Source organism: Budorcas taxicolor, chromosome 2, assembly GCF_023091745.1.
Source record: "Budorcas taxicolor isolate Tak-1 chromosome 2, Takin1.1, whole genome shotgun sequence".
In the NCBI taxonomy this organism is placed as follows: Eukaryota; Metazoa; Chordata; class Mammalia; order Artiodactyla; family Bovidae; genus Budorcas; species Budorcas taxicolor.
In genome coordinates, this window is record NC_068911.1 from 38537115 (window position 1) to 38681293 (window position 144179).

The following is a 144179-nucleotide window of genomic DNA, read 5'->3' on the forward strand; positions in this document are numbered from 1 at the left end:
AGAGTACCCAGCCCAAAGCAGGTGCTTAGTAAGCTGAATGGATGCACAGAAGAACCCCTGAGGAGGTCCAGAGCCACACTGCCCACCACTGTGATCCCACCGCATTGCTCTTGCTTACATGATCCATCTTTTATATCCCATTATTTTCAATGACCATTTCTATGAGCAGAACCTTCCTACCTAACTAGAAGAGAGGGTAGGATATAAGGGAAGGAAAAGGATGACAGCCAACCAAACCCAGGGTTCTGACTGAGACCCATCTTCCAAGCAGGTATGCTCCGAAAATACCTGTAATTCTCTTAAAGGTTGGTCCAGCTTCCTAGGAGAGTGGTTCCCCTGGAGGTCAGGGAGGATGAATTCTCAGCATTGGGACTTTGTAAGTGTATGAACACTTAGGCGCATTGCTGAACAATTCTACACCTCAGTCTCCTCCCTGAACCGGAGGATCACAGCACATACCACTGAGGGTGTCCAGGCCTTCAGTAAAGCCACCCACGCAGCCACTTTAGCATGCTGCCTGACACAGAGCAGGTTCTCTGTAAATGTAAGTGACCGGTGGAAACACGTCTACCTGTCAGTTGCTTGTCCCTGGTTATTTCAAGAATCCTCATTGACCTTACAAAGAGAAAGAGGCTGGAGTATAGATAGAAACTAGTTGTTCATTTAAAACTTGAGCCCCTGTGTTCTTTGCTTCTTCAATGCTCTTGAGAGTATACTAGGAAGGACTTTTTCTGGTGGTCCAGTGGGGTTAAGAATCTGCCTTGCCATGCAGAGGACGTGGGTTCAGTCCTTTGTCAGGGAACTAAGATCCCACATGCCTTGGAACAACTAAACCTGTGTGCTGCAACTAAAGAGCCTGAGGACCACAACTAGACAGTCCACTGTTATTGCTGGTCAGTCGCTCAGCCGTCTCCGACTCTTTGTGACCCTATGGACTGCAGCACGCCAGGCTTCCCTGTCCTTCACTATCTCCTGGAGTTTGCTCAAACTCATGTCCGTTGAGTCGGTGATGCCATCCAACCATCTCACCCAACCGTCTCCTCCTGTCCTCAATCTTTCCCAGCATCAGGGTCTTTTCCAATGAGTCAGTTCTTCGCATCAGGTGGCCAAAGTATTGGAGTTTCAGCTTCAGCATCAGTCCTTGCAATGAATATTCAGAGTTGATTTCCTTTAGGATGACTGGTTTGATTGCTTTCCTTGTAGTCCAAGGGACTTTCAAGAGTTTTGTCTGGCACCACCATTGGAAAGCATCAGTTCTTTGGCACTCAGCCTTCTTTATGGTCCAACTCTCACATCCATACATGACTGCTGGAAAAATCGTAACTTTGACTAGATGGACGTTTGTTGGCAAAATGATGTCTCTGCTTTTTATATGCTGCAACTAAGACCCTATGCAGCTAAACAAATAAACACTTTTAGAAACATCAGTAAAACAAAAAAGGACATATGAGGAATGTGGGCTAAAGTTATAGCCATAAGATTGAGGGTAGAGGCCAGAGAACCCCTCCCAGCTCATATTACTAAAAATGGGACTGCACTGCCATGGGATGGCCTTCCTTGATGACAGACAACACACTTGGAGGTCTAGGGAGGGAGAAAGAGACCCCAGAAGACTCTGAATTCAACTCAAAGGGAAGAAATCAACACTAAGACCTCCTGCTTGGAGAGGTCCCATGGAACTGTGGCACCAAGAGTCAACTTCTTCCTGCCCCCTGTGAGAGCCAGATTTCTTTAGAGGAAGAGATTTGTGCTTTGATTTCTCAAACAGAATTCAGAAATGTGCACAATGGTGAGAGTTAAAAAAAAAAAAAAAAAAAACATGTACTGCAGCTTGTTGAATCATTGGAAATAAAAGCTAAGCAAGAGCTGCTGAATTAGATTATCCAATATGAAGGAAGCATACTTTCATCTAAAGTTCCTCTAAATAGATGTTCTTTCCCCTTGCTGTAAAGGTAAGCTATTTCCCTTATTACTCTTTACTCCAGAAAAACAAGGAAGAGAGGAGGGTACACACGCCCACACGGATCAGCTGCCTTCATGTTACAAAAGCAATTCTTATCGGCATTAAAGTTGCAACAGGCACGCAGAAGATACTGGGAGGTTTTCCTTGTACAAGAACAGAACTGAGAGATGAAAATGCAGTCGCAAGCATAAAGAAAGTTATTATGAAATCTGCTCAAGCCTCGTGTTTCTCTAGTGATTCAAGATAATCGCATTAGTGGCTTCAAACATTATACAGTGACATCATTCAACAAGATAGCTCCCAGAGGTTGGATATCAGAGCAGGGAATTACCATCTGTCACACGTCTGTGACAAACCTGATGGTCTGACCTGATTTGTTCCCACCAGGAGCTCGTGTGGGTCTCTCTGACTGTGGTCACCTTTCTCACTTAACAATCCTGGCTGACTACGAAGGACCCCCGTAGAATCCATAACCTCTCATTGGAGTAAGGGATGGGGAACTCCTTACGATCCAAGGTCAAGTGAGCGAGGTGTTGATCTTCTCATTGCCCAGGGTCTGTCATGCAAAGATCAAGTGGGATAACCTCCCCGCATCTCACAGACTGGTATGAGCCTCACTAGACTGGAGGTGAAGTACTGCTATTCAGGAAACAGGCCCAGGTTGGCGAACCTGTTGTTGGGACGCTGCTCATTTCCAACATCATGATAAAAATGGCCTCTAACTCTCGGGGTGGTTGTGAGAATTACATGAAATAATGTATGTAAAGTATTTAGCACAATGCTTGGCACAGAGCAAGCATTTAATAAACATCAGCTAGGAAGGTTGTTATTAAAATTTGAAATAATGCAGGAGCACCCATGAGGGAGGGTTCGCAGCAATCTAATACTCCCGTGACTGTATCAGTGTCACTCTGGGCTCCTTCTTCACTGCTGTCCATGGAGCAGATGTTCGTGGGGCCCATACCACTCAGGCCAACTCAGCTGTCACAGCAGACAGTTCCCACCCACATTCACTGGCTCCCTTCTCCAGCCCGGGTGCATGGTCAGCCTGTGTTTTGGGCAGCCTGGGAGTTGCAGAGTGATAGCCCCTGGAGTGCCCTCAACCAGCAAGAAATGAGAACAGCTGGACCTCAGACAGGAAAGCTCTTAGGGGTGTCCTGGGCCATCCCCCAAGGTCCCCCGGGGAGGCGGGGGCAGTGGAGCACAGGCTGCCCTCAGAGGGAAGCTGCTCACTGGCCTTGCTCATTCCCCCTCCTCCCCACCCTCTCGTCATGCTATTGCTTGCTATTCAGTCGCTAAGTTGTGTCAGACTCTGCAACCCCACGGACCACAGCACTCCAGGCTCGCCTGTCCTCCACTAGCTCCCAGAGTTTGCTCAGATTCATGCATTGTTCTGAACAGCATCGGATTTCACTTTCACCACCAAACACATCCACAACTGAGCATCGCTTCTGCTTTGGCCCAGCCGCTTCATTCTTTCTGGACATGGGATGATCACCCCAAATAAACCCCTGCATCCAAATCCTTGTCTCAGAATCTGCTTTTTGAGGAACGCAAACCAAGACGAGCCAAACGAGGCTCCCTCTTCCTTGGCATCTCCGAGCTTCTATGCAACCCTGTTCATCAACAAGGCATAACAGAGGGACCTCTTTGGGCAGTGGCGTTTGACAGATCTGGCTTCAGATCCCAACTCTCCCACTTACTAGCAGTGCAAGCAAACTAAATCCCTTCTCTGGACCTCCATCTCCCCATCAGAAAAGCAATACCAGGACTTCCCTAAGAATCCGCCTTGCAATGCAGGGGATGTGGGTTCAATCCCTCATCAGGGAACTAAGATCCCACATTGCCTCAGAGCAACTAAGCCTTCGAGCTGCAACTAGAGACCGTGCACCGAAGTGAAAGACCCCTCACGGCACGACAAAGGTCCCATGTGCCACAAGTAGGACCCAACGCAGCCACACCAATGAATGAATCTTTTTTTAAGAGAAAAAAAAGGAAAGCAATACCTATCTCATAGGGCTTTTAGGGAGGATTCTGGCACAGAGTGGGTTCAATCTCTGTCGCTTTCTACTACCTGGTTGGAGCATCCTAAAGAGAAGTAGGTACCCAAGGTTTCCAAAGATGCTGGGAGACCTTGAGAGCTTGGCACAAAGGAATGAGTGCCAGTGAGTGACATTCCAAGGATTCACTGGGGAGACATTTTTAGACAGAGAGCGAGGTGACTATCATCATAGGGAGAGAAGCCTTCTCTAGGAACATAAAAGGCTGGTCCCACTGCCAGAACCTTAGCACCTGGGGCCAGAGAAGCTGGTTCCTTGGCCGAGACCACACTTGCTGTTGGCAGCCAGTAATTGGAGCTGGAATGTTCCTTAGGTTTTGCCAAGTCGATCGGCGATTGATTTACTTTTCTAGGAAATGAGTGACAGCTGCAGAATAACTTGTAAGTCTTCAGGAGGGAAGGAAAAAAAGCACAACGCAGCGGCTCTGTGCCCACCCTGCTCACCTGGGGGACCGCTGGTATCTTCACGTCTCAAATCAGCACAAATCCAAGTCAAAACTTAGCACTTGGTTGGAACTTCTGGAAGGAGCTGTCCTTAAATAAATGTGAAGGAAGCTTAAAAATTAATAGAGGTATGGGCAATCTGAGCACTGACATTTTTCAAAATGCCCTCCAACGCTTTCCTAATTAAGGGGATCTGGCCGCCAGCTTCTGCGTCTGGTAACCTGAGTCGGGGAATTCCTGAGAGAGAAGGAAGAACTACCAGCTCTAGGTTGAAGTTTTTTTGTTTTTTTTTTTTTTCTCCTTCTCTTGGATGAACCAACAGTGCAACTGTGAATTCACTTGTGGACTCTCTGGATGAAGGCTCTGACTAGGATGACAAAGGAGGCCGTTTGGGAACTATAAGTCCCGGGGAGAGCTCCATGCATATGCATGGCCCAGCTGAGCAAATACCTTGCAGAAAAGTGAGTAGACAGAATCACTCAAGCAACTGAGAAATGGAAGTTTCCTGGGAGCCCATGACTGCCCAAGGGAGGTACCCCTGGCCTCTTCTGATCCTGGTGAAATAGCCATCAGACAGACAGGGTCTCTGCCCCAAGGACAGGCACATGTAGGGGGACAGACAGGCAGACAATCAGCAAGCAATCTCCTCCTGTGTACAGAAGAGCCACAGTCCCAAAGCATAAGGTGTTACCTAGTCTTGGGGGTCGGAAAGGTCAGATCAGCTGAGACCTGAAGGGTGAGTTCTGCTAGGAGGGAGAAGAAAGGAAAACTGTTCCCGACAGAGCAAAGAGCCTGCTTGGAAGCACTGAATTCCACATACTTTGGAGGATCTTAAAGAATGCTCTCATGACTGAAGCTGAAGAGGGAGGGCAGAGTTAAACAAGATAAATTCTGCACTGTGCCTGGCATGTTGTAAGCTCTCAGTGTTAATTGAGATACTGACTGTGGTGGCATCTTTACTGGCTCTGCTCAGGGGTGCTGTCTGGACATGCTCCATCTGTTGTTAAAACTGCTCTCAGAACATTGAGATGATTCCTGTGGTCACTCATGAACTGTGAGTTGGACAGAGGCCATCCTGCAGCCCCAGAAGTACCTTCTCTGTGCCTCAGCGGCCTCCCTAGCTCTGTGGGTAACTGGGATGTCCCTTCTTTTTTTTAATGAGATTCAGTGTTATTCAGGGTCTTACTGAGGACTAGAGCTGGGGAGACAGCCTCTCAGTAGCTCTGAGGAAATTGCTCCAAAAAGGTAGGGGAGGAGTACATATGATTTTTTGACATTTTGTTTTATATTGAAGTATAGAGAAGACTCTTGACAGTCCTTTGGACTCCAAGGAGATCAAACCAGTCCATCCTAAAGGAAATCAACCCAGAATATTCATTGGAAAGGACTGATGCTGAAGCTGAAACTCTACTGGCCACCTAATGCAAAGAGCCAACTCACTGGAAAAGACCAAAGATTAAGGACAGAAGGAGAAGGGGGTGACAGAGGATGAAATGGTAGGATGGCATCATCAACTCAATGGACATGAGTCTGAGCACACTCCAGGAGATGGTGAAGGACAGGGAAGCCTGGCGTGCTGCAGTCCATGGGGTCACAAAGAGTTGGACACAACCTAGTAACTGAACAACAGATAGCCAATGAACAATGTTGTGATAGTTTCAGGAAGACAGCAAAGGGGCTCAGCCATACATAAACCTATATCCGTTGCCGCTAAACTCCCCTTCCAGGATCGCCCTTCTTGATCAGGTTCAGCAACGGGCATCCATCATCCCAAGCCCAGGGCTGGACTCACAGGTTGTGCAACCTGAATGGTCACACATGCTCCACTGCTGCCTTCTAGAAATTCTTCACTTTTAAACAAGAGGCCTCACATTTTTATTTTGCACAGAGGAACAAAGCTATTTCCTTCTAGTATACCTTTGGGGCTGTTTTATAACCTGGCCCTCTGGGCAGCTACCCAGTTGGCCCACTCCTTAACCTATTTCTGGGGCCAAGAACTGCTGGGATCCCTGGACAGCAACTGTGCTCATGTTTACAGCTCTTCTTTTCACCATGTTGGGAAATTTGGCAGCATCAGAAGCCAGAAGCTCATCACCAATAAAAGTAAAAACACCAGACCTGTATTGTGTGTGTGTGTGTGTGTGTAGTATGTGTGTGTGTGTGTGTGTGTGTGTGTGTGTGTGTGTGTGTATGCTGTACTCAGTTGTGTCTAACTCTTTGCAACCCCACGGACTGTAGCCCAACCAGGCTCCTCTCTCCATGGGATTTCTCAGGCAAAAATACCAGAGTGGATTGCCATTTCCTCCTCCAAGGGATCTTCCCAACCCAGGAATCAAATCCATGTCTCTTGTGTCTCCTGCATTGCCTGGCAGACTCTTTACCAGTATCACCTAAGAAGCCCATGGACCTGCATAGACTTGGGTCCAAATTCCAGCTCTGCCTCTGACTCACTGAGTGACCTGGATAAGGCACTAACCTCTTCTCAAGCCTCCATTTCCTCCAAACCTCCAGTGCTGAAAAGGCGTCAGAATCCCAGGACTGTCGTGGAGGAATGAGCCCAGGACACAGTGTGTCGCACACGTAGTTAGTGCTCTGTGCTCACCACCAGCCTGTCTTGAGTGGCCACTGTCTCTCCCCACAGGGTGTGTGGTCCTGGCATGAATATCCGTTAGGATACACATCTCCTCATCCCAGAAGCCGAAAGGGGGCTCTGGACACTTCAACCACTAAATCTTTCCCATGAGGTGCTGGTACCGCTGGGGAACAGGCTATAAACTGTGCAGATCATACTCCTGTCTAAGTGAGCTGGAGTGATAAAGACGGAAGACCTGGGAGCACACTTCCATTGATTTTACCATCCACTGATCCCAGACAAGACTGCTGGGCCATGTCAGCTGTGGAGACCTTCTGGATAGACCTTCTGGAGCTGTCTCCAGCCTTCCCTTCAGCCCTGGGAGCTCCCCTGCATCCTTCCAATAAGCCCCCTTCTTTCTTACATTAGTCACAGTGGCTACCGTTGCTGGCAGCCAAACACTGTAACTCAGACACTGCTCACTCCCGGGGGAGTGCGGGCAGACATCCAGATTTCCAACTCGCTCAGAGCATCACAGCCCAAGGCAGCACAAAGCTGATCACTGGAGTAAAGGAGGATGCGTTCCTCCCAGTACCTGTGCAGGTGGGAGACGTGTGTGTACCTAGCCCAAGGACCAGCCAGCCCAGGACCCTTCCTCCCATAGGAAAACACTTAACGGGTTGAGTCTTGAGCCGGAGAACACAGCCAACAGGCAGAGCTGCTTGGCACTGACGTGCTCCCCGAGCACAGGGCCCGGGACTCTGCATTACGGAATCAAGCTGCAGTACAGCAGAAATCAGCACAACACGGTAAAGCAAGTTCCCACTAACTAAAAAGTAAACAAAATTAATTTTAAAAAACAGGATCTCCGTTATCGGTTAAATTGTGCCCCACCCCCACACACATACACAAATTCCCATGTTGAGGTCCTAACCTCTCTCGTTACTTCAGACAGTGACTTATTTGAAAACAGGGTCGTTGTAGACATAATTAGTTTAGATGGGGTCATACTGGAGTAGGGTGAGCCCTACTCCAATATGACTGGTGTCCCTCTGAAAAGGGGAACTTGGAGACGACAGGCACACAGGGAGAACGGGATGTAAAGATGAAGGCACAGACTGGGGAGATGCATTTTCAAGCTAAGGAGCACAGGAGACTGCCAGCAAACCAGCAGAAGCTAGGAGAAAGGCATGGGACAGATTCTTTCTTCCTCACAGCTCTAAGAAGGAATTAGTCCTGCCGACACCTTGATCTTGGAACTCTAGGCTTCAGAACTGTGAGATAATAAATTTATGTTGTTTAAGCCCCAGAGTTTGTCTGGCAGTCTTAGGAAACGAATAAAGTCTCCTGGCAACTCTTCATGTATCCCAAACTCATTATTATTATTGTTACTCATTGTCATTTTTATATGATTTATATTCTATCACATTCCATTAAGGATTTCAAACAACATTTAAACAACAGATGAAAAATACACATATATAAAAAGAAAAAGTACCAGGAAAAATAAAAAATGAAACAAATCAAGAACAGAGGGTAAAATGAGACCCATGAAGTCCTACCCAATTACTAATTAAACCACAGATTGGACTGTAAGCTTCCTGTCAGGCAAAGCCAAAACAGAAATATGATCAAGCTGGGTGCCAAACAATGTTAAGATAAAAGGATGCTGAGAAATCCAATGGGTCATGTTCTCAACAACACCCCTGTAACAAATGGCATAACAATTTTATAAAGCAAAAGATTTATCCAGAAAGTCACTGCTGGGGTCAGGATTTTCCCTTGGGATTCCTGCATCCTATTTGGTGTTCTTTTCTGTATTCATTCAACAAACCCTCCTTACACATCGCCCGTGTGCCAAATGCAGGGGACACAGTGATGAACAAGACACAACATGGCTGCCAGAAGCCGATGACCTGGTCTCTGTAATCTAGTGGGAGTGGGGTCAGACGTATAGACAATGATCATGCTCTGAGACAACAGCTGTGGGTCCACAACCCCAATACAGAGGTCCTCCCTGGCACACTGTGGCTGGGAATCTTGGTTTCAAAGAACAGAAATTCCCCGTGATAACTCAGAGAAAAGTTGCTGAATCAGAATCTGCATGTTTACAAGATCTTAGGGGGTTCATTAAAGTTTGAGATGCACTGCTGTGGGACTTCAGAATTCTCTTTCTCTCTCTTTCTCATGCGCATGCGCACACACAGACACACACAGACACACACACACACACACACACACACACACACACACACTCATTCCTATCTCTATTGGTCACAAACCAAGCCACAGAGGCCTGAATGACCCTCTAACCATGTCAGCCAATGCCACCATACGGCTGCCCAGCTCATGCTGACAAGTGGCTCAAGTGACAAGAGTCTGAGAAGCTCTCCTTAGGTGGGGTTGGACTCTCCACTCCTTCCAACCTTCCCTGGTACCTTCCAAATCAATGAGATTCCCTGAGGTTTGTCTTGTGGGCAGAGCTGCACTCAAAAGACAGCATGTTCCAGAAAGGCAGAAGTGTCCTACCCAACGGGGACGTGCAGATAAAGGCCTGGCACACACACGTTGCATAGAGGATGAGGCCTGGAAAGCAGCTTGAGATTAAAGAGAAAAATACTAACTGTGCAAATGCATTGATCCCTTCTCCGCCAGGCCCCACACTGCCTCACTCCATCCCTGTTGGGGGAGGTGCCACTGCAACTCTATCCCACAGGAGAAAACTGGGGTTGAGCAAGGTGAGACAACTTGCCTGCGGTCACACAGCCCACAGGGGGTACAGGCAGAGCTGTAAATCAAGTTTATCACTTTTCATGGTTAGACCAGGTTACTGAGAGAGGGAGACTGGAAACCAGTGCAGAGAGAAAAGGTGGGAGGTCCAGAGTCAGTCCTAAGGTCTGACGAGAAACAAGGAGACTCATCCTTCAGTGCTCAGTGAAGTGAAACTCGTTCAGTCGCGTCCGACTCTTTGCAACCCCATGGACTATATATAGTCCATGGAATTCTCCAGGCCAGAATACTGGAATGGGTAGCCTTTCCCTTCTCCAGGGGACCTTCCCAACCCAGGGATCGAACCCAGGCCTCCCGCACTGCAGGCGGGTTCTCCAACAGCTAAGACTACGAAGGGCACCCACGGCCCCGTGTCCGTCCTGCCACGTGCACACCCTCAGTCTCACCACCTCCCATGCTGCTCTGGGCTCATGGGTCCCGCAGCTGCTCCCTCCAGATGCTAGTCCCTCTGGGACCAGGGGCTGTGTCTGTTCACCTCACTCCCCCAGCACCTGCAGCCATGCAGAGCTGGGTGTGAGCAGGAGCACAGCATCGCCAGGCGTCCCACGCAGGTGCTCAACGGTCCGCGTGGCATTCTGGCCCTCAACAGGAAATCAGTTTCCAGCCTGGGTTTCAAGCAAGGAGTGACTCTTTCTCACCAGAGTGACTTTAAAATGCCTTAACATCAGGGATAATGTCACACGCTGACATCATGCATCTCTTGATGTGATGCACCAAGAAGGACACGGCACGGCTTATGCAGGAATCCAGCCAAAATGGCTCACCTGAGTCCAAGCAAGAGACAGCAAACGGATAAACCCATCCTGCATTTGCAAGCAGGGCATTCTGGCAAACACCTGACCTGGACTGTCCACATTAAAAATGTGGATGGCCTGAAACACCGATACAGACACACACACACATACACACACATGTACATATATACACATGCATACCCACACACGTACACCACTCACACACGAACACACATACATACTGTTGTTCAGTCGCCCAGTCGTGTCCAACTTTTTGCGACCCCGTGGACTGCAGCACACCAATAATATATATAACTAAATTTCTCAAGTGTGGTCGTTGCATTGTGGTCATGTAGAAGAATGCTCTTGATTTGAGGTGATACGTGATCAAGTTCAAGTGTCATAGTGTCTGCTAGTTATTCTCAATTTACTTTAATAAAAATTGTATATGTGCATGCATGTATAAAGAGGGAGGTATAATGATGGAAAATACCTGACCCCTGGAGAAGGGTATATAGATACTCATTAAACTGTGTTAGCAACTTTTCTACAGGTTTAATATTTTTGAGATAAAAAAATTGGGTGTGTTAGCAACAAAATCAAATGGAGACCCATCTACAAACTTCCCTGGGAAGACAAAACCAGTTTAGTCACACAAGCAAAATTTCTTTTAGCTTATTTTGCAAGACTAACTTGACCTGGGTCATTTCTGGCTTGTGCCTCTGGAAATCATGAGTGAAACTTAAACTGTTTCCTGAGGTGAATACAAGGTGACCACTGGCCAATTCCCTATCATTTAATAAAAGCTTAGTATTATAACCAATCACTGTGAAGAATAAACCACCACTGCTTTTTCACTAATAAGCTACTTCAGAACAATATACCCCTGAGCCTCATTCTACATGTTAGTTGGCATGCTCTTGGTTTGCAGAGTCTTTTTGGCATGTGCACAATAAACCTGTAGTAATTACTACTTTGGTGACTTACTGGTTTTGCTTCTGTTATTTCTAAACTTTTGATGAGAGAGATACCTAGAAGTGGAATTGCTGGGCTATATGGTAACAGTATGCTAAAGTTTTGGTTTTTTTTTTAACTCCAAACTGTTTTTTCACAGCAACTGTACTATTTTACATTCCCACCAGCAATTCATGAGCATTCCAATTTCTCCACATCTCCACCAGTGCCTGTTAGTGTTCATCTTCCTTATCACAGTCAACAAAGGTCTGTGTGGTCAAAGTTATTTTTCCACTAGTCACGTACAGATGTGAGAGGTGAACATAAAGAAGGCTGAACGCTGAAGAATTGATGATTTCAAATTGTGGTGATAGAGACGACTCTTGAGAGTCCCTTGGATTGCAAGAAGATCAAACCTGTCAATCCTAAAGGAAATCAACCCTGAATATTCATTGGAAGGACTGATGCTGAAGCTCCAATACTTGGGCCACCTGATTTAAAGAGCCAACTCATTGGAAAAGACCCTGATGCTGGAAACGATTAAAGGCAAAAGAAGAGGGGCCAGCAGAGGATGAGATGGTTGGATGGCATCACTGACTCGATGGACATGAATTTGAGCAAACTCTGGGAGATAGTGAAGGACAGGGAAGCCTGGTGTGCTGTAGTCCATGGGGTCACAAAAAGTCAGACACAACCTAGCGACTGAACAACAGCAACAAAAAGAGCCATCCTAGAGCTATCTCAGGGTGGTTTTGATTTACATTTGCCTCATACACTGATGATGCTGAGCATCTTTTCACATCCGTATTGGCCATTGGTATAGCTTGATGAAAACACTTCAAAACGGGATCTTGATGATGGTCACACAACTCTGTAAACTTACTAAAAATTACTGAATTGTGTCCTTATGTCGAGTGAGTATGTAAAGTATGCTTCAGGCTTCCCTTCTGGCTCCTGGTGGTAAAGAATCCACCTGCCAACGCAGGAGACACAGAATCGATCCTTGGGTCGGGAAGATCCCCTGGAGAAGGAAATGGCAACCCACTCCAGTATTCTTGCCTGGGAAATTCCATGGACAGAGGAGTCTGGTGGGCTACAGTCCATGGAGTCACAAAAGAGACACGACTTGGTGACTAAACAAGAACCACAAAGAATATTTCAGGGAAGTTTTTTTCTTAAGGAGAGGGAAATAAGTCAGTCAATACCATTTCCGTCCCAGGAGAAGTCTACAAAGCACTGATAACAGCAGTGCCCCGGTAGCTGTGTTCTCAGACACCAGTGACACCCCTGAGAGGAGTAACAAGGGGCATGCAAGCCGGGTCCCCAGGCCTGGGAGATGCAGGGGTCCAAGCTGACTCTCTCCCTCAGCCACCGTCGGTAGTGGGAGGGTCTCATCAGCTCCTAAGTTCACAGGCATAAAGTTAGCTGCACACAAGTCCTGCTAGAGGGCAAAGGCTTAACCATGTTCAACAAAATCTTATGTCATCATCATAACACCTTGGGTTAAACGTATGTCATCACATGTAAGTTGGGGGGCTGTGTGATCATCCTGAGCCCCATCTTTTTTTAATATTTATTTGTTTTATTTTGTATTTGTCTGCTTTGGGTCTTAGTTGCAGTGGGTGGGATCTTTAGCTGCGGCATGTGAGATCTAGTTGTTTCCTGACCAGAGATCGAACCCGGGCCCCCCCCCCCCACATTGAGAACGTGGAGTTCTAGCCACTGGACCACCAGGTAACTTCCCTGAGCCTCATCTATAAGAATAGTTTGACAAAATGGTTAAAACCCTAGCATCACATAGTTCCAAGTTCAAGTCCTGCCTTTCCCTCCCAGTAGCCGTGCGACCCTCAATCACTTCTCTGAGCCTCACTTTCCTTATCTCTAAAGGGGGTATAATCAATGTACCTACTTTATGGGGTGGTTGGAAGATAAAATGACACCATGCACATTAAATTCTGGCTCAGAGCTCGATAGATAACAATCACCATCATTTATTGAACTAGTACCTGGAAGGTGCTTGGAGCCATGCCTGGACATATTAAGGGGAAATAAATCAGTAACCCAAAACTGACGCAGTCAAGATCCTGACTCACATCATGGGCAGAATCAGGGCAGCAGGCTCCCCTGAGAGACTCTCATCCTAACAAGGTGTGAGCCTGTCAGGCGGTCCTGCCCCCACCAGCACAGTACCTGCTTCACGGTTGTGCTGCGCTGTGCTTAGTTGCTCAGTTGTGTCCGACTCTCTGCGACCCCATGGACTGTAGCCCACCAGGCTCCTCTGTCCATGCGGATTCTCCAGGCAAGGATACTGGAATGGGTTGCCATGCCTTCCTCCAGGGGATCTTTCCAACCCAGGGATCGAACCCAGGTCTCCCACATTGCAGGCAGATTCCTTACCATCTGAGCCACCAGAGAAGCCCAAGAACACTGGAGCAGGCAGCCCATCCCTTCTGCAGGGGATCTTCCCGACCCAGGAACAGAGCTGGGTTACTGCTTAACAAATGCTGGGTGGATGAGCAATGGCTTCTGATACAGACATAAACAGCAGCTAATGTTTCTGTCTTTCTCAACACGTGTGGGGCAGTCTCCTGAGCTCATTTATTTCTCAACCACAGTCCTGCAAGGCCGTCCATGTTACAGAAGAGATTGAGTTTCCAGCGGATAGAGCAACTTGCAGAAAGTCACGTACATTTACCAAATGCAGAGGTGACATGAGAACCAAACGATATTGGACCCAAAACCACACAGGTCCCTTAACCATGGCACAGTCCTGGAGGCACCTCACTTCCTGTCCCCACAGTGTGTCAGGCAGACACACTCCATGAATCGTGAATCATTCAGAACCAAGAGCCATTTACCAGAACCTCCCCCTGGAGGTCAGAACCCACAGCCGACAAGATGCTTTGAGCCCTATTTCCCTCCAAAGTTATGAGCTTCCTGTCAAAACTCAAGAGCTGGTCTGAGTTTCTCATGACAAAAGGACTCCCAAGTTATTCTCCTCACCAGACAGCTGCTGTTTCCTAGTTAATCCTTTTTTTAAATTAATTAAGCTATTTTAATCGGAGGATAATTACTTTACAGTATTGTGATGCTTTTTGCCATACAGCAACATGAATCAGCACATGTGTCCCCCCATCCTGAACCCCCCACCTACCTCCCTCCCCACCCCATCCCTCTGGGTTGTCCCAGAGAACCAGCTTTGAGTGCCCTGTCTCATGCATCGAACTTGCACTGGTCATCTATTTTTGTTTCCTAGTTAATTCTGACAGTGAGTGCAGACATTATGCACACACAGGGAAACAAAACCCCCTGAAAAAATTATTTTTCTTGAAAGTTAAAAGATCCCACTTCTACCCGGGGCTTTCATTTCCTCTCGCTCAAGCGGCAGTTCTATTAAAGCCAAATTACAGCACAGAAATGACTGTGGAGTGTACATCAGCAGATCAATTTATTTAATTAGCCTGGGTAATTATAGAGGAGTGAAAAATGCCCGGTGGTGGGAACGAACGCAGGGTGAATAGGAACTGGGGGGCGCTACACATGTGCTCCCGGCCGGTGAGGGCTCTGCGGAGCAGGCTGCTTCCCCAGCCTCTGAGCAGCGCTGGCGGCAGCCATGGAACAGCTCTGCTCCCTGGGTCTCTGCCAGACCCAGAGATCCACAGGGGTGGTTTCCGAACCAGTCACAGGCTGGGAGGTTTTCTCTTCGTTCTTTCTGTCTTGTGATCAGAACAGACAAGGTCCGCCCTCTTAACAAAATTTATGTGCACAATATAGTATCTATAGGCACCACGTTATAGAACAGATGTCTAGAACTTACTCATCTTGTGTAACTGAAACTTTCTGCCCACTGAACAGCAACTCCCCGTTCCTCCTCCCCAGCACCTGGCAACCAGCATTCCACTCCATGTAACAGAAAGTGGGGTCCGGCTCCTTGCCACTCAAAAGCCAATAAAGAGACAAGGTCAGTGGAAAGAAATGTTTGCTTTCTTTTGGAAGCTGGCAACCAGGGGGACAGGAGAGGGCAGACTCAAGAATCCGCCTGCCAATGCAGGAGACTTGAGTTCGACCTCGGGGTCAGGAAGATCCCCTGGAGTAGGAAACGGCAACCCACTCCAGTACTTTTGCCTGGGAAATCCCATGGACAGAGGAGCCTGGTGGGTTACAGTCCATGGGGTCACAAAGAGTGAGACAGGACTGAGCAACTAACAAACACACAGACACACACACAGCTCCACTAACAATCAGTGGGCAAGAGGTTTTAGAGACGGATGGAGGGGGTTACATGCAGAAACAACACACTCAGCTCTGACAGTCATCCTGAAATTGGCCACACGGTGGCCTGACCAGTGTCATCTTGATGGTTCTCAGTACAGTTAATCTTCAGTTCCAGCAACGGCTTATTCCCATCTCTTGAGGGCAGTTCTCAGAACTGTGGTGATTTATGTCACAGCTACAGCCTGGTCATCATGCAGTTAACTTCTTCCACCTGGTGGGGGTTCTAGTATCTATAAGGCAGCTCACAGGACATGGCTCAGAACATTACCTATAGCCCTCAAAAGGAATAAAGGTCTTTGACTATGCTTACTTACTAAACTATTACTGTTTTGTCCTTTTTGATTATTTTCCTTTGTTTCTGTATTTTCTCACCTCTCTGATTAAACATACTCTTTGGCTAAAACTCTATTAGTCTTTGCCCTGCTTCATTCCGTATTCCAAGGCCAAATTTGCATGTTACTCCAGGTGTTTCTTGACTTCCTACTTTTGCATTCCAGTCACCTATAATGAAAAGGACATCTTTTTTGGGTGTTAGTTCTAAAAGTTCTTGTAGGTCTTCATAAAACCATTCAACTTCAGTATCTTCAGCGTTACTGGTTGGGGCATAGACTTGGATAACTGTGATATTGAATGGTTTGCCTTGGAGACGAACAGAGATCATTCTGTCATTTTTGAGATTGCATCCAAGTACTGCATTTCAGACTCTTCTGTTGACCATGATGGCTACTCCATTTCTTCTGAGGGATTCCTGCCCGCAGTAGTAGATATAATGGTCATCTGAGTTAAATTCACCCATTCCAGTCCATTTTAGTTTGCTGATTCCTAGAATGTCGACGTTCACCCTTGCCATCTCTTGTTTGACCACTTCCAATTTGCCTTGATTCATGGACCTGACATTCCAGGTTCCTATGCAATATTGCTCTTTACAGCATTGGATCTTGCTTCTATCACCAGCCATATCCACAACTGGGTATTGTTTTTGCTTTGGCTCCATCCCTTCATTCTTTTTGGAGTTATTTCTCCACTGATCTCCAGTAGCATATTGGGCACCTAATGACCTGGGGAGTTCCTCTTTTAGTATCCTATCATTTTGCCTTTTCCTACTGTTCATGGGGTTCTCAAGGCAAGAATACTGAAGTGGCTTGCCATTCCCTTCTCCAGTGGACCACATTCTGTCAGACCTCTCCACCATGACCTGCCCATCTTGGGTTGCCCCGCAGGCACAGCTTGGTTTCCTTGAGTTAGACAAGGCTGTGGTCCTAGTGTGATTAGATTGACTAGTTTTCTGTGAGTATGGTTTCAGTGTGCCTGCCCTCTGATGCCCTCTTGCAACACCTACCATCTTACTTGGGTTTCTCTTACCTTGGGCGTGGGGTATCTCTTCATGGCTGCTCCAGCAAAGCACCACCGCTGCTCCTTACCTTGGACGAGTGGTATCTCCTTACTGCCGCCGTTCCTTACCTTCAACGTGGTAGAGCTCCTCTAGGCCCTCCTGTGCCTGCGCAGCCACCGCTCCTCGGGTTGCTCCTCCCGGCCGCTGGCCCTGGCCTCGGGCGTGGGTGGCTCCTCCCAGCTGCGCCCCTGGCCTCAGGCTCGGGGTGGCTCCTCAGGGTCACCGCCCCTGGCCTCGGGCGCCAGGCGGCTTCTCCCGGCCACCCCTGACCTCGGACACAGGGTTGCTCCTCGCGGCCACCACCCTGACCTCGGATGCGGGGTGTCTCCTCCCGGCTGCCGCCCCTGACCTTGAACGCGGGTTAGCTCTTCCCGGCCGCCACTGACCTCGGACACAGGGTAGCTCCTCTCAGCTGCTGCCCCTGACCTCGGACCTGGGGTAGCTCCTCTCCGCCGTGCTTAAGTGCGCTGGCTCGTCGCCGCCTGTGCTTAAGTGCGCCGGCTCCAGAGAAGACTCTACACATGGGCATCACCAGAGGGTCAACACCGAAATCAGATTGATTATATTCTTTGCAGCCAAAGATGGAGAAGCTCTATACAGTCAACAAAAACAAGACCAGGAGCTGACTGTGGCTCAGATCATGAACTCCTTATTACCAAATTCAGACTCAAACTGAAGAAAGTAGGGAAAACCGCTAGACCACTCAGGTATGACTTAAATCCCTTATGATTATACAGTGGAAGTGAGAAATAGATTTAAGGGCCTAGATCTGATAGATAGAGTGCCTGATGAACTATGGAATGAGGTTCGTGACATTGTACAGGAGACAGGGATCAAGACCATCCCCATGGAAAAGAAATGCAAAAAAGTAAAATGGCTGTCTGGGGAGGCCTTACAAATAGCTGTGAAAAGAAGAGAGGCAAAAAGCAAAGGAGAAAAGGAAAGATATAAGCATCTGAATGCAGAGTTCAGAAGAATAGCAAGAAGAGATAAGAAAGCCTTCTTCAGCAATCAATGCAAAGAAATAGAGGAAAACAACAGAATGGGAAAGACTAGAGATCTCTTCAAGAAAATTAGAGATACCAAGGGAACACTTCATGCAAAGATGAGCTTGATAAAGGACAGAAATGGTATGGACCTCACAGAAGCAGAATATGTTAAGAAGAGGTGGCAAGAATACACGGAAGAACTGTACAAAAAAGATCTTCACGACCCAGATAATCATGATGATGTGATCACTCACCTAGAGCCAGACATCTTGGAATGTGAAGTCAAGTGGGCCTTAGAAAGCATCACTATGAACAAAGCTAGTGGAGGTGATGGAATTCCAGTTGAGCTATTTCAAATCGTGAAAGATGATGCTGTCAAAATGCTGCACTCAATATGCCAGCACATTTGGAAAACTCAGCAGTGGCCACAGGACTGGAAAAGGTCAGTTTTCATTCCAATCCCAAAGAAAGGCAATGCCAAAGAAAGCTCAAACTACCACACAATTGCACTCATTTCACATGCTAGTAAAGTAATGCTCAAAATTCTCCAAGCCCGGCTTCAGCAATACGTGAACCGTGAACTCCCTGATGTTCAAGCTGGTTTTAGAAAAGGCAGAAAAACCAGAGATCAAATTGCCAACATCCGCTGGATCATTGAAAAAGCAAGAGAGTTCCATAAAAACATCTATTTCTGCTTTATTGACTATGCCAAAGCCTTTGACTGTGTGGATCACAATAAACTGTGGAAAATTCTGAAAGAGATGGGAATACCAGACCACTTAACCTGCCTCTTGAGAAATCTGTATGCAGGTCAGGAAGCAACAGTTAGAACTGGACATGGAACAACAGACTGGTTCCAAATAGGAAAAGGAGGACGTCAAGGCTGTATATTGTCACCCTGCTTATTTAACTTCTATGCAGAGTACATCATGAGAAACGCTGGACTGGAAGAAACACAAGCTGGAATCAAGATTGTCAGGAGAAATATCAATAACCTCAAATATGCAGATGACACCACCCTTATGGCAGAAAGTGAAGAGGAGCTACAAAGCCTCTTGATGAAAGTGAAAGAGGAGAGCGAAAAAGTTGGCTTAAAGCTCCACATTCAGAAAATGAAGATCATGGCATCCGGTCCCATCACTTTATAGGAAATAGATGGGGAAACAGTAGAAACAGTGTGAGACTTTATTTTTCTGGGCTCAAAAATCACTGCAGATGGTGACTGCAGCCATGAAATTAAGAGACGCTTACTCCTTGGAAGAACAGTTATGACCAACCTAGATAGCATATTCAAGAGCAGAGACATTACTTTGCCGACTAAGGTCTGTCTAGTCAAGGCTATGGTTTTTCCTGTGGTCATGTATGGATGTGAGAGTTGGACTGTGAAGAAGGCTGAGCGCTGAAGAATTGATGCTTTTGAACTGTGGTGTTGGAGAAGACTCTTGAGAGTCCCTTGCACTGCAGGGAGATCCAACCAGTGCATTCTGAAGGAGATCAGCCCTGGGTGTTCTTTGGAAGGAATGATGCTAAAGCTGAAACTCCAGTACTTTGGCCACCTCATGCGAAGAGTTGACTCATTGGAAAAGACTCTGATGCTGGGAGGGATTGGGGGCAGGAGGAGAAGGGGACGACTGAGGATGAGATGGCTGGATGGCATCACGGACTCGATGGACATGAGTCTGAGTGAACTCCGGGAGATGGTGATGGAGAGGGAGGCATGGCGTGCTGCAATTCATGGGGTCGCAAAGAGTCGGACACGACTGAGCGACTGAACTGAACTTGGCTAAAACTTTTCCACAGACAAAAGGCAGATGGAGGACATGCAGGGGAAGGACCATCGGGTCCTGCTCCATTTCATCTGATTCTATGAGTTTGACTATTTTTGGTTCCATGTAACGTGGAATAATGTACCATTTGTCCCTCTGTGACTGTTATTTCACTCAGCATAATGTCCCCTGGATCCATGTTGTCACAAAGGGCAAGAATCCCTTCTTTTTGAAGGCTGAAGAATATTCTATTGTAGACAAGTATTGAGGAGAATGTGGAGAAATTGGAACCCTTGCTCCCTTGGTAGGAGTGTAAAATCCAGGTGCAGCTACTTGGAAAACAGTACTGAGGTTTCTCAAAAAATTAAAAATAAAACTACTATGTGATCCAGCAATCCTACTTCTAGGTATTTATCCAGAAGAACGTAAATCAGGATCTCAAAGAGATGTCTGCACCTCCAAGTTCACTGTAGCATTCCTCACAACGACCAAGATACAGAAACAGCCTGAGTGTCCATCCACACATGAAAGGGTAAAAGAAAAGCAGCAAGGGTGGGAATTCTCACAAACTGTCCCTCTGCCCAGAAAGGGAGCCTCCATTCTTAACCGAGGCTCAGAGAGCACACATCCATTAGATACATTTATTGAGTGCCTGCTGTTTGCATAATTACTTGTTCCACATCAGTCTTTATTGTCAAGCTGTGAACTCTGTGTGAACAGGGACACAGAGGGGTTAAGGAACAGTGAGGTGTAAGCTGCCAACCTGAGTCTGAACCCAAGCTCTTCCTACACGGGTGATCGTGGGCAAGTTGCTAACCTCTGAGTGCCTTGGTTTCCTCATCTATAAATGGGGCATGTGTCTACCTCATGAGGCTGTTGAAATAAAATATTCTTTGCAAAATGCTTAACACGGTGTGTGGCAAATGGTAAGTTCTTAGCAACTTTTGCCTGTTAATTTTGGTCATTAGTATTATTCCAATACACATCCAATAAACATTTATTGTTGATGGATGGATGGATGATGGAATAGGATGGAATGAGATGGGTAGGTGAGTAAATGGATGGGTGGATAAATGAATGGGTATATGGATGGCAGATGAAAGAACAGATGGATGGGGTGAGTGGGTGGGTGAATGGAGGGATGAATGGGGAATGGGACAGAATGGACTGAGAGAGATGGGCGAGAGGATGGATGGACGGGCATATGGCTGACTAGGAGAGTATATGGGCGAATGGAGGGATGAATGGATGAGTGGGTGGGTGGAAGAAGGGTTGGGTGGGTGGGTAAGTGGATGAGTGAATAATTAGTAGTTTTTTAAGTTTATAGTGTCAATAAGAAAACAAACATGATCCTTACCTTCTAAGATAGTTATCTAGTCCACATATCTTAGTACTTTGTTGCTCATAAAGCACCATATTATAGTCTATCTGACATAGGCTAACAGTTCTATTTTAGAGGACGAAAGTATGGCTCAAGGAGGGTGTTCATTCAATGAGTATTTATTGAGCACCTATGTGTCACACACTATTCAACATGTACAGATCTGGCATCAAACTAAACAGACAAAATCCCTGCCTCCATGAGGCTTATACTCTATTTTGGAGAGACAGACAATAACAGGCAAGTAAGGAAAACACACATATGAAGAAACATGCAGGAGGAAGAGCAGTTACTAGGTGCCAGGAGGCAGTTTCTGGTTTTTAATAGCACAGCCAGGTAAGGTCTCCCTGAAGAGGTGCACTTGAGCAAAGACCTGAAGGAATTAGACAGCGAGCCCAATGGGGAAGAGCTTTCCAGGCAGAGGGAGCAGCCAGCCCAAGGGCAGACATCCGCCACCAGTGACAGGGTGCTTGCCCGGCGTCCAGTCCTGCTCCAGGTGCTGAACGGGTGATCAGGCATTCAACCCTCACAGCAGCTCCTGAAGAGGTGCCGTTATCACGCTCGCCTTGCAGATGGGAAGACCGAGTAGCAGAGACAAGGTCACCTGATGAAAGAGCGAGGACTGGGCTGAGGCGGCTCGGGTCCAGAGACCAGGCTCTGTGCTGTGACACCTCTGACAAGGTGGGGATCACATCTCAGGAAACAGCAGAGCCAGGACTTGACCCACCCTCCCTGGCAGGCCGTGTTCCACTCCACTTCAGTGGGGAGATGGCAGGACGTGCACACAGGGAAAAGCAAATGACAAACGCAAGGGCCAAGCAGGAGCACCAGACCAAGCAGGGCCTCGGGAGCGCCTGGTCAAAGGGATGAAAGGTCTCTGCTCTGGCTCTCTCCCCGCCCCTTCTCATCCATCACGTGACAGACATCCGATGCAGCCCTTGAGAGGTGGTTCGAATGTCTTCAATTCCCCATAATTCACTACAAAATTAATTCCTCCCTCTTTTTTTAAATCCCATGACAATTTATATAATGATAACGATTTAAATCAGACACTTTCTGAGCACCGATGATGTGCTGGGCATGTGCTCACTAATTCTCATCACAGCCTTTCACGATGATACCATTTTTATTCTTCATCTTACAACTGGGCATCCTGAGACCAGAGGTTGCAACCTGCAGGAGGTCACACAGACAGTAAGGACCCAACTCAGGATCTGACTTCCATCTGCCTCAAGAACCCAGGAGCTCTGCCGACGTAACACAGTTTGCCAAAGCGGTCTGCATGCTTATCTGTCTCCTCTGCCACACTCTGGGTTGCTGGAAGGCATAGAGTCTTTGAGTTTCCCAATTCCAGCACCGATTCCAAAAGGCACCAATCAAGCATTTGGTGGCTGTCCTCTAAACCACATTTTTTCACATGTCTTGAGAGAAGCAAGTTTCTCTGGTAGTTTCACACGGGCATAATTAGCAGGGCTTCTCCCACACAATACGGTGGGGGAGCTTCCGGAAGTTCAAGCTCTCCTAAAGTATCTCTCAGGAGCCCACTCACCATTCAAGTCCAGGAGACCCCTTGCTAAACCATGAACCTGGAAGGGGGTGGGGTGGAGTGTGATGTGCTAGCCCATCAGCTCCCACCCAGCTCTCCCAAACATTGGAAGGAAATTCCTCCTCTGACTGAGGGGCTAAATGCAGACGGTAATTAAATTTTCCTAATGCTCCTGCTTTACACAAACAGAAATCCTCTGCTGAGAGTCAGGGAAACAGAGCTGTGCTTCGTGGTTTGGGAGCTGTAGTCCCTCAAGGCTGTCTCAGCCCTCAGCCTTTGACAGAATCACTCAAAACCTGAGATTTGTCACATGGCAGATTTGAGTTTCCAAAGCCAGAGCTGCTAAGCCTCCTCAAGTTTCCAGAGACGGTGCAGAGCCCTTCCTTTGGAGCTGCTAGTCACCCCAGGCATCAGCAAAATAATGGTGTTGGGGGAAAGGGTGGATAGGAACAAAGCAATCAGAAGGGGAAAAACTATGCTTGTCCAGTAAGTCAGTGTGTACCGTCTATCCTGAGCTTTGGAATAAAAATGAAGACAAAGGCCACACTAAAGGCCATAACCAGCACCCTGCCCACCACCAACCTCTTTTCTATGCAGATGGTGGGGATAAGACATGGCATATTCTCTTCTCAAAAGGCCAGTTCAAATCTCACCTGTTTCAGAATGACCTCCATGACTCCAGTCCTGACCAAGAGCCTTTCCCTTCTGAAGACTGTTCTAGACAACTATCTTAGCAGCTCCACTGGGGTGCCTAATCAGCCTCTCAAACTGACCATGGTCCAAACTCCATATCCTCCCCCAGATGTCCCTCTTCTGGCCCCCTCTATCTTCATAAACGGGGCCACCATTCACCTCCTGGCTCAAGCAAGGACAGCTGCATAATTTGCAGGACCGAATGCAAAATAAAGTGCAAAAACCTCTGTTCAGAATTACCGTGAATTTCAAGATGTCAGCACAGAACAGTAAACCAAGCACAGGGCCCCTGTAAGTCCTGGGCCCAGGCCACTGTACAGAAATTGCATGTCCATGAAGCTGGCCCTGGGCTCAAGCAAAAAATTCCTATGAGATATCTCAATTTTGCTCCCCACCCCATGTCCAACCTATCAGCATGTGCTGTCAGCCCCAATTCTAAATATATGCTGAACCCACCACTTTTCATCAGCTCCATCATGACTGCCTCATTCTAGCCACCACAATCTCCCCTGGACAATACTGCCGCTACCTCCTAAGGGAGCACCCTGGTTCTCTCTCATCCCTCGATAGTCTAGTCTTCAAATAGCACCCAGTGCCACTGTTCAACATGAATCAGGCCATGTCATTCCCTACGTAAAACTCTCCAACTGCTTCCCATCCAGCTCAAAGCAAAACTCTCAACTCCTCACCATGATCTAAGAAGGCCCGCATGGTGTGTCCCTTGCCAGCCTCTCCAACCTCACCTCCCCATACTGTTCTGTCACTCACTCTGCTTCAGTTACCCTGACCTCCTTGTTGTACCTCTAATCCACCAGGTTTGTTTTTCCCTTGGAGTCTCTATACTTGCCGTTCCCTCCACCTGGAACAATCTTTCCACAGACATTCATGAATGTTTTTGTTTATTTGGCTCCCTCATATCACACAGATCTCTGCTCAACTGTCATTGTTTCTGAAAAGATCTCCCTGAAACCTTGTCTAAAATAGCCATACAGCTCCCTCAGTTTCTTCCCACTCATCCGGCTGTACTTTTCTCCTGAACACTTGTCACCACCTGGAATTATATAATGTGCTTGCTTTTGCTTGTGTGCCGTTTTGTCCCCCACTCTAAAGTAGGAATTTGATCTGTCCTGTGTATGCATCTCTGTGTCTTCAGCACCGTGGAGAGTGCTTGGCACATGGTAACCATTCTGTGTAAACTGATTAATCATTGGACTATTAGTTGCTGCTGTTTAAACTATTAGGTGCTGTTGCACGTCTATATGCTTGATTTATACCAATTTTAAATTCTCCAAGCCAGACTTCAATAGTACGTGAACTGTGAACTTCCAGATGTTCAAGTTGGATTTAGAAAAGGCAGAGGAACCAGAGATCAAATTGCCAACATGTGTTGGATCATCAAAGCGAGAGAGTTCCAGAAAAACATCTACTTCTGCTTTATTGACTATGCCAAAGCCTTTGACTATGTGGATCACAACAAACTGTTCAAATTCTTCAAGAGATGGGAATACCAGACCACTTGACCTGCCTCCTGAGAAATCTGTATGCAGGTCAGGAATCAACAGTTAGAACAGGACATGGAACAACAGACTGCTTCCAAATCGGGAAAGGACTACATCAAGGATGTATATTGTCACCCTGCTTATTTAACTTATATGCAGAGTACATCATGAGAAATGCTGGGCTGGATGACGCACAAGCTGAAATCAAGACTGCTGGGAAAAATATCAATAACCTCACATATGCAGATGACACCACCCTTATGGCAGAAAGTGAAGAGGAACTAAACAGCCTCTTGATGAAAGTGAAAGAGGAGAGTGAAAAAATTGGCTTAAAGCTCAACATTCAGAAAATGAAGATCACGACATCCGGTCCAATCACTTCATGGCAAATGGATGGGGAAACAGGGGAAACAGTGGAAACAGTTGCTGACTTTATTTTTGAGGACTCCAAAATCACTGCAGATGGTGACTGCAGCCCTGAAATCAAAAGACGTTTGCTCCTTGGAAGAAAAGTTATGACCAACCTAGACAGCATATTAAAGAGCAGAGACATTACTTTGCCAACAAAGGTCTGTCTAGTCAAGGCTATGGTTTTTCCAGTAGTCACGTATGGATGTAAGAGTTGGACTATAAAGAAAGCTGAGCATCAAATAATTGATGCTTTTGAACTGTGGTGTTGGAGAAGACTCTTGAGAGTCCCTTGCACTGCAGGGAGATCCAACCAGTCCATTCTAAAGAAAATCAATCCTGAATATTCACTGGAAGGACTGATACTAAAGTTGAAACTCCAATACTTTGGCCACCTGATGCAAAGAACTGACTCACTTGAAAAGACCCTGATGCTGGGAAAGATTGAAGGCAGGAGGAGAAGGGGATGACAGAGGATGAGATGGTTGGATGGCATCTCCGACTCAATGGATATGAGTTTGAGTAAACTCCGGGAGTTGGCAATGGACAGGGAGGCCTGGTGTGCTGCAGTCCATGGGGATGCAAAGAGTCGGACACAACTGAGTGACTGAACTGAACTGAACTAGTGGAATTTTCCTAGGGGCAAGGGCCAGTACACATCTCTAAAACCTTTACATCACTGACCTCAATTCCACCCATAAACTAGATGCTTCGTGAATGTGCTCATTGACTGTTACCAAAAATTTCTCCAGGAGCTGAGGAATGGCAAATGCCAGCACTCCCAATCATGCGCCTGTGGCAGGCATCACTAATACATCACAGAATTCTTTCCCACTAAGCCTAGACACAGCCTCAGAATCCTTCTCAAAACAGCCTTCCAGGAAACCTTAAGTAATAATAAAAGTTCATGCTTAAAGCAACATTTTTAGCACCATTATATGATCTCAACGATAGGAAGAAAAAGATTTGAAAATCACTACTCTGGTCCGATTGTCTCCCTCCACCCCACTTTTTAATACATAGTCTACTTAATAGTCTGAAGACAGTACATTAATGCAGCCACACAATGTACTCTGGGTTTATGGGCAAACACAGAAAACCCTGTATGTGGAAAATTGCCTTTTGTCATAATTCAATCTAGAGTAAGTTAGACCTTTGCAGAAGAAATGCACTTAAAACAGAGTACCAGGAAAAAGAAGGATAGATTAAAGCTCAGATTCCTTTGTTGTTGTTCAGTCGCTCAGTCGTTTCAACTCTTTGTGACCCCATGGACTGCAGGTCCTTTACTATCTCCTGGAGTTTGATCAAATTCATGTCCGTTATTCTAAGGTAATTCAAACCTAGTCCCATGTTGATTTAAGTGACACTGCTCACTGGGTAAACAGGCCATTTACTTTTCTCCACTCATTTCTTAACAGCTTGAAATTTAAATCTGGCACCACCCCCAAGGTCTAATGTGATTCCCAGGGTCACCTGAAATTTGGGGTATGGGTCCTCACCTTCAGCCTTCTATCATTCTATAGCCTCCTTGGGTCCTGTGGCTTCTTCTCAGTCCCCAGGCAAGGAAAGGTCTCCCACTTGGCTCCCAAAACATCCTTGTCTTAGCTTCAAGGCTACACACTGGAAGGTTTGTTATCACCTCTGACCCATTTTCTCTGGCCATTTTTCTCTGAGGACTTACTACCAAGGCTGTCTCTAGCCTTTGGAGACATCTAAATTCTTCACCAAAAACTAACTTGAGATTGGTCTCTTAATGATCATTGCCTTTGTTAAGGTCATTTTAGTTGAAAGTGACAGATGTAAACATAAACTGGTTTAAACTGACAGTTTATTATAATATAACGGGATCTTCCCAACCCAGGGATTGAACCTGGGTCTCCTGTATTGCAGGCAGATTCTTTACAGTCTGAGCCACCAGGGAAGCCCAACAGTAATTATAACACACTAAATATTACAGTAACATCTCATCCAACCCAGTGGCAGGAGGAGCATACAAGACTCCAGGGGTAGCTGTTACCAAAGTTACTCTCACCATCTCTCTGAGATCAAATGACCTTAGTTTCTGCTTCTCTCTCCAGGTCTCCTTCATCTTCTTTCTGCAAATCAGTTGTCCCCACCTCTCTTCTTGACAAGAAATACCCAACTCACAGCTCTCAAGTTCACACAGAGAAGCAATGGTGGAAATTAACAAGCATGCCTAGTTCCCAATTATAAATTCCCAGGAGACAGAATCTGATTAGTCCAAATTTGGTCATGTGCTCATCTCTTATCCAATCAGCTTTGGCCAACTTTTCTGCATGGAGGGGGAAAAAAAAAAATGACTGCCAAGGCCTACCATGAGGTTTTCTGTTCTCAGAGAAGAGGAACTGTTACCTGAGAAGACTCTTCAAAAAGGGTTAGTACAGTGGCCAAGTACAAGTACAGTGGCCAGCACCATCATCTCCAAAGCTTCTCGGCCTATGTCACACTCTTTCCTTAAAAGAAGGCTATAAATTATTTATATTCTAAAAATTCATCCCCCTTCTTGCCTTCCCAGTGATTCTATCTTCAGTCAGCAGGCCACTTCTGTTTCTCAACTATGTAGTCAGGCACAGAGCTCATGAACCTAAAGAAAATTCCATCTCCTCCAGAATCATATTATCAATTTATCCATTAACTTACATAACAAAGGAGTAAGATGATTCCCAAACCAGATGCTCAAGGATATTTATTAGGCAAATATTTATTGAGTACCTAACTCTACGCCAGATAATGTTCTTGGAACCAGGCTACAACAAAACTAACAGAGATATTAGGTTGCATAGTCTGATGAGGGGCTATTTCTAATTTCTGCACTCACTTATACAAGAAAAGAAAGCCATTAAAGGGTCTATAAACTAATCCATGCATGCATGCTAAGTCACTTCAGTTGTGTCTGACTCTTTGTGACCCTATGGACTGTAGCCCTCCAGGTTCCTCTGTCCATGGGATTCCCCAGGCAAGAATACTGGAGTGGGTTGTCATGCCCTCCTCCAGGGGATCTTCCCAACCCAGGGATGGAACCCACAGTTCTTATGTCTCCTGCATTGGCATGGGGGTTCTTTACCACTAGCACCACCTGGGAAACCCCTCAAATAATCCATGCACTTAGCAAATCACTTTGTCTGAAGACATTCTGAAATCAGAATGAACTGGTTAACTCTGACACATGTATTCATCAGTGTCCAGGAGCACCCCCCCACCCGCCCAGGAAAGGAGAATGACCTTTAGGAAAACTCACCATGACACATTTACAAAATAGAAAACACGTATCTTACACACATCCCAATGGGCCATCATTCTGAAGTGGTAACAGGAGAGTTTCTTCAGACCCAGTCGATAGCCCCCCAGCCAAAGCCCAGTGAGAGGAGGTTCTTCATCACCTGAGCCATCTGCTCTGTCTAAACCCCGGACTGTCGAGGCAGCCACTGGCAGGTCAGCCATCTCCTCGGCTCCACAGGGCGCTCCTCTGCTCCTCACACATGGGGAGAGCAAATAGCAAGAGTCTGGCTGCCTTTCTGAAGCTAGGCTTGGAAAAAGCAATTAATTTGGTGCCTCTTAAATCTCCCTGCACTCCAGCAAGGAAGGTACTTATGGTTGTAGGACTCAGCCAGTGAGAGAAGAGAAGCCATCTCATACATCCCTGGTGGAAGGAGGAATCTATAAATCCATTAGCTCTGCCATCTGAGAAGATAAAGCAGTCTTTCAGAAAGCCGTGAGCAAGTTTAAAGTCCACCTGAGAGTCATGAGTGAAGGCAAGGCTGGCCCAGGAGCACGTGCCTATAGGAGAGGGGCCAACCCGTCCACACTCTGCCAGCTGCTGGAGACAGCTGTGCCCCACAGGAGGGTGACACTCCTCTCTCAGCTTCACAAATGAGCCATCACTGCCCGTCCCCAAGGGCAGCCAAGCACACCTGCTTCACAGAGGAAGGTGAAGACAGAGGTTGCCTGCCTACCTGAGAAGCTGCAGGACCAGGGGTGAAGCTCTCCACAGTGCTAACCGATGACGGTCCACATGTATGGAGACCATGGAGAAGAAATGGCACCTCCATGCATGATCTCATCCAGCCCTCAGAACAATCCCATAAGGGAAGTCTGGTGTCACCTCTGGTTCACAAAGAGAACTCGGCACTCAGAGGGGTGCTAGCTTGCCTAATGTCACACAGACAATAAAGAACAGTCTCCAGGGCCTGTCTGAATTGAGAAACTGTACCCCGAGTCACTATCCGGAAATGCCCAGGAAGAAACACCCACCTCTAGCCTCCCTTGTTAAGTCGCTAAGTTGTGTCTGACTGTCTGTGACCCCATGGACTGTAGTCTGCCAGGTTCCTCCGTCCATGGAATTTTCCAGGCAAGAATATGGAGTGGGTTGCCGTTTCCTTCTCCAGGGGATCTTCCTGACCCAGGGATAGAACCCACATGTCCTGCACTGGCAGGCAGATTCTTCATCACTGAGCCACCAGGAAAGTCCCCTAAGTCTTGCCCAATTCTGGGGTCTCATGTGTTGCCCCTCCTGTCAGAGAGTAGTAGCACAAGCATTCTGGTCCTGGTTCTCAGGGTCCCCGAGATAAATATCCAGCGTCTTAAAGGAAAGACAAGCCCTGACCCAGAAGAATGCAGCAATAAGAAGTTCACACATTGGGCCACACATCCTTGGGTTAACTCCTTTCTGTGGTACCTTGCAAAAGTCACTTAGCCTCTCTGAGCCTCAGTTTTCTCACCTGTAGAATGGGCCTAATGATAACCTATACAACCCAATCTTGTTGGGAGGGTTACATCAAACAAGGAATGCCAAGACCTTGGCAGAGTGCCTGGCTTCAAGGAAGAGTTCATAGATGGTGAGATATTATCATCAACATCATGATCAATACCCCAGAATTTCCACAGTCTGAGGACACCCTACGAAAGGATCTACTCACTCACTCATGCAATAAACATCGGCTAAGTGCCAGGCAGTGTTGCTGAGTCCTCTGGACACAGCAGTGACTGAAGCAGGCTCTGCCCTCACCAAGTTCACCATCTAGTGGGGTGACCCCACCTCAATAGAACACAAGCGTTTTTCCATTTTGTCTCCTAATCTGGTCACTTATGTACAATGGAGAAAACAGAGGTGACAGCAAAGTCACTGCCATCAAGGTACTTCCCCTTCTTCAATCTAAACCCCTAGAATGCCCAGGAGCCCTAGAGCTTCACCTCTGTCCCACCCCAGCAAGCCATCCAGTCAACAATTCAGCCAACAGATACACAAAAAGACTAATGTCTGTGAAATACAGTGAATTCCCTTGAATCTGTAAGAAAAAGGGAATTTCTTTTTAAATGGTAATAAGGTAACCTGGCAGTTTTAGGGGGTAGAAAACAACCAAAAAGGGAAGAAAGTCATAAATCCTGGTCTCAGCAAGTTTGTGAGGAAAGAGACACTCCAAACACTGTTGGTAAGAGCAGAAATTGAAACAATTTTTGGAAGGCACTTTGACAGAGCTTACCAAAGGGAAACTGTACAAACCCTTTGATCTAGCAAAATAAGTCACTGGGTATCTATTCTATAAGAAAATTAAAAACAAGTGAACAAAACTTCAATGCTCTTCATTAGGGCCTCATTTATAATAGCAGGAACAAAATTTAAAAACAGGCTACTATGTACCAACAGAGGACTGGTAAAACAAAGTTTAATGTGTTTATTCACACAATGCAACACTATGCAGCTGTTTTCAAAAATGCATCAAGTTCTTTGAGAAAGAAGACTACAATTCAGTATATTGTTGGGAAAAGCAAATGGTGGAATAATATGGATGATACCAGCTTGTTTTTGTAATTGTGTGTTATGTTGGCACAGAAAAAAGTCTAGAAGGACCGTATAGAATTGTTAGAAATAGTTACTCTGACAAGTGGAATTTGCTGGAAAATAGGGCTGCCATCTATGGGGTCACACAGAGTTGGACATGACTGAAGTGACTTAGCAGCAGCAGCAGCAGCAGCAGGGATAACTTTTAGTTCTTACCTTCTACATTGCTGAATTTTTTTTTAAAAATTACAAATTAATATGCAGCAATCACAATTTGAAAAAATATCTTTAGTAAATTTACTAAAAACTATTGAATTGTACAGTTAAAACAGGTTAATTTATGGCATATGAATCAGGGACATCCCTGGTGGTCCAGCAGCTAAGTCTCAGTGCTCCCAACACAGGGGGCCCATGGGTTTCCCCAGTGGCTCAAACGGTCAAGAATCCACCTGCAGTGCAACAGACCTGGGTCCAGTCCCTAGAATAGAATAAAACAATATAATAGAAGATAATTTTAATACAGTGAAAGGTTTCCCATGACAACACAAGCTTCCTGAGGGCCAGGATTGCTTCCGTCTTATCTATTATTCTGGTGGCTCAGAGGTTAAAGCGTCTGCCTGCAATGCGGGAGACCCGGGTTCGATCCCTGGGTCGGGAAGGTCCCCTGGAGAAGGGAATGGCAACCCACGCCAGTATTCTTGCCTGGAGAATCCCACGGACAGAGGAGCCTAGCAAGCTACAGTCCATGGGGTCACAAAGAGTCAGACGTGACTGAGTGACTCACACATACACAGGCTCGATCCCTGATCAGGGAACCAGATCCCACATGCCGCAACTAAAGATTCCGCACACGGCAACAAAGATCCCACATGCCGCAACTAAAGATCCCGCACACGGCAACAAAGATCCCACATGCCGCAACTAAAGATCCCGCACACGGCAACAAAAATCCCACATGCCACAACTAAAGATCCCGCACACGGCAACAAAGATCCCACATGCCGCAACTAAGACCCACCACAGACAAATAAATAAATATTTTTTAAAAAAGAAATTATATATGTGTTCAATGTTCAATAGGTAAGGTAAGGTAAGGTGAAGTCGCTCAGTCATGTCCGACTCTTTGCGACCCCATGGACTGTAACCTACTAGGCTTCTCCGTCCATGGGATTCTCCAGGCAAGAATACTGGAGTGGATTGCCACTTCCTTCTCCAGGGGATCTTCCCGACCCAGGGATCGAACCCGGGTCTCCCGCATTGCAGGCAGACGCTTTAACCTCTGAGCCACCAGAATAATAGATAAGATGGAAGCAATCCTGGCCCTCAGGAAGCTTGTGTTGTCATGGGAAACCTTTCACTGTATTAAAATTATCTTCTATTATATTGTTTTATTCTATGTGCAATCTTAGATACATAAGATATATACCGGGAAATAAATATGTATCTCTTAAGCACACGGCCATGCTTGGCATACTAGGACATAAGAAGACACAGAGGATAATAATCACACGTGACTCCTGAAAAGCACACCTCAATTCCCAAAGATTCCCTGACAACCCAGCAGGCATCCAGTAAGTAAGGCATCACCCCTGCTCACAACCTGGGGAGACAAACTCATCAAAGGTTGTGCCACTGAGATGGGAAGAAAATCACATCCCAATTAGATGTCACCAGCACCTCCCAGTGAAATGCCAAGTGTGTTGCCCAGAGAACAAGCTCATCATGGACACAAGGACCCCAGGAAACCTCAAGGGAGGAGGCTCAGGGGCTGAGAGGGGTCTGTCCCAAGAGGAATGAAAAAGGAACGTCTGTCCTGGACCAAAACGCATGGAGGGCCTCACATTCAGACTTTTGATATCGGCTCCAAGTTCAATTATATGCAACCACCAAGATCAACGGACAGTGTTGAGAGAAAAAACAATTCCATCATCCAACCTTAACCTGTGTCCTGTTGCCAGACCACACTCTGAACTGACTTTTCCTTAGGAACCATAAAATTACACTGTAAGAACAGTTGATTGTGTGCATGTGTGAGTGTGCCCGAAGTTTAACTTAAAATACACCATAGTTTCTTTAATCCCATTTAAAAATTATTTCTTCTCCTTCCTTCAGTCTCTCCTTATTTCCTCCCTTTCTTCTTCTTCATTAATTTACTAGAATCCTCCAAACCTAGACATGGCCCAGACACTTTTATTCGTGTGTTTGTTTTGCTCAGTTATGTCCGACTCTTTGCGAACCCATGGGCTGGCCGTAGCCTGCCAGGCTCCTCTGTCCAAGGGAATTCCGAGGCAAGAATACTGGAGTGGGTTGCCATTTCCTCCTCCAGGGGATCTCTACCTTATTCTTTATCAGAGAGCCACCTGGGAAGCCGGGCCCAGACACTGCCTGACCCCTGTGAGAAGCTCTAGGCCTGAGGCAGCCCTTGAGACAGGAGAAGGACATACACTTAGGGACTTGGCTCCTCCCTGAGGAGCTCTCAGGCCCCTGGAGGCATTTTTGCATCTTTGGAACTTCTAACCAAAACCAGAGGAGTCAGAGAAGGCGTAGATCCAGTGAGAAGCATCTGTTTCATTGTTTACATAGTCAGGGAATCAGCAAACTCATCCTATGAATGGCCAGACAGGAGATACTTCAGGCTCTGAACCAGATGGCGTATGTGTCAATCACTCAGCTCTACCCTGGACTTGAAAGCAGTCATACATGACATGCAGATGAATGGGTGGTGTGGTTGTGTTCTAATAAAACTTTATTTTTACAAAATGGCCTCAGATCAGATTTGACTGACATACCATAGTTTGCCAGCCCTTGTGTTTAATGCTCAATTTAACCTTTTTAATGTGGTTTACTGCAAGAAAGCCTGTCTCTACCTGGCCTCTTAGAAACAGGAAGTAATAGTGCTAGTTTATTTACACCCACCTGGGGGTCAGGCCATAACTATAAAGAGGTTGATAACAAAGGGGAGGTAACACACATAGAAATGAGACTCTCCGGGATTCCCTGGCTGTCCAATGGCTCAGACTCCACATTCTCACTGCTGAGAGCCCAGGTTCGCTCGCTGGTTGGGGAACTAAAATCCCACAAGCCTCGCAGCAACAGCAAAAAAAAAAAAAGAAATGAGACTCTGGATGATCTTAGTGGTAAGTTAAAGGCACCTTATATTAGTTTGATTAAACAGTTACAGATTAATTCTCCCCTCCCCTTGATATTCTTACTTGTTACATTTCATTGCATCTATGATGTCGTCGGTTTTAAAATGCAGTATTATTTTAGGAACCATCAAGAGAGACAAAGCACTGACAATTAGACTGTGACATGTCACCGCGATTTGAGACACATATATATAAAAATGAAGGGGGGTGGCGGTGCATCTTAGAAGCACTGAAATATGGCACATTCTTCCTTGAATACAAATTTAGTGACCTAGGCTTACATCTTCTTTTTTAAACAGCTTTACTGAAGTATATTAATAATTCATGCACCTTACAATTCACCCCTCAAAGTGGAAGATTCAATGGCTTTTAGTATAGACACAGATTTATGCAACCATAATCACAACTAATTTTAGGATGTATTCAATGCCCCCAAAAGAAACTCCATACTCCTTAGCCATCACTTTCTAGTTGCCCCATACCCCTAGTCCTTGTTGCTATTTGTTGTTTTTAGTCAGTCACGTCTGACTCTCTGCAACCCCATGAACTGTAACCCACCAGGCTCCTCTGTGCAAGGGATTTTCCAGGCAAGAATATTGGAGTGGGTTGCCTTTTGCTCTTCCAGGGAATCTTCCTGGTCCAGGGATTGAACTCGCATCTCCTGTACTGGCAGGTAAATTCTTCCCCACTGAACCACGTGGGAAGCCCACACTTAGCCCTAAGCATCCACCAGTTTCCTCTCTCTCCATTAACTTATGAATGAATAAATACAAGATGCTGAAATACTATTCAACCATGAAAAGAGATAAAATTCATGCATGCTACAAATGGATGAACCCTAAACACATGATGCTGAGTGAAAGAAGCCAGATGCGAAAGGCCACATGGCATATGATTCTACCTAGATGAGACGTCCCGGAGAAGGCAATGGCAGCCCACTCCGGTACTCTTGCCTGGAGAATCCCATGGGCGGAGGAGCCTGGTAGGCTGCAATCCATGGTGTCACAAAGAGTCGGACACAACTGAGAGACTTCACTTTCATTTTCATGCACTGGAGACGGAAATGGCAACACACTCCAGTGTTCTTGCCTGGAGAATCCCAGGGACGGCAGAGCCTGGTGGGCTGCCATCTATGTGGTAACACAGAGTCGGACACAACTGAAGCGACTTAGCAGCAGCAGCAGCAGCAGCAAAGATGTCCAGAACACATCTCATTTTTTGTGTACTCAATCCCAAACTAAATTCTACAATGAGAAACAGTTATGGAGCCATGACATCATATATGCCACTTACTGGTTCAGAATCAACCTATAGCCTGCGAAGAGAAGATAAACGCTATAGTAAACCTCAGTAATGAAAGTAACAGAAGGCAGACTGAAGAGGGCAGGAGAGGTGGGAGGGAATGAGAAACACTCCTTTCCTTGCCTTGCCCAGTGTAGAGTCAAGAAATACTGCCTGGTGTTAATAAAAAAAAAAAAAAAAACAGTGTGTTGTTTCAAGCTATAAAATTAATCATTAGAAGAGAGAGAGAGACCACGTGCCACGACTGGAGAGTTCATGAGCCGCAACGGGAGAGCCGACGTGACACGACAAATATCCCTCATACCGCAACTGAGACCCGATGCAGCCAAATAAACAAACTAAAAGATGAAAAAGAGAGATAAATATGGGGGTGGGAGGAGACGTATAGGACAGGACATGAGCTAAGGCTATAACTTTCATTCAGTTATTCCTATTCATTTCATTCATTTCACAAATATTTATCCTGAGTTGGAGGCACAAGGTGCAGGGTCAGTTAAAAAAACAAAAAACCTAATGATAAAGAAGTAGGAGTATAAGCATTGTTTAGACCCATGGAGGGGACCTCCAGAACAAGTAAAAGCAGAAGGGGTTAAAAGCAATTACTGAGGAGTAAGACGATGGTTGGAGAATGTACAGGTGGATGGAAGGGGCATTTTACTTTCGATTTTTTCACTCCTCCATATCATTTGAGTTTTTATAACCATCTATAGGTGTTATTATTGTAATAAAAGAAAACAAATGTACATTTCTACATATACTATTAAATATGTAGTAACATATAATTACATGTAATAATTATAATATATAATTATACATTCTACAATCATTAATTATAATATATAATCAATTTCTTTGGATCTTAAATGCTTTTCTGGCTTCTAAAAGCCTCCTGTTAAGAGGATGGAGAAAGAAATGGCACCCCACTCCAGTATTCTTGCCTGGAGAATCCTGTGGACGGAGGAGCCTGGTGGGCTGCTGTCCATGGGGTCACACAGTCGGACACGACTGAAGCGACTTAGCATGTTAAAAGGAAAACGTTCCTGAATCGGTGACAACCTAAGTGTCGTGTGCATGTTTGGCCATTCAGTCATGTCTGACTGTTTATGACCCCGTGGACTGTAGCCCCCCAGACTCCTCTGTCCATGGGATTTCGCAGGCAAGAATACTGGAGAGGATTGCCATTTCTTCCTCCAGAGGATATTCCCAACCCAGGGATCGAACCTGCATCTCCTGCATTGCAGGGGGATCCTTTACCACCAAGCCACCCAGGAAGCCCCAAGTGCTGTCATGTAATACCTGAAAGTGGCTCTGCTCAAAAGGAGCCAGAAGAAAGGTGGAGATTTGCAGGAGTCAGACACAAGAAGGAGAAAGGACATCCCAAGGACACCCTGCTCCCAAGTCCATTTGATAAAGGCTGACCCTGGTTTGGGGTTAATTTGAGCCTTTATTTTATATTCAGAGACCTAAAATCCCTCACCTAGGACCTGACATCATGGGGGGAAAGTAAGAGTTCCCACCTGAAGGTTGCAGAGGTGTTTTGATGGAAGGGAGGAATTTGTAGATCCCACTGGGGTAACAGGGTGGTACTCGGAGTAGCCATGATTATAGCCTGAGGGTCAGTGGCTCCTCCTTCCAGGTGGATGTCTCCTCAGTGACTCCCCAGAGGCCATCACCTGAGCTGCTGAGAGCCTGTGATGACTGCAGTCACAGCTCCAACTCTTCATCCTGTGGCTTTGTAGCTTCTCTCACTAAAGAGGGTGAAGCTTATTTCTCCACCCTTGACTTGAGTTTGGCCATGGGACTGGCTTTGGCCAATGAAACGTCGCCAGATTTGATGTCACCAAGGCTTGAAAAGAGTTAACGTGACTGGGCTCTGCTACTGCCATGAGAAGCACACACCAGGGCTGGCCTACTAGCTCCAGAGCAGCCCAGGGGACAGGCAAAGGTGTGCAACAGAGCAAATCCCCAAGCCAAGCCACATCTGGATGACCTCACCCCTACTGGACCGCCACATGCATGTGGGAGGAACTGGAGTCAAGGCATGGCCTCTCTTTCTCTCTCTGGGGTCACATGGTCTCATCTCTACCTGGGTTTCAGATCTCCCCCTCTGATTCCTGGATGTAGGAATCTGATTGGCCCAGCTTGAATCTGGTGGCCAGTCTTGGGCCAATCAGCTGAGGCCAGGGAGTGGACCTAAGCAGCCAGCTGGCAGCTCAGCACCAGCCTGGGACCAGACAGGACTAAGAAGAGCCAGATGTTTCTGTTACACCTGCCATGTCCAGATGTGGGGCTTGTGGACCTGGGAAATTATGTTTGACTGAAATAAATAGGTTAGAAATTCAGAATCACATTTATTTAGATCCTGAACAGTGTTACAAGAATCTGATTGGTATTTATCACCTTTATTTAAAAACTGAGGCTTCCCGGAGAGCTCAGCTGGTAAAGAATCCACCTGCAATGAAGGAGACCCCGGTTCAGTTCCTCGGTCAGGAAGATCTGCTGGAGGAGGGATAGGCTACCCACTCCAGTATTCTTGGGCTTCCCTTGTAGCTCAGCTGGTAAAGAATCCACCTGCAGTACGGGAGACCTGGGTAAAACTAGCCTGCACACTTCAAAGTTATTAATGTCAACTGGTTTGACCAATAACCACTGTTTGAGCCTTATCATTAAATTTTGTAACTAACAAAAATAAATAAATTGCCTAGTAAAAGCCCTGTGGTCTGGGTCTCTGGGCATTATCAATTCTTTGCCATCAAGACAGTTTTCTTTGAAGGCACTGTGTTAATTTGCTAGGGCTACCGTAACAAAACATCACAGGCTTGGGGCTTAAATAACAGACATTTAGCTTCTCACAGTTCTGGAAGCTGGAAGTTCAATATTAGGGTGTCAACAGGGTTTTTATGATGAGACCTCTCTCCTTGGCTTGCAGACAGCCACCTTCTCGCTGAGTCGTCACACCATCTTCCCTCTGCGTGTGCCTCCCTGGTGCCCCTGTGTGCCCATATTTCCTCTTCTTATGATGACACCAGTCAGATCAGCTTAGGGCCAACCCTAACAGCCTCCTTTTAACTTAACTACCTCATTAAAGGCCCTGTCTGCAGATACAGTCACACTTGGACCCTGGCTCAGGAGTTGGAGCTTCTACATATAAATTAGGGAGGAACACATTCAGCCCATCATGCTCTAATTTAGCTGAGGAATCACTGGTCCTGGTGCCTGACTCCTAACCAACGTCGGACTGTGTTTGCCTACTTTCTGGTCCCCATTCAGGGCCTTCAGCTCTTCTGAAATCTCTCTCCCCAGCCCATAGGAGTCTCCTCATTCCTAGATACAACAGGCAGGAAGATGTAAACCCAGGGAAGGATGACACCGTTCCTAAGCTTTACTTCTGAGCATTCCCAGTCACAGACCACAGCAGCTTAGGAGGAGTTTTAACTATGGATAAAGCTGCCAGTGGCTTTATGAGGGGTGCTAGGAAGGAAATTATCTTCTTGGATTTCATTTTGGTTTAATGAGTTTAGAGACTCTCGTTCTGCAAAGTAGGGCAGCTCACAGCTGAGACCAGGGATTTGGGTAGGGGGACGCAGCTCTGCTGTTTCCAAAGTTAGGAGGCTTGCGCCCCTGCATAGGGCAGGGAGGTGGGGGGGAGGGTGTCTGCCAATCAGGGTCCCAGAAACGAACTGAGAAGGCCGGGGTATTTCTGAGGGCTAAAATTAAGCAGTGACAGCTGCAACGTTAACATTCGCGTGTTTCAGAGCCAGGCAGTGTCAAGACTTGAATTAAACCAGTGAATGCTCTTTTAATTGGACCCAGCTTGAGATGATTCCGATCATTTCCTGGAACCAAAAGCTTATGTCCTATTTTAAACTCGGACTCTTAAGAGAGTGGTCTTCAAACTTCCTCCAACTTCAGGGTCCTGCATAACCACCCAGGAAACTGTGGGACATGCAGATTCCCCGTGTCCCCAGACCCCACCCCACCCAGGCAGGCCCAGATTCTGCAGACTGGGGCAGGATCTCATTAGCACTAGTGCAGGGTCTCATCCCTAACTCCTAAAGGAAATCAGTACTGAATGTTCATTAGAAGAACTGATGCTCCAATACTTTGACCACTTGATGCGAAGAACTGACTCACTGGTAAAGACTCTGGGAAAGATTGAAGGCAGAAGGAGAAGGGGATGACAGAGGATGAGATGATTGGATGGCATCCCTGACTTGATGAACATGAGTTTGAGCAAGTTCCAGGGGTTGGTGATGGACAGAGAAGCCTGGCGTGCTGCAGGCCACGGGGTCACAAACAGTCAGACACGCCTGAGCAACTGAACTGAACTGAGGGTGTGTTGATGTAGGGGGTCCATAACCCAGACTTTCAGAATCTCAAGATGAAAACTTACTCAATGACTACTCAGAATCTGCCATCCCCAGTTCTTTCATAAGGAACAGTAAACGTTCTTCTCCTGGATCAGGCTCCTGTCCCCAGCATTTCCTATTCCCTGCCCTCCTTTGACATTTTCCGTGGCACTTAATCACTCTCCAACCTACTTCAACAATCAAGGTCTCCCTGCTTCAGAATATCTGCTTCACAAGGCAGTGATTTTTTTGTATTTGTTCACAATGGCACCCTCAGTTCCTTGCACAGTGCCTGGTACATGATACTCTCTTGACGTTGCTAGATGAATGAATTAATTAATATCTGAGTCCATGCTGTGCTTTCTGCTGATATATAATATTAATCATCTAGATGTCTGATATTAAAATGGAATTAGCAGATAGTGCCTAACAGGCAGAAAACTTTCTTGTATCAATATTTTCCCTCCCCCACCTGCTGCCAGACACCATCATTATCAAGGCTGTACAGTTCTGAATTAACAGACTGCTTCGAAACGTTTCTCTTTTTAATGGAGATGGATTGCCTTCGCTAAACAGACATGCCTACAGATGTCATCAGAGCCACAGCCCTCTGAAACCTGGCCAGGAAGAGTGAGGGCTGTCTGCCTTTCATTTTTTGATGTATCATCCAGAACTGGGGTGGAAGGCCTGGACATCAGGAGGTCTGTCTGTCTGCTGCTGCTGCTGCTAAGTCACTTCAGTCATGTCCGACTCTGTGCAAGCCCATAGACGGCAGCCCACCAGGCTCCCCTGTCCCTGGGATTCTCCAGGCAAGAACACTGGAGTGGGTTGGCATTTCCTTCTCCAATGCATGAAAGTGAAAAGTGAAAGTGAAGTCACTCAGTCATGTCCGACTCTTAGCGACCCCATGGACTGTGGCCCACCAGGCTCCTCCATCCATGGGATTTTCCAGGCAAGAGTGCTGGAGTGGGGTGCCATTCTAGTCATGGCCAATTTCAAATGCCAGAGAAGAGGGAAAGTACTTATTGAACAAATAAATGTAACAGAAACATTGTCCTTCTGGGTTCCTATAACTTCTCCCTATTCTCAACTCTGTGAGTGGGCCTCAAAGTGCTCGGAAGACACTTGGAAAATTACTTTGTTATTGTCAGTGCTGGTAAGACCTTCGTGTGAACCTGTCTAAGTTTGTCTGGTGGGAGAATGACCTGATTCCCGTGTCTATGCCAAGGCTTATAAATTTTGAGACTCTGCTAGTCACATTCTCCCTCTCTGAATTTAAAATATCCCAGGACCCAGGGGGCCCAGCACCAGAAGCAGAGTGAGCCTTGGAAAATGAAAAAAGGTTAAAAAGGGGTTCAGAGATGCTATACCACAGCTATCAGAGTAACTAAAATAAAAGATACAGGGGCTTCCCTGGTGGCTCAGTGGTGGGGAGTCTGCCTGCCAATGCTGGAGACACAGGTTCGATCCCTGGTCCAGGAAGATCTCACACGCCATGGAGTAACTAAGCCCGTGTGCCACAACCATCGAGCCTGTGCTCTAGAGCCCGGGAACCACCACTATTGAGCTCACACACTCTAGAGCCCATGCTCTGCAACAAGAGAAGCCACTGCAACGAGAATCCCACACACCACAAGAAAAAGTAACCTCCCCTCACTGCAACCAGAGAAAGCCTGCACGGAAGACACAGCACAGCCTAAAATAAATAAATAAATAACATTATTTTTAAAATAAATACGAAGTGTTGACAAAGATGTAAAACAGCTGGAACTCTTGTACATTGCTGATGGGAATGTAAACCAATACAGCCCCTCTGGAAAACCATTTGGCATCTCTGATAAAGTTAGATAGGCACTTACAATGGGACCTAGCAATCCCACTCATAGGCATTACCCTAGGGAAATGAAAACTTATGTTTATATAGGAACTCAAACATGAATGTTTTAAAACAGCTTTATGCACAATTGCCAAAGATTGGAAAAAACCCAAGTGAGTTTCATCAGGTGAATGGATTAAACTATGGTACATCTATCCATGAACACAACACAGCAATAAGAAGAAATTATGGATATATTCAACAACATAAGTACATCCCAAAGGTGTTATGCTTATGAAAGAAGGTAGTCTGAAAAGGTTTACATATTATATGATTTCATTCTCAAAAAGTCAAAACTACAGGGACAGAAAGATAGGTGGTTGTCAGAGGTCACGGCTGCGGGGGAGCATGTGGCTACAAAGGGGCAGCCCTAGGAAGTCTGGAGTGTGATGGAACTGTCCTGCATCCCAACTGAGGTGGTGGCTACATGAATCTGTGCATGTGTTAAATTATATAGAACGATACAGCCTCCCCCTAAAAAGTAAATTTTACTGTGCACTAATTTTAAAAAGAAATAAAAATGAATGTGGTAGAAAATTTACTGGATTGGACTAAATTTAGTTTTCACACGACTGTGCAAGAATAGGAGCTTGTCAAATAAAAGCGAGTACAGATACATAGAATCGAGTGAGTCTCATGTTCCCACGTGCCAGAGCCATGACTGCAAATCGTACCTTCTATAAGCAGCTGGGAAAGGGGTGGGGGGAGGATATCAAGCTCCTGCCACTGGTCCAGGACCCGGGTGCTGAACAGAAAGACTCTGCACTCAGCAAAGAGACTCGACAAGAAAGGGGGCATGTGCGTGCAGCTCCGCCAGGGCTCCATGACCCACTCCTTGTCACGGCAAAGGGAACTGCGTAACAGTGAAACTATGAGCCATGCCGTGTTAGGGCCACCCAAAACGGACAGCTCACAGTGGAGAGTTCTGACAAAACGTGGCCCACTGGAGGAGAGGATAGCAAACCACTCCAGCATTCTTCCTGTGAGAACCCCATGAACAGTACGAAAAGGCAAAAAGATATGACACCAGAAGACGAGCCCCCCAGGTTGGAAGGTGTCCGCTGTGCTACTGGGGAAGAGTGGAGAAATAACTCCAGAAAGAATGACACACCCGAGGCACACTTGCCACACCCAAGACAGGGTATATAGGAAAGCGCTTCGAAAATGTAATGTGATGGGATCCACAAAAATAATACAGTATGTATCAGCATCAAGATCCAGATGCTGGGAAAGACTGGAGGCAAGAGAAGGGTATGACAGAGGATGAGATGGTTGGATGGCATCACTGACTCAATGGACATGAAAGTGAAGGTGAAGTCGCTCAGTCATGTCCAACTCTTTGCGACCCCATGGACTACAGCCCACCAGGCTTCTCCGTCCATGGGATTCTCCAGGCAAGAGTACTGGAGTGGGCTGCCATTTCCTTCTCCAGTGTATGAAAGTGAAAAGTGAAGGTGAAGTCGCTCAGTCGTGTCCGACTCTTTGCGACCCCGTGGACTGCAGCCCACCAGGCTTCTCTGTCCATGGGATTCTCCAGGCAAGAGTACTGGAGTGGGCTGCCATTTCCTTCTCCAGGGGATCTTCCCAACCCAGGGATCGAACCCAGGTCTCCCGCATTGCAGGCAGATGCTTTACCCTCTGAGCCACCGGGGAAGCCCTTGATGGACATGAGTTTGAGTAAATGCTGGGAGGTGGTGGAGGCGGCGGGAGCCTGGAGTGCTGCAGTTCACGGGGTCACCAAGAGTCGGACATGACTTAGTGACTGAACGACATCAGCATCACAAGACTCAGTGCCCAACGAAGGGGTTCGGACTAAACCAAACCAGAGTTCACACACCATCCTGTCTGGCACCTCCCACTCACTCGTCCCAAGTCTGTGGGGACCCCAGTGATAGCAGGTCTTCACAGGGCCATCAGCAAGGCTGCGCGTGAGTGGCTCAGGCAGGATGAGGATCTACAGAAATGCTGAAGCTCATCAGCTGGCTTCTGAAGCCCTGGTTGGCTTATTAACATACAAATAACTGAATTTTACTTTTCAGGGCTTCCAGCACAGCCATACTAATGAAGCTATTGCTTTAAAAGTCCACCTTCTCTGAAATATCTAATTAATCTGATGCTCACAAAGGTGCAGGGAACAATGTATCTGCCGAGCCCGGTGGGGCGGAGAGAACGGCGGAGAGAACGAGGCAAGGCTGCTGACGCGGGGACAGATGTTTCGGGGGCCAAGGGACCTGACGATTAACATGAGTGAGGCGGGAGGGAAGGGCCGGTGCAACAGTGTTTTTCAAACTGCAGGCCATGACCCATTCACAGATCACGAAATCAATTCAGTGGGTCATGACCACCAGCTCTTATTAATTAAATGGAAAAATAGGAAGGGGGCAAGAAAGGAATGGAAGAATGTGAATTAGGTATAGTAAAGGTAAGTACTGTGTGAAATCACACCCTATATACACCTATATATACATGGACTGGCTTCCCAGGTGACTCAGTGGGTAAAAAACTTGTCTGCAAGGCAGGAGATGTATCCCTGGGTCAAGAAGATCCCCTGGAGGAGGGCATGGCAACGCACTCCAGTATTCTTCCCTGGAAAATCCCGTGGACAGAGGAGCCTTGCGGGCTACAGGTCATGGGGTCACAAAGAGTCAGACAGGACTAAGCAACTGAGCATAGACACAGATACACGGCCTGAGTGACGAAGAAAATGCGTTTCTTATAATTCACACATACACGCACGCATATATAGCAGTTGGTCGTACGCCAAGTTTGCTCCAAGTGTTTCAAGAACATTAAGCCATTTCATCCCTATAAGGTGGGTATTCCTGTTACATTTCGTGGCTCAGGAAACTGAGGCACAGAGAGGTAGAATGACTTGCCCAAGGACACCCAGCTAGCGGATGGGGATTCAAGTCCGTCTGACTTCAGAGCTCACAATCTTCAACAAAACTCCAGGTCCCCAAGGACACAGTTCAGGAGAGAGGGCCACCTATGCACGCTGGAATAATGATAGCTAGCAACAGTCGCTACCATGGGAATGTGATTCCTACTCTGGCTGTTCTCCACGCATTGCTGCATCTAACCCGCAAACTAAATAAAATGAGGAAGGCGCTATTGTTACCCTCATTTTTCAGAGCATAAACGGAGGGTCGGAGGGGAAAACGAAGTGATTCACCCAAGGTCACAGAGCTGATAAGTGAAAGAGTCAGAGGAGGATCTGAGCTGATCCTCGAAGGATGGGGTAGATTAGACACTCAAGTGTCCCTGCTGCACATAAGCTCTGAGAGAACAAAAACTCCTGAGCAGAGCTTTTCTGACATGCTGCGAGCCTCTCTGCTTAAAAGGGATGGCTCAGCTGGAGACCGGCCTCACTGGGGGAGGGATGCCTCCCAAGACAGGAGCGGTGCCGTGGAGAGAAACAGCTAGACGCTGAAGTGAGCTGCCACCACTCACACTTCCCAGGGAGCTCAGCCCAGCACCAGATTGAAGGCTCACCTACCCCTAGCCCCCAAGTGTGCCTGCGCGCACACACGTGAAAGCTCATCCAGCTCCACCGTCCCCAGCAGCAGTGCACACTTGGTTGAGTTACGGTTGTACCTGATAGGAGATCTGAGAGACGCCTTCCACCATCTACCCTTTTGGAGCTTTTTCTACTGCTTCTTGTTATGTTTTTATTATATTTTTTTTCCTCAGAAGCGCCCAGAGCTTGGGCAGGGGGGAAGAACCAAAATGCTCTTTGTTAAGGGCAAAACCAGATCAGGAAATTTTAGTGAAGAGCCTGAGCTTCAGAATCAGATGTGCCAGGGTTCAGGCCCCACTTATGTTCTGGGGCTGGGGGTCATATGCCTCACCTTTCTAAGCCTCAGTGTCTTCCTCTGTAAAATGGGAATAACCCAGGACCCACAGCAGATGGCAGATATGGTAGCAAAGCCAGAGAAAGCCTACAAAGGGCTTAGCAGGGTAGCTGGACACAGGACACTCCATGGGTGACCAGTGATTAGCATCCACATCAGGAAGCTTAACCAGGTGTGAGGTCCCTGCCGCCTTCTGCAGAGGCCACCCTGGAGGAAGTCAGGCCCAGAACCCTGGTCCGACTCTGGTCATTGCACAGAGCAGCATGTTGTGCAGATTCCCTTCTGTTGCCAGTGATCCAGGTTTCCGCTCACCCAAACCACCACGGGGAGTCCCAGGTGCGGCTGGAGGACCAGCTGTGGTAACCACTACTTCTGTTATCTGTTGCAGAATAACGAACCACTCCAGAACCTAGCAGTTTAAAGGAATAGACGATCTCTGATTTCTCACTACTTTAATCCAGTGATTATCAACCAGTGTTGGGTTTCCCTGGTGGCTCAGTTGGTAAAGAATCTGCCTGCAGTGCAGGAGACCAGGTTTGATCCCTGGGTTGGGAAGATCCCCTGGAGAAGAGAATGGCTACACACTCCAGTATTCTTGCCTGGAAAATTCCATGCACAGAGGAGCCTGGAGGGCTACAGCCCATGGGGTCGCAAAGAATCAGACACGACTGAGCGAGCAACTAACACTTTCACTTTTTCATCAACCCGTGGCAAGTTTGCCCCCACCTCTCCAAGTCCTGGGACTTCAGCAGTGTCTGGAGGGACTTTGGGCTGGGGGTTGTTACAGATGTCTAGTAGGGGCCAGGAGTGCCGCTCAACATTCTGTAATGCACAGGACAGCCCCCATGATGAGGATGATGTGACCCCAAATGTGGAGAAACTATGTTCAGTCAAAATGCATCCAGTCCCCAATCACTAGACACAAATAAGTACAGTTTCTCTGTGACCCAAGACACAGGATCAGCATCTGAGAATCAAAACCTCTGGCCACTGACAGAAGGCCCCTGGAGCCACAGTGATGGACCAGAGACAGAGCACCCCCTGAAGCAGCACCAGGGAGGACAGTGTAACAGGGGGCTCAGCTGTACTTCACACCCCAGAGCCCTGTCATGCCCAGAGCTTCCTGGTGACTCCCTGGAGTCCCCAGCCCACTCTATCCAACGCTTGGGGCATCAGGCTGTGGCCCCACTATGGAGAGACTCCAGGCCACTTCCTGGCAGTCACGCAAAAAGAGCCATGACCATACCTGCCCAGAAACATCATTCCTGCGTCCTCTCTAGAAAGAGTCGGAGCTAAGGCGTGTTGGGGCACCTCCCTCCCTCCCTCTCAAGACACATTTCACAGGCGCTCCAACAAAAAGTATGGCAGACTTGGTGTCTGTGAGACGTGATGAGTTTTACGGAGACTCTCGCGCCCCATAAAAGACTTTCAAGAAAAATAAGGAGTCTTTGGAGGGCCTTGTTCTTGGACCTACTGCTTTCTATTCTGGGCTTTCTGTAAACTCCAGCAAAGCACTGAACTTGCTCAGCATAATCGTTCCTGCTCTGAATAGGTACTGGTCACTCCCTACCCACACCGATGCATTTTCCACTCCGTGCCTTTGCCTGAATGCCATCCCCACTCACATGTAGGGGTTTCCCAGGTGGCGCTAGTGGTAAAGAACCCTCCTGTCAATGCAGGAGACATGGGTTTGATCCCTGGGTCGGGAAGATGCCCTGGAGAAGGGAATGGCAACCCACTCCAGTATTCTTGCCTGAAGAACCCCCAACAGAGGAGCCTGACAGTCCTTGGGGTTGCAAAAGAGTCAGACATGACTCAGTGACTAAATAACAACAACTCAGTTCAGGCACCATCTCCACCAGATCCTTCTCAAAACCTCTAGAACTGACTTTCCTCTGTGCCCCCAGAAGCTCTGTGCACACCTGTGCTCACCAAGACTCACTTCCTTTTCCTCTTGGGCACAAAATTCAGTTTCCTGTTGACAACCGCCCCCAGGGCCACTCTTAGTTCCACCAAGGCACTCACATTCCTTGCCACGTGGCCACCACCAGCCACAGAGGGGTCTAGTCTTTCTCATGCTTCAAGTCTCTGATGCGTCCATCTGCAACCAGAGAAAGCTCTCCGCTTTTAAAGCACTCACATAGATCAGGCCCACCTAGATAACCTCCCTACCTTAAGGGCAACTGATTTGGGATCTTAATCTGCAAAATCCCTTTACTGAAGTAGCTGATTGGTGTGTGAATGACCAGGAGAAGGGGTATGGACAGACATCAGGGGCAGGAATCTTCAGGAAACGTCTCAGAATTCTCTCCACCACAGTGAGGACTCTCAGTCTCCCTTTTGGCTTTAAGTCAAACACAAATTCCAACTAAGTAATTCCAACCCCAATTCACAGAGTAAAGATATCAGGAAGGATTCGTTTACCCCTAGTGGGAAAATCTGAGGCCCAATTCAGGCGCGCTGGCCAGATTTAATAACAGTAGGTGGAAATAACCTAGTTAAAGGGCCTTAGCTGAAATCTAGACCTACGCAGATCCACGTTAATTTCCCAAAATATGACTCTGCTCTTTTATATCAGGGTTGAAGGCCCACGACTGCCTTCACAGACCAGCCCTCTCCTGCCTCTTAAAAAGCAATATTTTCAGGGACTTCCCTGATGGCCCAATGGTGAAGACTTCATGCTTCCAATAATGGAGGCCCAAGTTCAATCCCTGGTTGGGGAACTAAGATCCCACATGCCATGCAGCATGGCAAAAAAAATTAATTAATAAAATTTTTTAATTTTAATTTTTAAAAAATTCTTTAAAAAGCATTATTTGCATATAGAAAGTAGAATAGGAGTTACATAGCACTCACTGGTAGCAGGGAAGAGGAAGGAGGAAAGGGAAGTCATTTTTTAATGGGCACCGAGATTCTACTTGGGGTGAGAAAAATCATTTTGGAAATAAATAGTGGTCATGGTTGCACAACAGTATGAATGTACTTAATGCTACTTTACAGTCAAAAATTATTTAAATGGAAAATAATATGTTACATGTATCTTCTCACAATTTTTTAAAGTTTAAAATAAAAGGAAAAATCAATATGGCATCTGACAAAGAGGAGAGAGGGAGAAAAAGTGTCCTTGAGTTACCACTGATCTGAGATTCAAAGAATGAATAGGAGTTACCTGGGTAGAGAGGGCATGTCTGGTAAAGAGCAGATGCAAAGGCCCTGTGGTACAGGTGGGTGGTGGTTTAGTCGCTCAGTCACGTCCGACTCTTGCAACCCCATGGACCGTAGTCCACCAGGCTCCACAGGGCTCCTCTGTCCAAGGGATTCTCCAAGAAATAATATTAGAGTGGGTTGCCACTTCCTTCTCAGAAGTACGGTTCAATCCAGGAGACATAAGGCAGCCCGTGTGGCTGGAGCAGAGAGAGAGCAATGGGAAGGGTGGAGCAGACGAGCTCTCTCATGGCTCGAGAAGGAGAAACCTAGAGAGGAGAGGACTTGAGGCAACAGGGGCCAGGAGGCATCTGTCACAAAAATCCCTCCTTATCCACTAGCAGGTGACTCTCCAAACTCAGGTGCATGAGCATGTATGACAGGCCTTCTTTGCGCTCTGGCTTCAGGTGCTTCTGAAGGTTCTTGACGATGTGAAAGCAGAGAGGGCTGGACATCCAGTGTGACCATCTGTTTGGTCTTAGGGGAAAGACAGAAGGTGCCCCCCACCTCATCTTCTGAAAGGAACAACACAGGACAGCAACTCAACACAGTTACCTCCTTGGTGCTCTTCAAGAACACATTTATCAGCAAAGCACACTTAAAAGGACTTTACGTTTCCTGCAAAAGCACCCGCTGCACTTAACCAATGGAACCCCTGCTCAACGCACATCAGGCATAATCGAGACTCTTGTCCCCTGACATTGCAAGGCCCCTGAAACAGAGGGAAGTCACCCCCAACACCTGCAGAGGCAGCTCACTCCCCAGGAGCTGCTCCAGGAAACCCCAATCATTTCTACTTCTGGGAACTGAGGAAAATGATATTGGTCCTTTCAACACTGTTTACTTAGATCTTGGCAGATAGGAATTCCGAGCACATCCCTCTGTCTCCATTTAATCACCAGAGATGACGGTGGCCCTTGGGGCAGCGATGGTGGAATTAAACATGGAAATACTCATCCTGACTTGAGATATCTCACCTGGACAGACGGCAGCCTCCCCTCTCTTTCCACAGCAGATGGGCCACGTTGAGAGTTCATATCTAGTGTCTCCCGCTCCACACATCAGAGTCATTGGCCTCATCAGCCCCCAAGCGCTGCACACAGCTGTCACCCATCCTTCTCACTTTACACATTTTCCAAATGGTTCCATCATGATTCACGAGGCTCAAGAATCCAGATGAATTTCCCAGGCAGATAAACCAGCTTCTGATATGACCCACACTGCCTTTTCCAGGGTGCAACATGACTTCTGTGGGCCTGAGGCACTTCTGCCTTCACGGGCTCCTTTCCTCCATAAATACACATTATTTTTTTTGTTGTTGGTATAAAGATGAATATATCACTATCATATATTTAAATTTTTTCTAAACATTCTCTTTTCTTCTTCTGATTTTAAAAGAAATTAGAATATTTTCAGAGCCCCGAGGCTTCCCAGGGGGTGCTAGTGGTAAAGAATTCACCTGCCAACGCAGGAGACGAAAGAGACTCGGGCTAAATCCCTGTGTGGGGAAGATCCCCTGGAGGAGGGCACGGCCATCCACTCCAGCATTCCTGCCTGCAGAATCCCATGGACAGAGGAGCCTGGCAGAGTACAGTCCATGGGGTCACTAAGAGTCGGACACGACTGAGGTGATTTAACACGCATGCACATTCCTGCTGTGCCTCATGGAGAGGTCGGCCCTGGTGCCTCCAATCTCCAGATGCCCCACCAGGTGGGACTGCCCCCAGCTGCTCCAAAACCAAAGCCCATGCCATGGAGCTGGGGCTCTGTGGCCCCACCTCCCCGCATTCCCCTTGGGAGCACTCTGAGCTGCAGTGCCCACATTTCCCTAACAAACCACAGGCATGTAGCCACCCGAGCACTGGTTTCTTATTTGGTCAGCAGGATATATATCCTAAAGTCAGAGTGGTGGCTGGGACATCAGCTCTAGTCAGTACCAGGTGTGTGACCTTGGCCAAATGACCTCACCTCTCTCTCCAGCCCACCGTGTCCTTGTACTTAAGTGAGGAGAACAAAGCACACGCCTCACCAATTCACTAGGAAGGTTTAATGAGAGAAAAACCAAGAAAGTGCGCCATGAACAATTTATGTAACCAGCGGTGTGGTGGACCCCTCCCTCTTGAAAATCTGATGGGAGCTGTGACCTCCAGAGGAAGGACACCCAAAGCGCCCCGTACATCCAGGGGAATTCAGACCATCACTACCCACTCCCACCTCTAAAACCCACCCATCCATCCATCTTGGAACCTATGGACCACAGAATTATAAGCCTCTGCTTAGACAACCCTCTTGGCTCTTCAGGAAAGGGGTCTGGTGAAGAAGGTAAGTCCGACCGAGACTCATTTCCAGATTGCTGCTGCTGCTGCTGCTGCTGCTAAGTCGCATCAATCGTGTCTGACTCTGTGCGACCCCATAGATGGCAGCCCACCAGGCTCCCCCATCCCTGGGATTCTCCAGGCAAGAACACTGGTGTGGGTTGCCATTTTCTTCTCCAATGCATGAAAATGAAAAGTGAAAGTAAAGTTGCTCAGTCGTGTCTGACTCTTAGCAACCCCATGGACTGCAGCCTACCGGGCTCCTCCATCCATGGGATTTTCCAGGCAAGAGTACTGGAGTGGGGTGCCATTGCCTTCTCCCATTTCCAGCCTAATCTCTCACAGATCAAGAAGGGCACTAATGCTGAGTCCCAGCACTGCGGGGACAGCCATGGCCAAGGCAGCCTTGTCACCCAGTCCTTGCTCCCTTATCAACCGCCATCAGGGTGCCACCCCAGAGGACCGCAGGGAGGGGAAGGGCCCCCATCCCTGCATTGTAGTGGATGGAGCATCAGGCCCGCATTCGAACCTCAGCACCCAGCTGTGCCTGACTCCAAGCAGTTAGCATCGCTGCCAGGCCTGTGTTCCCTCATCTCTAAAGCCAGACAGTGGTATCTGTCTGTCAGGGTGGCTGTGAAGACAGAATTAAACACCTTACGGAAGAGCAACTGGCTGGGCACCCAGCACAAATGGAAGCTCACTGCCGCCTCACTGGGCCTGGCTCCTGACACGCCCACGGAGGCGTCACTCAAATTCACCAAGCACATGAATGCCTGCAGCTCCCGAGCTGGGGCATGCTAAACGGAGCCACCCGTGGGAGAGAGGCAACGAGGTGGTAAATCCATCCAGAAATTGTGCAGCGCCTGCTCTGTGCCTCCCTATTCCGAGCTTGCATCTGAAAACACTCTCTGGTTTTCTCTGTTCAAGAGCCCTTATGAAGTCCAACGCATCTCGGCCACTCCCTGAAGCTCAGTGCCGGGCTCTGTGAAGGGTGACGCATCTCTCTCTGGGCTCCAGAGCCCCCTCAGTGAATCTAATATATCCCATGTCATCTATCATTTAAGCCAGGTCTTCCCAATTTGGAGAAAATCCATCCTAAATATCAACAGTCCTGGTAGATGCCTGCCTGTATGTTCTGAGATGTGGCTCGAAGACCTTCTCCCACCCCAAGTGAGATCCACTCACAACATATGTACCTTATTGAATCAAAATATCCTAAACCTGCTTTCCACCTTGGCGATTCTACCTGGACATTTTATGTAATGAAGTACAAGTTGACACTGCGTGTGATTCATATGGGGTTGCATTCATGTAGCCTCTCAACACTTACTAAGCATCCTCTAGGTATTGGACACTATCCAGACCACCGGGAAATCCAGAAGGTAACAGGATGTGGTCCCTGTCTCGCAGGGCTCATGGCTTGTTGGGGAGGACAAGTGTGTGCACAAGTTATCACATTACTGTGGTAAGGAGCACGTGACTATGAGAGTCTTGAGAAGGAACGGTTTCAGAGCTCCTTCCTGTGAACAATTCAGGCTTGCTGAAGCTGTGTCTGGATTGATAACAAGAAGGGGCCATGGGACTTTCCTGGTAATCCAGTGGCTAAGACGCCTCATGCCCAACTCAGGGTGCCCAAGTTCGATCCCTGGTCAGGGAACTAGATTCCTTAGGCTGAAACTAAAGACCGTGCATGCAATAGCAAGGATCAGGGGTCTCAAGTGCTGCAACTGAGACCCAGTCCTGCCAAATAAATAAATAGATTTTTTTTTTTTCAAAAAGGAGGTAACTATTCTCTCTGAAGGGGGTAACTTGTCTGTGTGTTTCTTCTGAAAAATGATGCCAACCACCAAACGAGTTTACAGAAGTGCTTTTAACAGTAAGACAGCCCTGCATGAGCATTCCATTTGCTCCACATCTTCACCAACACTTGCTCTTGTCAGTGTTTTCCATTTTAAGTCTCGTGGTATGCATGTAGTGTATCTCTTAATGGATGTAATTTACATTTTCATAATGAGTAACGATATGGAGCACCTTTTCATTTATAATTATTATGATTCAGGTTTGTTTGGTTTTTTTTTTTTGGTAAAGCGTTAGTTGTTCAGTTATGACTAACTGACTGACTCTTTGTGACCCCATGACTGCAGCCCACCAGGCTCCTCTGTCCATGAGATTCTCCAGGCAAGAATACTGGAGTGGGTCGTCATTCCCTTCTCCAGGGGATCTTTCCGACCCAGGGGTTGAACCCAGGTCTCCTGCATTGCAGGCAGATTCTTTACTGTCTGACCACCAGGGAAGGCTATTTTTTTTTTTTTTGGCAAAATGTCTGGTCAAATCTGTGCCCACTTTTTTCCTATGGGTTATCTTTCTCTAGATGAATTTGTGGGAGTCAGTTTCATATCTCAGATATGAGTCTTTTTATCAGATAAATATATGGCAACGCTTATCCTCTGTGCCTGCATCTTTTATTCTCTTGAAGGTGCCTTTTGATGAACAGAAATTCTTAATATCAATAAGACCCAATTTATCAATTTTTCTTTATGGCTCGTGTGCTTTGTTCTAAGAAATCTTTGCCTACCCTAAGGTCATGAAAATATTCTATGTTACCTATTAGAAATGTTACTTTAAAGTTCCACATTTAGATCTAAAATCCACCTGGAACTGATTTTTGGTTTATAATGTGACGAGTCAAGATGGATTTTTCCCATATGAATAACTAGTGGACTCCAGGTCATTTACTGAGAAGTGTCCTCTCCCACTGCTCTGTGGCGCCTCTTTGATATAAATAAAATATCTGCATGTATGGGAAAAATAATAATGCAAACTCCAGATATGAAAAAAGAAGTGATAGATGATGGCACAGTAGGAAATTAACTTCTCAAGTCTAGTGAGATCTTGCTATTTACAGACAATGTCACCTTAGGTGAGCACCAACCCTCCTATTCAAGCTTCTCATGAATTGGGAATTGAGTCTAAGCACACAGTGGTATGTGGGTGTGGTCTCTGCCCACAAATTTCTAACCCAGCCAAAATGACACTGATAGGTACATTTTCCTCCCTCATTCTACTGGTAAGCAAACAGAGATTCACAGGTGCTAAATAACATGCCCAAGTTCACTAACCTTGGAAAATGTTGACACTGCTGCCTAATCCCCAATCCACGCTTTTCACCTCTGCCCTCTGCTGCTCATGCCTGGGCAGGTGGGGAAAGTGTCTGGAGAGGAGGTGCCATTGGCTCAGCAGTAAAGAATCTGCCTGCCAGTACAGGAGACACGAGTTCAATTCCTGGGTTGGGAAGATACCTTGGAGAAGGAAATGGCAACCCACTCCAGTATGCCTGCCTGAGAAATCCCACGGACAGAGAAGCCTGGCAGGCTGAGTGCATGGGGTTGCAAAGAGTTGAACATGACTTAGCAACTAGACAACAACAACAAGGGAAAAACAGGAGTAGAGTATGCATGATTTTCAGGTTCCCTATCTGCTCAAAGTGAGCAGACAGAAACCAGCATTCACTCGAAATCGTAGTATCAGAAGTAGAAGTCCCAGCTCTAGTTTAAATTTGAAAATGGCTCAAAGGAAGATGTCCGTGATACAAAGAAAAAAGTCAGGCAGATAAACAAAGTCTTCAGGAATCAGATAAATTATGGTCTTATATATCTATGTCCATATTGCCTGTATGGACATATCTATGTCCATATTGCCTGTATGGACATATCTATGTCCATATTGCCTGTATGGACATATCTATGTCCATATTGCCTGTATGGACATATCTATGTCCATATTGCCTGTATGGACATATCTATGTCCATATTGCCTGTATGGACATATCTATGTCCATATTGCCTGTATGGACATATCTATGTCCATATTGTATAATTTAATAAAATTGCTCTCCTCTGTTTCATCACTTTATAAAGTCACACCCTCCTCATATATAACCATTGAAAGTGAAAGTATTAGTCACTCAGTTGTGTCCAACTCTTTGCCACCCCAGGCTCCTCCATCTACGGGATTCTCCAGGCAAGAATACTGGAATGGGTTTCCATGCCCTCCTCCAGAGAATCTTTCTGACCCAGGAATTGAACCCACTGCATTGCAGACAGATTCTTTACTGTCTGAGCCACCAGGGAATGGCATACATAATCACTGAAAAGCATTAAATGATATTACCAAAATGTAGATGGCGCAGACAGTTTAAAAGCATGACGAAGCATTATGAACCCCTAGGTAAACTTCAGGATGAATGAACCCTGATGATATTCACTGTGGCATATAAGCACTAAGTTCTATCTAGCTTTATCTGACAGTAGTGTCATCAATCACTAGATTACACCTAAGTGAAAATAATAATACAGAGAGAGACACACAGAGAGACAGAAATTGCGAGAGCCTTTTTTTAATCTTAAGTGGAACTTCTGGTTCAAAACAGCAGACTAAGGACACGCATTTCTCTCCTCCTAAAAACCCGTTAAAATGACAGTAAAGGAATTTTAAAAGCAATAGATCTGTAAAACTTAAAAGAGGAGGAATCATGGGTTAAAGACAGATTTTAATAAATCCTTGGAGGAGTGTGGTGAGGAAGTGGGAAAAGGAACCAGGGTAGGAAAATCTCCAGCAAAGACAAAATGAGAAATGAGAGGGATCAGCCACCCAGGAAACCAATCTGCCTTCAGAAAGCCCAGAGAGCCTGAAAATCTGAAGTCCAGTGAAATCCCCAACATCCATCAGGGAAATCCAAGGATTACAGTGGTACAGTGTACACTGGACCAGCAGAAATCTTAGAAAAGTGTCCTCAGGAAAAATAAAAAAGACTTTGACCACATATGTAACATAAGAAAAATCTTGAAAAAACATTTAAGAGACAACAAAGACAAATAGTTTGAAAAAAAGGCAACTACAAACTCCAGGGAAAAAAGAAATAAAATATCATCTTAAGTATAGCTCTGAAAAGAACACTATTTGCAAAGCCAAAATAATTAAGTTCTATTTATTATTTTTACTATATATAGTAAAAATGACAATCTGTCAAAGTTGAGAGACGAGGCAGTATGGCATGGAAATGAAATTAAATCTCATCTAGCAAACCCAGAAATCTGAATTAATAATAACTGAAGTTGATCAAGAACCACAGACATACCCATAGTTTCTGAGTCATGGTGCTAAGTCCCACCAGGGGCTTGACACTAAAAGAATTCAAGGTTATTATTGCCTCTGGGCAGTGAACCAAGAAAGAAATAATTTTTTGTTCATTATAAGCCTTTTTGTATTGCTTTATGTTTTTATCTTTTTAAATTTATTTTTAATTGGAGGAAAACTGCTTTACAATGCCGTGTTGATTCCTGTCATACAGCAACACAAATCGACCATAATTACACATATAATGGGCTTCCCGGGTAGCACTATTGGTAAAGAGCTGTCCTGCCAAAGCAGGACACATAATGAGAGACAGGCTGAATTCCTTGGTCAGGAAGATCCCCTGGAGCAGGGCATGGCAACCCACTATGGAGAATTCCAAAGACAGAGGAGCCTGGCGTGCTACAGTCTGTAGGGTTGCAAAGAGTCAGACACAGCTAAAGTGACTTAGCACATATATATACCACCTCTGTCTTGAGCCTCCCTCCCCTCCCCCCAACCCCACCCCTCCAGGTCATCAAAGAGCACCAGGCTGGGCTCCCAGTGTTATACAGCAACTGCCTAGCAGCTATCTGTCTTACCCACGGTGGTGTATATATGTCGGTGCTACTTTCTCCAGTTGTCCCCCCGTCTCCCTCAGCCCCCATGTCCACAAGCCCACTCTCTATATCTGAGTCTCCATTCCTTCCCTGCAAATAGGTTCAATACCATTTCTTTTACATTCCATATATACGCGTTGCTGCTGCTGCTGCTGCTAAGTCGCATCAGTCGTGTCCGACTCTGTGCAACCCCATAGACGGCAGCCCACCAGGCTCCCCCATCCCTGGGATTCTCCAGGCAAGAACACTGGAGAGGGTTGCCATTTCCTTCTCCAATGCATGAAAATGAAAAGTGAAAGTGAAGTCGCTCAGTCGCGTCCGACTCTCAGCAACCCCATGGACTACAGGCCACTAGGCTCCTCCGCCCGTGGGATTTTCCAGGCAAGAGTACTGGAGTGGGGTGCCATTGCCTTCTCCGTATATATATAAGCATTAATATACAATATTTGTTTTTCTCTTTCTGACTTCCTTCACTCTGTATAACAGGCTCTAGGTTCATCCACCATCACTACAGCTGACTCAGCCACAAGAATGACCATGTAAAATTACTTGTATTTCAAAGGCAGTGTGAGAGGAAGCAGGACACGGCTGTGCTGTTACGCTATGTATGCTGTATCACCACCTACAAGACTGTATGCTGTGCAAGACAAGAAGGGCTGAACAAAACAAAGAAGTGACCCGTGTCTGTGAGAAAAAATTAGTTGTACGATATCATTCCAGCACATTCTAGTCTACATTTTGGTCTTCTTTCTCCTCATTGTTGGTAAGAGGCTGTGAACTGTACTATTTCCAGCTAGTTACCCATGTTGGAGAAGAAATTTAAAAAAAAAAACCATGAGAAGAAAGCAGGGGAGAAAGAGCATTTGTGACTTTCAGTTGTCCAAAAAAAATAAATAAATAGCCTAGCTGGTCTTATTTGTGAAGCATAATTGCCTTTATCATATGGACATATTCTTTCCCATTTTCTTGGTATAAAATTTTTATTCAACTTAAATGTCTTGTTTGATAATGGTGTGACTAAGCCAGTGGGCTCACATGGGATGCTCTTTTGGGGTCCTCCTTAACTTTTTCAGATTCTTAACCCTTTTTAAACTGTTTTGGAAAAATGAAAACAAATAAAATAACTTGTATTTTAAGACCCTTGGGCACAGTGTCTATGTCTGAGATCAGCTACGTGTTAGTTAATGCACCAGAAAGTCTGGAATAAATACTCCACACCATCAAGGGGGAAGGGGGAAGGGGTACCCTCAGGAAAGGGTGAGGTGAGGAGAAAAGAGAATATACACCTTTCTTCTAAGAACTTTTCTGCTCTTTTCATTTGTTTCACCCACAAGTAAGTGTTACTTTTGTGATTCTATTTTAAGCGGGTGGCAGGAAGGATGGCGCCAGAATATGGAACAGATTCAAGAGAAGAGAGAAAAGGTCTGCACACCTGAGTAACCCAGGAAAATCTCCTGGTCTGAGCACAGAAATGAGACTTGTCAAGCACCACCCTCGACCCTGCCAGGCATGAAGTGCAAGCAGAGTAAGGACGGTGACTAGCCTGGGGACCCACCGACTGAAATTCAATAAGCGAGTAACCAACTCCATTGCCAAGCCCCAGGAACAGCCGGGTTTCTTTCTTTTTTTCCACTGAGAAGCTTAAGTGGAAGTGAAAATACTAATTTCATATTTCTGTTCCAACCAGCCAACTGAGATTCTCAAAGTTTTGCTGAGATGCCAGCCATGGGAGAGGCGAAATAAGCCTCACTCCCAGCGGCTGCTGCTTCTCGAAATGATTCTTCTCACTTTACACCAAATTATCTTGCAAACACCGATGATAGGAGAGAATATGGAGGAGATTAAAGGCTGTTTTGACCCAGCGGTGATCTGATACTTCGCCTTGAGGTCTTGCAGAGAGCAGCACAGAGTGGGGGCTGCAGCCGACAGAGACAGAACATAAAGAATCCGCTGGTGCAGGGCAGCACAGCAAAGGCATGCTCTCAGGGAAATGACCCCTGCATCTGACTTAACCTTTTATGATAAATCTCCCATCATCACAATTCTACAAGGTCCCTCCCTTTCAAAAAAGAGTGTCTGGTAAAAGCTTGTATCCAAATCAGCAAAGGTTGTAAATCGTCTTTACGATTCCTTCTAAAACTTCAGTGTAACTCCCTGTTTGGGCTTCCCAGGTTCCTCAGTGGTAAAGAATCCACCTGCCAATGCAGGAGACACAGGTTCAATCCCTGGGTCAGGAAGACCCCCTGGAGAAAAGAATGACACCCACTCCAGTATTCTTGCCTGGGAAATCCCATGCACAGAGGAGCCTGGCAGGCTACAATCAATCCATGGGGACACAAAAGAGTTGGACACGACTTAGCGAAGGAACAACTCCCTGTTTAGAATCTTAAACGGCTGTCATCTCCAAGAGAAAGAGCATGAGCCAGATTTGTACATACAGTAACAACAGTGGCAAACATTTAGCACTTACTGTATGCCAGGCATTGTTCTAAGCATTCTACAAACACTAACTCAGTTATACCTCATAATAACCCTATGAAGGAAGGACTATCATGATCTCGTTTTACAGATGAGAAAAAAATTACGCCACAGAGACACTGGGTCGTTTGTCCAGGGTCACAAAGATAAAAAGTGGTTCAGCAATTTGACTCCAGAGTCTCCATTCTGCCTCTCAATACTTCCACTTGCCTAACTGGCACCTCAAACCTAAAATGCCCTGAGTGGACTCTTGATGTCCTCCCTATACTATCTTCTCCTTTGTTGTTGCTGCTGTTCAAGTTGCTCTGTTGTGTCTGACACTTTGCAACCCCACGGACTGTAGCCCGTCAGTCTCCTCTGTCCATGGGACTCCCCAGGCATGAATACTGGAGTGAGAGCCATCTCCTTCTCCAGGGGATCTTCCCAACCCAGGGACTGAACCCATGTCTCCTGCCTTGGCAGGTGGATTCTATACTACTGAGCCTCCAGGGAAGCCTCATCTTCTCCCTTCCCTCTCCCCGCAAAAAACTTGTTTCTTTCTAAACCTTCCCACCTCAGGTGATGACAACGCCATGCTTTGTATTAGTTTATTTTATTTTTGGCTGTGCTGGGTCTTCATTAGTGTGGGCAGGCTTTGTCTAGTTGTGGTGAGCTAGGACTGCTCTCTAGTTGCGGAGTGCAGGCTTCTCGTTGCAGTGGCTTCTTGTCGCTGAGCACAGGCCCTACAGCACGAGGCTCAGTAGTTGTGGCACACAGGCCCTAGTTGCCCACAGTATGCGGGACTTCCTAGAGTAAGGGTCAAACCCATGTCCCCTGCTTTGGCAGGTAGACACCCAACCACTGGACCACCAGGGAAGTCAGACAAATCCATCCTTCACTGCTCAGACGCAAATCCTTGAAGGCATCCTTGACTCCTCTGTTATTTTCACATGCTCCACAACCAACCTATTAGGAAAGCCTGCCTTCAACATCTACCTTCAGAATACACTGAGTTTTACCACTTCTTATCTCCTCCAGGGGCCTAAGCCACCGTAATCTCTCTGAATCATGCCATTGAGAGCCTCCCCATGGATTTCAGTTTACACCATTCTGACTCCCAAAGTGAAAGTCCGAGCAATCACAAGGTCCCCTGAAGCCCTTCAGTCCTCCTCATCTCGTTCTCACCCTTTATTCTTTCCACTGCAGCCACACTAGCCCTGTTGCTTATCTTTTTTTTTAAACCTTTTATGTTATACTGGAGTATAGCCAACTGAAAATAATGTTGTGATAGTTTCAGGTGGACAGCGAAGGGACTCAGCCATACATATACATGCACCCATTCTCCTCCAAACTCTCCTCCCATCCAGATCACCACATAACATTGAGCAGAGTGCCCTGTGCTAAACAGCAAGTTCTTGTTGGCTATCCATTTTAAATGGCTGATTCATGTTGATGTATGGCAAAAGTCTTCACAATATTGTGAAGTAACTGTCCTCCAATTGAAATAAATAAATTTAAACATATGTGTGTGTGGGTATACATATATATAGCAGTGTGTTCATGCCCATTCCAAACTCCCTAACTATCCCTTCCCCCATGCTTCTTGCTAGCAGCCATAAGTTCATTCTCAAAGTCTGTGAGTCGGTTCCTGTTTTGTAAGTTGCTGGGAGCCAGCGTGAGGAACTCTGCCCTTGGCAAAGCTCATGAGGAAGGAGGCTCAGCATACGCAAAGGCGGGATCCAGCCTCAGGAGACCCCCTGTTCCCAAGCACCTACCCCCCAAAACCAGAGTCTGCCTGCTTTACTGTGTTATGCTTTCCACCTATTCTTCTGACATTAACAGGGGGCTGTCCCCCCACCACCTTTTTCTGGAAAAAGTTAATTTAGAGCTTTTAGATAATAAGTCTCCTGGGCATAATAAAAATGTTTCAATCCAAAAACCCCTCTGATGGCTTTCTAGCCTGCCTGTCAGACTCATTACAGCTGAGTATGTGATTGTTTGCAGCCTCCCCACCGAGAGAGGCACAGGAGCTTAAAACATCCTAGGAATGCAGGGGCTTCCGAGGAGTCAAAATCATTAGAATAGGACTGATTAAGGGTTTCATTTGTTGAGCCAATACTTGCTGCCAAGTTTTCATATCTTTTATTTGCTGATATGGTTGGCATGTAGAAAAAACAGGTAGTAGCCCTGGCATTAGCAACATTAGATCTTTGAGTTAAGTACTTTCTTTGTTATAACCCACTGCACCTTTGTTCTACAGGAATGCAACTTTATTTAGTACTTTGAGGGTGATGCAGATTAAAGAAAAAACACTTCAAGGGAAAAAGAGTTTTCTGGTTGATAGACATTTATCTAGGAAGAGAGCCATAAAAATGTTAACAGGCCCCCTGGCCAGATGATAATGTAAACCACCTGAGACCTTTTGTATATGGGAAGATATGCAAAAGGAAAGCCTGGTCTCAATAAGGGTCAGGACTGCTGCCCCTGCATAACTCTGCATATTCCATTATTTCTTTATGTATAACTTGGGGAATATAAGCTGCTTTTGAAAATAAAGTTGTGGGTCTGGCACCAATGCTTGGCTCCCCCATGTCATTCTTTTCTCCCTTTTTTGGCTGAATTCCCATCTGGAGCATGGAGGCTCACTGTGTCTACTTATTTGCCCTGGCTTCTAAGACCCACGCGAGGGGGAGCCCAAGGCGGGGCACCCTCTGCTATTCAAGCGGGCGCTGGTGGCCTACGTAGAAGGTGCAAGTTCCTTGTCTTGGAACTTTATTGGTTTTCCATGTAAACCAAGTTATTCAGCCTCTTTTCTCCACTAATTTTCCTACTACACTATTCTTTCCTAATCTCTTTTTATATTTCTAAATAAATAAGTTTTTCCTCGCTGACTCCATCCCCACTTCGAATTCCCTGGATCTACCGTGGATGGACCCCGGCAGTAAGTAAGTTCATTTGTATCATTTCTTTTTAGATTCTGCATATAAGGGATGTCTTACCATACTTCTTCTCTGACTCACTTCACTCCATACGACACTTTCTAGGTGCATCCACGTTGCTGCGAACAGCACGATCTCGTTCTTTTCTGTGGCTGAGTGATATTCCACTGTGTATACATGACACATCTTCTTGTCCATCCCTCTGTCGATGGACATCTAGGTGGCTTCCATGCCTTGGCTATTGTAAACAGTGCTGCAATGAACATTTGGGTGCATGTATCTTTCCAGATCATGTTTTTCTCCAGATGTATGCCCAGGAGTGGGACTGCAGGGTCCTTGTTGCTCTTCTTGAACACAACAGACACGTCCCTACCTCAGGCCCTTTGTACCTGCTGCTGTCTCTGCCTGGAATGTCTTTTCCTGGTTATCAACACATCTCACCCCCTCATCTCCTCCATGTTCAGGTACCATCATTTCATCCTGGACCATCCTGCTGACACTGAAACCCCTCAACCCTGCAATGTACTATCCACCTTCTCTGTTTTATTTTTATCTGGAGCACCTATCACCCAGAATAGTACCTAACATAGAGTAGCTACTGTAATATCAATAAATATGTCTTCAATTGGTGAATAAGCTAAACACCATTTCTGACAACAAATTCCATGCTTTTTAGGATGCTGATAAGTGCTATTTTTTTTAACTTTTTCATTTTGTATTGGGATATAGCTGATTAACAAACAATGTTGTGATAGTTTCAGGTGAATAGCAAAGGGACTCAAGAACTATTTTTTTACAGTTAACTAAATTATGCACATTTTTCCACTCCAGTAGTAAAGATCCTTTAATGATCTGAGTGTGCGGTATTTCCCAATTTTTTTTTTTAACCTCAAAACTCTTTTTTCAGATTAGTGCTTCTTGGGAAATTCTAGGCTAAAGAGATATAGTGGGCCCTAACTGGAGTAGGAAAGTGAGAGGGAAAGAATTCTGTTCAGGAAGGCAAAGATGGTTCCTTTCACATGCCAGCTGCAATTCCTTGATTCCCTAGAGCAGTGCATGGAGGACCATCGTGAAGATCTGACCAGGACAGAGGCTGGGATCCATTAGTGATGTCTGCACAGAGCACAGCATGAGGGGACAGCATCACGGGAATCTGACTTCCCAGTGCACTGGCTTTACTGACAAATCCAGAAGGATCAAGACATGGGATTTCCCTTCTCCTTGTCTATGGCCTTTATTTTCACAAGAGAGGAATTTCACAAGAAATTTCTTGTAAGGGCAAGAAATATGGAGAAGAAACATTCAATAAAATCTCATAGGTCCCAACACCAGGCTCTAAGTGCTGCTTTGTTTTGCTAATCAATAGAGTAAAGTGTGGTCTTTAAAGAAGTCAGGGGAAACATCTACAGATACAGCGTTGAGGAGAAAAATAGCACCCTAATGTTTACTACCCTAATCAGCTACCTTTTGTACAAGTAAAAGCACCCCTGCTTGCACCATGAAAGATAAGCAGGTGTTTAGAGGCTCCATGGACTTCCCTGGAAGCTCAGCTGGTAAGGAAGCTACAATGCAGGAAGATCCGCTGGAGAAGGGACAGGCTACCCACTCCAGTATTTGGCTTCCCTGGTGGCTCAGCTGGTAAAGAATCCGCCTGCAATGTGGGAGACCTGGGTTCGATCCCTAGATTGGGAAGATCCCCTAGAGAAGGGAACGGCTTTGTGCACTCCAGTGTTCTGGCCTGGAGAATCCCATGGACTCTGCGGTCCATGGGGTCGCAAAGAGTCAGACACAACTGAGAGACTTTCACTTTCACTTTAATCCTGCCAGGATTACTGATTCATAATAGAAGCCCATGCAGTGCGGGGCTCAGTATAAGGAATGCTGATTTCTCTTCAATACAAGCCCTGGCTTCTGGAATCCAGTGCTGCAGATAAAACGAGCCCCACCCAGACTCAGACACATCGCACCCACTCGGTCCCAGACTGATTCAAGTAAACCAGCATTCTTCAAGGCCGCCAATTCAGACGGCTCCATGCAGTGCAGTAACCACCCAGTCTCCATCCATGTGCAAGCCCACCTGGAGAATACCACACAGTGCAGGTGGGTCAAAACCTCCCTGTGAAAAGCAAAACTCCTCCAAATCAACAAGCAAAATGACTCACTGGAAAAAAAAAAAAGAGAAAGGACATGAGGAAGCAAATTTCACAAAACTAGATCCAAGCTGCCAATAACTACACAAAGGGGTTCAAATTCATGGGGAACCAGGGAAATGCGAATGAAGGCATCTCTCTATGTTCTTGGAGAAAAATCCTTGCATCTGGCTAACCTCCACCCGTCCTCCAGGTCTCAGCTGAAACGCCTCTTCCATGAATATGTTCTTTTCTTCATGGCTCTCATCCCGTTATGATGGACATATGTTGTGTGTTTTAGTTTAATTTCTGTCCTCTCTACCAGCCCAAGAGCTCCACGAAGGCAGCTACAATGTCTGACCTGCCCACTGGCATGTCCTCAAGACTTAGAAGAGCACCTGGCAAAAGCTGGTGCTAATAAATATCTGTTCAATGAATGAAGTACCATCAGCTCTTTGCAGCAGCTCTGGGACAGGATTTTGCATCCGTGTTCACATCACCAAGACAGACCAGCCTTCCCTTGGAAAGTACATTGAACTGAAGGGCACAGCTGTTTCCTTCTACTCCTGCTGCCCCAAAGAGAAAAAGGCCAAAAGGCTGTTCCAAGCCCCACACACCTATCCGGAGATAAACGCAAGAGGATTACCTAACACGTTTCCACAGGAGTATCACTGGGGGAGTTTAATGTTCCTAAAAGGTGTAGCAGAGGATGCTACCAAAATGTAAATTCTCCCAAAACTTAAGCCTTTAAATTCCACTGCACAGGGGCTGTCATAAAGTAATATTTTGTGAGCTACAGATTCCAATAAAACTCACTCTGAGATGATGAAGGCTTTCTTGGTAGCCTAAGGGCTGGTGTATGAATAATCTGCCAGCATTATGCTGTGTCACTTAAATATTCCTTTGGAGATTTGTCAGAAGAAAATTTAAGTAAAATTAAAGTTCAAATGGAAATGAAAAATTAAGTTATGATCAAAGCTATAATCTCATATTGGATTTTTTAAAAGCTGTAGAGAAAAGTCCTGTTAAAGATTTCCTGGTTTGTATTTATGGATCCAAGCAGAGGTATTCCCACTGTGCCCTGCTTAAAAGGCTGATGTGCAGAGTCTGGGCCTCCCCCTTTATTTAGATGCTGAACCTGCTGCAGGGGGGAAACAGCATCTCGGTTTCTACAGGCAATCCAATTTTAATCATTTTTGCTTTATTGGAATTTTCATAGGAGTCCAGGTACAAGAGGTTCAGAATTAATCTAAGTCATAAACAAAGCAAAAATGGAAAGGAATAGAGTGAATGATAACTCAACACCTATAAGTCATGGTTCTTTTTTCCTAAAATAAGCACCATGGTGTGGGATAGCGGAGGGGACCAAAGCACTGTTTGCATCCAAACCCCTTAAAGTCAGAGCATGTCTGAAGTTTATCTAAAACACCAGCATCTGTGACTCCCACAAACAGCTTTTCTCTAAAGTTTCAGAATATTCCCTGCCACTTATCAAACTGAGGGAAGTAGCTGTGATGGAAAGAGATGGTGACAGCAAGTAGAAGTCTGGAATCCCCCAGAAAGAGACCCAGCTTGACATGGAACTGAAATGCACGCTCCCAAATAAAGCATTAACCATAGATTGAGCCCTGTGTGGACCGTCCATGTAGAATCCACTGCCAGTGTGACTCATGGGCTAGAGCCTCACAGAAAATCCCAGAGAGAACAAGGGTGATATCCAGTGTGCCCTGTGCTGTGCAGATCCATCAACACCATGAGGATCACATTAATGAAACTAGTGAATCATCCTCTCTAGTCTAGACTAACAGCCTCTCAGAGTATAAGCTTACGGCAGGTTTTTTCCTGATCAAAAATAATAAAGATTATTTTCTAACTTGAAGTTTTCTTATTAACCAAAAGAATACTTCCAAGTACACAGAAACTATAAAACATATTTGGTTAAGCTAAAAGAAGGTGAGAAAGGAGAAATAGAGGAACAAAGGACAGAAAATGCAAATAAAAAATAAAACCCAAGAAAGCAGACTTAAATCTAAATCATATGAGTAACTGCATTAAATGTAAATGGTCCAAACACTCCTTGTAAAAGGCACAGATTGATAGACTGAACTAGAAGGCAACATCGATTATACTGCTTTTATGAGAAACACAAGCAAGACAGCAAGAAAGGATTTGCAAAATGGAAGTGAGAGTCACTTTGTAAACCAATCTCCAAGGTAAGATCCCATCACACTTTCCATATTCTATTCACTGAAAGTGATTCACAAGATTCAGCTCATACTCAAGTGATGGGGATTACACAAGGATGTGAATACCAGGAGGCAGATACAACTGGGAACCATTTCAGAGGCTGTCAAACAAAGCTAGTAGGGGTGATCAAGGGGGGAAAAACAGAAAACACAAAATACCAGTATCAGGAGTTAAAGAGGTGGTATCAGTACAGATTATATGGATACTCATAGGATAATAAGGAGATAAAATGAAGAACATCATGTCAACAATCTAGATGAAATGGACAAATTCCCTGAGAGACAACAGTAACAAAACAGAGAAAAAGAAGACATTTAAAATATAAACAGCCCTATAGGGCTTCCCAGGTGGCACTAGTGCTAAAGAATCCGCTTGCCAGTGCAGGAGATGCAAGAGACACAGCTTTGATCTCTGGGTTAGGAAGAGCCTCTGGAGTAAGAAATGGCAACTGATTTCAGCATTCTTGCCTGGAAAATTCCATGGACAAGGAGCCTGGCAGACTACAGCATGTGGGGTTGCAAAGCATCGGTCATGACTAAGCACACATACACACATAGCTAGTAAACAAATTGAACCCATAATTTAATATTTCCCAACAAAGAATAGACCCAGTCCCAGATGTCTTCACTGGTAAATTCTATCAAACATCTAAGAAAAAAATAATACAACTATACCCACACTCAGAAAATGAAAGAACATTTCCAATTAATTCTACAAAGCCGGCCACATACAAAACAGCAAAAGCAAAACCACATACCAATATTCTTCATAAACATTGATATAAACATCCTCCATAAAATATTTGCAAATCAAATCCAGAAATATATAAAAGGGATAATGCAACAGGAACAAATGAGGTTTATCTCAGGAATGCAAAGTTGGCTCAACATTCAAAATGCAATTAGTGTAGTTCATCACATCAAGGAAAAAAGGAAAATCATGACTTATCTTAACAAGATTTAAGAAAAACACCTGACAAAATTTAACACCCATTCATGATTTAAAAAAAAAAAAAAGACTCTCAGAAAACTAGGAATAGAAGGAAACTTCTTCAATATGATAAGGAGCATCATTTTAAAACTTCTGCTAACATCATACTTACTGAAAAACAATAAATGCTTTTCATTTAAGATAAGGAATAAAGCGAGGATGTCCATTATCACTTCTTTTACCCAGCATTTTGCTGGAATTCCTATTAGCGTAATAAAGCAAGAAAAATAAAAAGCATAAAGATTACAAGAGAAAGAAGCAAACTGTCATTATTCTCAAATAACATGATTGTGTACGTAGAAAAATCTGTAAATCTATAAAAACTTCAACATAATTAAGGAGTTCCACAATATTTCTAGACATGGAGTCAATATATATAAGTCAATCAAATTTTTATATACTAGGAACAATTGGAAAATAACATTTTAAAACAATACCATTTAAAATAGCATCAAAAGACATCAAATAACTAGGAATAAACCTGAAAGATTTATAAGACCTCTACAATGAGGATTACTTAAAGACAACCAAAATAAAACAGATATAACATGCTCACGGATTGGAAGGTTCAATATTGTTAAAGCATCAGTCTTCCCCAAACTGATCTATATATTCAATGCAATCCCAAACATGATCTCAAAAGAGTTTCTTATGAAACTCAACAATCTAACTCTAAAGTATATACGGAAATGCAAGCAACCTAAAATAGCCAAAATAATCTTGAAAAAGAAAAACAAGACTGAAAGGCTTACACATCCTGCTTTCAAGACATAATATAAAGTCATATTAACAAAGATAGTGTGGTACTGGCATAAGGATGGATAATAGATCAATGGAACAAATTAGAGAATTCAAAAATAGACCCACACATATAAGATTAATAGGCCTTTTATAAAGACACCAAGTCAATTCAACGAGGAGAGGAGTGCTTTCTTAACAACTGGTGGCAACACAACTAGACGTCCATACGGGAATAAAAGAAACTGACCTTTACTTCATACCAAACACAAAAATTAATTTGACATAGATCAGAGACTTAAACACAAAGTTGAAATGACAAAACTTCTATGAAAAAAAAATAGGAGAATATCTTTTGTAATCCCAAGGGTTAGCAAAACTGCTTAGACAAACACAGAACACACTAACTAAAACAGAAAAAATGACAAATTGGAATTCATCAAAATTTTAAGTGGTGTTGCATCAAAGAACATCACTGAGAAAATGACGAGACAAGCCATGGACTGAAAGAAAATGCTTGCAACACGCGCGTGTGACAATGGAGTGTTACCCTGAATGTCTAAGAACCCCTGCAAACCGATGGAAAAAGGTGAACAACCCCATTGAAAAATGGACAAAGACTTGAACATAAACTTTCCAAAAGAAGATAAGGAAACAGCCAACAAGCACAAGAAAATCTGTTCAAGCTCGTTTAATCAACCTTATTTGGGAAATGCAAATTAAAACCATGATGAAATATCACTTCACATTGGATGAGATGGCTGTAACAAAAAAAAATGACAATAGTAGATATTGGTGAGGCTATGGGATAACTGAAACTCTCCTTCACTGTTTATGAGAATGTAAAACAGTACAACGACTTTTGAAAATGCTGTGGCAATTTCCTACAAAGCTAAGTACACACCTACCCTATGACCCAGCAATTCCACTCAAACACAAAGCAATTCCACTTTGTATTTACTGAATGCAAAGACTTGGGAATAATTGTTTATAGGAGCTTTATTCAGAATAGCAAAAAACTAGAAACAAATACCCACCTACTGGCAGATGAATAAACAAATTATGGACTATTCATAGAATAGACTACTGCTCATCAATAAAAGATAAAAAGAGAAAGACTGATACATACAATGTGAATCAATCTCTAAAACATTTTGTTGTGGGGGAAAAAAGGCCAGGCAAAAAGGAGAACATATTATACAATTCCACTTATATGAAGCCCAAGAACTCACAAACTTAATCTATGGTGATGGAGATCAGAACAGTGGTTTCTCCTAAGAGGTGATAGGATGGTATTAGCAGGGTCATCAGGGCCTTCCTAGTGCTCTGAAAACATTCTACATCCTGTTTGGCATGATGGTTACATGGAGGTACACAACTGTCAAAATTCATCAAGCTTAAGATCTGCGTTTGATGTATGCTTTTTGAAAATCAAGTAGAACACACAAATTCAGATTTCTCTAACAGTGCATTCTGCAGTATATTGAATTTTTTCAACACTCCCAGTGTCATTTTTGTTTCATTTTTGCCTTCTGATTTCTGAGTTTCTTCCAACAAGACAATCCCTGGCATACTATGCAGTCTTCATGAATGTGTCTGGCCATGCTATATAGAACTGGACTCTCACATATCAGTAGCAGAAGTCTTTGCTTTGGGGAAATCTAGAAATCCAACTCTATGATTTTGAGACTTCTTTACTGTTAACACTCCCTCAAGATTTGATCTTACTATTACTTCAAAATTAAATACACTGCCTAACCCTTACAAATAGCTGTGAAAAGAAGAGAAACAAAAAGCAAAGGAGAAAAAGAAAGATATAAGCATCTGAATGCAGAGTTCCAAAGAATAGCAAGGAGAGATAAGAAAGCCTTCCTCAGTGATGAATGCAAAGAAATAGAGGAAAACAACAGAATGGGAAAGACTAGAGATCTCTTCAAGAAAATTAGAGACACCAAGGGAACATTTCAGGCAAAGATGGGCTCAATAAAGGAAAGAAATGGTATGGACCTCACAGAAGCAGAATATGTTAAGAAGAGGTGGCAAGAATACACAAAAGAACTGTACAAAAAAGAGTTTCATGACCCAGATAATCACAATGCTGTGATCACTCACCTAGAGCCAGACATCTTGGAATGTGAAGTCAAGTGGGCCTTAGAAAACATCACTATGAACAAGGCTAGTGGAGGTGATGGAATTCCAGTAGAGCTATTTCAAATCCTGAAAGATGATGCTGTGAAAGTGCTGCACTCAGTATGCCAGCAAATTTGGAAAACTCAGCAGTGGCCACAGGACTGGAAAAGGTCAGTTTTCATTCCAATCCCAAAGAAAGGCAATGCCAAAGAATGCTCAAACTACTGCACAATTGCACTCATTTCACATGCTAGTAAAGTAATGCTCAAAATTCTCCAAGCCAGGCTTCAGCAGTATGTGAACCGTGAACTTCCAGATGTTCAAGCTGGTTTTAGAAAAGGCAGAGGAACCAGAGATCAAATTGCCAACATCCGCTGGATCATGGAAAAAGCAAGAGAGTTCCATAAAAACATCTATTTCTGCTTTATTGACTATGACAAAGCCTTTGACTGTGTGGATCACAATAAATTGTGAAAAATTCTGAAAGAGATGGGAATACCCGACCACCTGACCTGCCTCTTGAGAAACCTGTATGCAGGTCAGGAAGCAATGGTTAGAACTGGACATGGGAAACAGACTGGTTCGAAATAGGAAAAGAAGTACATCAGGGCTGTATATTGTCACCCTGCTTATTTAACTTATGTGCAGAGTACATCATGAGGAACGCTGGGCTGGAAGAAGCACAAGCTGGAATCAAGATTGCTGGGAGAAATATCAATAACCTCAGATATGCAGATGACACCACCCTTATGGCAGAAAGATAAGAAGAACTAAAGAGCCTCTTGATGAAAGTGAAAGAGGAGAGTGAAAAAGTTGGCTTAAAGCTCAACATTCAGAAAATGAAGATCATGGCATCTGGTCCCATCACTTCATGGCAAATAGATGGGGAAACAGTGTCACGCTTTATTTTGGGGGGCTCCAAAATCACTGCAGATGGTGACTGCAGCCATGAAATTGAAAGACGCTTGCTCCTTGGAAGGAAAGTTATGACCAACCTAGACAGCATATTGAAAAGCAGAGACAGTACTTTGCCAACAAAGGTCTGTCTAGTCAAGGCTATGGTTTTCCCAGTGGCCATGTATGGATATGAAAGTTGGACTGTGAAGAAAGCAGAGCGCTGAAGAATTGATGCTTTTGAACTGTGGTGTTGGAGAAGACTCTTGAGAGTCCCTTGGACTGCAAGGAGATCCAACCAGTCCATCCTAAAGCAGATCAGTCCTGGGTGTTCATTGGAAGGACTGATGCTATAGCTGAAACTCCAGTACTTTGGCCACCTCATGTGAACAGTTGACTCATTGGAAAAGACCCTGATGCTAGGAGGGATTGGGGGCCGGAGGAGAAGGGGATGACAGAGGATGAGATGGCTGGATGGCATCACTGACTCGATGGACATGAGTTTGGGCAAACTCCGGGAGATGGTGATGGACAGGGAGGCTTGGCATGCTGCAATTCATGGGGTCGCAAAGAGTCGGACACGACTGAGTGACTGAACTGAATGAACTGAACTGTGTTACACCTTTAACTACCAAGGTTACAAATCAGCCGCCAACAGTATATTTTGCTTAACCCACAGAGCGTTTTTTAATTTGAGCCAACGTGTAATAATTAGACATTTTCACACAAAATCCAGACTTCCAGATCTTTTTAAACCATCAGCAAATTCAGCAATAAACTGGTGCTAAAATATGGCAGGACTCTTTTCAAAGGACAGTTGATCACTTTTTTCACTTAAATACATTTCTTTTTAAAGGACTCATTTACTACTATGCCTGAAAAAAATAAAGTCAACGGCAACACAATATTATTACTCAGTTTTAGCTGGATACTGTTGGCTACAGAAGAGGCTGAGCTATACCCTGCTCTTTATGTTTAAAAGGGAGAGTATAAAGCATTTAAGACATTTTAGCACCTATAGAGTTTGTTCTTGACACAGTCATAAAGATGAGAGAGAATTAAAAAGTACAAAACTTTATCACATTGTGACTGAACCATTGTTTAATACCAAGTCTGTGCAGCACCTTCACTCAGCTAAAGATCTCTTTGTATGCTAATACTAACATCAGTCCAGAAATGAGAAACACAACCACAAGTCTAAATAAATTCCTCCACCAAACTCTGAGCTCCTCAAGGAATAGGGATACATCTTACTGATTTTTACATCCCTGGAACCAAGCACAATATCTGGCCCCAAAAAACATTAACATATTTTTTTCACTAAATGGACTCAATGAGCACTGAGTATATAAACATCTCTCAAGCAGGAAACTGGCCTGCAGTGGAGAGGCAGACTTTCAAAACAGGAAGGGAGCTCCCTCCTGCTCTTCTAGTGAAGAGCCCAAAGTCAGAAAGAGACCAGAGTTACAGATGCCTTCCAGGACAGAGTCCCTCAGAGATATCTGAACTTAGGTAAAGATGCTGCTTCTTATAAAACATCACACCCAACTTTAACGCCCAGTTAATTTCGTCCATGTTCCAGAGAAGTCAAACTGGGGAAAGGATTACGGGTTCCAGGTTAGGTCTCCAAGAAGGGATAAAAGAGATTCTGTGATGAAGGCATAGGAAGATCTCAGCAGGAACTCTGGAGCCATTGGAGGGAGGTTCCTTTCATATCCAGGAGACCAAAGACCGGAGTGGGGGTGGGGGGGTGGGTTTGTGTGTGTGTGTGTGTGTGTGTGTGTGTGTGTGTGTTCAGTCGCTAAGCCGTGTCTGACTCTTTGTGTCCCGATGGACTGCAGCATACTGGGCTTCCCTGTCCTTCACTGTCTCCTAGAGTTTGCTCAAATTCATGTCCATTGAACCAGTGACACTATCTAACCATCTCATCCTCTGCTTCCCCCTTTTCCTTTTGCCTTCAATCTTTCCCAGTATCAGGGTCTTTTTCAAAGAGTTGACTCTCTGCATCAGGTGGCCACAGTACTGGAGCTTCAGCTTCAGCATCAGTCCTTCCAATGAACATTCAGGGTTGATTTCCTTTAGGTTTGACTTGTTTGATATCCTTGTAGACCAAGGGACTCTAAAGAGTCTTTTCCAGCACCACAATTCAAAAGCATCAGTTCTTTGACACTCAGCCTATTTTATGGTCCAGCTCGCACATTCATACATGACCACAGGAAAAACCAGAGTTTTGACTATACAGATCTTTGTCAGCAAAGTGATGTCCTGATAATATTAACATTGCAAGTAGTGCGGGACTTCCTTGGTGGTCCAGTGGCTCAGACTCCACACTCCCAGTTCAGGGGGTCTGAGTTTGATCCTAGGTCAATGAACTAGATCCTATATGCTGCAACCTAAAAAAAAAAAATCCTGTGTGCAGCTAAGACCCGGAGCAGCCAAATAAATAAATATAAATATTTTTAATTGGTAATAGCGATGATAATAATAAACAATAAATAATCCTCTCACTTAATCTTCACTAAAATCCAATCAATGAGAAAGAAAGGCCCTGGGTCCAGCAGCCTGCAAAGAACTGAACGCCACCAACAATCACGAGAACTGGAAAGCAGACCCATCACCACTGGAGCTTCCAGATGAGGACGCAGCCCAGCCAACTCCTCACACTGCAGCTTGTGAGACCCTGAGCAAGGGACCCGTCCACGCCCCCTGCCTAGACTCCTGACCAAGAATCTGTGCCCTAATAAATGTGTGCTATTTTAAGCCACCAAGTGGGTAGGTGCAACGAACATAAAAACAGGCTTACATAATTGACAGAACTAAGGAAGATGGAATGGTAACCCACTCCAGTACTCTTGCCTGGAGAATTCCACAGCCAGAGGAGCCTGGCGGGCTACAGACTATGGGGCTGCAAAGAGCTGGACACAATTGAGTGACTAACGCTTTTACTTTTCAAGGAAGACACAGAACGTGGGATTTGAACCTGATTTTAGAGTTGGCTCTCAGCCTCCCCAGGGAGACCCAACCTGGGAAGAAAGTGATGCAGGGCTGTGATCCCTCTCCGCTTTCTGCCCAGGAGTCTCCCATGCGTATGTCAAGCATGAGAGCCCTGCTGCCTGCACGAGATGTGTTTTTGATGAGTAAGGGAACATCGTACGCTCTCCTGCTTCACTGAGAGCTCCGTGAGACAGGGACCACCTCTGTCATGTTCAGGCCACGCCCACAGGGCGACGGCTTAGTGCCTGATACGTGGAGCGGTGAACAGTGGGGAAACCTAAGAGGTTACAGCAGTAGTTCTCAGATCACTGTGCACACAACGGCTGCCTGAGGTGCTTGTGAAATGTGTACCATCCTGGGCCCCACTTATAAGATTCTGACTTGACAGGGCAGAGCTGGGTTCAGAGAAGCTACACAGTTAGAAAGGATCCCGGGGCATTTGGTACGGCTGATCTTTAGACCAGAGTATAAAAATTACTCCAAAAATGTGAAGGAAGATGGAAAGGCAGAGCCGTGCCAGAGGCTAGAAGTGAATACAAGTATAACATGAAAAGGTCGATTCGAGGAGGCGAGTCTTAAGCAGGAGTTCTCAGCCCAGGCTGCACATCAGAAGCACCTGGGGGCTTTTAAAATCCAAATCCAGGCTCCACTCCCCAATTACCAATACTTTAGAACCTCTGGAGGTAGAACAAGAGTGCCAGGATTTTTTTTTTTTTTTTTGAGGTAAAATGCATATAATATAAACGTCATCCCGTTAAAATGTACAGATAATTCAGACAATTCTGGCATATTCATGGTGTTATGCAACCACCACCTCTGTCCAATTCCAAGATATTCTCAAAAGGAAACCTCACACCCGTTAGCAGTCCCTCCACCCTCCCTCCAGCCCCTAAACTGCCTCCAAACCGGAGAAGGCAATGGCACTTCACTCCAGTACTCTTGCCTGGAAAATCCCGTGGACGGAGGAGCCTGGTAGGCTGCAGCCCATGGGGTCGCTAAGAATCGGACACGACTGAGCGACTTCACTTTCACTTTTCACTTTCATGCATTGGAGAAGGAAATGGAAACCCACTCCAGTGTTCTTGCCTGGAGAGTCCCGGGGACGGCGGAGCCTGGTGGGCTGCCGTCTATGGGGTCGCACAGAGTCAGACATGACTGAAGTGATTTAGCAGTAGCAGCCACCTTCCCTCCAGACCCCAAACTGCTTTGTGTCTCACAGGTTTGCCTATGTTGGATATCTCATATAACCACAATATTATACAGTGTATATATACAATAATATATACAGTGTGGTTTCCCAGGTGGCACAGTGGTAAAGAATCTGCCTGCCAATGCAGGAGATGCAAGAGACACAGGTTTGACCCCTGGGTCAGGAAGACCCCCTGGAGTAGGAAATATCACTCCACTCCAGTATCCTTGCCTGGAAAATTCCATGGGCACAGGAGCCTGGTGGGCTACAGTCCATGGGCCCACAAAAAGTCAAACACAACCGAGCACGCACAATGTATACAATAGCCAAAAAGCGGAAACAGCCCAGAGGTCCATCAAAGAATTATGACAAACAAAATGTCTATCCCTGAGGCGGAGCAGAATTCAGCCATAAAAAAATGAATGAATTCTAATATATGCTACAGCCTGGATGAACCTCGAAAACACTACACTGAGTGAATGAGACATCAGTATTTTTTTTAATCTCCCAGGAGATTCCAAGGCCAAGGTTAAGACTCCCTGGCCTAAGCCAGGCTGAATTAAACAAGGCAGTCGGGAGAGGAGGGACATTTCACTGAGGATGGCCATGTGTGGATACCCGGCCAAGGCAGGAGTTGGGGGAGGCATGACGACGGCAGTACGTGGGGACACACTTCAGCTCCTTCAGGTCCTCAGCGAGTTGATATCGTTGTGGGTTTTCCAGCCCTGGAACACGGGATGCCAAGGAACCCAGGGAGAGGCCATTTGGAAAGAAAATTCATGCAATTTTTCCTTGAGGTAGAGTAAAGAATCTGCCTGCAATGAGGGAGATCTGGGTTCGATCCCTGGATTGGGAAGATCCCCTGGAGGAGAGCATGGCAGCCCACTCCAGGATTCTTGCCTGGAGAATCCTATGGACAGAGGAGCCTGGCGGGCTGCAGTCCACGGGGTCGCAGAGTCGGACACGCCTGAGTGACTAAGCACAGCATAGCACACACAGAGACCAGCTTTGATCCCAACCACAGTCTCAACCGAAGCTCCCAAATTCCTTCTGAAATGTGACTTGCCGCTTCTGGAAAACCCAGAATTCTGCCCCAAAGTCAAAGTGGGACACCCCAGAGTTCACTTAAGGGGAATGAGCTTCCAAAAACAACCTTAGTGCAGGTACCCAACCAGAATCACCTCCACCTGCCTTCCTTTCCCAATCAGGGGAAGTGATGGTGCTGGTGCTCCAGAGTCTATTTGCATCAGGTTTTTATGGAAAATATGGTCGTGTCAGTCACAGGAAAAACAAATCACAGCCCACGCTGGAGCTGCAACTTAATAACACGGCTGAGCGTCAGTGCAGGCTTTCCACGGCAATATCAAACCTGAGAGAACCAGCAACAAGCTCCCGGCAGCATATCCGCCAAATGATTTGGGAGAAAAAACAACAAAGGCGCTGCTTAACATTGCCTTCTCTGCATGAAAGGGTTTGGTTGGCAACACCAAATGTGTTCATTGCTGGGGTCTTTCAAATCACAGCAAGCTGGGTGTGGATGGACCATCCTCCTACAGCTGAACAGAAGTGGATTTAGGCCAAAATAATAATAGTGGCGCAAATCTGAATACAGTCCACTCCCCCACAGCAATCCAGATTATTTTAACATGTTCTCTCAGTGGCATTTGTAATTTCTCGCAAAAGCAAACGAACATCCCCCTCTGTGATGAATTAAAACAAAGAATTAATAAGTTCAGGACACAGGGTAGGGGGTGGGAGTTGCTGGCAGTATGAGAACATACTGCAAATGGCATTTCCAAGTCTAGACTTCATCATAAAGACCAGCACTCCTGTTTGCAGAAGAAAAGACTTCGATGCTGGGAGGGATTGGGGGCAGGAGGAGAAGGGGACGACAGAGGATGAGATGGCTGGATGGCATCACTGACTCGATGGACGTGAATCTGAGTGAACTCCGGGAGTTGGTGATGGACAAGGAGGCCTGGCGTGCTGCGATTCACGGGGTCGCAAAGAGTCAGACACGACTGAGCGACTGAACTGAACTGAGGCTTCTTAGACTCGAGGATCCAATTAGGAAAGCTTTTCGTTCACATCCTTGCTCTCCAGACCTCCTCCCCACTCAACCCACTTTCAATGGCCAAGTGCTGCTTGCTGGTTTTATCTCCTGAATCTGTCTGGAATCCACTCACTGCCCAGCCAGCCTCTGGCATCATCATAAGTCAAGCCCACAGTCTCCACCTGTTTGATCATGCATGCGTGCATGCATGTGTGCTAAGTCACTTCAGTCATATTCAACTCTTTGCAACCCCATGGACTGTAGCCTGCCAGCCTCCTCTGTCCATAGGATTCTCCCGGCAAAAATACTGGACTGGGTTGCCATGCTCTCTTCCAGGGGATCTTCCCAACCCAGGGATCAAACCTGTGTCTCTTATATATCCTGCAGTGGCAGGTGAGTTCTTTACCACTAGCACCACCTGGGAAGCCCTGTTTGATCATAAACACATTGAAATGGGTCTCTCCATTTCTCCTCCTGTTTCAATCTGTCCTCACCCAGAGGCCAAAGGAGTACTTTGAGAATGCACATCCAAACAGATCACTCCCTTCTGATGGCTCCTCACTTAATCTTTGTGGGTCAGCAATCACGCAAGCTCATCTGTGCTGAGCAGGGTCGTCTCACTCCATGCTTATGACAGCACTGTATTCCACCAAAGGGCAGTTGGGCAGGATGCCCGCAGTGACAGGGTTAGCGTGTGGTCCCAAGGCCCCAACAGGAGATCTGCGAAGGCCAGCCTCTGCCTTCCCCAGGTCCTCTTCCTCTTCCCCACCCCTGCCTTCCAGGCTCCAACCACACGAACCCCTTCAATGTCCCTCAAGTTTGCACCATTCCCTTCCACCCCAGGGCCTCCAAGTGCAGTGTCCCTCACCCTGAAGTGCTGTTCCCAGCCTTTCTTAGCTGGCTGGCACTTTCACCCTCCAGGTCTCCCTCTAAATGTCATCAAGGAAGACTTATTTTTTAATATAACAGCTTTACTGAAATATTAATTCATATACTATACAATTCACCCACTTAAAGTATACAATTTAATGAGTTTTAGTATATTCACTGAGCTGGGTAAGCACCACCACAATTTTAGAACATACTCATCACTCCCAAAAGAAACCCTGTATCTATGAGCAGGCACCTCCCACTGCCCTCACGTGCCCCCACCCCCAGCCCCTGGCAATGACTAACCTACTTTCTTTCCGTATGGATTTGCCCATCACAGACATTACATATAAATGGAACCAAACCGTATGCAGCCTTTTGTGCCCATTTTCTTTCACTGAGCCTCCTGTTTTCAAGGTTCATTTATATTCGAGCATGCATCAGTGCTTCATTCATTTTTATGGCCAAATAATATTCCACTGAATGCAGAGACCACATTCCATGTATACATTCATCAGCTGATAGACGTTTGGATCCCTTCCATCCTTTGACCATCATGAATAGCGCTGTTCTGATATGCCTGTTCACACTTGTGTGGGCATGTTTTCAAGCCTCTTGTATCTATACTTAGGAGTGGAATTTCTGGGCCATAAAAAAAACTCTATGCATAACCTTTTGAGGAACTTCCAGGCAGTCTAAGGAAGGCTTTCCTGACCCTCTGCGACTGAAGTTCCCTCTCCTTATTTGCATATTCTCTTCACGGCCTTTACTTCTCTCTCCGAGCAGTTGTGACAAACACATCAGAGATCTGGCTAACTCTCTTAATGTCTGTACTTCCTCTGGACTATCAGCCCAATATAAAAACAATGTAACCACTTGCTTCCTTTCACAATTTGTAACAGTCACATAAAAAAAAATAACACCAATAAAATGAAATGGGTGAAAGTAATTTTAGTATTACTTATTTTGACCAATTATATACAAAATAACATTTCAGCATCTAGTAAACATTTTTTTAAATGGTAATGAAGGGCTTTCCGGGTGGCCAAGACTGTGCTCCCAATGTAGGGGGCACCTGTTCAATCCGCGGTCAAGGAACTAGATTCCATATGCCGCAACTAAGAGTCTGTCTGCTGCAATTAAAGATCCCACATGCCACAGCGACGACTGAAGACCCCTAGTGCCACAACTAAGACGCATCACAGCCAAACAAATAAACAAAAAAAAAAATTTTTAATGGAATAGTAATGAAACACATCTCATTATTTTTTATACTGTCTTCAAAATCTAGGGTGTATTTTCACTTCCACACGTCACAGTTCATACTCACCCCATTTCAACTGCGCGGTGCCTATCTCAGCCCCAACGTGGCTAGTGGCTACCTTACTGGGAGGTGCAAGCCTAAACTTCTCACTCCCTGAAGGCAGGAACCCTGTCTGCTTTTTCTAGTTATCATTTCCTCAGAACCCATTACAGTGTTTAGGATGTATGGTGTCACAGGCATCCCGCGAATATATGCTGAGTACTGAATAAATGAATCCAACCCAACCTCCACTCTTCCAAAAAAATTTCAAAAGTTCACATAGATCCATCTGGTCTTTTCCAGCAACTTGAATATGTTATGAAAAGGCAATGTTCCTTATACTTTTCTATATATTCATTCCATTAATTTTTGAGAGCTTGACATTGAAATTCCAACTAAAAATCTTAACTAATCTACTTTAAAAAATAATTTTAATATATAGTAGAACTATACGTAACTTTGTTCTGTATTTTCCAAGTCTCCTGGAAAAGTGTTATCATACTTTCATAATTTAAAAAATTTAAAGATTTTAAAGTGACAGTGAGATGTGGGAGTAGTACCTTGGGTCACAAGGACCTTCCACTCTTCAGGAAAACAGAGGTTTTGTTGAAACCAAAACCAATTTAATAAAGAGTTTTGTTTTTTTTTTAACATGACTGTGGTTTCTTTTGTTTCATTTTACGATGTGTGAACCGTTTTGAAAGGGCAGAGTGACTGTCTGGGGAAGCCTATTTAATTTCTTCCCTTTAGTTTAAAATGTTGGCTAATGTTATTACAAAAGAAAGTAGCTCCAACAAGTAGGTGTGTGCGCACACACATGCACACACACATGACTCATGAGTCCGTGGGGCAAATGAATGCAAACGCAGCTTCCTAATAGCCAGCCTTCTTTGTGTCGTCGAAATAATTACCAGCACGTAAAAGCCTATATATATTCAACCATTCTCACTTCCTGCAAAATTCAAATCTACAATTGATTTTCTTTCCAGGCTCCCAAAACCAGCTTTGTCAAAATTACTCAGGAATGGAATGAGGCCAAGCATTGCCCTTCGGGGACTGAGGACAAAGCAAGTCAGCCATTGACGGTGCAGAGCTGGCCACATGCAATTACACCCAGACCTACGGGACAGCTATGCCCTGCAAGGTCCCTCCCCAGCCAGGTCCCCGATGCCTGGGCTGCAGCCAAAAGCACTCGGGCACAGGTGCATTAAACAAGTATTTATTGGATTTTATTGGTGGTTAGAGGGTTGTAGTCGATTACAGTGCATTAATGGACCCAATTCTTCACAATGCCCTAAATCCAGGCTCTTTGCCATATGATTTCACAGTTCTTCTCACTAAAGAGTCACTGTGTTCTCTCCCCAACACTTGATGCTGGGTTTAGTCGTGTGTCTCACCTTGGTCAATGGAATGTCAGTCTGTGATATGTGACCAAAAGCTTGCAAAGTGGGTTCTCCATCCTTATTGCTCTCTTGTCCCTTTCCATCACCATGAGAACACACCTGGGAAAGCTTGCTGGTCCCAGGAGAAAAGAAGAGACATCAGGAGCAGAGCAGAGCTTCTCAGATGCACCCAGCCTAGATCAACCACCCCTCATCTGACCTGCAGATCCACAAAAATATGTACGTTGTGTTAAGCCACCAACTTTGGGCTTTCAGCACTTTTGTGGCCCAAGCTAACTGGTACAAAGACAGACAGCTCTTTGTGGGTCCTCCAACTGCCTTAACAGAATGGACTGGAGCACTGCTTTGGCCCTGACACTACCCGTCACCTACCCGGAAATCGCTTATTCCTTTCTTCTTCCTCATTCACAGAGCTCCTGCTTTACTCAGGTATAGGATTGCCTTGTTTCTTAGAAGTGTTGGCCTCAGAGAATGAATTGTGATTGGTTTAAGTAGGGTTTTCGCAAAGTACAGCCTGAGGGCCAGATCCAGCCCGCTGCTTTTGTAAATAAAGTTTTATTGGAGCAAAGCCATGCCCATTCATTTATGAATTGTCTGCGGCTGTTTTCACACTACAAAGGCTGAGTTGGGTGGTTGCAGCAGAGGTTGTCTGATCCAGAAAACCAACAATATGACCACTTTTCAACAGAGAAAGCTGTGGTACATATGCACAATGGAGTATTACTCAGTGGTTAAAAAGAATTCATTTGAATCAGTTCTGATGAGATGGATGAAACTGGAGCCGATTATACAGAGTGAAGTAAGCCAGAAAGAAAAACACCAATACAGTATACTAACACATATATATGGAATTTAGAAAGATGGCAATGACAACCCTGTATGCAAGACAGCAAAAAAGACACAGATGTGTATAACAGACTTTTGGACTCAGAGGGAGAGGGAGAGGGTGGGATGATTTGGGAGAATGGCATTGTAACATGTATACTATCATGTAAGAATCGAATCGCCAGTCTATGTCCGATGCAGGATACAGCATGCTTGGGGCTGGTGCACGGTAATGACCCAGAGAGATGTTATGGGGAGGGAGGTGGGAGGGCAGTTCATGTTTGGGAACGCATGTACACCCGTGGTGGATTCATGTCAATGTATGGCAAAACCAATACAGTATTGTAGAGTAAAATAAAGTAAAAATAAAAATTTTAAAAAAAAAAAAGAAAGAAAGTTTGTTGTTCCCTAGTCTGAGGCTTACACCCTCATGTTATTCAAACTCCCCTTAGCCAGTGATTGGTTTAGGACTGGACCCAAGATTCCATTCATCTACTGAGGGCTAATGTGGCTAAGATACAGACAGTCTGCTGGGGTTTTCTGGGAGACGCTTTAATACCAAAACGTTCAGGGATATGTTGTATGCCGTTCTTCTTGCCTTTGTCTGCTATCACGTGAGGACTTCATGTTTGGGTTGTGGCAGACTCTGTGACCGTGGGAAGCAAGATGAGAGCATCACAGGAAAAGCAAACAAGGAGGCCGCTGTCTTGAGCTATTCATTCTGCAAACCCTTGGAGTAGTCTACCTCTTGATCTTAGTGTTTGAGACAATTGTTGTTCAGTCACTCTTTGCAACCCCATGGATTACAGCACACCAGGCTTCCCTGTCCTTCACTATCTTTCAGAGTTTGCTCAAACTCATGTCCATTGAGTCAGCGACGCTATCCAACCATCTCATCCTCTGTCGCCCCCTTCTCCTCTTGTCCTCCATCTTTCCCAGCATCACGATCTTTTCCAGTGAGGCAGCTCTTTGCATCATGTGGCCAAAGTATTGGAGCTTCAGCTTCAGCATCAGTCCTACCAGTGAATATTCAGGGTTGGTTTCCTTTAGGATTGACTGGTTTGATCTCCCTGCAGTCCAAAGGACTCTCAATAAACCTCTGGTGTTCAAGATGGGTGGACAATCACTTACTGGTTGGTTCTGCCAGGAAGGTCTTGTCTTACTCACCCCTAAAAGCCTGGAATCTGTACAAGGGACCAAGGAGGTGAACCCTGCTGCCACAGTTTAGGCAGCAGAACCCACCTAGCAATATGTGCACTGGGTCGGGTGGAGTCAGCATTTCCTGTCACTCCAACCAGATCAACGTGTCCTCTCACAAAAGGGGCAGAGAGAGACACGGAAGCCCCTCTCCCAGTTCATCCCCAAGGGGATAAAAGTGATGCTAGAACCTCCCCGATCTATGGACAAAACAGGGAAACTGGGGAGAGTGCTGGGCAGGAGCAAACAGCAGTGGTCTCCATGTTTGTGGGGCTCTGGTCTGCGGACCCAGGAGGAAGTGTGTTTCTAGACATGGGCTTTAAGAAGGAAACCTGGAGTCACGTCTGTGGCATTCTCCTTTCCTCCAAGACAGAGGGAATACATTTTGCTCCACCATGCAAAGGTGTAAGAAATGTCACATTCCTATTTCTGTAACTCCAGTTAAATCTCTGAGTCCCCACACGCCTGGCAGGTGGGGACTTTGGTCTCATCGTTATCAGGGCTTCTTCTCCTCCTCTGTGAGTTTACATAAGAACTCTGGGCTTGCACACTGTTGGAAAGTCAGGCAGGACCTAGGCCCCTGGAGGTCACCACTGTCACAGCCACAACTGACCCGTAACTTTTGGAGGCTGTCTGCCGCAAGCAGGCTGTCGTATGGTCATTCTAACTGACCACAGATTCAGTCACAAGAGACCCTCCCTGTAGCAGGTCTCCACTGCACATGGAAATTTCAAAAAGCCTCCTGTTAATCTCAGCTTCCTCACTTTCTCACCTGAAAACACAAACGCTCCTCTCTATCACCCCAAACCTTGATGGTAAGTCGGCTAAATCCTCCTCCAGGGCCTCAGACACCAAAGCTCTTCATCTTCCCTCTTTGGGGAGACAATGCAATGGTATCTGAGATCTTCAGAAGCACAACAGTGGCCTCTCTCTTTGGTGGAGGGCACGGGCTGGGCCGGGGGGGGGGGGGGGAGGCGGCGGGGGAGGGTGACAGTGGGAACTACAATCGCTTGTTCAAGCGCTGTATATCACCACTAGATCCCCAGGGTCTGGCACACAGTAGGGGCTAAAAGGACAGCACTTAGTAGGTACTGTTAGAGTCTGTTGAACTGAACTCTTGAGGTTAAAGCTATCAGCAGAAACTAACCAAGCAACAAAATGGAAAACCAACTCATTAAAAAATATATTCAAGTAATCATGGCTTTGAGCTCTGAACACACAGGGCACCAGCCCAAGTTTGGGCAGTTTTAATACAACCACCATTTTGCCTCCAAACAAACTGGCATCAGCTCCAGACGCCTCTCTCTCGGCCTCTTAAAGAGAGCCAGTTTCTCCTCCTTTAAGTGGCGGCATTCCTCCTGAGTTGCAAAGGAGCAGTGTTCATCCCCACTTGCCTCCAGCCAAGGACAGCAGCCAGGCGTCAAAGGTTCGATAGCTAGGCAGTGTATTTGAGAGAGAAACACAAAATTATGTCTCATCAATCTGTAAGTACCACCACTTTCCAGAGCACAGAGATCCTGTCTGTGGAATCCTCCACAGGTCAAGCACTGACTTGGCTCAACTACACACTTTGGGGATTTTTGCAGGGAATAGTGAAGGTGCTCAGTGAAATAAAGGGACAAGAACTCAGAGTTTCCAGAGCAATCCAGGAGGGAGGAAGGGTGTGGGAAATGCAGGAGTGAAAGAAAGCAAGAGAGTCGGTGAGTCGGGCCAAGACCAAGCAGGGAGCACTGTGACTCTGCCCTTGGCCCCAAACCTCAGCAAGTCAACAAAATACAGTCACACTTGGGGCCAATGGTTTATGGTCTGGAGATGAAAGCAGATGGGGCCGAGGGGGAGAGTGGGTGTGGTGGGCAGAGGCAGCAGACATGGACGCAGATGCCCAGGACTCCAGGGAGGCTGTGAGGCACAGAGCCCCCACCCAGTCTCAGCAGAAATCTCAGGCAGGGCTTCAGGCATCCGCGGACCACGGCATTTGAGGCCTTGAAAGCACTGGCTCCTGAGTAGATGCTCCTAGTACATTTTCCAGCTCGACCACTTCCTAGTGGGTGTGTAAACAAGTTACTCAAGGGTTTCTAAAACCTCAATTTCTTAATCTCTAAAGCAAAGGACATATCCTCTACCTTGCTGTTAGTCACTGTGTCTGACTCTTGCAACCCCATGGACTGTAGCCCACCCTAGTCCACGGGATTTCGCAGGCAAGAATGCTGGAGTGGGTTTCCATTTCCTTCTCCAGGGCATCTTCCCGACACAGGGACTGAACCCAAGTCTCCCGCATTGGCAGGAGGGTTCTTTACCACTGAGCCATCAGGGCAGCCTGCATTATCTACCCTGTAAGGAAGTTATTGTGTGGGTTAAGAGGAAGTGAGACTGTTCCAGCAGCCTATTCCAGTTCCAGAGCCTAGAATAGGGCGAGCGCTCCATAATATGAGCCTCCATCAGCTGACCTCTAGATCTCAGAGGACAGAGGGTTCACCACAGACACAGTGGGCCCCAAATCAGGCTGAATGGTGGAATCTCTTGGGGATATGCGAGCCCTAACCAAGACCAACTGAGGCAGAATCACTGGAGGTAGGGCCCAGGAGTCTGTATGTTTTAACATAATCTTCACTAATTTATCTATTTTTGGCGAGGCAGCATACAGGATTGAACCCATGCCCCCTGCAGCAGAAGCACAGAGTCTCAACCACTGGACCGCCAGGGAATTCCCAGGAATCTGTATTTTTTTTTCTTTTTGGGAATCTGTATTTTTAAGCCCATCTAGTGGAGAAGGAAATGGCAACCGACTCCAGTGTTCTTGCTTGGAGAATCCCAGGGACAGCGGAGCCTGGTGGGCTGCCATCTGTGGGGTCGCACAGAGTCGGACACGACTGAAGCAACTTAGCAGCAGCAGCAGTGATCAACAGAATTGCAACTTGCCTTCTTTTGGTTTTTTACATTTTACACTTTTCTCCTTTCAATTATTTTAAATATATACTCACAGAAACACACAACAATTACCACAGTCAATTTGACAACATCTCATCACATCAAAAGGAAGCCCCATATCCTTTAGCTCACCCTCCACCCTTGGTCCCACACCCCTGGCTTAAGCAACCACTAATCTACTTTCCTTCTCTATACATTTCCCTATTCTGGACTCTCATATTAATGGAATTGTATAATATGTGACCTTTTGTGTCTAGCTTCCTTCATTCAGCATAATGTTTTCATGGTTCATCAATATTATAGCACGTATCAGAAGCTCACTCCTTTTATGGCCAAATAATATTCCATTGTGTGGCTATGCCAGGTTTTGCTTATCTTTGCATCTGTTGAAGGGCATTTGGGCTATTTCCACCTTTCAGCTATTATGAATGATGCTACTCTAAACATTCATATATAAGTTTTTGTGTGGACCTATGTTTTCATTTCTAAACAGACCTACCTCCAAGTTAAGATATACAAATGGCCAATATGTACATGAAAATACACTCAACACCCTTAGCCACTGGAGACATGCAAACCCTAACCACAGTGAGATCCCACTTCACATCCATAGGATGGCTAGAATCACAAAGCCTGCCAGCAGGGAATTCCCAGACAGTCTAGGGGTTAGGACTTTGAGCTCTCACTGCTGAGATCCCAGGTTCAAGCTCTAGTCAGGGAACTAAAGTCCCACAAGCCAGAAAAAGAAAGACTGCCAACAACAAGGGTTGGTGAGGATGTGGAGAAACTGGAACCCTCACACACGGCTGGAAGGAATGGAAAATGGTTCACCCACTCTGGAAAACAGCCTGGCCATCCTTCAAACAATTAAACACAGAGTTATATATGACCCAAGATTCCATTCCTAGGTATAGATCCACTTGGGCTCTTTTACTCTGTGGGAAATGAACCATCAGTACTTGGCAAGAACAAAGACGGGAAAAGAGAGACAACAAGGAGTTGCGAGCACAGCCTTTGTGCAGGAGCTTGCGCTTGCTTTCCTTGATGAGAACATCTCACTTTGATGAATAATTTTGGGGTTGAAGACACAAATATTCATAAAAGATAGCCCCGGGATGACTTCATCAGCTGCTCACCAAAGAAACCACTGTCTTATTCCAACCCAGGAGGAAGACGTGCTGGGTGGGAGCTGCTGAGCTATGCTCAGTCTGACCTCTATACTCTGTGAAAGATGGAGATGATTTTCAAGAGTAACATGAACCATATTGAATTTTTTTTGCTTTGCTCACTGACTTGAGAATCTCCTGCGTAAGGTCTGGCATGCCTGTGCTTTTTATTGCTTCAAAATAAATTTCCAGTTCAGCATAGTCGAGAGATGATATGCTAAGAAACAAATCTCTCAAAAAAAAAAAAAAAGTCTAAGAATATAGGCATAATTATACTGCAGAGTTAACACAAATTACACTGGTATATATGAAGCACAATACATTTTCATGTGTAATTGTTTTTTAAGCCTTTCATTCTCAAATAGGCTGCAGGATGAAGTCTCCAAGGCCCTGGGTTCTCATCTGATTTATGTTATGGTAGAGTCACCTCTGATGGGTCTACGTCCCAATCATTTTTTTATCCTTTTTCTTCAAAAGTTCTAGGCACACGGTGGTTCTGTGTATGTTTGCTGAATAAACCATAGACAAATGACAACTGGGAATTCTGGAAGTGCAGTCAGGACTCCAGAAACTGTGGGTGTCTCCAAGACACTCTGGCTGAATTCCTCAGTCTCACCATGATTTTCTGTCTGAACTTGAACCCTATGCATGGCCTTTGTTACAGAACTCCTGCACAGGACAGGCCCCCTCAGCAGGGAAATAATCTGACCTAAAAGGTCAATAGTCTTTAGGTTGAGAAACCCTTATGTAAATAGAATCACATGCTATCTACATGTTTGTGCTCACGATCAATTTTAACCCTTTGATTATGATCACTTAAAAGAGAAACAAAAACGTCATATGGAGGCGGGTAGAATCCCAAACAAAGAAAACCCAGAGTTGCCCACAAATCTGGTGTTTTTAGAGCTTGGATTTGATTTCAGTTCTTTTTGTCTAGTTTTTTGACTTATTTTTCTTAAAACGGCATCCATTGGGCTCAAGGCCCTAAGATTCCCGCAAAGATGAGGTTCACATGGGAAATTTGCACACACCCACGCAGGTACACACTGTCATTTGCATACAGACATCCACCCACAGACACACACACTCAAAGACACACACACCACCAAAGACAGAGAACAAACTTCACCATAAAAGCACAGTCCCACAGAAGAGCAGAAACTCACCCTTCTTTCCAGGGGGACGTCTATTTCATTGGTCTAATTCAGACCCCGATGGTCAAGCTGTTCCTAAGCCCAGTTCTCAGTCTTCCCCCTCTAGGAAGGAGAGATGGATTTTTTTTCCTTCAATCAAGAATATAGATTTTTAAACACTTCTGCATCTCAAAGCAGGCTGCACTTCCTAAGCTGCACATATTGATCAGCATTTTATTGTGAGTTTTCTTTCAGCTGAACTGGAAAAAATATAATCTAATTATGTCCTTAGTGACAGTTGGGAATCAGTCGCACCAAATCCAAGGGGGTGTGTTTGTGTGATTGAGGTGTTTAATTTGGGGGACAATGAAGCGGAAGCCATGGCCGTGTTTTAACGTAATTAGCACAGAATATCTCTTAAGGACTGAACTGAAGCTGGAAAAGATTCTGCCCATAGAACTGAGTCAGGGTGGTTTGAGCCCCTAGAGACATTTAAGCATTAACATTTTACCAACGTCTCTTCAAGAGTCCCAGGTTGTGGCATAGGAAAGACAGAAATACTCCAAGTCTTGGCTATGATTCTATAAAGAGAAATAACCTGGGCTTGTAGATACTCCACAGTGTGGTTCTCTAAGCTGCTGACTCCCAGGTTGTTCTATTTCTTAAGCCAATAAAATATTTTTTTTAATTTGGTAACTAAGATAAAGTTGCCTTTTTTTTAGAGGGGTAAAGAGTTAAGAGGGCTTCCCTCGTGGTGGTAAAGAATCCGCCAGCAATGCAGAAGACCCAGGTTCGATCTTGGGTCATGAAGATCCCCTGGAGAAGGGATTGGCTACCCACTCCAGTATTCTTGCCTGGAGAATCTCAAGGACAGAGGAGGCTGGCAGGTGATAGTCCATGGGGTCGCAAAGAGTTGGATACAACTGAGCGACTAAGCATCCACGCATGGTACAAGGAACACCATTTGGGGACCACTGCTCTGAGCCAGGTGATAAAAAGGCCCCAAAAATAGAGCACGGAGTCCCTAGGAAAGATCTGACAGAGCCAGACTGCTCACATTTCTCGCCATCAAGGAGCAGACACTCACCAGGAGCATCTACACATCCAGCCTCAAAGGCGGCTATATAGCTTCATTGTAATGCCCTCGTTTTGATCCTCATCATCACTGCAAAGCCGTTTGGTCTCAAGATCTAAAATTCCCACTGTAACTACGTTCTCCCGTCTGCCTCCCCACTCCCACACCTTCTCTCTTCTAAATTCACTCTTCACAACCTCACCACCCCTTCTTGCTTTGCCTTCCTCATCTAGCCTGGACCCTACACTCATCTCCAGCTTCCTCAGTTTCACTTCAGTTTATTTTTCTTCAATTATATTCATGCACCATTAAATGTAGTACTTTTTCTTTAAAAAAAAAAAAAATCCCATTGTGTCTGATTAGAAGTGTCTGTCCATCTCTCCACCCATCGTTCCATCTGAACACAGGGTGAGTCCGGGATGATGTTCACTTTATAGGAAGGAGGTTTATTTCCTGGGGCAGTAAGATTTGAGATGATCTTTCTTTCTTTCCTATACTTCTCCGTATTCCTTGAATTTTTTAAAGCACCTATTTCATTAGAAATAATCAAGGAAAGGACTTCCCTCGTGGTCCAGTGGTGAAGACTCCATGCTTCCACTGCAGGGAGCACAGGTTCAATCCTTGCTTGGGAAACTAATATCCTCCCCATACTGCATGGCATGGACAAAATTTTTGTTTAATGAGTAAAAACTTAAATATTAAACAATCAAAGTATTTTTTATATCTACTCTGTGTTGCACTTATTCATATACTCATCTAATCTCCCTACTTGATTATAAACTTCCTGAGTTATCTACTGATGCTGTGGTCCCAGAATCAGAGATTCTGATTCCAAAAGGTGGGACCTTGTAAACTGTAGGCCTAGAAACCACCTCAAATGAGTCCCTCACAGGTGTTCTAAGGGCATCATTCTGAGAAGCGCTGATACAAAAGGAAGAACCCTCAAGAAGTTTTTTCTACAGTTTATTTTCAGCCCTGAAAATATTTATTACAGCCCTGTGTGTTAGTCACTCAGTCGTGCCCAACTCTTTGCAACCCCAGGGACTGTCGCCCATAAGGCTCCTCTGTCCATGGAACTCTCTAACAAAACTCTGTAAAGCAATTATCCTTCAATTTAAAAATAAATAAGTTTTTTTAAAAAGCAAAAAAACTATGGATAATAAACATATTTTTAAAGTTCTTAAAAAAAAGAACACGGGAGTGGGTTGCCATTCCCTTCTCCAGGGGATCTTTCTGATCCAGGGATGGAACCCAGGTCTTCCACATTGCAGGTCGATTCTTTACCATCTGAACCACCAGGGAAGCCCTCCTGTCCAGCATAGGAAGCAACTGAAATATTATGTAATCCATACCAATTATGGTACTGATTGTGTGTGTGAGGAATTCAGAAATGGTTTCATCAAGGTTGAGGATTGTAGAAAAAGGTTCCTCTTTTGGATGCCAAGTCCCACCTCACACACAGTGGTAACTAAAGATGGTAACTAAAGCTTTCTCCAGCTTTGTATTCCATGTTTTTTTTTAAATCATAAATGAAGTGCATCCATCCCCAAACCAAATCCCAGTTACTTACATACATTTGTACAGGAGATCTGATAGTACCCACTCTGAAGGAGAAATCAACACAGCTCCCATGGTGGGGTGAAACGGAAGTGAAATTTTGAGTTCAATTAGTGAGGATGACAATGAAACATTTCCCAGGAGGTGCTTTTGGCAGCTCTGCCCATCCACAACCTCACTCCATTTCAGGGCAAAGCCTTGCTTAAGCTGCACTGGCTTCCATTAGAGTAAATCACACTGACTCACAGAAAATGCAGATGCGAGACAGAAAGGTGCTTTTAACAAAGGTTCACATCACACACAGACACACACACAAGCCTCCCTAGAGCCTGACCCCTTTCAGCAAGCAATCCTGCTCCTCTGAACACCTATAGAAACCTTGGTTCACTGATGCAAACGTGAGAGAGAACCCTGACATCAAAGAGCTCACCGTCCAGGGGGAACAAACAAGCTTGAACGCAAGTGAGGATAAGACAAGATGGAGTAGGAGAGTCCACCTTGATGTTTAAACAAAGCAGCACCATGGACTAGTTCCCAAACTGGGTCCCTGAGGCAGAGCCAGGCCTGCCCAGGAGACACCTGGGAGCTTTGGTAACCAGAGATCCTGGCTGAGCCTTTAAGCTTCCGAAACTCTGGGCATGAGCTCCAGGAATTGGTATATGTAATAAACATCCTCCCCCGCATGATTTTGGTGTTCCTCAGGGCTGAGAAATGTGGAACTATGGAGAACAGCAAAGAAGGCACTAATATAAACCCACAAATGTTGATTTCTGTGCAGAACACAGTGTTAACAGCCCGAGTGCATGATCCCTGATACTCAGAAAACCATGTAAGGGAAGCATTTGCGGAATGACTGGGTGTTACAGGTCAGAGCCAGGCGCCTGCAAGACTCAAACCCTGCCCTGCTGGTCAGCCCTCTGCCTACAGGAGCCCAGTGGGAGTCTCCCTGCAAGTTTTAATACAATGCAACCTATTTTCCAAGGTCACTGGGGCCTGGGATGTTAAACAATCTGCCTGAGTTCCCCCAGCTGGTAGCTGTCCAAACCTGGGGTTCAAACCCAAATCCATCTGACTCCAAAGCTGTTTCCACTTGCTTCATCCCCAGAGTTGTCCCAGTTACAGACTGACTGAACACACCCAACAGTCACTTATCTTTTTAGAAACTGTCTCAGGTCCCACTTTTAATATGAGATGAGGGCTATTTCTTACAGAGTAACCCTGTATCAAGAATATGAAGCAGTTCCCTCGCTTAGGCTCTTACACAGACAGACTCAGGAGTCCGGGGTCCTGGTCCCTTTTCTGCACCTTCCTTAGTTTTCCCCACCCATAAAAACAGAAACCACAATCTTTTGACAGATTCCCTCTGCCAGAGGAGACAGGGAGGAAGGGTTAACTCCGTTCGGTTTTTGAACAGACAGCTTCAGGGTTAATGATGATTCCACAGGATAGAAAATATCAGTCACAGAACACTTTGCATTCAAACAGCATGTTTTCGTTTTCAAAGAGCCCTCACTTACCATCTCATCTTATCCTCCTAACAGTCCTGAAAGGGAAGCAGGCTTGATATTCCTAACCTCACTTCCCAGACGGAAGACTGAGGCATGGGCTTTCCTGATGCCAGACATGGGGTGTGATGAAGGTGAAGCTGACCATCACTGCCAGCCCCCTCACCACCGAGTGCCTCCTAGATCTGGCGGACTTCTGGCAGAGGAGACAAAAGGGCTGGGTCACTCAACTCTGCTCTCTGAACACTCCTTTTATTGACGAGGAAAGTAAAATCTTGCACTGATAATTAATACAAATTGTGGTTATAACTGAAGCCTGATGAATTGGTAACAGTTGGAGAATCAATAATCAATGCCTTGGTGGAGTCTCGCTGCTGGCATTCCAGGTAAATTTCACCAAAGAATCTTCATCAAATTTAGCAGCCTTGTTACCCAGTCCAAGCTCACCCAGCTCACCGCACGACAGGCCAATGAATCCAAGAGATGAGGTGTTGAGGCAAGGAAAATGACTATTTGGAGAGCCAGCTGACCAAGAAGATGGCAGGCTAGCACCTCAAAATAAACATCTTATCAGGGTCTCTAGATGCCAAGTTCTTTTATAGATTAGAGATGAGGGGAGGTGAGGAAGCAAAGTAGAGAGGCCATTAATCTTGTAAACATCTCCTAGAAGGGCAAGCCTCAGGCAGGGGATGTGTTAATTTCTTCCTTCCTGCTGTCTACAGGTGGACAGGGTTCTGAACAAAGGCACTGTAGTTTAACAGTCAGGCAAAGGGGCAGGATTCTCTGAGGCAAGCCATTCGGTATGAACATACTAAGAAAAACAAGTCAAACAGTTCCAACATGGAGTCAGAATTGGCTTCTTCTCTGCAACAGCCTCATCAATTATTCCCCAACCGTGAGGAGAAGGAAGGTTTATTAAATACTTGAAGTTCACCTGGGCAAACTCAGACCCTTTTGTCCACTTGGACCTGACCCTCAGCCCTGAGACTCACTCAGTCCTCCAAGTCAGTCCTTCTTCCAGCCTTTGGATTAACCCCAGTGACTGCCCACCCAACAGGTAGCTTCACCTTATTTACATATCCTCTATTTTAAGTCTTTCCTTCAATCTGGCCTTCACCAAAAGCTGGAGAAGTTATTGACAAAACCAAGTCATCCTGGGTAAGGGATGGGAATAAGGGAGGAGGCCTCACTTATGGGATCAAGTTCTAAGCAAACTTGAAGAGGGAAAAGCAAACTGAACATCTACCAAGGGAGAGAGCGTGGATTTTGCATAACTGAAGCTGAAGATGATCAGGGGGCTATGGCAGACCACAAGATCTAAATACGATATAGATTCCATCCTCCCACACCAACAACTATGCTTCAAATATAATGAAGGCCTTTGCTAAGGATAAGTCAGAAAGATGGGGCATTCTATGCCACAGTAAGGAAGTCCATTGACAAAGATGTTCCAACATCATCTTCCAGAGGACCCCTGGGATTCTGCTAACACAAGGCCTACATATTCTCTCCCATTTCTGCTGTTGGAGAGCTGTCATAGTTAGGGGGCGGACAGTGTGCACCCAGTCAGGTGAGCATATGCTAAACACCAGAGATACAGTGGGAACAAAGACAGCGTGGCCCTGCCCTCACGGTGATCTTAGTGTAGAAGAGGGCAGATATGCATCATAGAATCATGCCAAAAGAAAGAGGTGTATCTAGTTGGGCCCAGACCTAAACAGAGAGACAGCTGGTGCTTTGACAGGTAACAGGGGGGCAGGCTTCCCTGAGGCAACGGTGACTCAGCTAACAAATGAGATGTTTACCTGCTGAAGCGGGAGGCTGAAAGAGCTTTCCCAGGCAGAGGCAGCACATTCCCAGGATATGCAAAGGCCCTGAGGCAGAAAAGAGCACAGCAGGGGTACAGGAGCTTTAAAGAGACTAAAGAGAGCAAGTGGGCATGCAGGCGATCGTAGTGCCTGCCCCACAGAGGAGCTGCAAGGAGACCGAGGCCTTGCCCATAACAAGTTCAGTAAAAAGATTAAGCAGTAACACAGAACAAGGTTGCTTCCTGGATTTTCCCATGAAGAGATGCAGGACTCAGAGGCCCCTCCAACGAAGGTCCTCCTTGACAGGCCCCCAGCCAGTTGGATGCAAATTCACCCTCTGATCACAATCAAATATCGGGAACCAGGCGGAACCTGCCTAGGGGGAAGAGGCAGCTTTCTTCCCGAGCTGTGATCGGCTTCTACGGTCTTTCAGATGGAAATCAGGCAGCTCGTTGGACCGAGAGCAGAGCCTCGCACCCCTCCCGGTGAGAGAGCTGATGAATCAGGCTCACTAGTGGATCGATCAACCCATGCCTGTGAGCAAGTTTATGGTGGCAATGAAGGGCTGTATTTGTCTGGCAAAACACGGGGTGGTTTAATCTCCAGGAGGAGTGTCTGTCGGCGCAGGTTTTCTGGAAGGCAGGAGCGGGGCAGACGAGGCTTCCGTTTCATCTGCAGGCCCCTTGCAGAGGGAGCTGGGGAAGGCTTTGCAGCCATCTGGCACACTGTTTGCATCTCGTCTGGCTGGGCGGCTGTGCTCCAAACAAGGGTGGATGGGGCAGTTCTTGCCCTGTGTTTGGAGAGGAATGGGAGGGAACCAACAGAGGTGGGGGTAGGGGGGCAGGTGCAGGGGAGCAGAGCATCCAGCCCCACAGACTCTGGGCCACTAAGGAGCCCTGGAGAATCTTCCCAATTCGTCCCCAACCTCGTGCCTGCACACTGGCCCTCCTGTGGGCACATACCAACACATACCCACATCCCCCAGAGCACTGCCAGACGGAGCAAGTGGAAGGACAGGACACCATTCACACTTGAATTTCAAATAAACAACAAATCATATTTTAGTGTATTGCTCTGGGACATACTTATTCTTTAAAAAAAAAAAAAAACCTGTTAATTTGAAAGTCAAGCTTAACTAGACCTCCTGCATTTAATCTGGCAAACCTAGTCCTGAATAAACAACCCAAGACTTGGGTACTCACAGAGAAGGTCACACACACACAGGAACACCAACATACGGGCACGCACATGTACACGCACGCATACAAGCCCACGTGCCTCACAGCGTCCAAGGCAAAAGGGAGTTCAAAGGTCAAATTGTGGGTGCTTACCCCCTACACTTCCTTGTCTTCTGGGTCTGGGCTCAGAGCCACCAGAGTCCCAGCCACCTCGGGGTCACCTGGAACCCAGGACCAAGCTACTGCGAGAGATGCCCTGAGGCAGCAGGACACTCACTGACCTGCCCCTGCCTGGACTCCAGTGTAGAAGACACCGCAGAGCCCTGTGGGCCTCGGCAAGCACAGCAAGGGGCTGAGACTGGAGGTTCATCATGGAGCCTGCAAGCTGGGAAATCCACTGATGAGCCCATTTTTTTGTCTGTACCTGCTGCCTGCACCCCAATCTCTGCCCCCACCAACCACACACTGAGAGTTTACTGAGCAGCTACTAAGGGCCTGGCATTGGACTCAACATCAAAGACATACCTACCCCCCGTGAAGTCACAGCCCAGCGTGCTGAAAACTCGGTGATGACCTGCCTGGCACTGGCTGAGCGTGCGCAGCGAGCCAAGCGTACAGAAGCGGTGCTCATTCCCTGAATCCTCCCAGCAGCCACGGAGGCAGCTGCCACTGTTCTCTGATCCCCGCTTTGCCGTTGAGGGACCTGAGACCAAGAGAGCTGGAACAGTTTGCTCGAGGAAACGTGGGGGGAAGCAGCAAGACCTGGAGGAGGTGAAAGCCAACCTTGGAACTTGCAGTAACATAACCAAGAATGTTCAGGAAAATGAACCTTCCCACCTGCCAGTCAGAAGCCAGGGTCCTGCCAGGAGGGGCTGGAGGGTCAGCTGGGCCCCCAGGGGTGGCAGGGTGTAGACCGACCCTAACAGAAGTTAGGCGGGCAATGCCATCTCACCAGTGCCCCTCAGGTTTCAGAGGATGACCCCCACTGAGGATGGCACCTGTGAGCCTCAGGGTGCTGAGGGGGCGAGAAGATATTTACACAGGATGCAAAGACCCAGGATGCACAGCAGCACCGACACCCCTCTGCCCTGGTTATCCTGCCCCTGGGAACGTCCTGGAGAAGCACAGGCACAGAACACCAAGCAGTGTGCGCCAGGATACTCATCACAACGCCATGAGCAACAGGGAGGAAGAAAGAACCACTCAAAGACCCATCAGTCCAGGGTCAGCCAGGAGCATCCACACAGCAGAATAACTGCCATATGAGTAAGGTGGAGCCCAGGTGCCTTCATGAGATAATGCCAAAGACACACCACTGAGTGAAAAGGAAGCCTTTCTAGACATTAAATGGAGAATTATCATGGCAAATAGATGGGGAAACAGTGGAAACAGTGGCAGACTTTATTTTTCTGGGCTCCAAAATCACTGCAGATGGTGATTGCAGCCATGAAATTAAAAGACGCTTACTCTTTGGAAGGAAAGTTATGACCAACCTAGACAGCATATTAAAAAGCAGAGACATTACTTTGCCAACAAAGGTCCGTCTAGTCCAGGCTATGGTTTTTCCAGTGGTCACGTATGGATATAAGAGTTGAACTATAAAGAAAGCTGAGTGCAGAAGAATTGATGCTTTTGAACTGCGGTGTTGGAGAAGACTCTTGAGAGTCCTGTGGACTGCAAGATCATCAAACTAGTCCATCCTAAAGGAGATCAGTCCTGGGTGTTCATTGGAAGGACTGATGTTGAAGCTGAAACTCCAATACTTTGGCCACCTGATGAGAAGAGCTGACTCATTGGAAAAGACCCTGATGTTGGGAAAGATTGAGGGCAGGAGGAGAAGGGGACGACAGAGGATGAGATGGTTGAATGGCATCACTGACTCAATGGACATGGGTCTGAGTGGACTCCAGGAGTTGATGATGGACAGGGAGGCCTGGCGTGCTGTGGTTCATGGGGTCACAAAGAGTCGGACACGACTGAGCAACTGAACCGAACTGATCCTATTTGTATTTTTAAAAGATTAAAATTAAACTATATATGTGCAACTATCCATGCCTGAATACACAGAGAAAGGTGTGGAAGGGTGTATGTCAACTCCCCACTCCTGGTGTCACCTCTGAGAGGCAAGACTGAAGAGAGGCAGACAGAAGAGTTGCTTGCTCTTTGTTTTCTATGTATTTGTGTAGCCAAAATTCTTTACAATGAACAAATAATAATGTGTACTGCTAACAAGCAGAACAAAGACCAGGGAATTATACTCATACCGTGTAGATGCTTTCATCCAGCCCGATTCCTTAGAGGCCAGGGCTTACAACTCCACCAGGACAACACAGAACATGGAATCAAAAAGTGAAATGAAAAGGGCAGTAGATTTTCCCTCCCAGGCATCACACGCCTTCCAATTTAAGCCAACACATCACCAAGTCACAGAGTTTTCCTTATCCAGAGACACAGAGCACAAGACCCGGAGCAGGCACAAGCCCTGCCTGGGTTTCTCCTGGAAGGAGGTCTGACAGACAAGGCAAGGCACATCCGCACGCAGTCAGGGGTGGAGGGACCCGGCCGGAGGGGCCCACAGAGCCAAGGAAACCCAGTGGGCAGCCCCTTCACCCTCCAAAGGTCTTCAGAACCCAGAGCTGCATGGAACCCCTGAAAGCCTGTTTCTATGACATCCTGGAACACAGAGAGAGGAGGCAGGGAGAAGGAAACGCGCAGGATTCACAAAGCCCAGACACACGTGGAGCACACTGATGGTGTCTGCTCTTCTCTCTGCTTTCGGAAATCCACGCTTTCTCCCTTGTGACTTCAAGGTCCTTGCTTGTGCACGTGAGCTCTCCTCTCTGTCTGTCTGCCTCTACCCTCTGTTTGGAGTTCCTCCCCTACAGGTCTGCCCGGGCCCCCTCCCCCTCTGCTGGCACTAGTGGTAAAGAACCCGCCCGCCGATGCAAAAAACCTAAGAGACACGGGTTCAGTCCCTGAGTCAGGAAGATCCCCTGGAGGAGGGCATGGCAATCCACCCCAGCATTCTCGCCTGCAGAATCTCAGGGACAGAGGAGCCCCTGCAATCCACGGGGTCGTAAAGAGTCGGACCCGACTAAAGAGACTTAGCACGCATGTGCACACCCTCCCCCTCTGACCACACCCCGCCTGGGACACTGGCCCCAAGGTGGTGAGGTCTAGGGCTCAGCTGTGGCAGAGACTCTCCGGAAAAGGAAAGACAGGAGCCTTGTGGACTTGTGCGTAACCTGACAACTTTCCCACTGGAGCTGGTAAGGGAAAAAGCCAGCTCCTCCTCCGGGCAGGGCTCTTGTTGGCCTCTTGGGGGATCTGTGCTGCTGGTCAGAAGTACTGTCGCCTCCACATGAAGTTGCCTGCAAGGAAAGCAGTTCAGGAAGCCATGTGTTCTCAAAGAAAAAAAAAAAAAGGAATTAAATGTACCATCTGCCTATTAGCAAGAGATTTTGAGGCAGACGCTTAAATATGCATGCCCAGACATTAAAAAACTTGGGGGTAAATGTTAATTTCAATAACCCAAGTTCTTGTGCTTGCAAGAAAAAAAAAATCTTTCTTTTCTCTCTGTGATTTGGAGGCTCTGTACCCCACAGCACCAACAAGACTATCTCAGTGGACTTTGGCAGCTGTGTAAAGTGGGACCCCAAACACTCGCTGGGGACCCGTCTTAGAGGGACGCTGCCAAGTCTCCATTCCCTCCCTCCTTTCTCATCCCCATCTAAAAGTCAGACAGCACTAGGCGGCTATCTGGCCACAGGGATAAGGAAAGCCCACTCAAAGCCTCAGTCCTTACCCTGACACCAGAGACCCAGAAAGGTGAGAGTAGGGTAGCTGAGTCCCTCTCCCTCTGGATTCCCACCAGGTGAGCCCTCGTCACAAACCCAGCCCAGGACACCATCGGGGTGCAAAACCCTTCATCTGAGATTCTCAGTGTAAATATTTTCAGCTTTGTGGGCCATACAGTCTCTGCCCCAACTATTCAACTCTCCCATTCTAGCAAGAAAGGAGCCACAGACAATATGCTTGTGAATGGGTGTGGCTGTGTGTCAATAAAACTTTATTGACAAACACAAGTGGGGAGGGCAGCCTAGGCCCATGGACCACGGTCTGTCTCCTCTGCTAGAGTAAGGTCTCCAGAAGAACAAAAACTGATCCATCCTGTAGACCAGCACCCAGCCTGGCACCTGGTACGTAGGAGGTGCTCAAATACTTGAAGAAGGGATGAGAAAGCAAGTGGCCCCCAATGCAGAAAGGTGAGGGCTCCCAATGGTACCCTCTTGTGCCGGGGAACACACCAGGACAAGGCTCTCCACCAAGGCTGGGTCCTTTTCCAATGGAGCATCGAAAAGTGACAGCTCTGTGTTTTAAGAACATCAAGGCTTTGGAGTCACACACACACACAAACTAACGTTTTCCAAGAGTGTCAAGGCTGTGGAGTGTCCTGTGTTTCATTGCACACACCCCAGCTGGGTTCTGAAGTGTCTAGACTTAGGGTGAGTCTTTGTACCCCCACCCCAGTGGGCCTCCATTAAAATTCCGGCAAGAGCCAACAAGCATATGAAGTCCAGTGGGCTCTTTTCAACACAAATGACCCTTGTTCTTCTCCCCCGTCTGTCTGTGGAGCCACCTGTGCTCTGCCTGCTGGTCCTCTGACCCTTCTCCTCTCATCATTCAGATTTCCCGGGCTTCCGCCAAAGCCTCTTCTTTTGCCACTCCTCTCTCCTCCCAGTCAATCTTGTGTGTCCTCTTCGCCTCAACTACCATTGACACTGATGACCTTCAAGTCTGAATCTCCATCCCCAACCCATCTGTCCATTAGATGCTGCCCCCTGGGTCTCAGAACAACCTCAGCCAGAGCCTAGAGTCAGATCCGTGGTCATCCCTGCTTTTCTGGAAGCTGACTTGACGCTGCATCTTGCTCACTCCCACTACCCGAAAGATCCTTAAGTCCTCTGAAACGGATCTCCTAAGGTACACAACTCAAGGTCCTCAATTCAGGCACACAACTCCACCACTGTCCAGGCCACCAGTAAAGCAGAGACTCCTGTCCCAGTGCCCAAACTGGTCTCTCTCCTATTCCCTGAGCTCCAAGTCATGTTCCAGAGGACACAACGGAACGATGGCCATCCTGATGAAATTTTTTAAATTAGGAGGCCCCTGGCCTGCAGTCTGAATTTCCCCAGAGAATCCCAAATTGAGTTCCAGTTTCTCAGCACTGGGGTTAAATCTTTCTGAAATGATTAAGGCCAAGGGCAGCACAGCGCACCCTCAAACTACTCCAGGCACAGAGTCATCCGCCTCCCCAGGCTGTGAGGCGTCGGAACCATCTAGTATGTGCCTCTCTGCTCCAGCTGAAAGGAATGTCCTCCAAGCTTCTGCCCTCCCCCAGGACCCTCCACCATCTTGCACCGCACTCTTGGTCCCTGGAGGATGAGGAGATCTCCTGCCATTTCCCACTCCAGCACAACATTCCGCAGACGCGTGCCTCACAGATTACAGAAGAGCTGAGGCAGACACACCGCGCTCCAGTGGGCGGCCATGTCTTCATGTCAGCTTGAGAGATCGTTGCCAGGGAAATATCTATATCTCGGCAGAGAGAGCTTCCACCCTGCAGAGTCCAGCTGTGCTCAAACGGGAATCCTGAAACCCAGATGTTGGTCCAAATGCCCTGCCTCGGCAGCTGGCTTTGGAACTCTCCACTGTGGGCGCACACCCTTAGTGCCACCTGCCCTGCCTGCCCACAGCCCTGCCTCCCTGGGATCCTGGACCCCGAGAACCAAGAAGGAAATCGGGGGGACCCGATGAGATGCTACCTGAACCCAATCTAAGGTTCAGGTGAATGGTATACCCACCCCCCCACCCTGCAATTACAGGGCTTTCCAAGTGATGCTAGTGGTAAAGAACCCATCTGCCGATGCAGGAGACATAAGAGACATGGGTTCAGTCCCTGAGTCGGGAAGATCCCTTGGAGAAGGGCATGGCAACCCACTCCAGTATTCTTGCCTGGAGAATCCCATGGACAGAGGAACCTGGCGGGCTACAGTCCATGGGGTCACAAAAGAGTCAGACACGACTGAAGCAACTTAACACACACACATCCTGCTTTATACATGACCAGTGGTTAAGGGGATGGGGATGGAGTCTGATTCACTCAAATAACTTAGAATGGAGACAACCATTTGTTTCGTGCTTTTTCCATGTCTAAATGCTATGCCAAGCATTTTCTATTTGCTAACTTGTTGTTTCATCAAAAGCATATACAACCCACCACTGAGGTTATCCCCATTTTATAGATAAGAAAACTGAGGCCCCTGGAGATCGTATAAATTTATCAAGGCCACAGAGCTCATAAGTGGTACAGCAGGAACCCAAACCCAACTACCACACTGTGAAATATTTTTTTGCAAGTGTAGACTTGTGCCTCTAAGCCAAGGTGATTTTGCCCACCTCTTCCTGGGTTGTCACATTTGGGGATAGGGTATCAGTGCTACCCTCTGTGGGTAGAGGCCAGGGATGCTGCCAAGCAGCCCAATCATACACAGCGCTGCCCCACCACCACCATAACAGAATAATCTGACTCCAAATGTCAACAGCACAGCACCAAAGTTGAGATACCCAGGTGCAGACCCTCACCAGAAAGAAGGGGAAAGATCTACCGGCTGGATTCACCCCTACAGGGAGCCTCATGCTGACAACAACCTTCTGCTGCAGTCTCAACCCCGGCGACACTTTTTTTAGTCATGACATGCAGCATGTGGGATCCCAGTTCCCCTACCAGGGACCAAACTCAAACCTTCTGCATTAGAGAAATGAAGTCCCAACAACTGCACCAGCAGGGAAGTCCCAACCCCAGGGACTCTGGAGCAGAGTTCATCAGGGAGCTTCAGGGAATCCGATGAGTAATTACTCTTGAAAGCTCAACTCTGCCCAGCAACAACCCAGAAATCTATGCCAACCTGCCTGATCATGGGAAAAGCTGAACAAACACCTGGGGTTGATAACCAGTTACACAGGAAAGACTTTTCTCTCCTTCCAGGAAGAGCTATAGGTCAGACTCACCCTGGGGTCACTCTAAAGGAATCAATAGTTCAATTGTCATCACCAATAGAATGATACTTGGATATGTTCCTTCTATAAAATTCTATAAGTAATAAAAAGAGAGAGAGAAGGAATCTATAAAGGCTCTCGGGGGACCAGTTCTTCAATATCTCCTCAGCATCACTGGTCCTAGAGGGGGCAAAAGGAGTCTGTAAAACTTCTGATCCCTGGTGGGGGGGGGTCAGCCCTCACGAGTCGCATACCTTCCTTCCACCACACGTCCAGCAGGACCTGGGTGCTGAGGCCTCCTAGGGCTCCAGTTTAGCTCCTAAAAGCATCCCCTAGCAAACCAGCAGAGGATGCAACCCGCTCCTTAAAGACAGGGGCTGAGTCCAGGAGCCACTCTGAGCAACAGCCAGTCACACATAAACCTCAGCCATCCGGGACATCAGATACAGTGATGGGAAAGGGTATTTTATCCTTAAAAACATCTACATACAACACAGACAGGGAGGTGTTGCCCGTGCATCTTCTGCAGAGAAAAAGCCCAAAATGATCTGCATTCAAAAATAATCTGCTATCAAAGAAAAAGGATGTTTTTGACATTTTGGCCAAGCTAATGGTCTACACAGACAAAATCTCATGAAAAAGCATTCTGTTTTTCTTGATCCATTTGGACATGGTCTGTGAGTGAAGAAACGGTTCTCTTCCTTAAAGAAATAGCTGCTCCTGGCACCAGCCTGAAACTGCTTCCAGGTTCTTTAAAGAGAATATTCTTATAGACACGGAAAAGGAGAAATCTGTCTGGTGGGCATTCTGGGCAGCCTGGACTTTGGCCAACCTTTAGACTTAAAAACCAAGACACCATCTTTATGAGGGGCCACTGTCCCCAGAAGATCTGGTTATCCCATGGAACAGGGCCTGGTGACATATACTTTGCACCACGGAGGCCATTAAGGCTCAGAGAGGTTAGGCAACTTGCCCCCCAGTCACTCAGCTAAGGAGAACCATAACCAGGATCCAAACCCGAGTAGTCTGGATCCAAACCCACTTTCCTAAGCAGCCCACTGCACCTGGTCACTCCATTCCATTCTGGTGTCCTGGTTTGGGGCAAAGTTCCATGTGAAACAGGGAGGTGACAGGGGCAGGGAAGGGCTTCTGACAGTGGAAGTTTCACGGCACTGCACGGCCGCATCATCACGTCTCAGACGCGGGACCTCTCCTCTCATCACACCGCAACGCATCCCTTTCCATGACGTGTCCCGGAAAACCTTCCCCAAATATCATCCTTCTGGCATCGCAGAGAGAAGTTCACCTGGTTCTGGTGTCCAGGTGGCTCACAATCTGAACTCAATCACAGGCATGGGAGGCGAGGGCTTGGGAGCATCTCCTGAGAGCAGCCCCCTCCCCGAGTCAGCCGGGCTTTGACGCAGCCCAGTGAAGGGGAGGCAGGCAGCTGACGCTGGCGAGGATTTGGGAGAAACAAGAGGACCTCTTCCTTCTGGGGCTCACTAGTCACCAATCAAATTTTTAAGCTCGGCTGAGCAAATGGTTGGAAGAAACAAAAAGGTCAAACCCATTATCAATTTAAAACTCTCAAGGTGGCAGCCCTCGCCAAAAGGACAGCCGCCCGGCCAGCCCTCATTTGTCCTCCAGACATCTGTGACCCCCAAATGTGAGGTCCACCGAGTCACAACTGGAAGATTCAGGAAAGCAAGCAAAAAGCAGGGGCCAGGGAGGGGGGTCAAGCTGGTCAAGGAACTCTGTCCCACGCACACCTAGCGACTCACATACCCACGTAGGTATGCAACAAACCGCCCCAAAACGTTCCCTCGGCCAGTGGGCACCAGGGCCAGGGCACCCGAGGTGGGCAGAGAAGAGTGACTCCAAACTAGGAAGCCTCCACCTGCCTCCTCTCTCAACTCTCCCTGCCCAACCAGCCTGGAGAGCGGTGACAGGAAGACGGTGGGGGGGGGGTGGGGGTGTGCAGGCAGGGGGGCTTGGTGAGCTGCCACCAGTGCACGCGCTGACCGGGCACGGTTTTCAGAGCCTGTGCCCCGTGCTTCCCACCCAAGCCCCTTACCAGGTGGAAGGCGACCAGCAAAAAGTCCCAGAGACGCCTCAAACCGCTCTGCCCAGGATGAGGCTGTGCAGGGTGAGGGCTCCTCAGAGTAAAACCCCCACCCCCCACCCCCGTCTCCTTTCCCTTCTGGGTACCCCCAGGACACAGAGTGCCCCTCCCTTTTCGAACAACCCCAGAGTGCACGGGTCTCCCAGCCAGCAACAACGACGACGCGGCAGAATCAGCAAGTCGATCCTACATAAACAAGAAGGGAGTTGCCACCAACGACGGGGCATCTAGTTTCTCCGGAGGTCCCCACAAGCTACCACACCGCGCCCGCACGCAGGAGTTGCTGCCCAATTACCAACTTGGAGCTGACCGCCGACGGGGTGCAGCCCTGCCCCCACCCCAGCCCCTACCCCGTCCCTCCTGCGCCCCCGCTCACTTACGCCTCCGTCCTCGACACCTGTCTGGGTACCGGTTTCTTCCCTGCCGAGACGCGGCGCGTCTTCCCCTTCCTCCCTCGCCGCGCTTCCTCCTTCCAGCCCCAGTCTCAACCTCTTCTCCTCCGGAGGGGCGTCCTCCGCCTCCCGCCTCTGCCGGCCATCCCTGCCTCTGAGCTTGCCCGTGTCCTCGGGGCTGCTGGAAGGGCTGGCCATGGCTCAGGAGGCTCTGTCTGCACTTGAGGGAGAGGAAGGACCCAGCAGCCTTCCGAGCCGAGCGGCCTGTCGGTGGGAGACCGGGCTTCTGAGCGCGGGCTCGGTGGGTTCGCGCGGCTGGGCTCGGAGCTGGGCTCCTCCGCGGACCACTCCTGTCTCTCTGCCGCCCCCTGCTGGCTGCTTGCGGGCACAGCGGGCACGCGTGGACGAGGCCTGCGCGGGTCTCACCTGCCCTGGGGCCAGCCAGGCCCGCTCAGAAAAATCCTGGCCGCCCCCCACCGCCCAGTTCGCCCACACGGACGGTCTCCCTGCCTAAGGAAGGGAAGGGAGAAGGGACAGACAGACGTCCACTTCTGCAGCGCCCTGCGACGATGGACACCCTGGTCCTTGGTACTGTTCTGCATCTTGAACGGTTTGGAGGTGGCTGGAAAATTGAGGCTGCTCAAAATACCAGGAGAATTCAGCCTGGAGAATGATGACCGTATTTCAAAGCTGTGCTTATCTATCTAGGGTGTTTATTGAGCATCACTATGAACCAGGCCTGGCGTTGGGGGGGAGGGGTGGTGAGGGATGGTCTGCAACAGTGCCCATGGCAGGCACTGTCTCTGCCCTCGTGGAGCCCAGTGCAAGGGGGGTGGGAGGAGGTGGTGACTGGCTGACATTCCAAAGGACTGCAAAGGAAACGTGCTGAGGAGTGTGTTAGTCGCTCAGTCATCTCCAACTCTTTGCAACCCCATGGACTGTAGCCCGCCCCCCAGGTTCTTCTGTTCATGGGATTCTCCAGGCAAAAATACCAGAGTGGGTAGCCATTCCCTTCTCCAGGGGATCTTCCCGACCCAGTGATCAAACCTGGGTCTCCTGCATCGCAGGATGCTGGGGAGAGAGGAGCCTAAAACAGCAGCACCTCAAAAGGTCTGGGGCTGAGCAAGGGGCAGGGGAAGTGAACCCTAAATGGAGGTGACCAAGATGAGCAGTTCTCAGCCAGGCGAAGGGTGTCCAGGCAGAGGGAAGAGCACATGTGAAAGCCCAGAGGCTGGGAGGGAGGCGGCAAGAAGCCTGCGGGGGCGCAGCGAGGTGGGCGAGGGGAGCGCGGGGTGGTGGGTGGAGAGGTTGCCGGGGACCAGGCATGCAGGGCAGGACCAGGTAGAGGACCACTGCGGGGCTCAGCACAGCAGCAGTGCAGACGGACCAAGGGAGGAGACATTAAGAGACATTTTGGAGTGATGGGCTGATAAATCTGAGTGGGCCCCCAATGTTCCCTTAGCACCAGAGTGGGGCTCCCTCCTCAGCTGTGTGATGAGTTGAGCCAGGAGGTATATTCCAGACATTTAAGGGTCATACCCAGTGTCCAGAACAGGCTGAATGAGCGCCAGGCTCCGACGTGTCCTGAGCTTCCCCAACCAAGAGCTGAGACCGTGTTGCACTTGCTTGTTAATTTTTTTCTGCCACTAAGCTCCTGCAGGCAGTTGCTGCCTCTGCCTTGTTCACAATTTTATCCTTAAAAGGCCTTCACGGTGGGTAGCACACAGTAGGTACTCAAGAAACATTCATAAGATAAGTAAATGGATCTGCTCCCACCCAGCGTTCTCTGCATCCTGCGCGTTCCCCCTCTTGCTTCAGCTCCTTCCCCTCTCTTCCACCTCTTCCCTCTGCCCCAGCACAAGTAAAGCCCTGTTGTTATCCCCAGTACAAAGGAGGAGACTGCAGCGTAAAGAAGGCACTCTATAGTGGGAACGGCCGCCACTGAATTGGGAAACCTAGATGCAGTGAGCGGGTCCCTGCATCCCAGAATGGCAGAGGCCAAGAGGCAGCTCTCAGCCGTCAAGGCAAATGGTCGTGGGCTGAGTCAAAGCGTAAGTCAGAACAGTCCGACTCACACAGAACTGCAGCAGTGGCCAGTCGAGCATGGTGATCCCAGACGTGATACAGATCGCAGTCTACTGAATTCTTAGTTGATCTGTACAAGCAGAGGAGCTCTAGGTCAAGGGAACGAAAGCTTAACTTGAATCATAAAAACAGATGGTCATGACCCCTCCATCAATTCCCAGACTTGAGCCAGTCTACAGACTCCAGGAGGCTGGGTCCCCTTGAGAAGGGACCTTGATATACTGCCAAAAATATATACTCTTAACCCTTCTCCCAGCCTTTCCCAAGGGGACCTACGCCTTTTATCAGAGTGACTATGTGGGGAAACAAAAACAGACATTTCCAGGATCACTGATTTGACACTAATTCCAGGAGACCCCATCATTGGATTGGAGTCCACGAGAAATAGCAGGGCTTATGGAGGTCAGATGATCAGCGCAATTTCAGGTCCACCATCTCACGGTGGTCACAGGCGGTCACCACACCCATCCTGTGGGTACTAGTCCAGTGGCAGAGCTGGGACTCAAACCCAGGGTGTCCAGCTTAGAGGCTGTGCTCTTAACCACAAAACAGTGTGACATCTCTAGGAAGAAAGTATAGACTATAATTCAGGATTTCAGGCCCCAGCCCCCCGTCCAGGCCAAGGTCATCGTGTCAACCCTATTTTGTGCAGTATTCGAAACTAGGCAGGAAAATTAGGGACAATCAAAAGCTCACAGGGCCTGACATCAAAAGAAAGGGCATGAGTTTACTAAGCCAGTGGAGCTGGATCCCCGAGGGACCACTACTCACCTCCCTGGCAGTTTGACTAGATCTGATGGTCAAAGTGGGAGAAAGCCCAGAACGAAAGTAAGCCCTTTCACCGTCTCACCTGAGAAAAGGTCTGTAAATTCTTTGGGAGGTTTTTCAGATATAGACTAAACCAGCAATAAAACAAGCTACAGTGACTTGGACTGCAAAGAGATAAAACCAGTCAATCCTAAAGGAAATCAATCCTTAATATTCACTGGAAGGAGTGATGCTGAAACTGAAGCTCCAATACTTTGCCCACCGGATGTGAAGAACTGACTCATTAGAAAAGACCTTGATGCTGGGAAAGATTGAAGGCAGGGGGAGAAGGGGACGACAGAGGATGAGATGGTGGGATGGCACCACCGACTCGATGGACACGAGCTTAAGCAAGCTCCAGAAGATGGTGAAGGACAGGGAAGCCTGGAGTGCTGCAGTCCATGGGGTCACAAAGAGCTGGACACAACTGAGCCCCTGAACAATGGTGATGGAAACTATGAGAAGTTATGGACCATCTGAAGGAAGATACACCTTCTGCATTGGCGGGGTCTTTGGAAGGCCATCCTAAGCTACACACCCACAGAAAAGGTGCACCTGACTCCAAAGGGAGCCTGGAAAGGCAGATTCCAACACAAAGATTCAAATGCAAGTACTTAGTCCAGGAAACTGGTTGAGGATGTGGGATGGAGCGGGAAAGGCCGTTTATAAGGCAGACAAGTTACCACTGTGGACCTGGAGCTAATCCAACTGGGAGAAAGTATAGCCAGTGCACCTCAGAGTTATCCCAGTGAGGGGTGCGGGAGCTGGGTACTCACTCAGTCTTGACTGACAGCTACCCCCTGGAGGTTCCTGACTCCCATGTACTTCTGGCAAAGTGATGGCCACAGAGCGCCTCAGGCAAAGGCAAGTCAGCAGGTACAGCAGTGCTGAGGGCAAGGCATGTGGGCAAGGGCACCAACAATGACCCTGCAAAGCCCACCTCTCTCCTTTGGCAGGTTCCAGTGATGCCTGGATTCACATTCTCCCACCATGGGGCTTAGGGAGCAGATTAGCTAAGCTGGGACTTTGGCAGCAGAGACTGACTGGAGTTCTGGCTTCACTCTTAATCACATAACCTTAGGCAGGAAAACGGACCTCTGGGAGCTTCAGTTTTCTCACCTGCAAAATGGGTGTAATAGTACCTTATGGGTTATTGTGATAACTTAACTAACTGTGCATATAAAGCTCTTAGCCTAACATACAATAAGGGCTCAGGTAGAAAGTGTGTTTATTGGGACTTCCCTGGTGGTCCCGTGGGTTAAGACTCAGTACTTTCACTGCCCATCAATCCTTGATGAAGGAATTAAGACCCCGCAAGCTGCATGGCGCAGCCGAAAAAAAAAAGAATGGAAAAGGAAGGGAAAAGAAAGGAAGGGAGAAAGGAAGAAAGAAAGAACAAAAGAAAGGGAAAGAAAGAAAGGAGAAAAATTTAAGCACATTTATTAATGTCATCACTCGTGCGCTTTTCTTACAGGGAAGGCAAGGCTGGCCCCGCAGCTGACAGGCCCTGAGGCCTCCAGATGCAAAGGTGGAGAGAAGGAAGGAGGCTGAATAACTGATGAGAGTGACAGGCACCGTCAGGAAGCCAGAGGCAAGCGCCGGGGGTTTGCGACATCCCACGCTGCAGCCAGGTCAGCCACGAGAAAGTGCGAGTCTGACCCCTTCTGCTGGTGATAAATCAGCGCGTGGGAAACATCCACCCCACGGCTTCCCTGTCAGATCCCTGTTGTCAGCACCTAGCCATCTGAGAGGTGGAAGGAGGAACCCGGCGGTCGGGACCACCCTCTTCCCACTGGCACCAGCCTTGGGTTGTTAGCTGAGCGCCAGGGCCCCATCAAGATGAGACAGACACCCTCCCCAAGCTCTCATCCACCCAGGCTTCCGGGGCACTGATCCTCCCAGAAGGACGGACCCTCGATCCAAGGCACTGCTGCCTCCTCTCCAACGAGAAAGGGGGTGCTGACCCCTCCAAACCCAGAACTGCTTCAGGCAATTGATCCATATATCTCCTGGTGCCACCTACACATCACCCACAGCACGTTCACTGGCTGCATGAACCCCCAAGGCCCCCCCCCATGCTAGCCATGACCACCAGCATCAACCAGGACACCCAAGGTACTGAACCGAAAAGTCAGGATTTGCGCTGTTCTGCACCATTGCTGAGAATCCCGTCTTACTCCCCATCAGCGGTCGTTGGGGACAGCTGTCTGTCTCCTCCACACTGTACCCCAAGTCAGCATGCATGTTTGCTCATAGACTCTCGGCTTCTACTTCATTTGGAATGCACATGTATCTGTGTGTCCTGCACCCATAATTACACAGGTGCTCATAGGTCCTACCAGGGCCATCAGTGAGCTTCCCACCAGCCCAGCTGTAAGGACGTAATTGCGCTGGTGGTTTACTCTTAACTGTAACGTTTTTGTTAAATATCACCAGAATGCAAATGACAGTCAAACAAGCCACCAGGTTCCAGGTTCAAGAACATCTCTCTTCACCTTTGTCACGGCTCACCTTTAATTCTGGGACATGACTGGATGTGTTTTTCTTCTTCTCCCACGGAACATCACAACCCAACCCTTCATCTGCTTAAACAGCTCACATACAAGATTTCAGAGGGCCTCTCCTAAGCCTCCGGCACCCAGATTCTTCCCTCCTCAGCTCTGAACCAAACTGGTGAGCAGGCATCTGCCAGGAGAGAATGCAAACACCAGACCGGACGGATGTCAGTGTTTATCTAGACCGTTCCTGCCAGCCCTTCCTACAGCCACATGCATATTTGTCTTGACGAGCCAAACCTCCTCTCCTCTCGTTCTTACTAAACGGGTACGTGCTGTGTCCCATTGTTTGCTGCCATGAGGTGCTGATTGCTGCAAGAGCCTTTTAATACACACACAACACTCAGAACAAAGACGAATCCCTGCCTTCTCTCTGGCACAACTGCACCATAAATTGCAGAGTTTAGGGAAGAGAGCTTCAGAGGCAGCGCCCACACAGCCTGGGCGAGAGAGGAGAGAGAGAGAGAGAGAGACAGCCCTGAGAGCAGGGGGCAGCCCCCTCCCCAGCACCGTCGTCTTGAACCCTCAGACAGGCCACAGGGCAGAAACAGGAGTGAGCACAGTGAGCCCTGGGGCTGGCAGGGGCTGGAGCTTCTGGACAGACACAGTCAGATACTCTGGGCCCCAAGGACTCTCGACAACCTCACATCATCATCTTCATGGTGAAGGGCTCATTTTTGTGTGTCATTTATTTTTTCCAGAAAACTTTATGTAATTCATTGTGCGGCCGTGCATGTGCTCAGCTGTATCTGTCTCTTTGAGACCCCATGGATTGCAGCCATCCAGGCTCTTCTGCCTGTGGAATTCTCCAGGCAAGAACACCGGAATGGGTTGCCATTTCCTACTCCAAGTTCATTGTGCAGAGGGAAGATTAAAATGAGTTTCTATGGGCCACACGTTAAAAACCCATAAGGGCTCAGGAAGTACTGAACCAACTGAGATTATATGCATGTGTTTCTGTTTCTCTGAGGAATATTTTGAATGCAACTTGACAAAAGGTTTCATGATCAGCCCCCGCTCCAAGCCAAGGCAAGAACCACCAAAGTGTGCCTTCATTTCAATATTTAATATTACCTTGATCTTGACTGTGACAGGGAAAGGAGAAAAAGGAGAAATGTCATTGTTTGGGGCACTGATGTGAACCACTCAGAGACTGAAGACAGAGAGTAACAATTACCTCCATATGCCATCCAATGGTAAGAGTTTATGGTAATAATATTAGTCAGATAATATTAATAGCTGACGTTCCTGAGAGCTTATATTCTAAACTGTTCTAAACACTTTGTGTATGTTAACTAAATAAATCTTCAGCCCACTGAAGTGCTTATTATTTTTATTATTACTATCACCGTTTTACAGATGAGGAAGCTGAAGGATAGAGCTGGAACTTGCATCTCAGTTATCTGCCTTGAGCCCATGCTCTTAACCATTCAGTGACACCACCTCCCAGAACCTCCCAGTGATCACCGTAACTGTAAAATCAAGCTGACTTGACTGTTTAGAACCAGCAAAGACCACAGCGTGTTCTGTGATCATTCCAGGTTTAACATTAGCAAAAGCATCATCCTTAGTTCTATGTTCAAACACCACTCCCCACCCAGAAACGTATACATTCATGTTGGTAACAAAACAAAAAGAAAAGAAAGCTCACCCAAGACCACAGTGAGTGATGGAAATAAGGTTTTAACCCAGGTATGTCTGTCTTGTGAGCCTGTGCTCTTAGCCACCTGCCCAACATCTCACCCTCCTGTAATGAAATGCTCTGGCTTAAGAGAAGTCAGTGAGGTCCCTGGAAGGTCCATGTGAGGCATAGGAGGTACACAGCAAGCCCCTGGCCACCCCCAGAACATTATAGCAGAGAAAACCAAATAGCAACCACGTGGGTTAGAAGACACCCTTGATTAACCAGACAGAGGAGGAAATTCCCCATCTCTTGGAGTGAGTCTCCTAAGACAGAAGGGGAGTATCTTTCATCTTTCCTCCCACATTGCTGCCAACATTCAAACAAGAGGCCCGGTGGGCAAGACCACCTGTGTCTGCGTCCAGCCATGCCTCTAGACCTAGACTGTTTTATGAGCATGAGTGAAATCAATTTCCAAGCAATGCTTCCAATGCTGAGTAGAATTCATACCAGTAATAAGTACCACTGTTCTTACGCAGATGCACACACACACTCACACACACACACAGACAAAATTTAAGAATCTTGAGGGAGTGAATGCTTGCAAAAAAGATACATGTTCTCTCCCTGTCATGGAGCTGTGGCATCTGACCCCTCATCTACACCTAGGTACAATCCATCTCTCTCTCCCCCTCCCTGTCCCTCCCTCTCCCTCTCTCCCCCTCTCCCCCTCTCCCCCTCTCCCCCTCTCCCCCTCTCCCCCTCCCTGTCCCTCCCTCTCCCTCTCCCCCTCTCCCCCTCTCCCCTCTCTCCCCCTCTCCCCCTCCCTGTCCCTCCCTCTCCCTCTCCCCCTCTCCCCTCTCTCCCCCTCTCCCCCTCTCCCCCTCTCCCTCTCTCCCCCTCTCCCCCTCTCCCCCTCTCCCCCTCTCCCCCTCTCCCCCTCTCCCTCTCTCCCCCTCTCCCTCTCTCCCCCTCCCTGTCCCTCCCTCTCCCTCTCCCCCTCTCCCCCTCTCCCCCCTCTCCCCCTCTCCCCCTCTCCCCCTCTCCCCCTCTCCCTCTCTCCCTCTCTCCCCCTCTCCCCCTCTCCCCCTCTCCCCCTCTCCCTCTCTCCCCCTCTCCCCCTCTCCCCCTCTCCCCCTCTCCCCCTCTCCCTCTCTCCCCCTCTCCCTCTCTCCCCCTCCCTGTCCCTCCCTCTCCCTCTCCCCCTCTCCCCCTCTCCCCCCTCTCCCCCTCTCCCCCTCTCCCCCTCTCCCCCTCTCCCTCTCTCCCCCTCTCCCCCTCTCCCCCTCTCCCCCTCTCCCTCTCTCCCCCTCTCCCCCTCTCCCTCTCTCCCCCCCTCCCTGTCCCTCCCTCTCCCTCTCTCCCCCTCCCTGTCCCTCCCTCTCCCTCTCTCCCCCTCTCCCTCTCTCCCCCTCTCCCTCTCTCCCCCTCTCCCTCTCTCCCCCTCTCCCCCTCTCCCCCCCTCCCTGTCCCTCCCTCTCCCTCTCCCCCTCTCCCTCTCTCCCCCTCTCCCCCTCCCTGTCCCTCCCTCCCCCTCTCCCCCTCTCCCCCTCTCCCCATCTCCCCCTCTCCCTCTCTCCCCCTCTCCCCCTCCCTGTCCCTCCCTCCCCCTCTCCCCCTCTCCCCCTCTCCCCCTCTCCCCCTCTCCCCCTCTCCCCCTCTCCCCCTCTCCCTCTCTCCCCCTCTCCCCCTCTCCCCCCTCCCTGTCCCTCCCTCTCCCTCTCCCCCTCTCCCTCTCTCCCCCTCTCCCCCTCCCTGTCCCTCCCTCCCCCTCTCCCCCTCTCCCCCTCTCCCCCTCTCCCCCTCTCCCTCTCTCCCCCTCTCCCCCTCCCTGTCCCTCCCTCCCCCTCTCCCCCTCTCCCCCTCTCCCCCTCTCCCCCTCTCCCTCTCTCCCTCTCTCCCCCTCTCCCTCTCTCCCCCTCTCCCCCTCTCCCTCTCTCCCTCTCTCCCCCTCTCCCCCTCTCCCCCTCTCCCCCTCTCCCCCTCTCCCCCTCTCCCCCTCTCCCCCTCTCCCCCTCTCCCCCTCTCCCTCTGTCTCCCTCCCCACCGTCCCTCTCCCCTTGTCTCTCTCGTAACTCTTACCTCACTTCCTGCTAGGCTTCCTCCTATTTGTATCAATACATAAACTCTGATAACCCGAGCCACGTACCCCTTTTCTCGCTGGTGTCTCCCGGCTTTCCCTCGAAGCTGGACCTCAACTTCAGCACCATGGCCAGAGGGAAGCTCCCCTTCCCCTCAGGGCGTGGATGACTGACCTCTGATTTGCCCTCTAACCCCATCAGTCCCTCTCACTCCCTCCTGCTCTCCCTCGCCCTCTCTTCCTCTCTCCTACCCTCTCCTTCTCTTCCCCTGTACCTAAAGCTGTTTGCGCACACCTGCAGTGAAGTCAAAGTTTTGCCCAAGGAGACAAGTTGCTATGACAGATACAGGGACACAGACCGGCTGGCCAAGAAAACACAGCTTGTGTGGGTCCCAGACACAAGCACCACCTGGAGATATACCATGTCTTGACTCTGTCGTCTGACTGATTTGGGCACCAAGTCCCTGTAGAAGGGATAAACATTGAGGACCACACCACTCTCACCAGCCTCAGGACACACTCACTCCAAACTTGACATTTCCATCCCAGTTCAGAGCAGGGAAAACGCTGAAGAATAAATGGGCTAAGAAGTGAGCACTCAGGGGATTTCCCTAGAGGTCCAGTGGTTAAGACTCCACGCTTTCAATACAGGGGACGCAGGTTCAGTCTCTGTTCAGGGGATGAAGATCCCACATGCCTCACAGTGTGGCCAAAATGAATAAGTAAAATTGTAAAAAGAAGTGGACACTCGGGTTCTTCCTCACTGCCCTCACTTGCTACCTTCTCATACTTGCAACTAAGAAAGGAGAGTGTGTGTTGTGTAAGCCCAAGTGTGTGTGTAACGGGCTCTGTGTACGTGTGTGCTGTGGGGGAAGCAGGACCAATCAGGGAGAGAGGGAGGTGTCCGTGAACAACTCTGGCAAATAGGATGGGAGGTAGGCCAGATCTGAGAGCAGAGAAAACAGCAGATGTTAACCACCTGGGGAGAGGTTCATTACCCTGTGAAAATAATCCTAAAAGAGCTGACATTTTTGAGCAATTGACATAGCTAGGCACTGTTAACTGCTTTATATGCATCATGCCCTCTAATGAGGACAGCAACAATGTGAGGTAGGCCCTATTCCCCTTATACAGACGAGAACTCGAAGGCTCAGAGAGGTTGAGTACCTTGGTCAGAGTCACACAGCTAGTTAATTGACAGACAGACGGAAGCATGAGCGTAAAAAAGGCAAGAGAAATTTGGTGTAAAGGGAAGAAACTAGTCCTACGTAGAGAAATTCAATTAATTTGGGTTTGGCAAGCTTGGAAATTATCTTTTCCCCTGTCTTCTGATCTCAAGAAAGAATTTTTATAAAGACAAGGCTGATGAGTTCTTCCCCGTGTGTTTGGAATACCAGCGAAAAGGAAAGTGACAAATCAAAGCATGGCTGGTTGTAGCTGGAGAAACGCAGACCTTACTGTCAGGGTGTATTTTTTAAGCCAGGACATCAACACAGTGATGCAAACAGCAGCGGGCAAGGGAACCGGGAGACTTGAACTTGAATCTGGCTCTGCTGGTAACTTGCTGGGGCCTCTGCGTCTTAGCCTCCACTCCACCCACCCTCTTGCTGCCAAAAAGGAGGGGCTCCAACCAGGCTCTCCTTCCAGCTGCTGAGCTCATGTTCCCAAAAGGTGCCCCAGGACAAGGCCTCCTTCCTTTCAAAAGAAAAAAAAAAATTAAAAACCCACAGCAGCACTGGTCCCTCTTTCCCTGCCCAGGAGATTAAGGATCAGGGCATCCCCAGACACCATCAGGGACCACATCTGACGACTCCCCCAGGAAAATGCTTGCTGAGCCTGTCTGGAGTGCCAACCGCCCCCCAGTCCCCTTCAAAGCCAGCCACACACCCACCCCGCTTCAGGTGCTAATCTATCAGCTGGGTTTCCTGGGGAAACAGAACTCATTCTTAAGCTCTCTTTTATGGCTTTTACCCAGAATTGATTTGAATAAATCAGTCTAATGCTCTCTCTACAATGGAACCAATTGTAAAAAAAAAAAAAATCTTTATTTGCTCAGCTTTAAAAGCAGGTTGGAGCTTTCTTCTTCCCATTCCTGGGCTGATGGAAGAAAAGGAAGCACGCATATTAAATTTAACAAAGGAGGAGTCCTCAAAAGGTGAGGACCCAAGACCCTCCCAGAATTCCCAGGCAAGGAGGTCCCCTGCAGGATTCATACCTGGAAAAGGAAACCAGAGAAGACCAGCTGGTGTTTATCTGCTCTTGATGCTAATACCCTGATACCTGTTGTGCTCAGCCAGAGGCTTGAGGAAGCGAGGCTTCCCTGAAAGCTCCTGTTTTCCTGGTTCTTCCATCCTCTCTCAGAAAGGACACAGAAAAGCTTAACCTCCACTGAGTCCTGCCAATGTGCCGGGAGCTGCATCAACTCTCAAAGGCACCTCCGGTTCTGGGATCCCAGGGATGAGGGCTTTATTTCTATCCTGCAAATGCATCCAAAGCCTTGTGTTCCTCAGGACCTTTAAATGTGCTGTCTGAAGTTCCCACGCTCTGCAAGTCTGGCTCCTTCTTTCTGTTCCTTAAGCTCTCTTCCCCAAGGCCACCTCATCCTAGGAGTCTTACCCCAACACACCGGAATAAATGTTGCTTTCTCATGGACCATCCTGTTCTTTTTCTCCATGACACTTGATAGCATAGAAGCAAGACACTGCTTTGCTTAAGGATGAAAGTTTGGGAGCCAGGGACCTGAGAATGAACCCTCTCTTCTCCCCTTATTAGATGTTAACTTGGAGAAAGGCATTTTATTGCTCTGAGCCTCATTTTCCTCACCTGTAAAATGGGAGTTATGAAAGCACCCACCTTTAGAAATGTGCCTGGCAGGAGGTAGCACTCCGTGAATGTTTGCTGTTACTTGTGAAAATTCTGAAAGAGATGGGAATACCAGACCACCTGACCTGCCTCTTGAGAAACCTGTATACAAGTCAGGAAGCAACAGTTAGAACTGGACATGGAACAACAAACTGGTTCCAAATAGGAAAAGGAAGACGTCAAGACTGTATATTGTCACCCTGCTTATTTAAATTATATGCAGAGTACATCATGAGAAACACTGGGCTGGAAGAAGCAGAAGCTGGAATCAAGATTGCTGGAAGAAACATCAATAACCTCAGACATGCAGATGACACCACCCTTTTGGCAGAAAGTGAAGAAGAACTAAAGAAAGAGCCTCTTGATGAAAGTGAAAGAGGAAAGTGAAAAAGTTGGCTTAAAGCTCAACATTCAGGAAACTAAGATCATGGCATCCGGTCCCATCACTTCGTGGCAAATAGACAGGGAAACAGTGGAAACAGTGTCAGACTTTATTTTGTTGGGCTCCAAAATCACTGTGGATGGTGATTGCAGCCATGAAATTAAAAGATGCTTGCTCCTTGGAAGGAACGTTATAACCAACCTAGACAGCATATTAAAAAGCAGAGACATTACTTTGCTAACAAAGGTCCATCTAGTCAAGGCTATGGTTTTTCCAGTAGTCATGTATGGATGTCAGAGTTGGACTATAAAGAAAGCTGAGCACAGAAGAATTGATGCTTTTGAACTGCGGTGTTGGAGAAGACTCTTGAGAGTCCCTTGGACTACAAGGAGATCCAACCAGTCCATCCTAAAGGAGATCAGTTCTGGGTGTTCATTGGAAGGATTGATGTTGAAGCTGAAACTCCAATACTTTGGCCACATGATGAGAGCTGACTCATTTGAAAAGACCCTGATGCTGGGAAAGTTTGAGGGTAGGAAGAGAAGGGGACGACAGAGGATGAGATGGTTGGATGGCATCACCAACACAATGGACATGGGTTTGGGTGGACTCCAGGAGTTGGTGATGGACAGGGAGGCCTGGCGTGCTGCAGTCCATGGGGTCACAAAGAGTCGGACACGACTGAGCGACTGAACTGAACTGAACTGTGTTCTAACTGTTTGATGCGTATCTGCCCCACCCACCCACCCCGCGCACCTGCATGTGTGCTCCAAGAACACAGAGCTCGGTCATCCTGTTTCTGATTACAGCCTCAGGGCCGAGTTCAGTGCCTGGCACATCCGGGTACTGAAAAGATATTTGTCAAATGAACAGAAATTTTTTTTGTTTTATGTTTACTTCACACAGACTTTAGAGCAACAAGCAGAAATGGCATTGATTTTTTTTTTTTAACATTTTACAGATGGAAAATGAACGCTGAAAACCTTGATTTATCTAAGCCTGGACAGTCAGGTATCCAAGCAAGGCAAGAGCCCATGCGGCCAGCACTTTTCCCACCGGAGGTCAGGAAGCAGAAACCTGGGACTGCCTCTCTCCCTCTGGCACCTGAGGCCACCACACCTCGGCAGTAAGGAAGTCACAGGTCAGTTCCAGGCCCACAGAATAGGCTTACAGGGCTGAGGCAGGCTTGCTCCCCCTGCCCTTCCCAGGGGATCTTGAAGAGCTGCAAGGATCAGGCCCAGGGCTCTGGCTGATGGTACAAGAGGGTGGCAGAGGCCCTGGTGTGGGGGCTGAGGGCTTAGGGCTCAGAGGATTCTCAGAGGCCCTGGTGTGGGGGCTGAGAGCTTAGGGCTCAGAGGATTCTCATGGTCAAAAGAACACATGGAGCAGGGAGGCACACTCACAAAGCAGACTGGCCTTCACACATCAAGCAGACGTAGGGACCACGTATACTTTTGTTCACTGCTACCTAGCCCATGGGCTCTTGGCAAAGGACTTCCCTCCATAATTACTAGTTGAATAAGTGAGTGAATAAGCTGATGCTTGAATAAATGAATGAATGACAACAACAATAAAAGCCTTTGTTTGTCCACCTTCCTCTCTCTTCCAACTCCTGACTTGGAGAGGCTGAGTCTCATAATAGCTAAGAAGGCGTCCTGTGACCCTGCGGGGGTTCAAATCCCAGCTCTACCATTTCCCAACCATGTGACCCTGAGCAAGTAACCTAGCCCCTCTGTGCCTCTGTTTCCCCATCTGTGAAATGAGGGTATTAATTGTGACTTCCTAGTGAGACTGTGAGATTTAGATGAATTCATACGTATAAAGCACTTGGAAGTGTCTGGCACACAGCAAGCACTCAAAACAAGTATTAGCTGTTATTACCATACAGGCTTTTCTCTGTATGTTTATTATTTTCAGCCTTTATTTGATTTGCCTCTTGCTATAAGCTTTCGTGAGCCCTTTTGGGGAAGAAGCAGAACACAAATCAATTTAATAAATGAACTACTCAAATATAACATTTACAGGGTGGACTTAATCTAACAGATTTTCTCCTAATAAGACACAGTTGCAAATTAAATTGTCTAATTTGGTAATATCTTTCAAAATGTTAAATGCTCATACCCTCTGCCCCAGAAATCTCACTTCCAGGGACTGATCTTGGAGATACGTTCACATGAGTGAGCCAAGGTGGCGTACAAGGAAATTCACTGCAGCATCATTTGAGAAAGCAAACAGCCAGAAACAGCCTACATGTCCATGCATGGAAGATTGGCTAAATGAATTTATGGTCTAGCCTAAAGCAGGATGTATGCTGCTACTAAAAAATGGAGCAAAGTTTTATGCATTGACATGGAAAGATCTCCAAGATACATTGTTTATGAAAAAAAAGTTGCAGAATGTTGGAGAGAGGTTGACTTCATTTGTGTCTCTAGGTACACACACATACACAGACACACAGACAAGTGCACAAACAGATGTGCATGTACACACACACACACACACACACACACACACACCAATCATTATGCACATTTTAAAGATGAAGAAACTGAGGGACTTCCCTGGTGGTTCAGTGGCAAAGACTCCTCGCTTCTAATGCAGGGAGCCCAAGTTCAATCCCTGGTCAGGGAACTAGATCCCATATGGTGATGATACTGTAGTTGCTGAGTTGTGTCCAACTCTTGCAATGCCTTGCACTGGAGCCCACTAGGCTCTGTCCGTGGGATCTCCCAGGCAAGAATACTGGAATGGGTTGTCATTTCGTTCTCCAGAGGATCTTCCTGAGCCAGAGATCCTGAGCCAGTCTCCTGCCTTGCAGGCGGATTCTTTACTGACCGAGCCACCAGGGACACTCCTAGATCCTGCATGTCACAACTAAAAAAGATGCCACGTGCTGCAACTTAAAGACCCTCCACGATGCAGTAAAGAATAAAGATCCCATGTGTGGCAGCTGAGACCTGGCACAGTCAAATAAATAATTTTTTTTTAATGATGAAGTAACTGAGTCTGAGAACCCTAAGATTCCACAGCTGGAAGATGACAACCTACACTCTTCCCCTCTCTGCCTAGTGACAGAATCTCAGCACAGATCAGAGCACAGCTGCAAGGAGCCATCCTGGTAACAGATAAAAACAAGCTGAACCAGCCAAAAGTGCTGACATTGAGCAGTGTGTGTGCGCTAAGTCACTTCAGTCATGTCTGACTCTTTGCAACGCCATGGACTGAAGCCCTCCTGGTTCCTCTGTCCATGGAATTCTCCAAGCAAGAACACTGGACAAGGTTGCCATGCCCTCCTCCAGGGGATCTTCCCAACCCAAGGATCAAACCCAGGTCTCTGTACATCTCTTGAATTGGCAGGCGAGTTCTGTACTAGCACCACCTGGGAGGGCTTCCCTGGCAACTCAGATGGTAAAGAATGCAATGTGGGAGACCTGGGTTCAATCCTTGGGTTGGGAAGATCCCCTGGAGGAGGGCATGGCAACCTTGTCCAGTATTCTTGCTTGGAGAATCCCATGAACAGAGGAGCCTGGCGGGCTATAGTCCATGGGGTCGCCAAGAGTCAGACATGACTGAGCACAGCGCCACCTGGGAAGCCCATTGAGCAGAGTCTGGGGGTATGAACCGGCTCTTTTTTCCTCTACTAGTTCCAATGTCTTGCTATTTCTCTCTCTTTCTGACCTCAGCATTTGGGATAACACTTTCTAAAAACTACCATTCTCCAATACAGAAGTCAATAAAATAAAAAGGTAAAAATAAAAAACAAGCAAAATGTAGTATATGAACATATGAAATATTACTCAGTCTTGAAAAGAAAATAGAATTAACACATGCTACAACATGGATGAAGCTTGAGGACATTATGCAGTGACATAATCCGGACACAAGAGGACAAATGTTGCATGAACATGCTTATACAAGGTTCTAAGAGCAGTCAAATTCCTAGAGTTAGAAAGTAGAATTGTGATGGAGGGAGGGGAGAGTGGGAATGAGTGTTTAATGCATAAGGAATTTGGGAAGATGAAAAAGTTCTGGAGACGGATGGTGGTGGTGGCTTAACAATGTGAATGTAATTAACGCCACTCAACTGTAGACTTAAAAACGATTAAAATGGTAAATTTTATGTTACATCTATTTTACCACCCAGAAAAGAAATGTGATTATGCTATTCTCTTAAACCACATAGAAAATCCATGTGGGGAAAAAAACCCGAGGGAGATGAGTAGGACCAGGGTTGGCACAGAGCCCAGCTGTGAGAATTACCAGCTCACCCCTCACCCCAGGTATCTCTACCCTACCCACCACCTTCAACCTAAAGCAGTTGGTTGAAACCTTTGGTTTTGATTTTCTTCAAGAAAACATCTCATCCTCACGTCCGTAGATCCATGACAACTATAAGTTGCTTTCAAATGTAGTCAACAGATCAGATGGTGGAGATGGTGGCCCCATGACAACACTCACGGGTCCCAAATTGCCACTCTGCTGCTCTGAGTATATTTTCCACATGACGGGAATTTACACCCGGCTCTGGGGCCTGGTTTGGGGTAGCTTGAAGGACGTGTAGCTTCCCCTCATGACGTCACCCTCAAAAGTTTCAGGCCCTGTCCCCTAACCCACTCGGGTTCACTCAGTGACTGGTGAGGTAGACTCATCCAGTCTCCCTGAAGCTTGTGTTAGTTAGGTTGCTTTTGGAGTCAAGTAACAAAATATCTGGACTTGAGCTGGTTCGCCCAGTAAAGAAATGTGTTTTCTCATAAAAGTGGCAGGCCAGAGGGACGGCAGGGTCCAGGTGCTTTATGCATCTGGATAATTCCATCAAGATCTTGGCTCTTTCCATTTCTCTCCTCTGTTGTCATTTGTTGTTGTTTACTCACTAAGTTGTGTCTGACTCTTTGCAACCCCGGGGACTGCAGCACGCCGGGCTTCCCTGACCTTCACCATCTCCCAGAGTTTGCTCACATTCATGTTCACTGAGTCGGTGATGCTATCTAACCATCTCATCCTCTGCCGCCCTCTTCTCCTTTTGCCTCTACCAACCTCAATCTGCACTTTCTCCTGAGGCTGGTTCCCCTCCTGGTCAATAAAAAAGTTAAATAACCAAAATGCTGTTGACTTATGTACCCAGGAAGCTTGAGGGAATGATCCTAGCTTCATGCTCAGCTGGATCCAGGTTCAAACAGTGTCATCAGGGCTCTCTGTATCTCTCTCTTCTTATCCCTCACCTCAGCTCTGCTTTACTATCAGACAAACTTGATCCAGGTGGACACAAGATGGAAGTTCACAGCCTCTAGCCTACATCTCAGATACAGCTCCCAATGCCAATTTATGAAGAAGTGTCTTTCCCCAAACCTATAAGAAAAGATTTGTGGGGAACCATGATGGGCCCCATTCTTATAACATGCCATTCCTGAACCCATCAATAGCCTTCTAGTTGGACGAGCTTGAGTCACATGACTACTTTGGACCAGAGGAATTCCAGCCAGGGTAGAGGTGTTGGCCTATCTTTCATACCCAGAGGCCAAAAACCATGATCTGAAGAAGCTAGGAGACCATGAAGGGCTCTAAGATAAGCATCAAGTTATGCTCCAGGACCCCCAAACCACAGCTGTTCCCAAAGTCCAAAAGGACAGACAGCTGGGTGAGCCCCTTGTTTGCTCATCGGTATTGATTCAGTAAAGAAAGATGTGAGCTCCAGGATCTCTTGGGAGGCTGCCAGATAAAGAACCATGTGGTTTTTAAAACTCCTCTTGGAGCTCACACTCATGACAAATGCAATCATGGTTCTATACATCTGGCATCAAGAGACAGTAATCTTTCAGCAAGTTTGAAATCTCACTTGGTGTATTTTTTCTCAGCCTTATCACTAGAACTTCAAAGTTAACCCAAAGATACTCCTGAGTTAGTAGGAAGCTCAGCAGTATTTCTTTCCTGACAGATCTTTGAGCTCCAGCTCCAGCGATCTCCGGGAACACAAGGTGACTCCTCGTTGGGAAAATACTGCATTTGTCCCTTCCATAGGAAGGGCTGTTGCCCACCATATGGAGTGAGGCTTTTCCAAACCCAAGAAAGAAATATGTCCCCTTTGCTCCAAAACCCAAGAAGAAAGTAAAACACAGATTCTCACAAATAGGAGAGGGTTGAATTGTGTTTGTTATTCTCAGCTTCGAAGCAGCATTGATTACTTCTAGATGAAAAAAAAAAAAAAAAAAAAGAGTTCCATTTCTAATAAACAGTCACTCCACATCAGATTTATATACTTGAGCTTAAAGGAAGCCAAGTAAAGTTATCTGTTCTTGTTGTACCTGATTAACCTCAATACACAAATCCTACAAATCAATAGTTAATTAAAAATGTGGCACTGCCTCTGTAGTTCAGTTACCTCATCCCTCTGCAAACACTACCCACCTTGTATATTATGCAGCTAAAAGCCACGTGGGCCACCCTCTAGGACAATGTAGAATTGTACATACAAGAGAATAAACATATTTCCAAAATATTTCTTCTTGGGGACTTCAGATGTCATTTTGGGGCTGTATTTGTAACTCGAGGCTTTCCACAGAAGCTGCCCCGGGTGTTCTGCAGGCTGCTCAAGCCTTGGAATCACCCTCATATGGACATGAAGCCCATATTCTCTGCATAGTCGAGGTTTGTAAAGATGCTCCCTTGGCGATTTGAAGTACTGGGTTTCCATTTTTCAAACTGTCTCCGGGCTGAGAGCCTAAGAACTCACCCGAACCTCATATTCACCCACGCCTTCTAAGCTAAAAATAATCAAGAACAATAAGGCAAACCTGATTTATTTGTCATTTCCTGGTTACTGGTAACTCTTTGTTGGGTTTCTTTGTTTTTCACTTCACACTCTTTTCTGCTATAACTAAATCATCTATTTTGGGGGATAAATGTATGGGTGCCCTACCTTATTCCAAAGGGGAATTGGAATGGCTAAGAAAACAGTGCAATGGGGATAGCTTTGCCAGAACCATGCACTGAAGTAGACTCAAGTCACACACTGATTTCACAAGTGATTTCCTCTGGTGGTCCTGCCTATGCTCCCCCACCACCACCATCAGCCTTCTGGTAACAGACGCATCCACCCCTGCCCCTGGACTCAAGTTGGGCCAACCATAGTATTTCAAACCCCCGGTCTGCAGGTGGACAAGCAGCCCAGGAGAGTCTATCATAACCCCTTCCTGGGAGTTTTCATACTGGAACTGGAAACAAGAAGCCAATTTTCTTCTTGGTGACAAAGCCATCAGAACAAATGGCCAAGACACATCTGCCAAGATCCCCATCATACACAAAAACTCCATGCACGATAGGAGGAAAGAAACTAAGACATAGAAGTGAGAGATGGAAAGAAAACGGACAAGAGAGAGCTGCTCCGCGGTCTGGTTATTTCAGCCAACATGTTCCCTTTTCTGCTTCAGCGAGTCAAATGCTTAAGCCTGGAAAAAATACCTCATGAGGAGATGAAGACAAGACACCCACCCCTCTGGCCTTTACTGCAATCGATGTTTATATACTTTAACCTCAATCCCCAACGTAGGTGACAGAATCCAAAAGACCAAGAACCTCAGCAGCCAAGAGCAGAGGCTGGGACTTCCCTAGTGGTCCAGTGGCTAAGAATCCATGCTCCCAGAGCAGGGGGCCCAGGTCCAACCCCTGCCCAGGAAACTAGATCCCACACGCTGCAACTAAAGAGCCCACATACCACAGTGAACATCGAAGATCCCATGTGCCACAGCTAAGATGCACAAATAAATACAGAAAAAAAAAATTTTTTTTAAAGAGCAAAAGCTGTTGGTTCCTGCTCCTCCATCCTCCTGGGTTGTAGGAACTGGAAAAGATTTCACTAGTTTCTATAAACCAAACCCTACCCAGGATCTCGCAGAGAGGAGGACCTGACCACTTCTCTTGGATGGCCTGGGTTAGACTTTCAAGAACAGGAACTGGGCACTTGGTGGGCACCCTTAGCCAATGGGCTACCTAAAGAGAAGCAGAACTGTGGGAGGCAGGGAAACAAATTGGGTCTCCAAAGAGTCTAGGCAGAAGGAAGGGATCTGAGGATCCTGGGGGGTGGAGTATCAAAGAGAAACGGGGGGCCTTTGGGAGGACTGTCCATGGAGATGAGATAGTGGTTGTAGCCGTTTTATAGGAAGCCTGCAGCCTCAGAATGGGCACTGGAGACGGCAGTGCAGTTTGGACAAATGAACTCAGATCATCAGCAGTGGCTCCTGGAAGCCACTGTGCAGATGGAGAGTTAACTGAAGTGGTCCTGAGATAAGCCAAGAGCACCCACCTGCATGCCCAGCAGACAACAGCCTTCTCAGTCTTTACTAACAATAATTAACATGTTTTGAGCACTTTCTAGGCACCAGGAACCACGGTAAGAGTTTAGCAGGCATCATGTCGATTATTTCTTGCAATAAGCCTATGAGGTTAAAGATTCCACTTTTATCTCCATTCTACAGGTGAGGACTTGATTTCACCAAGTCAATGGCACAGTCAGGATTCCGAATGAATTCTTTCTGATTCCAAAGCTAAGATGCCAGGGTACCCTTCTGCCTGACCCTCCCAGTTCTCCTCCAAGACACTGGACTCTGTCGCTGACACCCACACCTTCAGGCCCCGGACAGCACCTTTGCTCCAATTCTCAGGCCACCAAAATTGGATCAAGGATCGGCACTGATTCAAAACTGCAATTGCTGGCTCTACGACCATGGCTGGACCACTCTGGATTGCATCAACCCCCACCAAAGCCTGCCTACATTCCCCACCGTCTCTTTACATAGTAATGAGAATGATGGGGTTCACAGCCCACTCGTTAAAGTTGACTCAGTTCCCCTAGCCCCACTCTGCTCAATCTCCCTGCCCTTCCCCATCAACCCACCCCAGGGAGGCCCAGAACACCTCATGGTCAAATCCACCTATGTATTGACAAAGGGTCACAATTTTCCATCTTAAGTTCAGAGCCAAGGTCTGTGCACTGGGCACAAATGAAAGAATGCTTTGGATTATTTCCAACGAAATGAAAGTAAAGAGCAGAGAAGAAATGAGGGAGACCAGGCCTGACACTGCACTGAGTCCCATAAAATGACAAATGCTGTACACTCATGTCAGGAAGCCAAGGCTATAAAAGCCACAAGTGAATTAGGAAGGAGTCCAAAGCAGTGATGTCATGTGAGAACACTGCTGCCTCGCAACAAGGCTGGTGCTCACTTCCTGGTCAGACAAGTTCTCAGACCCTGACGGTGCCACTGATCAGGAGAAGGTGGGGGAAAGGCAGAAATGCATCTCAAATGAATTCTGGAGTCACTGCTTCTCTCAGGGAAGCCAGGGTGATCAGGGAACACAGCCTCCCTCTCCTCCATGAAAAGCATTCCAAAACAGATATGAGAGTGGACATCTGTCGGTCTGTGGCCAACATCCCCATGAGCATCCTGTCATTGTGTACAGCCTTGTTGTTGTTGTTCAGTCGTTAAGTCGTGTCTGACTCTGTGACCCCACGGACTGCAGCACACCAGGCTTCCCTGTCCTTCACTATATCCTAGAGTTTGCTCAAACTCATGGCATCATCACGAATCAGTGATCCCATCCAACCATCTCATCCTCTGCCACCCTCTTCTCCTTTTGGTTTCAATCTTTCCCAGCATCAGGGTCTTTTCCAATGAGTTAACTCTTTGCATCAGGTGGCCAAAGTACTGGCGTTTTAGCTTTAGCATCAGTCCTTCCAATGAATATTCAGGACTGATTTCCTTTAGGATGGAGTGGTTGGATCTACTTGCAGTCCAAGGGACTCTCAAGAGTCTTCTCCAGCACCACAATTCGAAAGCATCAGTTCTTCAGGGCTCAGGCTTAAAAAAACTACATAATTTGTTCACAGCTCCACAAGAAAGGCTTATTTCTTCTCTTCACAGTATCAGCTGGGATGACTTCAGTGGGAGTGGAGGGGCCATTGTCAAGACAGCTCATTCTGTGGCTGGAGAGTTGATGCCAGTGTCAGCTGAGAGCCCAGACGGGGCTGTGAGCCAGAGGCCTCAGCTCTTCCACGTGGGCCTTGCCGTGGGCTGCTTGGTGGCTGAGTTCCAATCGTGAATTTGCAGAGAACTTGGGCTCCAAAGTCACAGAGAGCTACTGCCACTGTGTCCTATTTGTGGAAACAGATTTGAAGGTACTCCACCTCCCCATGGGGGTATGACAGGTTTCTAGAAGAATCCCTATGATGGGAGATAGCACTGATATTACTACCACCACAACCAACAGGGTATTTCATGACTTCACCAGGCTGTCCTAACTTACAAAGTGAAAGTGTTAGTTATTCAGTTGTACCTGACTCTTTGCGACCCCATGGACTGTTGACTGCCAGGCAAGCCAGTAACTTACAAACCAGACTTTAAAATAACCACTTCAACCAACCACCGACAAAGACTCCAACTAAGAGTTTTAGAAAACCACTGGACTCATAGAATGGAAACCAGAGACAGTAAAAGTCACTCATGAAGCAGGCTCAGAGAAGGGAAACTCTCCAAGATATTTACATATTTTCACTTCATTTCCCTACAATGCCTGAAGCTCTACTCATTACAAACTCATTTGAGATAACTAGTAACCAATTAAAAAATGCAAACACCTCGGGGTCTAGCCTGAGTCCTCCAAATGGTCCTGTAATTGTGATTCATCAAGGATTTCCTCCTGCCCCCTGCTGAGAGGTAGCTACAAGGGGAGACTGGAGAAGAGTAACTGTTGCTAAAAGCCCTTACAGATAGAGACCTGGGTAAAGGAGAAAGTGGAGCTCAGCAGAGGATGTAGGGAGGTAAGTTTGGTTATGCATCAGAACAAGCACCCTGGTTTGGGGCTCTACAACTGATGCTTTAGAACTGTGATGCTGGAGAAGACTCTTGAGAGTCCCTTGGACAGTAAGGAGATCAAACCAGTCAGTCCTAAAGGAAATCAACACTGAATATTCACTGGAAGGACTGATGCTGAAGCTGAAGCTCTAATACTTTTGCCACCTGATACGAAGAGCCGGCTCATTGGAAAAGACTCAGATGCTGGGAAAGATTGAAGGCAGGAGGAGAACAGGATGACAGAGGATGAGATGGTTGGATGGCATCAACAACTCAATGGACATGAGTTTGAGCAAACTCTGGTAGACAGTGAAGAACAGAGAACCTTGGTGTGCTGCAGTTCATGGGGTCACAAAAAGTCAGACACACCTGAGCAGCTGAACAACAAAATATAGCCCCAATCAGGCTGCAAGATCCGTCGCTCCTGGTAGGTCAAGTCACTTTCCAAAACACCCTGGCACAGCTGTGCTGATGGCCAGCTCCACTGGCAGCCGGTGGAGCCACGACTCACGCTGTCACCACTCCCCCCAGACCTCTCCTGTGAGCACTTTGAATCAACACAACAGGAATGGACTTTTGCTGCAGACTGGCATATGCTGCCAAGAGCATGGTTCCTCTCTGCTCAGAAAGGAAAACCCTCCAGCTGTTCACACCTACAAGAGGCCACAAGAAAATATTTTTATTCTGCTATAGCCATGAGGCTGGACGCATTTTCTCCAAGGGGTGCGTTTCTCTCTCAAGAGTTAATTTGCACTCTGAGGTACCATCTGTCTGTTCTCCAGCTGACTTTTCAAAGCATCGCTGCTCCCTAAATGGTCACCAGCCATGCCCTGCAAGCCCCCAGGTGATGCTGAACTCAAGTGAAAAAGCAGGAGGTTTCAGGGGAATTCCATTAGGCATCTTAGAATCTCAGTATGCGATGAATTTTTTTTTCCCCAAGCTCTGGGCCAAACCAGAGGTTGAGAAAAATTCCTTACAAAGATTACTTGTTTGTAATCTGCTTTGGTGTTGGGAAGGATCTGCGGGCAGTGGAAAGGGGCCCCTGACTGAGTATCAGGTGGTTTTCTGAAATACTTCCTCCATCAGACAACCCTTAAGTTAAAGACTAGAATGGGATATACGAGTTCTGTAGGTGATGAGGCAAACGGTGGAAGACTGTTCCACGCGGAGAACCAGCATATCCAAAGACTGAGAAGTAGAAAAGTGTTTGAGGAGCTGAAAGAAGTTCATATAATTGTTGGAATAAGGGGTGAGGAATGTAGAAGTAAGCTGGACCCAAACCAAAGAGGTTCTGATCAGCCATGTCCATCGTGTGGACACAGGGAGCCAGAAGGTGCCCTTAAGCAGAGGAGTAAAGTCCTCTTTGTACTATAAAAAGAGGAATCTGGGGGCGCCCCTGGCAGTCCAGTGGTTAAGACTCTGTGCTTCCACTGCAGGGGGCCAAGATTCAATCCCTGGTCAGGCAAGTAAGATCCCACATGCTGGGGTGCAGCCAAAAAAATAAAAGCAGAAATCTAAGACTCCCCTGGTGGTCCAGTGGTTGAGTCTGCCTGCCAATGTAGAGAGTCTTCCCTGGTCTGGGGAGATTCCAGAGACTATGGGGCAACTAAGCCCTCACACAGCAACTACCAAAGCCCATGAACCACAGCGCCCACGCTCTTCAACAAGAGAAGCCACCACAATGAAAAGCCCATACACCGCAGCTAGAGAGCAGCCCTGCTCGTCACAAGTCGAAAAAGCCTGTGTGCGGCAATGAAGACCTAGCACAGCCAAAAAATAAAAATAAATAACTAAAAGTTTTTAAGAAGAGAAATCTGGCTAGAGGACGGATAGGAAGACAGGATATCAGGTGGGAGGCTGCAATAATCCAAGTGAGATGAGATAGTTGGCCACACCAAGGTTGTAGCAAAATGGATGGAGGAGAGAAGGTGGATTAACTTGACAGAGGTGGGGTTGAAGGAAGAATGCAGGATGGTGTCTAAGCTTTTTGGAAGAGTGATGGTGGGGTGAGTTGGACCTGATGAACCCAAGCATAAAAGGAGGTCAGGAAAGGAAGGGTAAGCTGAGGTCAGTGCAAGAGGGACATTCAAGTGGAGGTGACTCAAGTGCTGTTTGATACACAGAGTGGGTCATGCAGAAAGTTCCAGAAGGTAAATAAAGACTGAAGTGTTAGGGAACTGTTGACCAAAACCACCCACCTTGGCCAGGCACAATGATGACCACTTATGTGAGCTGTCTCACAAGAGGTCCCAATAGGGAACACTGTACTGCTGCGAAAACTAACGTGGAGAATTCAGAAGTGGGAGGAGACACCAGGCCACATATTCTACCGACTTCCCAGAATCCTTCTCCCTGGGATCCGTCTTGGCTGAGAGATGCTCTCACCACCAGAAAGGACCCTGAGTCAGACCAAAGGTGTGACTAGCAAGATAACTGGCCAGAGACAAACCAGAAACTAGCCCCATTACAATAAAACAAACAAACAGACAAAGCAACCTGAGGCTGTGAGCCACGTGGCAGAGCAGTTCTCCAGGTTTCCCTTACCCTGCTGCCCTCCCCAGCCACCCCTTCCCAATAAGGTCTTTTTTTTTTTGTCATTGTATGTTTATCCTTGGACAATTCATTACCAAGTGTTAGACAAGAGCCCACTCTCAGGCCCTGGAAGGGGTCCCTCTTCCTGCAACAGAAGGACCCTGGGAGTAGGTGATTCCCCAGAATAAGGTTCAGAGGAATAAGAATAGAACCCAGGGGACAGGTGAAGGGACCTGTGATTAAAACCAACCAACCTTCAGATACCTTCCCCAAAAGACCCACTGATTGTCGGTGCCCTCAGTATGACTTAGTCAGGACCATATTTAAATATCACATTCAAAATAACTGAAAACATTTAATCCTCCCTTTTTTAAAATTAAATCTAAAAAACAGGAGTTCAACTTATTGCACAGACCCTGAAGCAATTTTCCAGCAAGTGTCTATCAAACAAAAATCTGATCTGACTCAAGAGGGTGTCACATCAAGTGTAAGAATCCAATTCCATTGTCTGTAAGAGCCTTTCTGCCAGGTACAAGACCCTAATCCAGTTGAAGTGATTTTCCATTGATTAACAGGCTGGGAATACACACGTTGTTGGTTTTCTGAGATTCCTTCCCTCTATCTTGATGCAAGCTGTGTATAATTTTCACAGTCAAAAAGTTCCCAAACGTCAAAATAAAAATGACGCTTGGTCACTGGGGAGGCAGAGTATAGGTCAGTGACCTTGATTATTTCTTAACTGTGAGGAGCCATTCATGTTAGTGAATAAGCAAATCTGTTTGCATAACCAGATTTTTATAGGCTACTGGGAATAAAGGTTTTCCTAAGTGGATGATTTGTACAACGATAGCCTTTGGGTCTCTGATGGTACAGCTCTGATGAGGAAATGTTCCTTTAATTATGTGGAAGGCCAATTACCATGTTATAGCCACATTGTTTTGCAGATTGCATACAATTTCACCATTTCCATAGCTTCAGCACTATAATTCTAGAGAAAATGCAGGCACCAAGAAGACACTTGAGGCACATTATGCTGGAGATGAAGATGTTTTAGCGAATTCAATTTAAGCTACAACATTAAAGTTATTTTGTTGAATAAAACATAACGCAATAATGAGCTTGTGTATGTCAACTCTATAGTGGAGGTAATAATAGCTCAAGAGAGAGCGTCCTCTCTCTCCTTTTTCATGCTCATTAGAGTAATAGATTATGCTATGGAGAGAACCTTGCTCTGATATGTGCTTCATCTCAGGTTAAGTGTGTTTCTTGCAACTGTACTTCATGGGGGGAAAAAAAACAGTAAAGGGACTAATTTGGGAGCCATTCACATAAGTGCTACTACTTGGTATTTTTTATCCACTGAGATTTCTTGTTCCTGATGCCAACTAGGAACGGACTTTCTTGAAAAGTGCAGATTAATCACTGTCTTTTCCTACTCAGCACTGGGAGGTTTGCGGAGAGAAATTTAAGAAATCAGTAGAGTGGAGATGGGGAAGAACATGATGGCAGAAAGGTGAAATGATTGCAGTCTTGATCTCAATCCTGCCACTTAACAGTGGAACCAATAACTTCCCTTCTAGAACTCAGTTGTTCTTGTCTGTGAAATGGAGGAGTAGGAGGGTCTTCAAGGCTCCCTCAAAGTACTATCATTCCACGATCACATCCTGAACACGCGGGAAGACTACGTTTCCCAGCCTCCCTTGTGATTACCACGTGACCACATTTCCACCAACAGAAATGTAAGAAATCATATGTTGCTTTTGAGCCAAGGTAATTAAAAGCAAGTGTGGGTTCTCCATGCTTCCTCTGTTTCCCATCCATATGGCTACAAGAGATGGCAGATTTACAGGATGGAAACCTCCAAGATCTCTGAAACACTGCTGGAAAAGGGCCACCAAAAGAGCCCCTGACTTGCACTGGACTGTGAGGGTGATATTAAATGGTTATTGTGGGAAACCTCTGACTTTCCAGGATTTCTTTGTCACAACAGTACTGTCTAGTGTTATCTTGACTAACATATAAGGTTCTGAGAGATCTGAAGACAGAGAAAGAAGTTAGACTTCAATTACACTGCTAATCTTGACTACGTATTTAAAAATTAAACAGATCATCCTATAAAACAGACCATCCATATTTCTTTTAAGCATGCATGGCACATATGCAAAATATTAAGCACATATAAAACCATAAGAGAAATCACAACCAAACCTCCATAATTGGCATGATACAGATGACATTTTCTGACTATAATGCAGCAAAATTAGAAACTGACAGAAAAAAAGACAGTTAAAACACAAGCATACAGAACAGTCTTTTGGACTCTGTGGGAGAGGGAGAGGGTGGGATGATTTGGGAGAATGGCATTGAAACATGTATAATATCATATAAGAAATGAATCGCCAGTCCAGGGTGGATGCATGATACTGGATGCTTGGGGCTGGTGCACTGGGACAACCCAGAAGGATGGTATGGGGAGGGAGGAGGGAGGGGGGTTCAGGATGGGGAACACACGTATACCTGTGGCAGATTCATGTTGACGTATGGCAAAACCAATACAATATTGTAAAGTAATTAACCTCCAATTAAAATAAATTTATATTTTAAAAAACACACAAGCATACATTTGTAAAATTAAAAATACCCTTCTGAATAATCTATGAGTTAAAGAAGAAATCACATTAGAAATTACTAAATATTTATAACTGAAAGACAACAAAACTATATGTCTTTTTTCACATGGACTCATTCAGCTACTCGGCTTTCACTTTCATCATGTCATTCTAGGAGGCAGTGGTTGCTTTATTTCAACCCTACCTACTCTCATAGCAACTTGTAATTGATAAGAACATTCTTATTTCTTCAAGAGAGCTAAACACTGAGCTGAATTGCGCAGCAATATGACCATGGAAGGAACAGCGATGTGTTACTGGTGGGCAGGACAGCAGGGGCGGGGGACGGTAAGCACGCACATATTTGCACACTTGTGCTGGGACAGACACAAACGCTCCCCCTGGCAGCTCTTTTGCTATGTTGAGCATCCAGACAGAAACTAAAAGTCAATCGCTGAGCTATCTCAACACTCATTTTAACTTTTGGCAGCAAGTTGTAACTGAGAGATAGAAAGAGACAAGAGTTAAAATAATGTACGTGTGTTCACACGTGCCCAGTTGCTTGGGTCAGATCTGACTTTTTGCGACCCCATGGACTGTAGCGCTCCAGGTTCCTCTGTCCATGGGATTCTCCAGGCAATTCTACTGGAATGGGTTGCCATGCCCTCCTCCAGGGGATTCTCCCAACCCAGGGATGGGATCAGCGTCTCCTGCATCATTCTTTACTCACTGAGCCACCTGGGAAGACCAAAATAATGTACACACGTGTGTAAAAGAAAATGATGAAACCAATTGTATATTTATTCCTCTTTAGCTCTCAGGTCAGTTGTGCTATCATATACCAAGGGGCCACATACAAACTTGTTCCTGGGGTAGTGTCCTCGCTAGAAGCCACCACACAAGCTAGCCTGTGGGGCAAGCACATGCTCATGGAACCATGTGCAGGAAGGAGCTTCAGAAGGTGCTTCCCTCCGGGAAGGAGGGATATGGGATCAGGTGAGATGGCTTGACTGTATCTGTGATGTTGTTTCTTAAGAAACCAGAAAAGGTCTGAACCAAATATTGCAAAAGTTATGTTGTTAATCGGTGTATTATTTTCTTATTGTCTGGGGTTTTTGCCTGCATGGGCTTATTACTCTCAGAAAAAAGGTGTGAAAATCTGATAATGTGAAATACCAAAGTTCTGGTGTGTGACAGGGAGGGCTCTCTCTTGCTGATAACATGTGGACACAGCAGGTCAAAAGTACTTTTTTATTGTTCTGGAGCCGCTCAGTGTCAGAGTTCCACAGCAGTGGGCTGAGTCAGCTCGTTCTCAGCCACTCAACCTTCCAGAACATCATCTCTGCAAATCTGCAGTGCAACGCTGATTTCTGAGATCACCCTCTGGATGAAAACGAACCACGTCTGGGGGTGGGATGGGATACCATCTCCACAACAAGCAGCAACAACAGTAGAAGCCCAGGCTTTCCCGGGTGGAGGCAGGGGGTGGGGCCCTGTCCTCGGAACACAGGTGTTCCAAATGTAACATCTGTGATGGATTCGCCTCTCTGTTTCGTCCCACACAGGAATCTCATTAACAGATGTTCCCATGTTTTACTATACAGAGTGAGGTAAGTCAGGAAGAGAAAAATAAATACCGTATATTAACGCATATGTATGGAAGCTAGGCAGATGGTATTGACGAACCTATTTGCAGGGCAGCCATGGAGGCGCAGACATAGAACAGACTTATTGTCATGGGGGTCGGGAGAGGGGAGGTGCGTACCAAGGAGGAGGTGGGACTAACGGAGAGAGTAGGGTGGAGATACATACACTAACATAAAGAGAGAGCCGGCGGGAATTTGCTGTGTGAACCAAGGAACTCAAACGGGGCTCTGTGAAAACCTAGAGGGGTGGGATGGGGGAGGAGGTGGGAAGGAGGTTCCAGAGGTAGGGGGCATAGGCACACCCACGGCTTATTCATATTGATGTATGGTAGAAACCAACACGATATTGTAATTATCCTTCAATTAAAAATAAATTAAGAAAAAAGAGAAAAAAATTCTACCATGTTTAAAACTTTAAAATCTCTCCTTTGGCATATATGATGTCTGGGTTTTACTTCTGTATAACCGAGGCTATGGAGGCGGGAGCAGGGGCAGGGTGGGGGGGGGGGGGGTGAGGGGCAGGTGTAGATAAAACAAGGTTGGCCACAAGCTAGGAATTGTTGAATGGCATCATGGTTACACAGCAGGCATTAAACTACTCTACTTTTTATATATTTGAAGTTTTCTGGAATAAATTTTTAACCACTTTAGAGCAATTTGGAAATAACTAATAAAATCACATTCCCTGTGACACAGCAATTCCACCTCTTGAAATTCACCAGATATATTAGCAAAAGTGCCAAATAAAGTGTTATTCCTTGTAGCACTGGTTCTAAGAGCAAGATGCTGGAAACAAGTTGTGTTCTTCAGGAGAGGATTGGTTAGGGACTTCCCTGGTAGTCCAGTGGCTAAAACTCCAAGTTCTCAATACAGAGGGCCCAGGTTCAATCCCTGGTCAGGGGACTAGGTTCTGAATGCTGCAACTAAGAATTCAAATGCCAAAACTGAAAAAATTCCATGGGCCGAAACTAAAAGATCTTGCATACTGCAACTAAGGCCTGCAGCAACCAAATAAATAAATATTCAAAAAAAAAAAAAAGAGGCGGTTAGTTAAATTATAGCCCATCAAACAATGGAATAGATCTGTGCAGCAGATAAAAGGTAAAGAACTTTCTAGGTCCTAACATGAGACAAACTCCAAGATAAAATGTGATGGGCAAGATAATGTGCCCCCCAAAAAATGTCTATGTTTTATTCCTGGAACCTGAAAATATGTCCCCTCACGTGGTAAAAGGGATTTTACATGTAGGATTAAGTTAAGGATTTTGTGATCAGGAGATGATTTTGGATTATCCAGGTGAGTCCAGTGCATCACAAGAGACCTTATAAAAGGGGGAAAGAAGGGTCAGAGCCAGAGAGGGATCTGAGGATGTTACGCTGCTGAGTTTGAAGGGGCCCTGAGACCAGGAACACAGGTACCTCTAGAAGATGCACAAGGCAAGGCAGCAACTTGGTTTTAACCCAGGGAGACCCACTGGGGATTTGGGGCCTCCAGAGTATACAAAAAATAATTGGTGCTCTTTTAAGTACTAAGTTATAGCAGCAGGAGGAAACCAACACATCATGGAAAAAATTAGATGCAAAACAGGTTTACAGCTTCATTTACAGGAGATGGTATGTAGAGGTGTAGATATAGTTTAAATATACTTTCTGGAAGGAGACAAGAAACTGATTGCCTGTGGGGAGAACTGGAGGCAGAATAAAAGGGATGGAAGTGGGCCTTTTCCATGTGTCCCCCTAAGTCTGTTCAGAATGCCCTAACAGGATCCATAGGCTGGATGCCTTACAAACAAGAGAAATTTCTTTCTTGCAGTTCTGGAGGCTAGGAAGTCCATGGACAAGGTGCCAGCAGATTTGGTGTCTACTGGCTCAGAGACAGGCGTCTTCTGGCCGTATCTTCACATGGCAGAAAGGAGTGAGGGGGCTCTCTGGGGTCTGCTTTGTAAGAGCACTAGTTCCATTCATGAGAGGGCCACCCTTATGACCTAATCACCTCTCAAAGGCCCCACCTCCTAATCCCAGCACATGAGGGGAGGTAGGGTTTCAACATATGAATCTGAGGGGCGGTGGTGCGAGACGGGACACACACATTCAGCCCTTTGTATTAATACCTTTTTGAGTTTTGTACCGCTTGAATGTTTTGGCTAGGGAAAATAATAAAATTTCAATTAAAATAAACTTCCCTAGGGAGTTCCCTGGTGATCCAGTGGCTAAGACTCCACACTCCCGGTGCAGGGGACCCCGGTTCAATCCCTAATCAGGAAATTAGATCCCACGGGCCACAGCTAAGACCTGGTGCAGCCAAACAAATAAATTTTGTTGTTGTTGATGATGTTTTTTAATTTAAATTTATTTATTTTAATTGGAGGCTAATTACTTTAAAATATTGTATTGGTTTTGCCATACATCAACATGAATCCGCCACGGGTGTACACGTGTTCCCCATCCTGAACACCCCTCCCTCCTCCCTCCCCATACCATCTCTCTGGGTCATCCCAGTGCACCAGCCCCAAGCATCCTGTATCCTGAATCGAACCTGGACTGGTGATTCGTTTCTTATATGATATTATACATGTTTCAATGCCATAAATTTTTAAAAAAGAAAAAAAATTAAAACCCTCCCTCTATTACCATGACATGCAGATTTTCAAGGTTTGGATTATTTTTACATGTATAATAAGCTCAAGAAGCATGGAAACGAGCGATCACTGCTCAGTGGGCGGGGCTCCTGGCTGAGAAACAGACAAAACTAGGAGGAAAGTCTGGCCAGATTTCATTGACTACACAGCATTCACCAGCTCTCAAAGGGAGTTGGTCAGTGGCCCCTTTCAGGACTGACTTGGGATATTTCTCCCAAATAATAAATAAGCCCGCACTACAGACCTTCTCCAGTCTCCTCAGGGCTCTTCTCCCTCCCCCAACACATCCCCAAATGGCAGAAGGAACAATGCCAAAGACACCTTTCCTGGAGTCTGTTCTTCCGTGCTCCACGTGGGACATAGCTAGACTCTGCAACACCCCTGTTTGACCTAAAAAAGTCCTCAATTCCCCTGATTTTATACATCAGCTAGGAGGCTTCCCAGGTGGCGCAGTGGTAAAGAATCTGCCAGCCCCTGCAGGAGACGCAAGAGACAAAATTTCTATCCCTGAGTCAAGGAAGATCCCTTGGAGTAGGAAATGGCAACCCACTCCAGTACCCCTGCCTGGAAAATTCCGTGGACAGAGAAGCCTGGCAGGTTTAAGTCCATGGGGTCACAAAGGGACATGACTGAGTGACTGAGTGTGTGAACACACACACACGGGACCAGTGGAAGACTGTAATAGTCCCAGGCAAAAATGCTTCCAGACCTAAAATGATTAGCTTTATGGAAGTTATTATGCAAATGTATGGCCATTTCAAAGCTATTCAGCCTTGTAAAAGCCTAGCAGAGAAAGAAGAGTCAAGTTGGATTCAAAAGTTTTTGATTATCCAAGTTCACTCCAATTCTAATTTGAATATTAAAATGCACTACAATTATTATGTGACCCCCGTACCCTCAGATCTCTTTGAGCCTTACTTTTATCATGCTCAAAATCAGGGTGGTGGAGAGCTGACTAGAGAACAAAGGTCGGCCTAGTGTTATCAGTCCCTGGGGGTTTTCTCTCCCCTCACCTTTGCACCTGGACCACAGCATCAGCCTGATCACTTGTACAACTGAGAGGAGGCAGCTGCAGGCACGCCCAAGCTCAAAGACTATGAGCCGGGTCCAGACTGGAGCTCCTCACAACCCAGAAATAGACAGGAGAACATTGACTCAGCACTTGCTACCAGCCGGACATACTTCAAAATATATTACTTGTGTTAACACATTTATTCCTCTAGGCAACCCTATGAGACAGATATTGTTATTACTAACCACTCTGCCAAATGGGGAAATTGAGGCACCGCTGATGCTTGGCACCACTGGGCCTCCATCCAGTGATTCAACCACTCACCCCATCATCTCCTGGACCCATGTATGTTTCCCCTCTAAAGCAAATAGATCTGGTAATTTGGGATTTCCTAGGTATGACATGAACATATCCCACATGGATGGACAAAGGTTTGGACAGAATTAGACTGGACCCTTGAAATAACCTGATGTCGGCCTTGGCCTGGACATCCCTGGTGGCTCAGATGGTAAAGAATCTGCCTGCAGTGCAGGAGACAAGGGTTTGATCCCTGGGTCAGGAAGATTCCCCTGGAGAAGGGAATGGCAACCCACTCCAGTATTCCTACCTGGAGAATTCCATAGACAGAGAAGCCAGGCGGACTATAGTCCATGTGGTCACAAGGAGTCAGACATGACTGAGAGACTAGCACTTTCACTTTCTTCACTTCAACCTTGGCCCTGACAATGACAAAGTCAAGATCTTCCTGGATGAGTCCAAACCCGGCCAGATGAGTCCTGGACCCCACACCCAGCAAATGGCTTGGATGTGATGGTCTCATTCATTTTGGAGTAAAGTCGCCTCAAAACCAGCAGGACCAGCCAGCTGCTTACTTTCCACCCTCACGTGCTGCTCTTGGCAGACAAGAAGGAATTTTTAAAGACTAATTACACATTCTTTTTTATTGGTGCCATGTCTGTAGTATTTGCTGTCCCCAGCTGGTGCCACAGTAGGTGATATAAAAAGATGTATGAATAATGTACACAACAGCTTCAGAGTCATCAGAGAACCTTGCTGCCAAAACAGAGAAGGCACGCCGAGGCTGAGATAATGGATTTGAGAGGGAAGTCAGAGATATGCATATTCCTGCTCGGTTTTCCCTGAAATCTGTGGGCTACCATCAGCTTGAGGATGAGCAAGTGGGATCTGCATCCAGCCCTAGGGAAAGCTCCCATCAAGACAGCACAGGGTATTCAACGCAGCAATCCCACATCCGGAAATGCAACCCACCAAAATACAATCGCTGGTGTGCAAATATTTATGGACAAGGGTATGCATTTCAGCACTGTTCTAATTTTGGAGGGAAAAATAACAAAAGTTATTGATTTAATAGGGTTTCTCCAGAAAGACCCCCTCTTGGGACAGGAGCCCTCCAAACAGAGGCTGCCTTGTAATGAAACAACCCCTGATGTGAGCAGATGCCCGTAGGTCCTTATAACAAGATGATAGTGCTTTCCTGCACCAGGGTAACTGAATATAGGGACACAGAAGAGAGGAATGTGTCAGTTGGAAATTTATTTGGGAGAGTTGTGGTATGGGGTTGTTGGTCCATGGGTAGAGGTGCCTCCTCCACTCTTTCTCTCTTAGCTTCACTGACAGAGGTTGAGCAAGAGAGATGTTTGCTTTCCCAGCCTCCCTTATAGCTAGGGGCAGACACGTGACCCAGTCTTGACCAATGAGATGCAAAGGGAAGTCTCCTGTGAAAGCTGTCTCCCCCTTCATAAGAAAAATAATCTCATTTCGTCTTCTCCTTCCTGCTCCTCTCCTTCCTCCTCCTTTTTCTCCTTCCCTTTCTTCCTCCTTCTCCCTCTCCAGCCCTTTTCCTCGTTCACCTCCATCTCCTCCTCCTTCTTCTCTCCCTCTTCCCAGACCTTCGAATGGAGCTCTATAAAAGGCTTCCTGCTTGAGCCACAGCAGCCATCTTATAACCATGAGGAAAAGGCCAAGAGGATTGCAGAACCCCCAACCCAGAGCCCAGACATCATGAAACTTCCAAACCATCCCTAGAAACACCAACCTCCAGGCTTCCTGGGGATCTTCCCCATCACGTGCTAGGTTTTGGTTGCTTCAGGGTGAATGTGTCCTAACTCCTCTGTGGCCTGGCTGCCACAGAAGCACCCATTCAGCCTCAGAAAAGTCCTAGCCTTTTGCCTGGGCACTTGGAAATATCAAGACAATCCCTGTGGTAGGCTGCTGAAGAGTATACCCCCCACCCCCACCCCCACCAAATAATCACATTTACCCCAAACCTCAGAATATGACCTTATACGGAAATAAAGTCTTTGCATATATAATTCAGGTAAGAACTGAGATAAGGGTTTAGGGTGGGCCGTAAATCCGATGACAGTGTCCCTCTAAGAAAAGGACATACAGATATTCAGGGAAGAAGGTCATATGAAGAGGGAGGCAGGGACTGGGGTGGTACAGCCACAAGCCAGGGAATGCCAGGAGCCATCGGAACCTAGAAGAGGCAAGAAAGACTTCTCCCCTGAAGTCTTCCAAGGGGGCAGGGCCCTGCCAACCCTGATTCCATGCTTCTGGATTCAGAACCATGAGAACATATTTCTGTTACTTTAAGCCAGTCAACTGTGGTGATTTGAGGCAGCAGCCCTGGGAAGCTACAGAATTCCAAACTGTTCCGTGTCCCCAGCACCTGCTGGGACCCACTGGCGAAAATGCTATGCCTCCTGACCAGGCCAGGGGTACGACCACCTCACCCCCACCCACGGCCGGCAAAGCTCCTCCCTTTCCGCTTGCTCAGACTCATTCCTGCCTCCCCACTGGGCCTGCGATGGCAAGAGGCAGCAACACAGTGAGCCTTCGCTTTACACAAGTCTGGAGAGTCTGAGTCCTCAGTATAAGGGCCCCTTCCCAGGAGGGGCCTTTCATTTAATTCACACTTACAAGTAGAAAACGTGCCTTTCCCTAGATTACACAGAACTGAGAAACCTGTTGATGGGAGACACGATAAATAAGTGACGCTATGTTTACCAGTAAACATTACACTGAAGTTAAAAAGGAGTGAGGTATAGTGAGATATTTATAAATTCAGTAGTATACCATTTGGGATTTTCTTTAAAATAATATGAGGAGGGGGGAAGCAGATGGAGGGAACATCTAGATGAAATATGTCTGGCCAAGAGCTGATCATTGCTGAGTTGGGCACAGGAGGATTTATCCTACTGTTCTCTCTACTTTTGCATGTGTTTGAAAGTGTCTGTCATAAGGATTTTTTTTTAATGAGGTAGGCTTTCTGCATTGTCTTAGAAAGAGGTTGATGATATATTCTTATTTTAAAGAAGCAGCAAATTGAAGAATAATACGTGCAGTAAAACCCCACTTATTTGTGTGTGAGTACTTTATATGACTAAGTGTGGAGAATCATCTATAATCATTATTACAGGTAATAATTACAAGATGTATAATGATTTAATTATTAAATTTATAAATTCTGTAATAATCTATATGACAAACCCAGTAACAGTGATAAAATTTGGCCCGCCGTTGTTCTGTCTCAAATCACCATTTCTTTTCTACAACAGCACGTCTCAACTCTGTGATGACACAAAGGCCTGTGCATATTAAAACTCCATGGATATTTGCCAGGTATGTGGCCTCACTGCCTTGTACCTGTGGAGCCCGAGAACTTGCTGAATTCACCAAATGAGTAAGTGAGAGACTGGACCCCAGGAGACTCTGAAAGTTTATTACCATTCTGGAGCAGTTGGTTATTTACTTTTTTCAAAAAAAAAATAGAAATTCTGCTCTTGGCAGAATAGCCTGTGGGCTCAAGTGCAAAATTATAACATGAAGGCAGACCTTGGGAGCCGCCCAGACAGCCGCAAACAAGATCACAGGCTCAAAATCGATCGACACAAAACCCCTGCAAGCCTTCCCACCACGAAAAGTAGGTTTTGACAGAAGCATTTTGCTGGTACCCAGAGGTCGGCTCACAGGGGTGGCAGAGGGGAGGAGGAGGGAAGGCAGTACTTAGGTCAAGAGCAGTGGGGTCGGGGGGCTCCACCAGAAAGGGTCTGTTTTGCCAGGGAGTTGCTCTGCATTCAGCCCAAGTCATTATCAAACGGCCTGGACACAAGTGAGCCAGGCTCCAGGTAGGCACACTGGCTCAACACAGGGTGTGGTGCCTGACATCAGGGTTCTTCCCTTCCCTACCTGTATTGTAAGTTTAGAGATGTCCATCCTCTCAGCTGGAGGGGTGGAGGCGGGTGCGGGGTGTGGCAAGAGAAGACCAGAACTCGCCCAACCCAACACACACCATGCACCAACCACTACTTAAGTACAGGCTGAGAGCTTGGGCATTGGCGCCAACAGACCTGGGCCCCAGTCCTGGCTGGGCTCAAGTAGCTTTCATTCTCTAAGCCTCCACTTCATCTATAAAGTGGGGCATGATGATTCCTACTGGGCAAGGCTGATGTGAAGATTAAATGAGATTATATGCTTAAAATTAAATGAGATGATGTCCTAGAAGCAGACCCCTTGGGATAAGCGTTTGGCAGAGCACCAAAGAATTGATGCTTTTGAACTGTGGTGCTGGAGAAGACCCTTAAGAGTCCCTTGGACTGCAAGGAGGTCAAACCAGTCAATCCTACATGAGATCAACCCTGAATACTATTTGGAAGGACTGATGCTGAAGCTGAAGCTCCAATACTTTGGCCACCTGATGTGAACAGCTGACTCATTGGAAAAGACCCTGATGATGGGAAAGATTGAGGGCAGAAGGAGAAGAGGGTGGCAGAGGATGAGATAGTAGGATGGCATCACCAATTCATTGGACATGAACTTGGGCAAACTCCGGGAGATGGTGAGGGACAGAGAAAGCTGGTGTGCTGCAGCCCATGGGGTCATGAAGAGTCAGACATGACTTGGCGATGAAACAACAGCAAGATAAGTGGCTAACCTGGGAGACGATCTTCAAAAGCACTGAATGGGGAGTAGGGATGCAAGACAGTGGGGAAGCCAATACAGGAGGTATGATGAGCTGGTCCCTGTTGTGGGAAACTGAGGCAGACGACCTGGAGTAAGGCTCAGCACCTTGTCTGCTGAAGGGGAAGGAAGCTGGGCTGTGGAAAGAAGCTGCCTGTATTTGACTTTAGGATGTTCCTGGCGTGATAACAGTCTGG